This window comes from Setaria viridis, chromosome 3 (genome assembly GCF_005286985.2).
Source record: "Setaria viridis chromosome 3, Setaria_viridis_v4.0, whole genome shotgun sequence".
Lineage (NCBI taxonomy): Eukaryota > Viridiplantae > Streptophyta > Magnoliopsida > Poales > Poaceae > Setaria > Setaria viridis.
The window spans coordinates 37,227,246-37,371,424 of record NC_048265.2 but is presented as its reverse complement, the minus strand read 5'-3'; the positions used below and the strand labels follow the sequence as shown (position 1 = coordinate 37,371,424).

At 43.3% G+C, this 144,179-nt stretch overlaps 8 protein-coding genes and 2 pseudogenes across 24 annotated transcripts in view; 3 read left to right on the top strand and 7 right to left on the bottom strand.

The window, feature by feature from the left end:
* Positions 1–6,600: 6,600 nt before the first annotated feature.
* Positions 6,601–7,341, bottom strand: LOC140222259 (secreted RxLR effector protein 161-like). The gene has a single exon (XM_072292427.1). The coding sequence runs from the start codon at positions 7,339–7,341 to the stop codon at positions 6,601–6,603; it is 741 nt and encodes a 246-aa protein (XP_072148528.1).
* Positions 7,342–31,526: 24,185 nt separating this feature from the next.
* On the top strand, positions 31,527–41,080 carry LOC117850117 (cysteine-rich receptor-like protein kinase 25). Of its 9 annotated transcripts, none has more exons than XM_034731914.2 (11): positions 31,527–32,219; positions 32,322–32,861; positions 34,163–34,215; positions 36,366–36,460; positions 37,418–37,540; positions 37,791–37,888; positions 39,281–39,329; positions 39,414–39,503; positions 39,579–39,801; positions 40,048–40,201; positions 40,516–41,080. In XM_034731914.2, the coding sequence occupies exons 2-11, from the start codon at positions 32,409–32,411 to the stop codon at positions 40,762–40,764; spliced, it is 1,587 nt and encodes a 528-aa protein (XP_034587805.1). In that variant the 5' UTR covers positions 31,527–32,219; positions 32,322–32,408; the 3' UTR covers positions 40,765–41,080. The 9 variants fall into 9 exon arrangements, with proteins under 9 accessions (XP_034587805.1, XP_034587804.1, XP_034587803.1 ...); XM_034731913.2 differs by having other exon boundaries at positions 39,573–39,801; XM_034731912.2 differs by having other exon boundaries at positions 39,281–39,350; positions 39,426–39,503.
* A 12,300-nt stretch (positions 41,081–53,380) lies between these two features.
* On the bottom strand, positions 53,381–55,270 carry LOC140222258 (uncharacterized). The gene is made up of 2 exons (XM_072292426.1): positions 53,910–55,270; positions 53,381–53,395 (listed from the first exon to the last, which is right to left on the bottom strand). Exons 1-2 carry the CDS (start codon positions 55,197–55,199, stop codon positions 53,381–53,383), a joined length of 1,305 nt encoding a protein of 434 aa, XP_072148527.1. The 5' UTR covers positions 55,200–55,270.
* A 7,301-nt stretch (positions 55,271–62,571) lies between these two features.
* LOC117849878 (protein PARALOG OF AIPP2) lies at positions 62,572–75,778 on the bottom strand. Of its 8 annotated transcripts, none has more exons than XM_034731601.2 (15): positions 75,301–75,774; positions 74,664–74,726; positions 73,843–73,908; positions 73,613–73,698; positions 73,199–73,440; positions 72,788–73,110; positions 72,596–72,681; positions 71,800–72,239; positions 71,254–71,691; positions 70,820–71,141; positions 69,967–70,197; positions 69,758–69,882; positions 69,593–69,672; positions 63,103–63,223; positions 62,572–62,954 (listed from the first exon to the last, which is right to left on the bottom strand). In XM_034731601.2, the coding sequence occupies exons 3-15, from the start codon at positions 73,882–73,884 to the stop codon at positions 62,782–62,784; spliced, it is 2,709 nt and encodes a 902-aa protein (XP_034587492.1). In that variant the 5' UTR covers positions 73,885–73,908; positions 74,664–74,726; positions 75,301–75,774; the 3' UTR covers positions 62,572–62,781. The 8 variants fall into 8 exon arrangements, with proteins under 8 accessions (XP_034587492.1, XP_034587493.1, XP_034587494.1 ...); XM_034731602.2 differs by having other exon boundaries at positions 71,254–71,679; positions 75,301–75,772; XM_034731603.2 differs by having other exon boundaries at positions 72,827–73,110; positions 75,301–75,772.
* Positions 75,779–86,696: 10,918 nt separating this feature from the next.
* Positions 86,697–90,000, top strand: LOC140222257 (uncharacterized; annotated as a pseudogene).
* A 7,792-nt stretch (positions 90,001–97,792) lies between these two features.
* LOC117849222 (UPF0481 protein At3g47200) lies at positions 97,793–100,693 on the bottom strand. The gene has a single exon (XM_072292425.1). The coding sequence runs from the start codon at positions 99,213–99,215 to the stop codon at positions 97,875–97,877; it is 1,341 nt and encodes a 446-aa protein (XP_072148526.1). The 5' UTR covers positions 99,216–100,693; the 3' UTR covers positions 97,793–97,874.
* A 183-nt stretch (positions 100,694–100,876) lies between these two features.
* On the bottom strand, positions 100,877–102,177 carry LOC117850218 (uncharacterized). Its single transcript, XM_034732026.2, has one exon. The coding sequence runs from the start codon at positions 101,832–101,834 to the stop codon at positions 101,253–101,255; it is 582 nt and encodes a 193-aa protein (XP_034587917.1). The 5' UTR covers positions 101,835–102,177; the 3' UTR covers positions 100,877–101,252.
* An 18,353-nt stretch (positions 102,178–120,530) lies between these two features.
* LOC140222256 (uncharacterized) lies at positions 120,531–122,944 on the bottom strand (annotated as a pseudogene).
* Positions 122,945–125,673: 2,729 nt separating this feature from the next.
* Positions 125,674–140,163, top strand: LOC117847467 (protein transport protein SEC24 C). Its single transcript, XM_034728683.2, has 24 exons — positions 125,674–126,654; positions 127,605–127,844; positions 127,973–128,047; positions 128,132–128,230; positions 129,375–129,486; positions 129,894–130,021; positions 130,213–130,332; positions 132,063–132,143; positions 132,988–133,065; positions 133,211–133,303; positions 133,830–133,884; positions 134,170–134,246; positions 134,404–134,475; positions 134,573–134,656; positions 135,825–135,944; positions 136,029–136,097; positions 136,698–136,775; positions 137,578–137,716; positions 138,029–138,193; positions 138,292–138,437; positions 138,523–138,702; positions 139,373–139,461; positions 139,542–139,573; positions 139,649–140,163. Exons 1-24 carry the CDS (start codon positions 125,716–125,718, stop codon positions 139,753–139,755), a joined length of 3,378 nt encoding a protein of 1,125 aa, XP_034584574.1. The 5' UTR covers positions 125,674–125,715; the 3' UTR covers positions 139,756–140,163.
* A 1,916-nt stretch (positions 140,164–142,079) lies between these two features.
* LOC117847468 (uncharacterized) overlaps positions 142,080–144,179 on the bottom strand; it is a 3,303-nt gene continuing 1,203 nt past the window's right edge. For both annotated transcript variants that reach the window (XM_034728684.2, XM_034728685.2), the window contains exons 3-5: positions 143,056–143,189; positions 142,546–142,646; positions 142,080–142,463 (exon numbers count right to left, since the gene is read on the bottom strand). In XM_034728684.2, the coding sequence (XP_034584575.1) occupies positions 142,372–142,463; positions 142,546–142,646; positions 143,056–143,189 (327 nt within the window). In that variant the 3' untranslated portion in view covers positions 142,080–142,371. The remainder of the gene's footprint in view (positions 142,464–142,545; positions 142,647–143,055; positions 143,190–144,179) is intronic.

The following is a 144,179-nucleotide window of genomic DNA, read 5'->3' as shown; positions in this document are numbered from 1 at the left end:
GCACGCCGCGCCCCTATTTTCCTCTACGCCACCGCTAAGGCTCCTGTGGAGCTCCCACCTCCGTGCTGCCCCATGCTCCGACGACCTCTCCGCCCGCTTCACTACCCCTTCGCGCACGTCCTCGAGCCGCTCGTTGCCCTCCCGACGCTGCCGGTGTGCCGGAACGCCGCCCGCACTGCCACCCGCCAAGCCTAGTCCCCGCCACTGCGTTCCGACCCTTACCGGCCATCTCCGTTGCCCCAACTCCGCCAAGTCGAGCTCAGGTGAGCCCCTACGCATCCCCGGCCATTTGTTGCCCGATCCCCGCCGGCGAATCGCTGGGGATTTCACTGCCGCCGCCGTGCGCACCCTCGGGGATGACATTGCATCTTCCCCAATCTTTCCAGGGGCCTAGGCGCAAAAATCAGGGACCTGTACATGAATAAACCATAGACGCAAGGGGTAGAGTGCAAGTTTGCCTTGGTTTTTGTTTAAAATCAGCAGAAAAAGGTTTAAATTTGGAAATGCCCAGTAAATCGTAGAAAAATAAGAAAAATGTCAAACCACTTTTGTTGGAATCCTTGTTCTGTCTAGTGTCTTACAAAAATAAGTTTGCTCATGTTACTATTGTAAATAATATCCTATAGTTGTATTTCTTGCTTAGGCCTTTTAAATCATAGTAAATAGAAGAAAAATGCTAAAAAGGTAAATCCAACTCTGTGGTGTATGTTTCACTAAATAGAAGCTCAGAAAAATATTTAGGGCCCTGGAGTAGAACTTAAAGTTACTGTTTTAACCTTATATTTGATATCTAGGGTTAAATCTTCCTTTTTGCATAACTTTTAATACAAAGCTGAGAAAAATATGAAACCACTTGGAGTAGCTCAGTTTTGAGAGGTAGTTTATAGGAAAAATATGGGTTGTGGTTAGAATCAGGAAGAAACCTACCTTCCTTGTAAAGCATGTTTAAATAGGAGATAAATAGGGGCAATAGTTTTCCTTCTCCAAAAATCATGAAAAATTCACCAAATCCTCTGTAACACACCCTCAACCTACTGGTAAAATTTAACCCTCAGAAGCACTGTATGTTTTGAGATAAAAATAGTTAAGTTCATGCTACCTTTGGTGATAATATGCGTTTAATTCTTTTTTGGTAATCCAATGGCTCCCAAAATTTTACAGTAATTTATTAATGACTTAAGTAAGGTGATGTAGTTTTCTGAGTGCCTTTTGTTGCTGTTTGCTTGAGGAACCACTTTTTAGCTAAGAAGTCGGTTAAAAGGAATAAAAAGAAATATAAATCCTAATAAGCTAAATCAGTAATTTTGGAAGAGATAAAAAAACATTTAAAAGGGAATAACTCTCCAAACGCACCTTAACAGCCCCACCTTCCTTATGCAACTCTAAGTTGCGAGAACATATATATGTACACAATCGCCATCAATGTCACCCTCAAGTTTGAACCAACCACCTTACTTTATGAAGTTAAAGGAAGTTAAAATCTTGTTTAGGTGAATGTGGCCTACATGCAACTTTATTTCTACCAATAAGTCATGCCTTGCATCGTTTGTGTACACGCATGAATAAAACTAAACTCTTGCATGTGCATGTCGTGTAGAAGCTAATCTCACTGACGGAACCTACAAGCTCCACCCTACACTGGAGGAAGAACCTGCTGCGGAGCTTCATCACTTAAAAGTCGAGCCCAAGCTAGATCAAGACCCCGAGGAACAGCTAACTTTTCCTGAAGGCAAGCCCCGGTGCATGCTTCCTTATTTTTAATTTATGCAATATGTTGATGCTTATGATTGTGCATTTACGTTTATAGGAGTTGAATGACACCTTAGATGCATGAACTTAGTACCCTTCTGATCTAAACACTAGCATGATAAGTCGCGTAGATGCAATGCTAAATAGGACTCGGTAAAAGTCGAGTGATTGCCTGTCACTCGCGAGTTATAGGAGTTGTTTGTTTACTTATGCTACAACCATAAGGATGACGGAAGGGACTAGGAATGGTTCCGATATGGTGGTTTGCCCCGTCTGTCTAGTAATGAATTTGCTAAGGTCGAAACATGTCGGCGTTCGTGATCAAGTGTTTGAAAGTACTAATCTCATACCTAGTTTAGGATGGGGAAGCCTAGTACCTGATTGAACTAGGGCGTGGCTTATACTCCTGCTGTCCCTAGAACGAGGTTCCCATGGTGCATCATGTGGGTGCAAGTGTGGTCACAGTACGGCAAGAGGCCGGGACTGTGGAGCATTGCATGCCAAGGGAAGTTTAGCCTTGACACGTGCCAAGGGATTGATGGGGACGGCTGACAAATGAAGCGACCCTTCGTGGTGCGCGGATGTCGTGAGATTAGGACTGCCATGCATGGTTAAGAAATTTGAATCGATTCGTTTGCCTCTCATAGTTTGGGACTGCTTGATCACTATTCTACACTGAGTAAAGATGGAACATGAAGATATTAATCTTGATGCTTGTTCTTTAATTGTTTAGAAAACTATGCTTGCTTAGTATGAGCAGCTAATCTAGACTGGTTAATAAACATAGAACTTGAGCTAAAATATTGAAAGTAAGGATCAACCATAGATGCTTTGGCAAAACAAACCCAAAGCCAAAAAGCCTTGCATGTCTAGGAGTTGGTAACAGTAGTTATCACCTTTCGGGTCAGTCTTGCTGAGTATTAGTTGCTCAGCCGTGTTGTGGCTTAACTTTTCAGGTAGTGTCGATAGTATGGTTGCTGGCACCACTTGGCCTACCCAGCTCCCTCCGGGCTGGACGGTCGAGTGGGATCCCTCCTCGAATGGTGAGGGTAGGGATCATTGATGTCATGATCGGCTTCGTCATGTATCGTGTATCGATGTTTAGCGACGTTTAGCTTCCTCTTATTTTACTTCGTCTTTGTTGAACCTTGCAAACTTGTTTGAATTTTGAAAACTCTAATGTAATAAATTGTTGAACTATATTAATATGATGGGAATGTTGTAATCTCTTGTACCACTCACGTTCGTGTGAGCAGTACTTCTTGATCCTGTGTAGGTGGTTTATCGGATGAAATCCGACGGATGACGGAGTTAACTTGCTTAAAGTGCATGATCGCGCGTCAGGCGATTTAAGTGCATTTTAGCCAGGTTAATTTGGGTGGTTCCGCCATAGTCATAGGCCTCGCAATTTGCATTATACGAGCCAGCTGAGCAATAATCAAATGTCAAGACAAAATAAAAAAACAATAAAGTGAAACACAAACAAAAGTAAAATACACATAAGATCGTTACCTTCGAGACTTTGGAGAACAAGGTAGAAAGCATGCAACACGCGAATCTCAAAGCAACAGGCAGCGCACAAAAGCAACTGGTGAGCGAAGATTCAAGGCGTGAGGGTAAACTCGAAAGCGACCCGCGCCCCCCCCTTTTATAGGCGCGGTAACAGATGCGAAATGACGCCTTAAACCTCGAGCTGAATACGAAGCGTCATCCAATAGGAAGTTGACATGTACGACATGAAAAGTAACCATGGGCTCATTTCTCACCGACGCTCGAGGGTGACGTTTTTTGGGAGAAGATCCTTAGCCATGGGTTTGGCCATCGGTGTCAACCCTCACCCACGAGGGGCTACTGTTGCGGATCGGACAAAAAGATTGTGACCCTCGAGGTCGGTTCTCTCAGCACAGGCCTACCAGCGTTGCGAAGTTGTTGACCTCGTGATACCAGCGTGGCGTGACAATCATGCTAGCCTTGCGTTGTCTCTGGGAATTTGGTCTCGAAGCCAAGAGATGAACACTGATGACCAGGCAATGATGAGGCTCACCCTCGAGCACTCGAAGCTAACCTTGAGCGTCGAGTTGTTTACTGTGTCTCACGCAGAATCGTTGGAGCGAGCAAGCCAGGAAAAGAGGCACGAGGCTGGCGTCTTTCCGGCGCGAGGCTAGGATGACTTCGAGGATGAGGTTAAAGACGTAAAGGCGTTGGAAGCGTGAAGGCGTGATTCGCGGGATTGTCTAAGAGCGTGATTCACGGGATTGTCTGAAGGCGTGAGAAGCGTGATCCGGTGGAGGAGACCAAGTCGCACAAGTTACCTCCAAAAGACCTTTATGTAAAGCATATTATGGGAATGTAGTAGTTGAGTAATGGTAATCTTGGAATGTAAAGTATCCTGAGACACTATAAAAGTGGAGCGCTACCCCAATGTAAATGGATGCTCATTTTTTTAGAATTGAACCACCAGTACTTTACTAGCATTGTTGTTGTGTTCCCCTTGAGATTTGTTTCCCAACACAATCATTCGTGATCTGCCTCCCTTACCCTCCTCTACCACGCTGTGGACCCTGATGAGCATGTGGCATACCCTTTGCAGCTTGGCTTCTGTGCTGTGTTGGTGACCAAAATGCTCAAATACAAGAGAAATCACTCTGCTGACGATATCACTAACAAAAGCAGAAAAGATGACATCCACCATGGTGAATTCCCCTTGCAGAGTAATTCCTCGAAAAGAGAAACCTTTAAGCAGGAAACGAGATTACTAGTCTTTCTGAAGAACATAGATCAGCTGTATGGATGTCTTGGCAATGGTCACCATCTTCCAGTAAGTGCTTGTTTAACTCTGAAATCAAAATAACGACCGAGTCTGAGAATGTGTCAAAAGAAGTTATTGCTAGGAAAATGACTTGCAGGACTTTCCCTGGAGTGAATGGTGATTGTCCATCATGGCACGTCGAGGTGACGCCTGACAACTAAGCACACGTCCCAGACTTTTGTAGCTATTCCGTCACACTGATTTTTTTTCTTTTTTTTTGTAAGAAGCCACACTGATTTTCTAACTGACTACTTCTGTGATGTAACTCGAATATGATATAACATAAAAGAATAAAAATGGCACAAAAACACTGGCTCTTCTGTTCAATTCCGACAGAGTCAGCCCTTTACTTGCTTCTAAACAACCAATCAATAATATTTTTATTTGTTTTTTGCTAAATTATTTCTTCATTTGTAATAACATATCCTAAACGTATGCCATTCAGTATTTCTGCTGCAACTCCTTCCTGCTTTTCGTGTTTGCTTCACTAGTTTGGCTACGCCACTCTGCATATAGACAAAGCACCAAAGCATTATTTGTGGAAAATTAGCAAACCATTTAAAAGGATGAATTCGACTATGAACTACTTTAAAAAACCATTTATATGAACTCTCTGACTCTCTGGTGCTTGTCCTGTCTAGCCTTCTTGGAAAATTCGGTTTCTATGGTGTCATTATTTTGTTTTCTAGTCCAGTTGCCGTGGGCTGTGTGCTCTACTCACTGCAGGTCAACTATTTCAATTTTCAGTAGTGTAGCTGGCAGATGATCCTTAAGGTGTTGCAGATTGTCACCAACAATAGGAAGGAATGAAGGCATCCGGGGTATGACTGAATGATGATTGGCTACCTCCTGGAGAAGAGGACGGGATTCCATCATTTTTTATGTCTGGCTCACAAAAATTGAGTTGTCGCTGGTGGACCTGAGGTCTCTGGTTCAATGGTCTAGTTGTCTTCTTGGAAATTTCGGCTCTGGATCACTGTCTTCTAAAAATTTATTGCTGAAAGATCCATCCTCTCATGGAAGTGAGCTGTTCTATCACGCAGAATGAGGAAGCACAGTCCATGCAGAATGAGGAACCACAGTCCTCGGGTTGTCACTTTCCTTCTCGCTGACTTGTATTTCGACTTGGTCTCTGAATTCATTGAACAACTCACATTAAAAAAAGTGTTAACACGAAGGAACAATGAAGCTACAATCAAAGCGTTCAAGTACAAATTGCCCTCTAGAGAAGATATACATGTAACGCTTAAAATCTACTCAGGTTCCCCATACTATAGAAAAATCTTTCATCTGAAAAGTTTGACCATGGCTGAGGCTGTCATATCCGCAGTCATTGGTGACATGGTTACCAGAGCAATCTCTTTTGTTATTGGTCATTCTACTGGACAAGACAGCACCAGTGCGAAGTTACAAAGGATACGTCATATGCTGATCAAGATTGGAAGTGTGGTTGAGGAGGCCAAGGGGAGGCAGATCACTAATCATGGAACTCTTGAGTGGCTCTCAGAGCTTGTCAATGGTATGTACCGAGGTCGCTACTTCCTTGATATATCAAATGAGGTATCGCAAAACCTTGTAGATGTCAATGACAACAAGGATGTACCCTATCGTTTCTTATTGTCGTCTTTCAATCCTGCAAAGCACTCACATATTTCTTGTTAGCCGGAATTCTCTCCGGTGAGCTCTGTTGGACAGAGATGAACACAGGGAAGTGTTTTTTGTGCTGCGCTAAACCGTTGCAGCTTTTCTGTATGTATTGCGAACGTATTTGTACAATGCTTATTCAGGAAGGAGTGGCCGAGCTCTACTCGTGCCCTCCGTTATGCCCGGCATGATCCAGGCGCATGTGCCATCCCACATGCAGATCATGCCGCACAACATGCACACGATGCACATGACGCGCTCGGGAGGATGAAGTCCAAGCCGAGCCCAAAACTCTAGCTAACAGAAAACTAACTGATGCAACGAATAGCTAGGATAGAAACTAACAACTAACAGATGAGCGAGAACTCAGGATTACTAGCTTGACCACATTTCACCCCCTAATCCTGAAACTCCTTGCTGATCTTGCCGACGCCCAGCTTCACACGTAGTTCACAGAAACGATCACGCGCCAGCAGCTTCGTCAGAATGTCAGCAAGCTGCTCCTCAGTGCGGACGTGCTCAATGTCCAGCTTCCCGTCTCCAACACATTCCCGGATAAAGTGAAATCTCACATCAATATGTTTACTACGATCATGGAATACGGGATTCTTACTGAGTGCAATAGCCGATTGGTTGTCCATCTTGAGAATGAAAGCAGCGCGCCGCTTGCTCTTTAGCTCTGCAAGCAGCTGCGCCAGCCAAACTCCTTGACAGGCCACCGTTGTCCCTGCAATATACTCAGCTTCGCAGGAAGATAACGCGACGACCTTTTGCTTCTGAGACTGCCAACTCACTGGACAGGAACCATAGAAGAACAACACACCAGTTGTACTCTTTCTTGTATCAACATCGCCGCCCATGTCGGCGTCGCTGTACCCCAGCAATTTTGGCTCCTGGCCACCGTGCTTGTAATGGCATCCATAGTCAATTGTGCCAGCGATGTACCTTAGGATTCGCTTCACTGCGTTGAGGTGCTCGGAGGTGGGCCGCTCCATGAAGCGGCTCACGTAGCCCACGGCGAAGGCGATGTCCGGTCTTGTATGCACCAGATACCGAAGACAACCAACTAGTCCCCGGTACTCAGTGGCGTCCACCAGCGTGGCCGTGCTTGCCGTCGATAGCTTCAGGCGGGGCTCCATTGGAGTGTGGCACGGGTTGCAGGACCCATGCCCGCGCGTTCCAGAATCTTACGCGCATAAGCCGCCTGAGAGAGCCTGATGCCGTCGCCTGCCTACTGCACTTCAATACCCAAGTAAAAACAAAGCAAGCCAAGGTCGCTCATTTTGAACCTGGAGCACATCTGCTGCTTGAACTTGACGATCTCAGTGGCATCGTTCCCGGTGATGATGAGGTCATCCACGTAGACCCCCACCAGTAGCCGAGAAGTACCCACACCGCGAGCGTAGACGGCGTGCTCCGACGCGCTGTGGCTGAAGCTGAGCGCCACCAGCGTCTCGTCAAGTTTCGCGTTCCACGCACGCGGTGCTTGACGGAGTCCGTAAAGCGCCTTGTCCAGGCACAGTACCTTGTCTTCATGGCCGGCGACGGTGAAACCGGGAGGTTGGCGAACGTACACCTCCTCAACCAGCTCCCCGTTTAAAAACGCGGACTTCACATCCATGTGGTGCACCGGCCACCCCTCCTGGGCAGCAAGCGTGAGCAGGAGTCGCACTGATTCGATGCGGGCCACAGGCGCGAACACCTCATCGAAGTCCACATCCGGCTGCTGGACGTAGCCCTTTGCCACGAGCCGCGCCTTGTGTTTGACGGCCTCACCGGCAGCGTTCTTCTTCGCCTTGTAAACCCACTTCAGCCCGATCGGTCGGTGTCCGGGTGGAAGGGGTGTCAGCCGCCACGTCTTGTTGCTCTCAATGGAGTCCATCTCCTCTAGCATGGCGCGCCGCCAGGATGGGTGCTTCTCGGCCTCGGCAAAAGAGGCCGGCTCCTCCTCAACCTGCAGATGGAGCTCAGCAGCTACTTGCCGTGCCGCGTAGCCCGGTGTTGCCGCGGCGCCGATGATGTTGTCGATGGTGCGGTATCGTGGCTCGACGTCGTCGTCATTGTCGGCGTCCAGGTACTCCTCCACGTCAGGTGGTGGAGAAACGAACTCGGCCAGGGGTAGTGGCGGCGCTGTCGGAGCTGGTGTGCGTGTACTTGCTGCTAGTGGCGATGTCGTTGGTGGCATTGCAGGTTCAGGCGAGGCAGCTGCAATATCGACGTCGCGGTACTCAATGACAAAGTCCAAGCCGGTGCTCAGGTCCTCGTCCTTCCAAGTCCAGGATGCTGGCTCGTTGAAGACCGCGTCTCTGGACACGGCGGCACGCCGCGACGTCGGGTCGTAGAAGCGCCATGCCTTGGCGCCCGGCTCATAACCGATGAAAATCACCGGCGTGCCGCGGTCATCCAGCTTCTTTAGGTTCGGCTTCGTCACCTTGATGTAAGCGACGCAGCCAAACGTGCGCAGGTAGTGGACGTCGGGGCGGTGGCCGTGCCAGGCCTCGTGCGGCGTCATGCCGTCGACAGCCTTGGTGGGTGCCCTATTTAGCAAGTAGACGCCGGTGGCGACAGCTTCTCCCCAAAATATCGCCGGCATGTTCCTGCTCTTCAGGAGGCTGCGCGCAGTGGCGACGACCGTCTGATTCCTTCGCTCCACGACGCCGTTTTGTTGCGGTGTATACGGCGCGGTGTGCTGCCGTTCAATGCCGCGCTCGGAGCAGTAGGTCTTGAACGCGACGGAGGTGAACTCACCCCCATTGTCCGTTCGCAGAACACGCAGACGCCGACCTGTCTCCACCTCCACTTGCGCCTGGAACTTCTTCACGGCAGCGAGAGTGTCGCTCTTGGCAGCGAGTAGTGCCACCCACATGTACCTGCTCTTGTCATCAACCAGCAGAAGGAAATACTGCTTACCACCGGGAGTCACTGGTGTGATGGGACCGCACAAGTCGTCGTGGACCAGATCCAGCAGTCCGTCCGCCCGCCGCTTCGCCTGCGACAGGAACGGGCTCCTCTTGAGCTTGGTGGTGACGCAGATCGTCCCCGAGCATCTCTCCCAGGTGGCCATCTCCATCGAAACTCTCCTCGACCTCAACACCATCTCCGTCGAGGAGGTGACCGGGCGTCTGCGCGCCGTCGAGCGCATGTGCCATCCCACATGCAGATCATGCCGCACAACATGCACACGATGCACATGACGCGCTCGGGAGGATGAAGTCCAAGCCGAGCCCAAAACTCTAGCTAACAGAAAACTAACTGATGCAACGAATAGCTAGGATAGAAACTAACAACTAACAGATGAGCGAGAACTCAGGATTACTAGCTTGACCACATTTCTGCGAGTAGTATCAAGACCTTATTTTCCATGATGATAGCATTCTTGAGTTCAACAACGTATTGGCAAATTTGCAGAGCTTATCTGTTGGTATAAAAGAGTTTGTCATGCTGTTGGAGAGGTGCCCACCAATCTTTAAGCCTCTTAGGACTAACCTTTATGTGGATTGTGAGATGTTTGGCCGGCATATTGAAAGAGAGCAGGTCATCAATCTTTTTTTACACAAAGGCAACCCCTCAGAAAGGAAGTTAGACATTCTTCCTATTATTGGCAATATCAGTGTTGGAAAGAAAACGCTCGTGCAGAATGTTTGTGACGATAAAAGGGTGCACTGCCATTTCTCATCAATCTTCTTGTATGATTTCTTCTTTTTGACAGTTATGGACAATAGTGAGCCAAGGATTGTCCTTGGTTCTAGGCATAGCATTGGTGACTTTGGCAATTTAAATGAGCCGCTGCAAACATTCAAACACAAGTTGAAGAATAAAAGGTTCCTGCATGTATTTGAGAATGTTGATTCGGAGAAGAAGCAGATGTTACAAGTGCTATTATCGGAACTAGGATCTTGTAAACAAGGGAGCAAGATCATTGTCACCAGTACTCACAACCACACTGCCAGCATCGGAACTGTGCAACGGATCAAACTTAGGATCCTACCCCGTGAACTGTTCTGGTCCTACTTCAAGGCGCTTGCTTTACCAGATGCAGATTTTCAGGAGAGTTGCCCAAGGATGGCAGCAATAGGTATGGCGATCGCAAAGAAGCTGGATGGGTCATTCTTTGGAGCTAAGATCACTGGAGCTCTACTAAAGGTCCATCCTAACATCCAATTCTGGAGTGAGGCTTTGAGAAGTAGTATTTGGGATATTCCAGTTCTTGGCAGTAGCCTCCCCTATGTTTCGGATGTGGCCAATTACTTCCCCTCCAAACAGGTATCAATGTGCCATGTTAACATGCACATATCAGGTATCAATCTTCAGGCTGAAATTTTCCATCCCGGGATAGAGTGGACCCCCCTTGCCATCACTTCATATCAGGGTTTTAATCCCTATCTCAAAAACATACTGTTAAAACCTGTGCACCAACTCCCACCAAGCACTGAGAGACTCCCGTGTCGCTTGCTAGGGTGGCCCGGGAGGCGACACCGGCACTTCCAAAAACAACCCCACTAGATCCACCTTGTGGCCCCCGTGCTCCCTTCCTTTGTCTTTCTTTCTTCTATATGTGCTTGATTGCTCGATGAAGGGCTCCATTATTATGAGTTGTTGTAGAACACTTGAATGTGCTTTCTCCAAATTGCTTGTTGTCCTTGTCGATAAATCTTTTCATTCCAATGGAACCTCTCTCGAACAACCTCCCCTCATATCGAGATTCTGGTAAACCAATAGCTTTATTATCGTTATGTAGTCTATGCAACAATCAACATTCTCTTCTGTACGATAGCTCTCGATCATACAACCCTTTTGAAAGATGATGTTCCTCATGTATCCATTTAGAGTCGACATGAATCGATCATATATCCACGTTTGATGGAAGTACATAGGCCCCAGACCCCAGATTTGTTATTTGCTGGATCATGTGGATCATGAGATGTTCCATGATATTGAAAAAGGATGGAGGGGAGCACATCTCAAGCTGGCTTGAGTTTCCGACACAAACAACTAAAGTCTAGCCAATTTGACATAATCGATTACTTTCTGCGAAATAACGTTGAAGAAGTAACACAAGAAGTAACACATCCATGTGATAACCATCTTAACGATACTGGTTTGATAGCTCGAATTGCAATAGCGAGAAAGACTGTGATCATCACATGGCAATCATGAGAGTTATAGCTGGTAAGGGTCATCTCCTTCAACGAGATTAGTGACCGGATGTTGGATGAGAATCCAATCAGCACTTTCAACCCACGCAAGCACTTGCACATAGCCAAACTCTTATCTAGTGTTAGATTGTAGCTAGCTTGGGGAAGGTATTGCTTACCATTAGGAAGTTCTTGCACGTTGAGCTCTGGTCTGATTTGAAGTGCAACCAAATCCTTGCGTGATTTTAGTCTGTCCTTTGCCTTGCCTGATAAGCCCAAGAAATAGATGGTGCTACTGAACACATTCTTTTGAATATGCCATCGATGGCATGGTGTACTTCCAACTCTTGTCAGTACGGCAAATACTTAAAAAAGATAGACATCTTCTTAAATGTCACGTCAGTGACGTCTGTAGTTTTAGCCTGCTTACATCCCTTTTTCTTTTCAACACTAGCTAGTGACTTCTTCCTGACTTTAAACATGACCTTCCAGCACATCCCAAATACCATTTAAGTGTAGCCAGTTTTGAAGCAAAATCATTCTCATTGGTGCCATAAAAAAAAGTCCTTCATCCTATGATGTTTGTGCGGCTTCAATAAGAAGCATCGGTGCCGCATGAACATTGTCTTCATAAATCTCTTAAGGTACACATATGATGTTCCATCCAAGCAAACTGCGCATGCCATCATCCCTTTTACCTGACCGGTTAGGGCAAATAGGGTAGGATAATCATTGATGGTAACAAAGATAATGGCCCTTAGTGTGAATTGTTCCTGTCTGTGCTCATCCCACATTCGAACCTTGTCTTCCAAAAGTGTATGTATATCTTCCATCAATGGCTCAAGGAAAATATCTATATCGATGCCAGGTTGCTTTAGGCCTTGTATGAGAATGGTTAGTAAAAGGAACTTTTTCTTGTGACATAGCCATGGGGAAAGGTTGTATATGGTCATCAGTATTGGCCATGTGCTGTGTGTGCTACTTCTTTTACCAAATGGATTCATGTCATCTATACTCAATGCGAACTGTTCATTCCTTTTTTTCATTTGAAAACTCTCGATGATCGGCATCGAAGGTCCTCCACTAGCAAGCATTGGAGGGGTGTTGAAGCTTTCTGTCATCCTTTATGGGGCGATCAACATGCCTTGTCATCAGTTCAGTGGTCTTTGGGTTTGAGAACCAATGCTTTAAGTGGCAAGTGAAAGCATCTAGACCCCTAATTTGGGTTTTAGTAATTAATGACAAAGTTTTTGGAGTAACAATTTCATTGGAGATATGAGTATAGGTTAGTTTCATTGGATGCTATGGTGATAGCTTGGATGAATTCACATTGGAAAGCTCAAGGCAAAGGTATATGGTAGGGCTTTTATATTTTACTGGTTAATAGGTGCTTAGTGGATGATAATTGACCGGGTTAATAGGCTAGATGGCCGTACTATCAAGAGGGGTCAATTTCATTTGCTTGACGGTTTTATATTGCCACTTTGCTCAAACAATTGCATTGCATGCATACAGGTTTATATCATTTGGAAAGTGCATAGAACGACTGTAAAATGGGTTTTGGAAAATGGCTAATGCGCAGCGTATGGCGGACGGTTTCCGTTGTTGAGGCAGACTGTTCTTTGAGTTAGCCATTTTCAAGCTTGTTCTGTTGTGCTAAAAAAGGTGAACGGCAGACGGTCCAGCCTTGTTAGGTGGGCGGTCCGCCGGCTAACTCAAATTTTAGACATAATATTTTTAATGTTCTGATGGAGCACAAAGTTACAGAGGTAGGCGGTCCGACCCTAGGAGGCATACGGTCTGCCTCTTGAACTTAAATATGGACATAACCATTCTTGGTTCTGAGTGGTGCTTGGACGTGAACGGCGGACAGTCCGGCCCCTTTGGGTGGATGGTCCGCCGGTTAATTGAAAAGATTTACAAAACCATTTTGGTTCAGAGTGTTGGGCAAAAATGTGAGGTAGATGGTCCACCAGTTTTGGGCGGGCAGTCCGCTAGTCCGCTGTACTAATCTTTGCGGTAGACGTGTTCTGGACATGTCTACAAGTGCTCTGCGTGTTTGGAATTTTGAACCGCGTACGGTCGATGCCTGTAAGGGTGGATAGGCCGCTTGTGCTACAACGGTCAATTCTAACATGCATTTATTGCAGTTATAACTGTTGGGATGAACCGCGGATGGTCCGCTCTCGTAAAGGCAGACGGTTCGCCAGTCCCCTTTTTTCACACGTTTTGAACATAACGGCTAGCTTTGGGGGATGGCTCTCTAAATAGCTCATGCCTGACCGTGGGAGTGCTCTCTTGGAACTTAGGAAATCTTCCTTGACATACTTGAGCCATTCTCCTCTTCTCTCTCTCACTCACTTTGCTTAGAGGTTGCATTCCTGTGAGATTGAGAGCATTCTAGTGCATTGCATCAAGAGTTTGAGCTTTGTGGCACTAGGGAGTCTTCAAGCAAGCGTCATTGGTTGTTACTCTTGGAGGTTGCCGCCTCCTAGATGGCTGGAGGATGCGGAGTCGTTGAGCCCTTCAAGAAGATTGTGAAGGAGCCCCGGCTATTCTTGTGAGAGGTTCTTGTGCTCACCTCGCCGGAGCGGTGAAGAGCAACTCTAGTGGAATCGTGTTTTGGAGAGGTTCTCTGATTAAGGCTTCCTCAAGATCAAGCGGAGTCTTGATACAGGAGCAGTTGGAACATTGAATCAACCTCAACATGGATTAGGGGTGACCAAGTCATCGACACCACGGGATAAATTCATCTCTTGTCTTCAGCTATTTCTTTGCTCAATTTCATTATTGCAATTTACTTTGAGCAATTACATTCCTAGAGATTGAATTGTATGTTGTCACCCTAGGTTGCAAACCCTCACCTAGTTGTAGAAAGAGTAGAAATTGAATTTCTCTTGTGTTACATATTAAATTTATTTAGTGTTGTGTTTTTAGTTGAAACAGCCTATCACTCCCCTTTAGTCGGTATTCTAGATCCTACAATTGGTATCAGACTTGTGGTCTTCGTGTATCAAGGGTTTAACCATCCCGGAGTAAGATAAATGGCTAGTGATAACAATGTTCATGTGAGGAAGCCACCATTCCTTGATGGGAATAATTATGACTATTGGAAAACTAGAATGATGGTTCATCTTAAGGCTATGGGCAAAAGGATTTGAAGAATTGTGAATGATGGATATGTTATTCTAGATGAGGAAAATAAAATTGGAAATGATGATGAAAATGAGTTACTCAATGATCAAGCTACGAATGTGCTTTATGGTGCTCTTGAGATTAGTGAGTTCAACTAGGTGAAGAATCTCACAACCACTCATGAACTTTGGAAAGAGCTTATGGAAATTCATGAAGGAACATCCACTGCGAACGAAGCAAAATTATATGTATACAAGGGAAAGTTTAGTGAGTTTGCTATGAAGAAGGATGAAGATGTGTCCGTTATGTTCAATCGGTTGAATGATACTGTGAATGAGCTCAAGGATCTTGGTTTCAATGTTTCGGATGAAGATTTTTCTCATAAGTTTCTGTGATAGCCCATAGGCCAAATTGGGCCGAACAATTTAAGTGCCATGTATAAGGCATGGTAGCTCTAGAATAGTCCCAAATGGGAAGTGGAGAGTGGGATGAGCTAACTTAAATAACTAGCTCTAGAAAGCATTGCAACCTTAGGTTAACCCTTTTACGCAAAGCGAGGATGAAAGCGTAAGCAAGTGTGATCCACTCAGTTTGTAGAATGGGCATGAGCCGTTTTCCTAGGCTGGGTCGTTACAGTTTCTTAGGTGCCTCCCGGAGAAATATGAAACAATAGCTACATTGCTTGTGAGGTCAAACTTGAAGACAATGACACCTAATCAAGTGCTAGGTGAATTGCTCACTCATGATATTTTCAAACAATCACAAAGGGAAGCTCATGGCCAAGCAAATAATAAAGGAAAGAAAAGTATTGCTTTTAAGGCTCAATCATCAAAAGAGAAGAATAATGATGAGAGTGGCAATGCTGATGACTCTGATGAAGAAATGACTCTTTTTGTTAGAGGGCTCAAAAGAATCATGAAGAATAAGAACTATGATAAGAAGGGCTAATCATCAAGGAAGAATCCATTTGAAGATTAGAAGTGTTTTGAGTGTGATGAAACGGGTCACATTGCTGTGAATTTCCCAAACAAGAAGAAGAAGAAGAACAAGAAGGGTGATGACAAGAAAAAGAGAAAAATTTATAAGAAGAAGAGGAATGGTCAAGCTTACTATGTTGAATGGGATTCCGATGCAAGCTCCGACTCGGATGATGATGATGATGAGAAGCCCTCAAAAGGAATTGTCGGCATTGCCATCAAGGAAGCTCCATCACTCTTCTCTACACCCATTTGTCTTATGGCAAAAGGTGACACAAAGGTATCACGAGATGATGAACTTGAACTTACTTATGATGATCTTGTGAGAATGCTCAATGATACCGATGACTACATGCACAAAGAAAAAAAAGTTGAGGGACTTGAAGATGAAATATCAATCTCTTCAAGGTTCCTATGAGGAGCTAAAGACCTCCCATGAGAATCTAAAAGAAACTCATGAAAAGCTTGAGGAAACTCACAACTCTTCTCTTGCACATGAGGTCAAAGGTAAAGTGAGCATGGGTGCTGGATGTGATATCTAAATGATAAATCTTGTGCACCTAGTTCATCTAACCTATGTTGTAGATCAAGTGATATATTTTGCATGAGTGATGGTTTTTCTTGTTATTCTTCGCTCATTATGGAAAATGAAATGTTGAAAAATGACGTTAATTGTTTGGTTAAGGATTTGAAAAATTGCTATGATAGTAGAGCTCAATTCAAGCATATTTGGAGAAACCAAAAGTTCATTTTGAATAATGAAGGTCTTGGCTATGTTCCTAAGCAAGGGAAGAAAGCTTTTGTTCCTAAGAAGACCATCTTTGTAAAGAGTGAGGGAAAATATTGTGAAAGATGCAAGAGTGTTGCTCACGTTGAGAAAGATTGTAAGAAGAAGGTCATATCCTTTGATTCTAACTATGTTCTTAAGAAAAATGCTAATGGTAGTATTTGTGCAAAATATGTTGGGTTGCCTACATTTGGTGCTAAAAAGAATGCCATTTGGGTGCAAAGGCCTTAGCCACTAACATCCAAGGACCCAAACAAGTTTGGGTACCTAAAAGAGCTTAATTTTCTATTGTAGGTGGATTACAAGGCTGGAGGAAGACATTGGGTAGTTGATAGTGGATGCTCTCAACATATGACCAGTGAAGCAAAAATTTTCTCTTCTCTTGATGATGAAGCATCCGGTTATGACAATATTACTTTAGGTGATAATGGCAAGGGTGAAGTAAAAGAATTGGGTAAAATTACTATCTCTCAAATGTGCTATTGGTTGATTCCCTCAAGTTCAATTTATTGTCGGTTGCTCAACTTTGTGATCTTGGTTACAAGTGCACCTTTACTAGTGATAAATTTGAAGTTACTAGTATAGATGGAGATAATTGCATATTCAAGGGTTTTAGGCATGAGAGCTTATATCATTTATCCATGCCAAGTTGACAACTTGCTTATTCTCTAAATCATCTATGGGTTGGTTATGGCATAGAAGGCTCACTCATGTTGGAACGAAAACAACTCAATCGGTTATTGAAACATGATCTTGTTGTAGGTTTGAAAGATGTGAAATTTGAGAATGATAAATTGTGTAGTGCTTGTTAAGCTGAAAAACAAGCTGCAAATTCTCATTCATCAAAAAAGTGTTATGTCAACCATAAGACCTTTGGAATTGTTGCACATGGATTTATTTGGTCCAAGTACATATAGAAGTATTGGTGCAAATTGCTATTGTCTTGTGATTGTGGATGATTATTCACACATGGGCATTCTTTCCTCATGACAAGGATGATACTTGTGATATATTTAAGAAATTTGTGGCAAGGGCTGAAAATGAGTTTGATCTTAAATTGAAGAAAGTTAGAAGTGACAAAGGTAGTGAGTTCAATAACACAAGAATTGAGGAATTTTGTGATGAGAAGGGCATCAAGCATGAATTCTCAACTAAGTATACACCGGAATAAAATGGTTTAGTTGAGAGGAATAATTGAACCTTGATTTACATGGCAAGGTCAATGCTTTCGGAGTATAATGTTTCAAATTTTTTTTGGGCCGAAACAATCAACACCGCTTGTCATGCATCAAATAGGCTATATTGTCATAGATTCTTCAACAAGACACCTTATGAGCTTCTCATTGGAAGAAGGCAAAATATCTCATAGTTTTAGATTTTTGGTTGCAAATGCTATATTCTAAGAAAGGATACCCAACTATCCAAGTTTCAAAGAAAAGGTGATGAAGGATTTCTTCTTGGATATTCATCATGTAGAAAGGCCTATAGAGTATATAACAAGTCAAAATGGTTTGTTGAGGAAGCCTATGATGTTGAATTTGATGAAACTAATGGTTCTCAAGAAGAGAAAGAAAACTTGGATGATGTGAGAAATGAAGGTTTGGGCAAGGCTATCAAGACTTTGTCTATTGGGTATATCAATCCAAGAGAAGAAGATGAGGATGTTGGTCCATCTATCTCTATTAGAGTAAACCCATCTACTTTTACAACCAATGATCAAATTCAACAAGTTGGTGAAGCAAGCAATGATGATATTTCTCAAGAAAATGATCAATTGGCTTCTACTACTCCACCATCTACAAAGAATTCATCATGCTATTGCCAAACATCACCCTATTTATCAAATTGTGGGTGACATTAGCAAGGGTGTTCAAACTCGACCTCGTGTTGCTTTTTTTTAACACTATTCTTTTGTATCCTCTCTTGAACCAAACCGTGTAGATGAAGCACTTCAAGATCCAGATTAGGTGAATGCTATGCATGAAGAATTGAATAATTTCACCCAAAATCAAGTTTCGTAATTAGTTGAAAGGCCCAAGAATTACAATGTTATTGGTGCAAAACTTTCAAAATAAACAAAATAAAGATGGTATTGTTGTGAGAAACAAAGCAAGATTGGTTATACAAGGCTACACTCAAGTTGAAGGTTTGGATTTCGGTTAAACTTTTGCTCCCGTTGCTAGATTAGAAGCTATAAGAATCTTGTTAGCTTATGCATGCTCACATAATATAAAGTTTTATCAAATGGATGTTAAAAGTGCTTTCTTGAATGGTAGAATTAGTGAACTAGTGTATGTTGAACAACCTCCCAGTTTTGAGGATTCTAAGAAGCCAAATCATGTGTATAAGCTCTCTAAATCTCTTCGTGCTTGGTATTAGAGGCTTGCAGACTTTCTCATTTCTAAGAGCTTCAAAATTGGGAAAGTTGATACTGCATTGTTCATTAAGAAAATAGGCAAAGATATCTTTGTTTGTCAAATTTATGTTGATGATATCATTTTTTGGTCTACTAATGAAATCTTTTGTGAGGAATTTGATGAGATGATGTTTAGGGAATTTTAAATGTCTTTGATTGGTGAATTGAGTTTCTTTCTTGGTCTTCAAATCAAGCAATTGGGGGATGGAACATTTGTTTGCCAATCTAAATATGTGAAGGTATTGAAGAAATTTGGTAAGGAAGATGCAAAACCAATCAAGACACCAATGGCTACAAATGGACATCTTGATCTTGATGAGGGAGGTAAACCGGTAGACTTAAAGCTTTATAGATCTATGATTGGTAGTTTGCTTTATCTTACCGCATTTAGGTCCGATATCATGTTTAGTGTGTGTGCATGTGTGCGAGGTTTCAAGCTGCATCTAAAGAATGCGATTTGACCGCCGTTAAGCATATCTTGAAGTTTTCTCCAAATATTGGTCTTTGGTATCCAAAGGGTGCTCACTTTGAATTAATTGGTTATTCGGACTCCGATTATGTTGGTTGCAAGGTTGATGGAAAGAGCACTTCCAGTGGTTGTCAACTTCTTGGAAGGTCACTTGTTTCATGGTCTTCAAAGAAACAAAATTATGTGGCTCTTTCCACCGCCGAAGCGGAATATATCTCGGCGGGTAGTAGTTGTGCTCAATTATATTATTATGGATGAAACAAACTCTTCTTGATTTTGGTGTGGATTTCAAGGAAATTCTTCTCTTATATGACAATGAAAGTGCCTTGAAGATTGCTAACAATCCAGTTTAACATTCTAAAACTAAGCATATTGATATTCGGCATCATTTTCTAAGAAATCATGTGAGCAAGGGAGATATCAAGATTGATAGAATTAATACAAATAATCAATTGGTAGATACATTCACCAAGCCTTTAGATGAGCAATGGTTTTGCAAGTTGAGAAATGAGCTTACCATCATTAATTTCTCAAATGTGACTCAAAACTAATTATTACAAATGCTTGCTTGTGCATATTGCATTCATAAGCATATATTCACTAGTATTATAGGAGCATTTTTGAGTTATTTTTATCTCTATCCATGGTCATGCAAAATTTCAATGAATTTTGATTCAAGACACTCCGACTATTGTTTGTATTGATTTATTGATGCTAGTGGAAGTGTTGAGAACAATCATGAGCAATGATCCCAAGTTGAATCCCAAAATCATCTCAAAGTGACAGGTCGACGCTTGTTCTAGATAGTTAGTGGCGGACTGTCCACGAGCAAAAGGTGGACCGTTCACAGTACAATTGTTGAAACCATGGTCAATCTGGACAAAATTTGAGCAGAACTGCAGCTAGAAAATTTTTTATAGGCGGACTAACCAACCACGCGTATTGATTGAAAACTTGACAGAAATGTTCACGGATCTAGGGGTTGCCAAAATTTCAACGGTGGACCATCCATGCCTACTAGGTGGACCGTCCGCGCCCATTGTGCAAGTGTGGGCCCAAGCAGGCCGAGCCTTATCTGTTGCCTCTGCTGACTAATATGGAAGAACAGAAACTTGAGTGGATGACTGGTAAAAATAGATATGTGGCTACATTTGCTAATTTTGCTGTCAATCAACTAAACTATGCCTTCATTTCTGATGAGTCCAGTCACAATATTGTATTGGAGGATCCCCTAGAGGTTGATGACATTATTCAATTTTATGAGCATCCTAGAACTGGAATTGCATGTGTTTTTGGGAAAACAAGTGGACTTAGGGATCATCCTGCTATTATGAATAAAATTGCTAGAGCGAGTGTTCTCCCAAAAAGTGGAAACAAGGTTGATTTTATTGGACATCATATAAACTTTGTTAATCATGTGATGTTTTGGAGGAATGTGAATGTGGTTTCATTGTTAATGGATCAAATTGCAGACAAGAAGGTCAATTTTGAGATCAATATTTATTTTGCTCCATATATCATGTCACTCATCAAGTCAAAGACAGGGTTTAGAGGCCCATGTGAAGTTGCTCACTTACCCTTTAAGCCTTATAAGGCTGATAAAGTATTTCTTAACAGAGAATTGACTTCGTTTTCCGACAAAGGAGGAAATGTTGATGAGGAAGGTGAGGGAGGTGATAATGCAAGTGATGGTGATGCTCGGGCTATGCCTCCGCCTGCTCCACCGATGCAGCCATAGTGGGACCCTCCAGCTGGTTTCTTTGATCCCTACTTTGCCACTATGTAGCTAAATATGAATGCAAACCTTTAGAATTTTGGGCAGCAGATGCAACAGGGTTTTAACTCGTAGTTTGACGTTTGGACAACAAATGGTCACTGGTTTTCAGACCATGTATTAGAGCTTTCAGGGACATTTGGATGCTGGTTTTTAAGCTTTTGGGCAGCACATTCACTCCACTATGTATGAGCCTATGATGGAAAGGTTGCAAAATGTGCAGGAAGGTCTTCACACTGACATAGAGGCTTTGGATGCTAGATTCAGTGACTTGACCACTTATGAGCAGCACCAGCAGCTTGTGGACAAGTAGCAGAGGCTTTAAAATGATTTCAGCACTTTCTCTTTCGCTTTCTCGAGCTTCACTGATCACTTCTACTCATTTTATCCAGCTCATGTGCCACCTCCTCAGTTTTATCCACATCGGCCATTTTATCCTCCTCCTCCACTGCCGCCTCAAGATGACTAGTTTTGCTTCTTTTGGTACTTGATGCCAAAGGAGGGAGAAGTATATGGAGAGGTGATGGGATGATTCACCTTTGTAGGGGAGAGCTCATGATACTTGTGTGTTGCATTGCGATGGACTTTGCATTTGTGTTGAACCTTTGCATTTTGTGGTTTACATTTGCATGAACTTGGTTTGTAATAATTATGCACTCTTTTGTGTGGCTTGCATGGCACTATAACTTAGTACTGTAATATGTGATGAACGATGTTTATGTGCTTATCTCTCTTATATTAGTTACTTGTTATATTAAGTGACATCAAGATTCACTCTCAAGTCTACCTTATGCCTTATGTGTAAAGTTGGCTTGAATCTTTTTTATATCACTTCTTTGGATGGTTGTCATCAATTACCAAAAAGGGGGAGATTGAAAGCATCCAGACCCCTAATTTGGGTTTTGGTAATTAATGACAATATTTGTGGACTAACAATTTCATTGGAGATATGAGTATAGGTTAGTTCCGGATATGAATTGAGCTTCAAAGGATGCTATGGTGATAGGTTGGATGAATTTGCATTGGAAAGCTCAAGGCAAAGGTATATGGTAGGGATTTTCTATTTTATCGGTCAAGAGGTGCTTAGTGGATGATAATTGACTGGGTTAATAGGCTAGATCGTCATACTATCAAGAGGGGTCAATTTCCTTTGCTTGACGGTTTTATAGTGCCACTTTGCTCAAACAATTGCATTGCATGCATAGAGGTTTATCTTGTTTGGAAAGTGGATAGAACGACTGCAAAATGGGTTTTGGAAAATGGCTAACGCGCAGTGTATGGCGGACAGTCTCCCTTGTTGAGGCAGACCATTCTTTGACTTAGCCATTTTCGATCTTGTTTTGTTGTGCTGAAAAAGGTGAACGGTGGACGGTCCGGCCTTGTCAAGTGGATGGTCTGTCAACTAACTCAAATCTTAGATAGAACATGTTAATGTGGGGCGCGAAGTGGGAGGCAAACGGTCCGCCACTAGAACTGAAATTTGGACATAACCATTCTTGGTTCTGAGTGGTCCTTGGACGGGAACGGCGGACGGTCCACCGGCTAATTGAAAAAGATGGACAAACCCATTTTGGTTGGGAGTGTTGGGAGAAAATGTGAGGTGGACGGTCCGTCGTACTAATCTTCTCGACAAACCTGTTCTAGACATGCCTACAACTGCTCTGCGTGGTTGGAATTTTGAACCGCAGTGGTCGACACCTGTAACGGTGGACTTGCCGCCTGTGCTGCAAGGGTCACTTCTAACATGCATTTATTGCAGTTATAGCTCTTGGGATGAACTGCAGACGGTCTGCGCTTGTAAAGGCGGATGGTCCGCCAATCCCCTGTTTTCACACATTTTGAACATAACGGGTAGCTTTGGGGATGGCTCTATAAATAGCTCATGCCCGGCCATGAGAGTGCTCTCTCAACACTTTGGAAAGTTTCCTTGACATACTTGAGCCATTCTCCTCCTCTCTCTCTCACTCACTTCGCTTAGAGGTTGCATTCTTGTGAGATTGAGAGGATTCTAGTGCATTGCATCAAGAGTTTGAGATTTGTGGCACTAGGGAGTCTTCAAGAAAACATCATTGGCTTGTTACTCTTGGAGAATGCCGCCTCCTATATGACTTGGAGGTTGTGGAGTCATTGAGCCCTTCAAGAAGATTGTGAAGGAGCCCCAGCTATTCTTGTGAGAGGTTCTTGTGCTCACCTCACCGGAGTGGTGAAGAGCAACTTTAGTGGAATCGAGGTTTGGAGAGGTTCTCAGATTCAAGCGGCTCAAGATCAAGCGGAGTCTTGATAGAGGAGCGGTTGGAACATTGAATCAAGCTCAACGTGGATAGGGGTGACCGGCAAGTCATTGACACCATGGAATAAATTTGTCTCTTGTCTTCGGTTATTTCTTTGCTCAATTTTATTATTGCAATTTACTTTGAGCAATTACATTCCTAGAGATTGAATTGTATCTTGTGACCCTAGGTTGCAAACCCTCACCTAGTTCTAGAAAGAGTAGAATAGAATTTCTCTTGTGTTACTAATTAAATTTATTTAGTGTTGTTTTTCTAGTTGAAACCGCCTATTCACCCCTTGTAGTCGGTATCTTAGATCCTACAGCAAGTACCATGTCACTAAGGTAGGAAGTCTGCGCTGAATTGTGTTAGTACCTATACAGGTCTCGTCCTCCACTTGAGCACCAGCACTTTTGTTTGCACCCTTCTTCATCTTATTCCCAATAGCGGAATCTGCACCATCCTGAAAGAAATTGGCAGTACTTTTATAACGGCTAGCATCACAATTTGGACACTTCTCCAATGTTGCGTACTCACCATGGTACAGTATGCTGAAACGAAGGATGCACACCACAGGTAAAAACAAATTTAGATATTTTTTTCTATTTTAAGCTATGTAGCATGCACTCTAACATGATAAATTATTTTGTATGAAAAAAGCGTTAGTTCAATTGATAATATTATCAAAGAGAGATTCATATTAAGGACCATCTAAAAGGGACATTAGAAGACCAAATGCAGTACAACAAAAGAACTTTAGAAGAATTTAATTCGATATTGTTTGACACATCAAATCAGGTATGCATTAGTTTGTTTATTATAGACTATCCTGTTTAAAGACTTACATACATACTGATGGTATTGTTTCTACTTACAGGATAAGATATTTGCCGTTGAAGCAACAATAAATGAAACTAATGCAACATTTTGATTTGTACTACATCTCATGTAGTAGAGGCGATTGTAAGAAGCAACTTGAACAGAAGTTTGATCACTACTATTGCAATAAATGTGACAAGAGAGCTGAACCTATAGCACGGTAAATTATTTAGTACTTTACAATCTTATTATAGTACTCCTATTTCTAATAGGAGAACAATGTGTGTAGATATAAAATTAAGCTTCAAATAAGTGATCCAACAGCAGTTGCAACTTGTGTACTTTTTGACAAGGAAGCACAAATGGTAATTAATGAATTAGCAGATATGTGAACAAATATTGATTTTTCAGTTCAGAATGACCGACTACAACTTGACAAGTTTTTGACCTGCTTATACTTATACTGTTCCAAAGATATTTTTCCAACAGAAAAGAGCAGTCCAAAAATTGACATGCAAAGTGTCAAAAAGGTAACACATTTTCATTATTACTAATTATTTTTTATTGCACCTTTTGTTTTGAATCCTTACTATTTGATAAGTTTACTGTATTGATGAAACAAATTCTGACCTAAATTTATTTTCTTTTTGATTATTTGAACGAAGTATAAGACAACTTATATATAGGCTACACAATAACTACTGAAAACGAAGAGGTAGACACTGACGAACCTTTTACCAAGAAAAAAACATTCCTAGAAGAAGACACAAGAGATGGACATGTTGGAAAGAGGATAATATTATCGTCTCCTTTACAAGGGCATACTATTTACAGGGAACAAAACTACCAAGATGCTATGATGACATGTCATTCTGTTCAACACCCTAAACTATTTGTGTCATTTATGTGTAACGTCATTGAGGAAGGAGAAGGTCAAAGACCATTACCTGACATCAACAGTACAATGTTTCAAGATAACAAGAAGAAATTGACGAGAGACATAAAACATGGACTACAATGTAGGGAACCTATTGCAAGTAAATATGAACATCTCATATTCAAGTATGTTGCTAATTATTTATTTATAGGTGAGCTAACAATATCCATTTTCAATGTAGATATCTACATGGTTGAGTTCCAAAAGACGGGCCTCCCACATGCTCATATACTCAAATTTGATTAATATGTGCTACATTGGGAAGTACCAAGGAGACGACACAAAACATAGTGATTTTCCTTTTTTTATTGTCATTGTACTTATTACCAATTTTAAAGCATAGTATGCACTATAAAAAATGTATTGGTCTCACTACCCAATCATATCAACCAATGCTCATTAATGTATTATGTACTATTTAAATTGTATGTCATAAGCATTAAGAAAATAACACATAAAAGGAAGCAAAAAATAGAAAATATTATTGATTGTTCTCCTTAATCTAAATAAGAACTTATAATATTTATTATATGTCATCTAAAAGTACTAGCCCGTGCGGATGCACAGGTTGATGGACTAGTTTATCCTAAGTCTATATTTCAATAAATTTTTACCCAAAAAACAAGATAAAAAATGTGTTGACAAAGGCAAGTTATTAGGCATGCTTGCTTGCATATATGCAAGATTCACACCACACATTTTCTACCATACCAATCACACGGTCATACATTTATTAAAACTCCAATTGCTCGACCATCAAGCAAGAGACAGGTCAATGAACAAGCTGTTGGACAGGGATGGAGGTGGAAGATGTTGGGTGGCAGCAGCAGTGGGGGTCCTGCCCAACCATCTCACATGATCCAGCACCAGTCCTACCCGAGGCACCGCACATTGCGGTGCACACTGCTTCTGTACAGGTTCTAACTTTGGAGCAAATCGGCTGCCCCTCTTGCAGCTGGAAGCTGTCCCTGCTTGCTGACACAGCGCCAGTGAGGAGGGCCATCAACAGCGGAACGACAACAAAGACAGTAGTCCTCTTGGAGTACGCCGTGAACTGTGCCATGGGGCTTGCTAGACTTTCGTATGTAGGGAGACTGGGAGAGTAATGGTTTCTTGATGATGCTCCTCCATGCTGCAGGTACCTGCTTATATAGAGTGGAGCCACAAGCAAAGTAACCGTAGACAATCGATTCCTGCCATTTTACCTTGAAAGTTCAACTGCTGGCAATTTATTTTGTTCCTAAATTATTGGTACTCCTTTCATCAATATTGGTACTGAAACCGTATCTGAATGGCACATCTTTCTGATATGTATGCATTAATTGCCTCCTCGCTAATACAAAATCTCTTTAGGTGGCTTTTATAGGCTGCTAATATATTCATATCAATTTATTTGATCCTCATCAATACTATTCCTAATGACTCAGTTTAGGGTTCCTCGCGAATATTGATCCTGATCGAGTATAAATTTCATCTCCCTCTTCTCACTGGAAACACAACCAGAAATATATTATTGCTACTACCATTTCACGCTTATCTGTAAAACTATGGTTATTCCACAAATTATTAAATATATGCATACTCCCTCCATCCCTGGTGAAATAACAATTCATTTGTCATTTTCTTCTTTCTCACTATGTCCAACGGAAGCCATGGTGACCGCTAGGGATGAAAATGGAGCAGATACTGATAGTTATTTTTCCGATTCAGATTCAGACACGAATACGTGTCAGATGTAGATATGAACGGTCAGTTATGGTCGACGGATATTGTAAATACGCAGTAAGCTATATTTGATGGAGGTGGAGCGAGGAAAGTCACAGGAGCAGAAAAAGGCAAGGGTGGAGGGATCAGCGGAGGAGACGAACATAAATAGCGCGGGGCTGTCGAAACAGCCCTGCGAGTCAAAATGAAGATCATAGCTTGGAATTGTCGTGGGTTGGGGAACGGCGCGGCAATTCGAGGCCTTCTGAATGTTCAGAAGGAGGAGGACCCCGATATTTTGTTCTTGTCCGAAACAAAATTGGATGAGCACAGAATAAAAGGTTTGAGGTGGAAATTGGGACTTACTAACGTGGTGGTGAAGGACTGTGTGGGTAGAAGTGGAGGTTTGGCCCTGTTTTGGAGGACAGGGGTGGATGTGCACGTGAGGTGGATATCACGTCTGTACATTGACGCAGACGTGCAGGAGGCAGATAGTTTCTCTTGGAGACTTACGGGGTTTTATGGAGAACCGAGCACGGAGAATAAACACTTGTCGTGGAAGGCGTTGAGGACGTTGAACGCTGCCAGGCGCAAACCATGGTTGTGCCTGGGGGATTTTAACAAGATTCTCATGGGTGCGGAGAAGGAAGGTGGACTGCCACGAGGGCAAGCTTGCATGGATTGTTTCCGGTCGGCGTTGGAGGACTGCGAGCTCTCTGATTTGGGGTTTGCCGGGGATCTCTTCACATGGTGGAACAACAGCCATAATAGCAACGAGTATGTTCGGGAACGGCTTGATCGGGCGGTGGCCAATGAGGAATGGCGTGCTCACTTTCCGCTGTACAAAGTAATAAATGGTGAGCCGTGCCACTCAGACCATAGGCCGGTGGTGGTGTTGACGGAGGAGGATGTCCATAGTGGTGCTCAGAGGGGTGGACAAAGCTTTCGTTTTGAAGCCCACTGGGTGGAGGAGGAGCAGTGTGCTCCGATTGTGGAGAACGCCTGGAAGACTGTGATGGAAGGAAGGAGGGGGACGGTGATGGAGGCAGTACAGAGTGTTGCTACTGATCTGGGGGACTGGAACAGAAATGTACTAGGGGATTTGGAGAAGCGTATGAAGCAGTTGAGAAAGGCAATGGAGGCATGTAGAACAGGGCCGATTAATGAGCAGTCTTTAAGGAGAATGGAGTTGCTAAAATTCCGTTGGGAGAGACTGGAAGAGCAGAAGGATTTGTATTGGCGCCAACGAGCTAAGGTGCATTGGGTTTTGAAGGGGGATAGGAATACACATTTCTTTCATCAATACGCCTCGGAGAGAAGAAAGAGGAGCCGAATCAAGAGATTGGTCCAGGATGACGGGAGGGTGGTGGAGGAAGATGGGGAGCTGGAAACACTAATTACTAATTATTACAGAAATTTATTTACCACAAATGCAGGGGACCGTATGGATGAACTCCTCCAGCATGTTAAGCAGGTGGTTTCAAATGAGATGAACGATCAGCTGCTACGTGATTTCACAGAGGAGGAGGTGCGCCAAGGACTTGATGCCATCGGGGACCTTAAAGCTCCGGGGGCAGATGGCATGTCGTCTCTGTTCTACAAGAAGCATTGGAATATTGTGGGGGCGGATGTGGTGAGGGAAGTTCTCACTTTCCTCAATGATGGCAGCATGCCGGCAAAGTGGAATGAGACGGTGGTGGTGCTGATTCCTAAGGTGCAAAATCCTGAGCGGCTAAAAGATCTACGACCAATAAGTTTGTGTAATGTCATATACGAGATCACCTCTAAAGTTTTGTCCAATCGGCTCAAGTTAATTCTTCCTGAGATCATCTCTCAAAACCAGAGTGCTTTTGTCCCGGGCAGGCTCATTTCTGATAATATCCTGATTGCTTATGAGATGACTCATTACTTGAAGAATAAGAGATCGGGAGGTGAGGGCTTTGCTGCACTGAAGCTAGACATGAGCAAAGCGTATGATAGGGTGGAATGGAACTATTTGGAGAAAATTATGTTGAAGATGGGTTTCAGCCGGCGTTGGGTCAGTTTGATCTTGTGCTGCATTTCTACGGTGACTTATAGAGTTAAGGTGAATGGTGTACTCACAGAAGAAATCAAGCCAACGAGAGGGTTGCGGCAGGGTGACCCGTTGTCCCCATATTTGTTCCTGTTATGTGCTGAGGGTTTCTCATCAATGTTGAATGTAGCGGAGGAAGCCGGAAGGCTGCAGGGGATCAGTATCTGTGCTAATGCACCCAGCATTACTCACTTGCTCTTTGCAGATGATGCTTTGCTTCTCTTAAAAGCAAACCAGGAGAATGCAAATTATCTGCAATATGTACTCCAAGTGTATGAGGCATGCTCGGGTCAGATGATAAACAAAGATAAGTCTTCTGTATTGTTCAGTAAGAACACAAGTCAAATATCAGGTGATCAATTCCTAGCCACACTCGGTCTTGCACAGGGGGTGAGAACAGACAGGTACCTTGGCTTGCCTGTCTATATGGGTTGTTCAAGGACACAAACATTTGCATATCTAAAAGACAGAGTCTGGAAGCGCATACATGGCTGGAAGGAGAAGCTTTTGTCGAAGGCCAGAAAAGAAACTCTTATAAAAGTGGTGGCCCAGGCAATTCCAAGCTATGCGATGGCCTGTTTTGATATCACAAAGTCAGTGTTGGATGAGATTAGTACTATGATTTGCCGTTTTTGGTGGGCTCAAATGGAGAAGGAAAATCTTGGGAGACTCTGTCAAGTCGGAAAGATGAGGGCGGCTTGGGCTACAGAGATCTGCATCTTTTCAATCTTGCTATGCTAGCAAAACAAGCTTGGCGCATTTTGCAAAACCCGGAGTCTTTATCTGCGAGATTACTCACAACTCGGTATTGCCCAAGTGGTGACCTTTTGCAGGTGTCTGAGGGGTCAGGAATTTCTTATACTTGGCGCAGCATTGTTCGGGGATTTAAAGCTTTGAAGAATGGTTTGATCTGGCGGATTGGTGATGGGTCCCAAGTAAGAATTTGGGATGACCCCTGGATCCCAACAGGTATATCCCGCCGACCAAGAACACCATGGGGTTCGGTGCTACTCTCAAAAGTTGAAGAACTTATCGATCCGATTACTGGAACATGGGACTCCTAGCTTGTGCGTGAAATCTTTTGGGAAGAAGACGTTCCAAATATTCTATCAATTCCAATACGCCTCGGCAGGGATGATGTTATTGCCTGGCACCATGACAGGAAGGGGATGTTTTCGGTCAGGTCGGCATACCACGTGTTAGTAGATGAAGAGAGGCGCCAGCGGCAGTACCAGCAAGGAGAAAGTAGCGTGTGCTGTCAGGAGGGAGACCATGAAGCACAGAAGTGGAAGAAATTGTGGAAGCTGCCATGTCCTCCAAAGGTACGTCATTTTATTTGGCGCCTGGCTCATAACAGCCTACCACTGAAGCAAAACATCAAACGGAGAGGGGTTATTCTTGACACGAGATGTCCGGTGTGCATGCGTTTTGATGAGGATGGGGGTCACTGTTTTCTAAAATGCAAGCTAATAAAGAGATGTTGGCGTCTATTGGAAATGGAACAAACACGCCTTGCTTTGCTGTCGGCCAAATCATCGAAGGATTTTGTTTGGAATGTGCTGCAACTTGAACAAAGCTTGGCATGTAAGGTTAGCCTCTTGCTGTGGAAGTGGTGGGATGTAAGAAACAAGGTAAATGCTGGAGATCCAATTCAAAATATACAAAATGTTTGTCACTCAGTCTTAGAGATGGCGGGGCTACTAGAATTGCCAACGATAAAAATCAGACCGACTGCTAGGCTACAACAGAGATGGCTCAGACCTCCCCAAGGTGTCCTGAAAATCAATACTGATGGAGCTTTTGTGAAGGCAACTAAGCATGGAGCCTGGGGCTTCATTATTAGAGATTACACAGGTGCACACGTGCTGGCAGGTGCAGGCAACGCTAGTCTGCTTCATGATGCATTAATGGCGGAAGCGGTTGGCTATCTCAAAGCTTTGGAAACAGCAGAATTGTATGGCATCTCCCATGTGCAGCTGGAGGTTGACTCAAGTGTTCTAAAGGAAGCTATTACATGTGATACTCATGATCGTGGCCACTGTGGAGTGATTTTCAGGGATATCCGAAACCTGTTAGCTAATGAGTTTGTGTGTTTAGCTGTTTCTCTTATTCCACGTTGTACTAACTCGTCTGAGCACGAGCTTGCAAGACTGGGTTTATTTTGGGGTTCGGAACAGTCATGCATATGGACTGGCCCTCTTCCCGAATCTGTAAATGTGCAGGTGATCCGCAATTTAGCGGAATCCGGTGATGGTAATGAAAGGCCATAAAGCCACCCAAGCTTTCAAAAAAAAAATATATGTAGATACTTTTTGATGTTGAGTAGAAGAAACAAGTACATAGGATTTATCTATTGCTTGACACTTTGCATTTTATATCGTGTCAATCAAAAAGAAACTAAAACTCAAATTTATGAAATATTCCAAAATTTAAAAAGTAACGTTTGACTTTTACGGATGCACTTGGATGGAGATAAACTTTATATAAAATTGTAGATTTTGATGAGATCTACAACTCTGTAGCTAAAATTTTTGTAAATTAAAGTTGTTTAGATAATAAAAATATAATTCTAGCATATATTTTCCATCCTTGTAGTTTGAATTTCATGTTTTATTTGGATGTTTGTAACTTTTTTATATGGACTTGCATGAAAACAAATTTTATGTGGAAATTGTTGGTTTGGACCTGATCTACAATGTTGTAGTTGGAAGTTTTTAATTTAAAGTCATTTAGATGTGAAGGTCATAATGGAAGGTCATAAGTTCGAAGGCTGCCGTACGTGCGTTTATTTTGCGTGAAAAAATATTACTGTTTACATTGGGGTTGATTTGCAGCTTAAAAAATATAAATTCCGGTTTTTACTGAAAATGCTGGCACGTAAAATACTTCCTGAACCTGATTGGAACCAGCTTCCAACCGGACCGCACCAAGCGACATTGGCGACGGGCCAGTAATCCTGCACTCCCCATGACCCCATCTTTGTCATAGTCAATCATGCTGCTCACAAGTCACACAACTCACAACCACGGTCAAGGGCGACCCCTGTGCCTTGCTTGGAAATGGGATCGCTGTGGCCGCGCTCCGCTCGCTCGGAAGAGCAGAGGGCGTCGGCACGGCCACCTCATTCACCCTGGCAGGCGGCGGGTGGGAGGCTAAGCTACATTCCTGACTTGTTGCCCGTCGGATGCGTGAGCCGTGCGCAACGTGTTTGTGGAAATGCCTCACCGGCGAACGCGGATTCTCCGTCGACGTCTTCGCCCACAAGCGTTGACTTGGTGGTGGTGGTCCCGTCTTGTTCGGTCCCAGAGTCTCCGGTTCGGCGGCATTCTTGCAATCCCTGCCGCCTTCTTGGAAATTTCGCCTTGGGAGCTCTCTGCGTTCAAATCCAGTTGGTGCTGTGTGCGGCAGCTGCTGCAAGCCAACTATTTCCTAAGGCTTGTGGTCTTGTGGACCTAGCTTGGCAAGTGGCTAACTGAGGCGACCTCCCATGGAAAAGAGCTGCTCCTAGTACCTTTCAATGGTAACTAGAGCTGTAATGCCACTTTCTTTTCAGTTCTTGTTTGTTGGTGTTTGCCATTTGTTGCTATTTGCGTAAGAAAACCAACATGCCTTTTCTCTGCAGCGCAACTGCAGTTGATGTTGCAGGTTCTGTCAGCAAGTCAAAAGCTTACCTTTCAAAGGCCACGGAGGGGAAGGTGCAAGAGGAACCATGGCCCTCTGGAATGGCCTTGGGCAGGTGGCTACTGTTGCGCAGCTTACTGGAGTGGATGCCAGTGGGCTGATTGCAATGATTCTCGAGGCGGTGCGGACGGTCAGCCGCAACAAAGAGGACTGCAGGCATCTTGCTCGCCGGGCTATGATGATTGGTGACCTCTTGCAAAAGCTGCAGGGATGGGATATGATGCAGGAACCAGAGATCAGGAGGCCGCTTGATGGGCTGGATGATGCGCTCCGGGAGGCATATGTGCTCATCGCTTCCTGCCAGAATTGTAGCACCACATACCGCTTCTTAATGGGCTGGAAGCAGGCTGAACAGTTTCAAGGGGTGCAGAAGAAGATTGATAGCTATCTCCAACTCTACCCCTTTATCAGTCATATTGATATTACTCGTCGACTAGATCAACTTTGCAAAAATGAACATCTGTCATGCTCCCAGGCTCAGGTCAGTTTAGGAGCCTTAAAGTCTGAGTGCTCTTGTAGTACAACGATTAATTAATTTTAGTTTTCATCTTTGTTAAAATGAAACAGTCTTGTTTGATTGTGAAACAGTCAATGAGTAAAAAGAACCAGATGAATCTAACTGTAGACTGTAGAGTACTAACTTTCTGGTTTCATTGTGATTATTAGAAGGTAATAGTCATCAAACAGTCTTTAACATCCTAATCTCTAGTTGAATTAATCATATCTCCTTGTACGTGATAGAGGGCTGGTCCACAGCAGTGCTGGCCGTGGCCAACCTTGATCCATGCTCATGACAGTAGCTCCAATTCTACCAAACTACATAATGCCATCATTGGGAAGGTAAATTGTGAACAATAACTAAATATGGAATGTAAAGGTAGAGAGAATAAAAACTTGGCATGACAACTTTTACACTAGTCCTTGCTTGAGCCCCTTGGAATGGTCTCCACACACCAGAAAATCTCTTAATGGGCCTTTCCCTGGTTGCTACTTGCCGTCTTCACTATGGTAATGCTCGCCACTTAGGCATGTGCCACTATCCCAATCATAAGATTTGCCACTACTTCACAAACTCAGTTAGAAGTTTTCCCAAGGTTACAACATTGTAAAGTCATCTAGATGCTTGCAAGCACCAAAAGAAACAAATGTGGCTTCCTCTTGTAATGGAACTGTAAGCTAATTACCTAGCTAGATGTGCACCAGGCCTAAACTAGCAACAATCAATCATTAATATTACGCTAAAAACTGCTTTTACTCTTATATTATCACCAAAGTGTTCCACGCCCTTTCCAATTTTTGCATAACCTTTCCAAGGGTTATAGCATCCTCAAATGGTCAGCCAAATGGGTATTTAAAGAGCCAGCAGAAAAAAATTAACCATTGGGCAGCAAAAGCTAGCAGTTTGGCTGAAATGATAGAGATATCACATCATCAAGATCCAGTGACTCCATTGAATTGTATGTTGAAACATTGTCCTGAGTTGCAGAAAACCTTTGTTGACTTTACTGAAGAAGTGATGAACTGCACTTCTGTGGTCAGCTGCTCTTTGAGTTAGAAAAAAACTTATGATCTTTACCTTACAAAACAAACCCTTGACTATGGGGACAAGAAACTCCCCTGGCTTGCCTTAAGAGAGGGGAATATCGACCTTTAAGAAGGTACTCACATGACTTGCGAGCACCTGGGTTTGAGCCATTGCTCACCAACATAGCTATTACTTGGTTCTCATTTTTGGCATGCACTACAAGTACAGCATAATTGAAGATCTATTTATTATTTCAGGGTGTTGGAGATAGATTGGGGTCATCAATGAGTTGTTCAAACAATGATGCAAGGTTGGATATTCGCAATGATTTATCTGTTTGATACATTAATTATCAAAATTTCGAAATGCCCACACATGTTTATATGGTTCCAAATGACCAGAGTTAAAAGTTACTTAAACTCGATTCCCACTAGTTGTTCATTGGCATCATTGAACGTATATGGTGCCAAGACAAGTATCTTACAACAGAAGCAATGAAACTCTTTTACTTTTCATGTACAGATTCTAACTAATTATCTTAGTACCTAATTTACATTTGTTTGAAAAAATCATACTGCATGATTTGCATTACAAAAGATTGATGAAAGCTGATTTGTTATTGCTTATACATTTGGAGTATGTATATGTATACACGGCCCAATAATTTATGTGTGCCTACTGCCTACTAGCAAAGCAACATTATATTTTACTCTCACATCTTTGGGGAAGCTTCGGGCCTGCAGACCAACCTGTCCAAGAGCTGTGTGATCCCTATTCAGTGTGAAGGGGAGATAATTGAGGCTGTGAACAACACCTTACAGTGTACAACCACATCTTTCCCCTGCACATACCTGGGACTGCCTATCTCTGACAAGAAGCTAAGGAAATGTGACCTGATACCTTGGATTGAGAAAATAGCAAATAAGCTCCCAGGATGGAAAGCCTCTCTCATGAATATGTCTGGTCGGGCTGTGCTGGTACGCTTTGTCCTTACTGCCATTCCCCTTATACTTGCTAGTCGTCATCAAGGTCCCAAAATGGTTCATTAAAGCAATCGATAAAATCAGAAAGGGGTTTCTGTGGAAAGGAAGAAAGGAGGTGAATGGTGGCTGCTGCCTGGTAGCTTGGGAAAAGGTCAGTAGACTCATTGATCTCGGGGGCCTGGGAATTCATAACCTGGAAATCATGGGTTGGGCATATCAAATGCGATGGCTTTGGTTAGAAAAGACTCGATCTGACTGTCCATGGGCTGGTCTAGAAATAGCAGTGCACTCCAATAATTTGGCCGTGTTTGCCATCTCGGTGGTGACATCTACTGGAAATGGGGCAAGCACATTATTTTGGTCTGTAGATGGCTGCATGGTTGTTCTCTGGAAGAATTAGCACCTGAAAGTCACAAGTGTGTCCCTCCGACATTGAGAAAGACGAGAACAGTGGCCCAAGCCCTTATGGATCATGCTTGGGTAGCAGACATTAGAGGGGCGCTCAGTCTGGTTGGTCTAACCGAGTATCTGCATCTGTGGGATGCTTTAGCAGACAGTGTTGAACCAATCTGATGATCAGCACTGGTGGAAGTTTGAAGCTTCAGGCCAATTTTCTACCAAATCGGGTTATAGAGCTTTCTTTGTCGGCTCTATCTCCTTTGAACCTTGGAAGCGGATATGGAAATCTTGGGCCCCGGGTAAATGCAAATTGTTTATTTGGTTGGCCATCCGAAATTGTTGCTGGACAGCTGATCGCATGGAGAAAAGAGGGCTCCCTCACCCAGAGCAATGCAGTCTCTGTGACCAGGAGAATGAGACGGTTCAACACATTATTACGTCTTGCGTGTTTGCAAGGCAATTCTGGTATAGCATCCTAGGGCATTTGAACTTGTCCAGTGTGGTACCTAATCACAGGGACAGTTCTTTTTCTGTCTGGTGGTGCAAATCCTTGAAGAAAGTTCAGAAGCAGCAAAAAAAGGGTTCTAATTCTGTGGTCATTCTTGGAGCATGGACCATTTGGCGCAATGCTTGTGTTTTTGATGGATCTGCTCCTAGCATCCAGGGAGCTCTACAGGTCTTCAAGGATGAATCTCAATGGTGGCTATCAGCTGGAGCCAAGGGGCTGGCAGCCTTGGATCTTGGTAGGATTGTAGTCTAGTGGTTGGATCAGTTTTTTTTCTTGGTCAGGCCCTTTTAGTTCGTTTTTCTGTAAGATTTATCTTTCTGTTTAAAACCCACATCTCTCACTCTAGTCCAAGGTGAGGTGGTGTTATTGTAATTGGACTATTCTTTCTCTTAATGCAAAGATACACAGTTCTCCTGCGTGTTCGATAAAAAAATTTTACTCTCGGATAGCAATAGTAAAATTAACTATTCACAACGTGATTTATGAAATATATATTGTTGGATTAAAGCATTTCGTGAAACATCTAAACCATTTGGAATAGTAGTTTATTGAATTAATTTGTACATTCAGGACAGGACGGGATGGAAGTGGCTTACAACATACTGAATCACAAACGGTCCAATCAGCAGCTGAACATTATCAAAGTGATGAGCACCAACAGGGAGGTACTCTTTTCTGTATTTTAAGGATTGAAATTGAATCATGAAGTTAAATGATATATAAGGTTGAATATCAAATTATGTTCACTATGTAAACTATTTGAGCAGGCAAATTATTTTATTTTTCTAGCCAACTTCTTCATATACAAAATTGTACACTTGTACAATGATTTTTGAATCCATGAAAGTCATTTTTTGTCCACCTGGTACCAATTGGTCCTGGTTACAATAACTGGCAAAAAGCCTACGTGTTTACAACAAACTAGTTGGATTGCCTCCGAAATTGTGTGGGTGAAATAAATGCAAGTGTAGCAGTTTCTGTACATTTCTACAACCTATGTGTTATGTGGGGCCATGTCTACGAACGATGGCGCAAAAAGCATGCAGCACCAGCTGCGTAGATGCTGACGATAGTATCTCCGTTATTCGATCCGTTTTGTTTTGTAAGCTTTGGCCTGTACTTTGGCATTCGGTTGGTTAGGATCTGCACACAGTTGTTAGCATTCAGTTTTCTAGCTGTTTGGTTGTTGCATGAGTGATCTGTAAAAGGTTTGGCCTTGTATATATGGGACTGATCATCTGGGAAAGCAAGAAAATAGTTTGTGCCTGTTCATGTTTCATCTACCACAGCTCCAGGGAGACAGGGAAAGAGCCTTGTCATCCTGTCGAGCAAGCCCTCCAATCCGAGACTAGACACAATAGTATTATGCAAACTCAATAGTATTGTCTATATAACTGTGATAGCTATAATAAGTATATGTAAGTAATTAGAGTAAACAGTTAGACTTTGGTTCAACCAGATTTTTCTCGTTTGTTGACTATTAATGAGAAAATTTGTTGTAACTTGTTTTGTTTTAGGATTATAATTATACTGCTGTGGGAAGTTATATTTATACAGATGCATAACAAAGCTAATTCTTTGTACGTTAAATATGACACTTTTTGTTACGCTTATGTTTGTAGGTCACCAGGAACTTAATGAAATTGGATCAACAAGAAAGAGTAGATTTACATGGTCCTTTTGGTGGCTTCAAGACAAGATAAGACTACCGTATATTCCTAGGTCCTTAGATCGTCGTGAACTAGGTATTAGCAATCAGCATCAACTAAACAGTTAATTATGTGGCTGTTCATCCCTTTCATTTTCTGTGTCTAGTTTTTAAGGGAATAATGCTTTTGTAGTTTCCAGCCATAGTTCGTAGCACACTACAGTTACTTTTTGATGATACGATAAAATAAGCAGACCAGATAAACAACAACAACCATGAACATGGACAAAGGTGGAGTGTTTAATCTGAAAATTTCATTCTTATTTGAAGTGTTTTCTTTATAACAGGGTTTTCAGTCTTCCGCTTCTGTCATATGAAGGCTGCTACGGATAACTTCTCATTTGAAAATGAAATAGGACATGGTGGTTCCGCTACCGTTTATAAGGTAGTTATTTGTTATTTGAAAAGAACCTAACAGGTTTCGTTTTCCTCGTGTTTATCTTACCCTATATTTCTATTATAGATGTTAGAAGATGCAAACTTATCCTTATTCTACAGATTCAAATATTCTAACTTTCTAAGTTGATCATCAGGATTGTTAATTGTTTGGAAATGTTTCGTTGCTCATGTAATTGGTTCTGTACAAGATTACTTGAGTAGGAAGTACTCCAAGTAGAACTCATTGCTCTAAAATTAGGTAGAAAGCATACCTTTTAATCTGTATCTTTTAAAAATGAAAAATCACAATCTCCTGTAACTTTAGCAATTTACCTCCCATGCAAGTCGTGTTACTGTATGTGCCATGCCAATGTTGTGTTGTAATCTATATAAATTCTTTCTTTTGGTTTCCATTTTGTTATGCTCCAAAATTTTTGGACCTTCAAATTTTGTGCACCATGAGTGTCATACATTTAGAAGTATGTACTGGAGTTTTCACACAACCAAACAAGTGATCCCTGGCGTGCTTGCTGTGCAAACCTATAGTTGCCCCTGGTTGTTCATTAAACATCTACATTCTTTCCTTCACCATGCATGTTATGAGATTAATCTTGTTAAATTATAGATTTGATGAGGCCAGTATTACTATGTTCTTTATCTTTGTTCTTTGCTGTTATTCTTACAAATAAATTTCTGAGGAAAATATTACTTCAAGGCTAAATTACCATTCAGCTGCATATCATAGAAAAATTTGACTATGAAATTATGCATTGTATCTTCTTTTTAATATAAATGATACGCAGCTTTTCTGCGTGTTCGAGAAAAAAATGTATTGTATGCCCTGATACTGACCAGGAGCCCACACACAGGGTGAGCTTGTGTACGAATATGACCTTGCTTGTACTTTTGTCCTTACTTCGAATAACAGAGTTTGTGTGCCCTATCCAACGCCACCATCGGCTACATGGCCTCTTTGTTTCCCTGTAAAATTGAAGCTCTACCAAGAAATTGCAAATGTCATAGGAGAACAAGAATAGTTGCATTTGAAATTTGTAATGATTAACGAACATAGTTGGTGTGTAAATCAGTAGTCAAGCACATGGAAGTATGGAAGTGAGATTGGTAGCATAAAGAAGAGATAGAGTATGATAAATGAATAAGATGATGAAAATTTTGAAGTATTAAATGTTCCTTATATATACTTATTAAGAGAACAGGAACATAGGCTGAATTTTGTTATCTTTTAAGCTGAAAGGCACGTGTGGTGGATGTACTTTTGTCAAAGTTCTCCTACCAGGGTTCTTAATATGCTTCTTTTATATTACTATGTTCTTCTGAAAATGGAATAATGTAGAGACTTTCCTTTTGGGTTAACAATTGTTTGGACTTGGCTTTTCAGGGTAAAATACATGGACGACTTGTCGCAATCAAAAGATATTCTACTTCAGGTTCAATTTCATACCGAAAAGGTCAAGCACGATGTTTTGAAGCTGAAATTTACTGCCTTCTGAAGTTTCAACATATAAATATAGTTAAGCTTCTAGGATATTGCACTGAAAGAAGGGAGATGATTTTGGTTTACGAGTACATCCCAAATGGTGGTCTGGACAAATATATAAGCGGTACATTTCCAGTATAATTTAGTTTGCCTTTCATCGATTAATACAGAACTTTATCTTTAATACTTTTAGGTGCAGGAACAGGGATGCTGCTTGACTGGACTCAGCGCTTCAGTATTATTTTAGGGATTGCACAGGGTGTTGCTTATCTACATAAGTACTGTGGCGTTACCATTCTACATAGGGATCTAAAGCCTAGCAATGTTCTCTTGGATTCTGACATGAATCCTAAGATTACAGATTTTGGCATAGCCAGATTACTGGGCAGTGCTTTGAATGAAGAGGTGATTGAGGGCACACTGTAAGACCTATTAAGCACACACTCATCCTATTTTGATTTTCCTTTTTAATTACATGGAACAAGTACGCGTGCAGCTATGAACACACCAGTACACAAGCATGTATGCAATGCAAACAGGTTGGCAACGATGGGAAGATTGGCACTCCCACGAGGCCATGGCTCCATCATCTACCACGAAATTCTTGCTAATGTTCTTATCCATCCCAGTTTTTCTTGCTAATAACTTCGTCTTATTTCCTTGTGTAGTGGTTATGTGGCTCCTGAGTACTTGTTGGTGGGTAGGGCCTCAACTAAGTCTGACATATATAGTTTCGGTGTCATTCTTATTGAGATGATCATGGGAAAGAGGAGCTTCAAACCTTCTTGTCAACGTCCTTTACATGGCGCTACGGAGCATTATGTGAGTAAATTTTTTATAGCATGCGTATGTACTCTGCAATAATAAAAAGCAATCGAACTCATAATACAATAGTGATATGACAAATTATTGCACGTAATATCTGTTATTGATTCTGCAGTGCCATTTTCAGTTGTAGGTAATTCACTGTATCCCTTTCTCTGCTTCATTCTAAACATGCATTTTCATGTTCTCTTTCCAATTTATGTAAAATTAATGGGTAAAATGTGTGCCTTGGAATCCCTTTAAATCACATGCTGCCCCTGGCTATTATATTATTACCTTTTGGAACTGTAATTTGATGGGAATCCTTGCAGGCCTGGGAATTGTGGACGGCAGGGAGATCACTGGAGCTCGTAGATCCATCTCTGCGTGACGAAGATCGAGTGGCTGAGATTCTGAGATGCATTCAGATAGGACTACTCTGTGTTGAACCGAGGCCGGAAGACCGACCCACCATGCCAGATGTTATTGTAATGCTTAGCAGTGAGAGTACGATCTTGCCTTCCCCTAAAAGAATAGGATATGAAGTTGCAGAGGGAGGACGACGCTCATATTTAATATAGTAATTAAACAAATGCTGGAGCCCTGGATTTGGAACCTCATCCAACTTCAGTGTCACCTGGATGATCATGATGATGATATATGAACCTCGTCACCTATAAAATATTGAAAACTTGTGTGCTACTTTTACCAATTATCATTTGTGTAAGATTGTGTATAATGCATGGGCTACAGCTTGAGCCTCATGGGTCAACTATATAGGAGTATATGGTTAGGAGGGCAAAGTAGCCTTTCCGATAAGGAAGGTTATCCTGGGATTACAATCCTAAACTAATCATATTCGGTGTTGCTTAATATACTCTTAACAATTTGTGATTTTGTGGCAGTGACTATCATTCGTCTGTTCATTTTGCAAGATCCATGCCATGATCATACTGTTATTTGGATACCATGATCATGACTTTGATCTTGATATCCGATTGGATACAGATGAACAAGTCACCAGAACAAGTTATGCATACCGGATGATCCGATGACCAATGGGGTCTATTTTGAGAGCATCGGAGTTTCGGCAGTGATGAGGCACTAGAATCTATATGGCAGTGATGAGGCACTAGAATCGGAGTTAGCCTGTCGATGCCTGGTGACAGTGCACCAGTTTAGTATTTAAAATATATATGGTTTTGTTGTTGTGTGTGTGTGCGCCTGTGCCACTGTACTAGTGTGGATCTGTGGGGATGTATTATGTATGTGTACTGAAAAATGCGATCTAATAAGAACGGTCATGGTTTGTTCATTATTTCAGAATAGAGGAACTTATATTGTGTATCTTCTTATATAAGTTGATAGTCCTTTATACTTTGCTTGCTATTTAAGGCGCAAAAGAAATGTCATGTTGTTCGCTGCCTCTGTTCTCTTCTCTCCATATTTCCAATCTAAACCGCCGCCCGACGAGCTGCTCGTCCTCGATGCCCAAATCCACCAGCATGGCTCAAAGGTAGACAAGCTTCTCAGAGCGCACCAACACGCTCTTCTCCATAGCAAAAGACCTCTCCCAGGAGTTTGGCGCCCACGTTGCCGTCATCGCGTTCTCCCCCACTGGCGAGCGCAAAGCCTATGGAGCACCCACCACGAACTCCATCCTATGCAACTACCTCCCGGAGATCCATAGCTCGTCGTCTCAAGCTTGTTCTGAAATAGCGGGGGAGGCCACCGCCAGGGTTGATGGAATGAAGCGGGAGGTAGAGGAGACCGTTTTCCAGGCTAAGATGGAAAGGGCGCTTCAAGCTACCGCATGGTCGAAGATCTTGGCGGCTCAAACAAGCGCGGGGAAACAGAACTGTTGGGAGGTGGATGTGGAAGCGCTCTGGGCGGACAAGTTCCTGGTGTTCGTCAGGGCGTTGGACGCGCTAAGGACCGACATCCAACGCCACCTCGACGTAATGGAATCATCCTAGAAAGAGAAGATGCAGCCTTAATCCTTTTTTGTTAGTGCTCTCACTGCAAGATAAATTATGAAGATGTTATGTGAACTTTTGTACTACCTTAATCCTTTTGTAATCCATGCAAGAAAGATTTGTATGTTCTTATTATATTAGGATCAATCAGACATATGATCCGTTCTCAGAAAATTAAATAGGTCAGACTAACATTTGCAATCCTTTATTGCAAAAAAGATGCTTGTCTGAATTTTGGCATGGTGAGCAAAGATTTCCTTGCTTTTGAGAGAGAGCCACATATGATCACAATATTTGGTAATAATCGTCTCATATTAATTTTCACCTCTCAAAAAAGGATGCACTATTCCTACTACATTCCCATTAAATGAAATATAAAATTCGATCCATCTTGGTTTCTAGAGGCATGCGAGTAGGAGAACAACCCATTGGGAATTAAATGAGGGAATAGCACAAATTGGTTTCAAGTAACCATGCCTACACGAGAACCAAGGATGACCGGTTGCGTGGATGTGGAGGATGTGATATTACACGACACTGGAATGTGGACGGTTGCCATGTTAAATCCTTGGGTACAAATTAGAATTCGTTATAATTTTTGGGAAAAATATGTACAGATCTCGTATGATCCATTATAGAAAAAGTGAAGTAGACAGACCAAAACATTTGATCCTTTGTTGAAAAAATGGTTTGAGTTATGGAAAGGTGAGCAAGGATTTCCTTAGTTTTGAGAGATAGCCAAATATGATTACTCATATTGATTTTCAACCTCTAAAAAAAACTGATGCACTATTCCAACTACAATAACATTAAATGAAACATAAAACAGAGTAGGAAAATAGCGGATTGATGTTCCATCCAAAGGAAACAGTCCATTGATCTTACAAATAAAAGATAACAACAAAGCAAAGATGGCTAGGGTTCCAACAAAATCTAAAGTTACTAATTAACATCATATCAAAGATAAACGATCTAATTAATCTCCTTAGGGTCCCCCAGGCCCTCCTAGAAGCGGGTCATGAATAGGTAGAAGCGGCTCACGTGGCAGAAGATGACGATCTCATTCCACCACTACCAGGTGTGAATGCGAAGGCGATCAACATCCTGGGACAATGGAAGCATGATGACGACAAGGGGGAAGGTGTCATCGTTCGCCATCCAGAAGTTGTGGTGGCCAAGTGCAGCGCCGCTGCAGACCGACGTGGTGTACCAAGGATCCTACTGGTGCTGCTCTCTGACACAAGCCGCAACCACCTAGTCTGACCTCACCCTCCCTGAGACCAGGATGTTGCAGCACAGGCAACAAGACAGTGGTGACCAGCAGCGAAGGTGTAGCAGCCATGTCCACGATACTTAAACGCAGATAGAAATTAGTTTGATCAAAGAGGGGGCAAGGTCGAATGCACATACAAATCGATACAGAGACTAGGGAGAGAGCACTGTACTTGAGCCGAGAGGAGATGCGGTTGGGTTTTCTTGCGCTAAGAGGAGATGCCCAAGAGTTTTCTTATGTTTGAGGCCAGCTGAAGAAGAAGAAGTGGAGGCGTGTCGCATTTATAACAAAACCACCACTCCTTCGCCGGCAAGCCTCCCAAAATAACCGACTGCGTGGACGATGTGACATTACACGTTGCTGGAATGTGGACAGTTACCACATTAATAATCGGGTAAAAGAAAGAATTCGATTCTTGGCAATGTGTAGAACGTATGATCCGTTGTCGGAAAATTGAATAGGCCAGGCTAACAATTGCGATCCTTTATTGGAAAAGAGATGCTTGGTGAGTAAGGATTTCCTTGCTTTTGAGATAGAGCTAAATATGATCACAATATTTGTTAATAATCATCCCATATTGATTTTTAACCTCTCAAAAATGGATGCACTATTCCAACTACAATCTCATTAAATGAAATATAAAATTCAATCCATCTTGGTTTCTCGGGTCATGCGAGTAGGAGAACAACCCATTGGGAATTAAATGAGGGAATAGCATAAGTTGGTTTGAAGTAACCATGCCTACACGAGAACTAAGGAAGACTGGCTGCGTGGACGTGGAGGATGTCACATTACACAGCGTTGGAACGTAGACGGTTGCCACATTAATCTTTGGGTACAAATTAGAATTCATTACAATTTTTGCGAAAAATATGAACAGACGTATGATCCGTTATAGGAAAAGTGAATAGGACGGACAAAAATGTTCCATCCTTTGCTGGAAAAATTATTTGAATTTTGGCAAGGTGAGCAAGGATTTTCTTAGTTTTGAGAGAGAGCCAAATAGGATTACATTATTTATTAATGTTCGTCTCATATTGATTTTCAACCTCTAAAAAAATCAATGCACTATTCCAACTACAATAAAAAAAATGAAACATAAAATTCGATCTATCTTGGCCTCTCGAGCTATGTGAGTAGGAGAACCATCCCTTGGCAAATAAATGAGGGAACACCGGAAATTGGTTTCAAGTGCGAGTAACCATTTCTACATAGGAACCAAGGAAGAGAGAAAGGGTGAGGGAGAGGAAATAGAGAGCACGAAAACAGAGAAAACAGAGCAGGAAAATAGAAAATAATCCATTGATCTTACAAACAAAAGATAACGGCATAGCAAAGATGGATAGGGTTCCAACGAAATCTAAAGTTACTAATTAACAACATAGCAAAAATAACCGCATTGATCTTCCACTAGCGTGGCTCACTCACACCATCCACCCCTCGTTCCGGACCATGACGCGGTGGCGGCTCCAGTTCTTCTTGTTCTTGCCCCTTAGGGGCACAGACGTTACCATCCCCACGACGTGGTCCTTGACATCATTCAAGATTTTCCACCGTTGCCTCCTGCCAGGGCAAAGGAGGCACGCAAAGGTGTTGTCTGCATGACAGAAGACACGCAGAGCATCCCTCCGGGGAAAGGGCATGGGGTAGCCGTGGCAACGGTCGTCAAACGAGTATGTCTTAGTTTGGGACTCGGATTCGGAGTCAAACGTATCAGCTGGAAGGGTCACCTTCAAGGTCAACTTATGGAGCGGCGACGAGGCCGCGAGGGTGAAGGAAGCCGCCCCCACTGCTAGAGGAGGCTGGGAACGCGCTGGGGAGCCCCTAGCGGCTCCGCAACGACCATCCACGAGCGATGGCGGGTTGAGGTCGGTGGTGTCGGAGCGCGATCCTGACGACGAGCATGATGGTGGGTTGAGGTCCATGTTGATGTAGCACTGTAGTGCTGCCGAGAAGTTGTTGCGGTTGGCGGCGTGGTGGGAAACGCGATGAGAAACCATCATGGGAGCGCGACGATGAGGAGGCGCTGGAGGATCGCTCGATGCGTGCGAGGGAGCCAGTGGGGGAGAGGTAGCATAATAGAGAGCCAGAGGAGGCGGGGACCAAGGTGGAGACAGATCGCTTCGTGGCGTCGGCCAGGCTGCAGGGTGAGGCGCACACGTAGAGGATGAGATGGTAGTGGAACTGGCGACGACACCGATGGTGGGGGTTATGACGATTAAGTAAGGAGTTCCTTGCCTTCCATGGGAAGTTTCATCAGCTTCCCTGGGAAGCTAGGCAACCGACACCTCGCGAGGATGGCAACCGACTCCTCGAAGAACGTGAGGGAACAGGAATTGGTACGGCAACCACCGGAGGCCGTGGCAACGAATAGCTGATATGAATCGTTGATATGCCGATGAACGGCTACAAGGAGTAGGCAATGCCCACCTTGGTGGCATGTTTTCATTCCATGAATAACTATAAAATCCATTTCCTACACAAGCGTGCAGTTGATCTGGTGGCATGGATTGCCCACCGCAAACATGTGGTCTCGGTTTCGATTGCTAAGGAATCACTTTTTTGTTGTCATATTTTTTATAAATTTTTCATCAGGTACTCCTGGAGTAAAAACACGAACAACTTCACAAACAACTTTTTTTTGGCATGTGCCTCGGGACACAAATTGACAAATTCAGATAGAATCCAAATGGTTGACCATGGATGGGAACATCCCAAATATAGATAAAGGAAACTATGTTAAGATTGTTCACCATAGCTACAAACTTCACCATCTACTTAATTAGACTTGCCACCAAGCATCAATCCTGCGACAACAACAAATAAAGCAAGTAGCACATGCGCGAGTTTGACATTGTGCCTATAATTCCCAATGAACTTCAGCTCGGCAGTAGTCTTCTGAAGTTGTTGTTGCACCATCTTGAGCTCATTCCTAATCTCTGTAAGCTCACTGTTAGCTTTTGCTAATTCTTTCTCCACTTCTTTGCATTCTTCTCAGCTTGCACCTTATTCTTCATGAGCTTCACTAGAACACCAAAGGTCCTATCATCCCATTCTGGATCAACCTAGGTCATGTAACTGCATTGCTTCTTTTCATCCTATAAATTAAATGCCCCTTTACAATGCAAATTGCCATTGACAACTGTAACATGAAACCACAGAACCAAAATCTCTATGAAGCAGGTAGCCATTACTACCTTTGGGTAGGAAGCAAATCGACGGACTGGGTTGAGAAAGGTCCAAGAATACTTCACCAAAACTCTCAACCCGTGATCGCACTTGCTTTCAGGATGCCAACGGGTAGTGTCGCAAGAAGATGTCATCGAGCAGTAGCTACCAACGGAAGAAGATGATGGAATCCTCAAAATATTCAAAAAAGTCATTGTAACTTGAAATCAAAGTTTAGTTTTGCACTTCATAAACTATAGCCTACCAACTTCTAACATCAATTGGATGCAAACCTAAGTGTATGATGAAATCAGAATGTACTGCCCTCAACCCATATTCCCAATTCTAGAAAATCCCCTTCCCTCCGAGGAAAGGGGAAAGTAGCGGCACAAAACAGGGGACTGACCTGACTGTAGCTCCTACTTCTCCCTTTGCTACTAGGATGTGCCATTCCCACGGCCCATTGTAGATCTACCGATTCCTCTAGGCTAGTCTTTGCCACAACCAACAGTAGTGTGCCGGCGAATCCCTCGCAGTGTACGTTGTTGCAAATATACCCATTGCTCTAGCCTGCAACTAGGAAGTGGAAAGTATTAGAACTGTAATATAAAGAAGCTACCTTGTTCAAAAACCATAAACTGCATTATGTCTCAGTGGTAGTGCTGACTCTTCAGAATCAAGAGGTCACAGGTTCGAATCCGGCTCTGGACACTCTTACCTTTTTATTTTCCTCCCTACTAACTTGTGGGACCCTGCTAGATTTTATGATGAATTGGAACACTTTATTTCTCAACTCAAGCTTGCATGGGGGATCCCCTCGGTTTATGACATTTTTGCACGCCTTATTTTTCAACAAATGCTTACATGTGGGATCCTGGTTGGTTTATGACATTTTCGCGGACCTTATATCGTCACAAAACCACCATGTAACAGCGAGTGGTAATTTCACTTCTTTCTTTAGAAGGTTGGAATCCGCCTGAATAAATCGCACATATGCTCCCAGGACTTCACGGAATTAGGAGGCACAGAGGTAGGTATACCAAGAGAAAGCTATGTGGGTAAGCGACGAGGGTTAAACCCTTGGAAGCCCATTTTTCGGTAATATCCCTGCTGGAAAAAGAAACAGTACTGGTTTAACAAAAACTAGAGGAGCTGGAAATAGGATTTCTGATTTGGGAATTGATGGTTTCTGAGGCAAAGGAAACTTTCTTTTTTGCTATAGTGGCAACTTTTATGATATTCTATAACTTTATCACTAAATTTGTTCGGATGTGAAACTTTATAAGTTTTTTAAATTTTTAGCTTGTTTCTTTGGCTAGTTTTTAAAATTTGACATGAATTTGATAGATACCTGTCACCGCCGCCCTTTATCCAACGAACCCCATAAGCGGCTGTGACGGGTCCAGGGCCGGCTCCGTAGTAGTGTTTCTTCTGCTATTTTTTTTCATTTGTAACATATCCAATCAGTAGGGCCAACCACCCGGTTGTGCACAAATAAACTGAATTGTGGTGGGGTACTACTTTGTTTCCTTAGCACTCTTCTTTGTGCTTTGAAGTTTTCCCAGCAATAAATTAAAGCCTACTTTCTTAATTGGACATTATTGTGGCATATATGGCTACTTCCTTAATTGGATGACAGCAGCTCATCTTAAGAAGTTTCGGAGTTTGTTTTCTTCGTTAATGTTTTCTTATTAGAATTTCGCTCTAGCAGATATATATGATGCTATGGTGCTTTGTGAACAGATATTTATCTGCTAGTGGAGACACAATGGTTGTTTGCCTGGTCAAGAAAATACTAAAAATTATACTAGGTCCACGTCTCTCTGCCCTTTTATAGTCTGATGTGTTTAAACAGAGAAAGGGGAATGGATTTTCACAAAAAAAAATGGTGACCCTATATTTTCAAAATGCAAATAATCAAAATGTATGTAATAATGTGGCGTTAGTAGGGCTGGACCGGCACAAACCGGACCATGTACGGAATTGGGTTTATTAGACTAGCAAAATTGAAAGATAACATAACAGACATGGTATAATGTATTATATACCAATGGAATACATCAAGAATCATACCTATATGATTTCAATTGCTTTATTCTTATGGTGTTCCTTAAAATGAAATGTTCAATAATACTCATAAATCAATATTCAATTTATAAACATGCGTGCAGAAGCTAAAGGTAACGTAACTAACAATTAAACTATTAAAAGGTACAATTTGTAAACATGCATGCAAAAGTTAAACATGCATAATTAAGGAATAATTAGCAAATTACCTTTACCTTTGCAGTGAGGCAACGAGCGAGAATACACGCTAGTCTTCACGCTGCAGCCCTGACGTCCTGTAATCCTGTCACCTGGAGTCCTGCCGTCCTGACCTGGAGACTGGAGTACGTCTTGGTCATGCGGCCGTGCCCCGGCGCCCATTATCCTACTACCCTATCGAGAGTGCTAACGATGATAGCTTTGGTCGGCCACCAGAAAATTGGCGGCCCGGCGACGTCGCGCCGTTTGTTCCGCCTGATATACGGGCCAGGCCATGGCCAAACGACTCGAGGCCGGGGGCGCCGGGCAGACAGCGAGACAGGGGAGAGCCGCCACGCGTTGGAGACCGATGCGGCACCGGTGTGTTCGGGAAGCTCCTGCACAGACCCTTGAATCTAGCTGTTGCTATCTCCGTCCGATTAAACGTGAGCAGCGATCTAACGATCGAGAACACTACCGGAAACAGTAACTTTGCCGAGTGCCCCAGGCACTCGGCGAAGGGCCAAATACACTCGGCAAAGAGTTTGCCGAGTGTAACACTCGGCGAACCTTACTCGGCAAAGTTTTTCTCGGCAAACAGTGTGTTTGCCGAGTGTCGACCATCGGGCACTCGGCAAAGGCTTTAACGGGCTGTCACGGCGACGGAAGCTTTGCCGAGTGTCTGACGGCCAACACTCGGCGAAGTCTACATCTTTGCCGAGTGTTTCCCTAAATACACTCGGCGAAGTTGACAGGTTTGCCGAGTGTTTCCCTAAATACACTCGGCGAAGTTTCCATCTTTGCTGAGTGTATTTAATAAAACACTCGGCAAAGATGCCCGGCCCGCCATTTTTTTATGCCCCCTTTGCCATTTTTTTTGAAAACACTCGGCAAAATGGCCTTTGTTTGCCGAGTGCCACTCGGCAAACAAGCAATTCCGCCAAATTGTTTGGCCCCTTTGCCGAGTGTTTGAAGAATACACTCGGCAAACCCGTCTACTACTACCAGAAATGGCCTCTTTGCCGAGTGTTAACACTCGGCAAAGTGTCCTAATTCCTGCTACAAAATAGAAATGTTAGGTATAAAGGACCCCTCTCAAAAAACAACCACAGATACACAGGCATATTAATGGCAGCACAAGCATATAAATTGCACCACAGGATTCACAAGCACACAAATAGCATTCATAAGTTCTCGTCTAAATAAGTAATTCACAAGTTTTGCATCACAAACACAGAAATGACAAGTCACTGAGGAGGATGAGGAGGACGTGCAGGTGGCCACTGCCCCCAGGAAGATTCTGCATTGGACACCGCCGATTGATTCTGCACAAATGTAGGTAAAGAGATTTCATAGTCTAAACAAGTAATTCTAGTGGAAGTAAGTCTAGATTGATTGTAAGGTTGAGATTGACTCACAGGAGTAGCTGCAGGAGGTGGTGGAGGTGGCGGGAAGAGGTTCGGTGGCATAGGTGGTGGAGTTTGACCTAAACTGTGGAACACACTCTGCATGTATTGGAACATCTGCTCCGTCCTCTGCCTTTCAAGCTGCCGATCCGCCTCGATCCTCGCCTCTAGTTCCTCTCGGCGCTTCCGTTCTACCTCCACCTGGGCCTACAATATTTCATCCCAACCACTTATTGTCAAGCAAAAGGTAAGTACAAAATGAATGAAAAATTAAAGAAACACAACTAACCTGCAGAGCCTGCATCTGTAGCTGTGCAGCGGTAGGCCGTGGCCGTATCGCGAGGCTCGAGTCCGTGCTCCTTGCTCGGATCTGGGAGAGAGTGGGAGTACTGGCAGTGTCGATCACGCTATCTCCAATCCAATACCTGCCATGCTTCTTCCCTCCTCCTACCCTCATCACTATTTCAGCATCGATATCCTGAGAGCTCGGATCGAACTCTGGCCCGTGAACCTCCCTCGCCATGGCTGTGTAATCGGTGACGCGGCTGTGGATGCTGGGATGGCTGTACGCCTCGGGCGGGTCCTCCGGATTGAAGTCGATGTCTGCCGTGGCCTTGCCCTTTTTGGACATAACCCATGCCTTGAACCGGGAGCACTCCTGACCATCATGTGATGAAGTCTGCGGAAAAAATGTAAAATGATTACAAAATATGCAGTATTATGTCTGAGAAAACAGAAATGAATTCACGTACCCATTTTTCCTTGTACTCATCAAGGCTCAGGCTGCCTTGATGGTGTGATGCATATGGCAGCTGCAGACGCCGCTCCCGGCAGGCATTGTGGTTCTCCAACCACCCAGGCTGCAACCACACGTCCACCATTTTTTCCCAACACCGGGTAAAGGATCGGCACCACCACGGAGGCACCTATATGAAGTGTGTGACATATAAATAACGGAATTAAGCGTAATTAATCTCTCAAATAGTAAATATAGTCTTTATGTACGTACCGCCATGAATTCTTCCTTGGTCAGGTTCATTGTCCTGGCCTCTTCTTTTTTGATCCTCATCCTTTTGTATTCAGCATAAAAGTCGATGATGGCCTGAACGCGCGCCTCGTAGTGCATGTCCTTAACAAGCTTCTTAGCGGCTTGTTCAATCACGGAGGCCGCCCTAGCCTCGAAGCCCTCCTGACATCTATAAAAGTCCTGCGTATAGACGGCAAGCATACAATTATTATATCAAGAATGTATTAAGCAATGTAGTGCTGCGAAGACTTACCCACAGCTCGGCCTTCACCCGCTCCGCCTTGTTCGCAAACTGCCTGTGGTCACGATCACCGACGTCGGCGGCAGCGACGTAGTGGTCCCACGTGTAGGCCGGCTCCTCCTGTCCGGCGAAGACCACTAGACCGGGGAAGTGTAGCCTACACAAAAGACCGACGATGCCGTTGACCTTGCGGTTGTGGGCACCCCCACTGAGCTTAGTCCAACTCCTGCACAAGTGATTAATATGTGAGTTTGAACATATCAAAAGTACAGAGAAAATGTGAAGAAACTTACTTTGCCCCAGCGGGTTGAATCAGGGGGCGTAAATGAAGAGGGATGGGTCGCCTCGGGAGGGATGAGGGACCTCGCAACCAGATCTTGGACTGCTCCTCCCCTCCCTCCTCCCCTGCCTCCTCCCCCTCCTGCTCCTGCTCCTCCTGTACCTCCGCCTCGTCACTAGAGACGTGCGCGGAGGGTACCTCCTCCTCCTCCTCCTCCGACGACGACGACGAAGGCACAGGCGACGGGGCCCTTACCCCTTTACCCTTTCCTCGACCCCTGCCCCGACCCCTGCCTCTAGCCAAGACCTGTGCCCCCACCACTTCCTCCACGGGTACGTCACCCCTGCCTCCACCCCTCCCTCGACGCCTTCCTCGACCTCTCGATGCGTCTGACCGTGTACCTGACCCGGAAGCTGCAGCTTTTAATTTTTCGTAAAGCGCTGCGATCTTCCTCGTACCGCCCACCATTGTTCAATCACCTGCATTTGCCAAGAGTAAACCAATCAGCACATATATAAATAAAACATAATTCAAAAATAACATGGTATGACAAATAATAAATAAATTATTACGATCCATACATGTCTTAGAAATAGTCGTCATGATCGGGATTAGCTGGATCATAAGTCTCATCGTCACTGTCACGCGTGTCAAACAAATCATTCCCGTGCTCCAAAGTTTCAGCGTCATCATCAATGTCCTGTCCTAACTGTAACCGCTGAAGTAATTCTAACTCCTTCATATTATGAACCTCCTCTCCAGCGTCATCGTCAACAACCCTTTCATTGTCTACTTCCATTGCGAAAGCGTCGGTTAAATCAATCTCAAAAATCCCTTCGAGCCCATCTTCTTGGAAAAAATCTCTGTCATATGTGTTGGGGTTAATGTTGTAATCTTCATTATTTGGTACAGGTAGTTTACCGTGTGGCGATACCTTGTACACAACATCCCAACCCTTCAGACGATCGTCAGTTTGGCACGGGTATGACAAATAATAAACTTGCGTGGCCTGTTGAGCCACAATATAGACATCGTCTCCTTGGAAGACGGATGATTGCCGAATTTCGACTAACCCAAGATTAGGTGCCCGTCTCACGACTGATGGATCAAACCAATGGCATTTGAATATGACTGGATTAAGAACTTTGCAACCATGAAAAGTGAGTTCGTATATTTCTTCAATTCTTCCGTAGTACTCGACACCATCAGAGCCTAGCGTGAATACTCCGGTATTTGTCGTTCTTCGATTGGGCCGACTCTGCTCATGGCTTGTTGTGTGAAAACGATAACCATTTACGTCATAACCGGTAAAAGATCTGACCCTGTAGGCACAGCCATCGGCAACCTGTCTAACCTCAACATTTATAGACGAATCGGTTTGAGCCTGCAAGTTGAAGTAGGGTGGTTCGTTATATTATTCGCATGTACGGCAAACTTGGAACGTGGTAATCATGAACGAGCGAAATTGGATTGTACCTTATGTTTGAACCAAGAAATAAAATCGGGCATTCCATTACCCGCACCCTTTTGAAGAAGGGTCTTGGCTTCGTGCGGGGTAGGTTCCCTTGAATTACGCCAGAATTTACGATGAAATTCCCTGTACCAACGAGAAACATGAGAGTTGATCCCAGAATAGTGATTAATTGAGAACAAACTAGTTTGTTGACAACTTACAGTATGTACGGCTCCACCTCGGCAAGGTTGGTCAATACATACAGCATGATAGTGCGCCACTCTTTATGTTTCAATTTCTTCTGTGTCGCACCACTTGCACTTCCAAGTTGTCCTCGAAAAAGGCTAAGGCTCGATTCAACTTCTGAGTCATTATAACGAGCGGGTGGATTGTGCACGCTAGGAAGGTTGTCAGCATAGTATTTGGTTGTGAAGTTTGACACCTCCTCCAGAATGTATGCCTCTGCAATGGATGCTTCAATTTTGCATTTATTTTTACATTTAGTTCGAAGGACCTTTTGACATCTCTCAATTGAATAGCACCAACGACCCTGCATAGGCCCCCCCATTCGTGCTTCATACGGGAGGTGCAAAATCATATGCTGCATCGGATTGAAGAAGCCAGGCGGAAATATCTTCTCCAACTTACAGAGCAACACAGGCGCCATTCTTTCCATTTCTGCAACCACGGTCCGAGATAATTCCTTAGCACAAAGCTGACGGAAGAAATTGCTCAACTCCGCTAGCACTTGCCAGACATTATCAGGTACATAGCCTCGAACCATCACCGGGAGTAGGCGCTCAAGCCATACGTGGTAATCATGACTTTTGAGCCCGTTGATTCGCATAGTAGCTAGGTTCACTCCCCTCTTCAAATTCGCTGCATACCCATCAGGGAACATTAACGTTTGGAACCATTCTAATACCTCCCTCTTTTGGGCCCTCGTCAGGACAAAATCGGCCTTAGGCTTTCTCCACGACTTGCCGGCTCTAGGAGGCATCATGTCTAGCTTTGGTCTGTTGCATAACCTTGCTTGATCCACTCTAGCCTTAACGTTATCCTTTGTCTTGTCAGGAATGTCCATGATTGTACCAAAAATTGCCTCAGCGATGTTCTTTTCAGTGTGCATAACATCAATATTATGTGGGAGAAGAAGATCGTAAAAATAGGGGAGATTCCACAAGCAAGACTTCTGAGTCCAAGCATGTTGCTCGCCATATCCCACAAACCCACCTTCATGATTATTGACCTCAAGAGCGTCTATCTGAGCACGAACCAAGGCTAAGGTCAACATCTGCAGTGGGGGCTCATTAACTACGACATCTTTCGTAAAATTTCTAATATCTGTTCTGAAAGGATGGTCAGGAGGAAGGAATTGTCGATGTTTATCGAATGAAGAATACTTGCCACCCTTGGTCAACCAAGTGAACTTCACTGAAGCCTTGCATACTGGGCAGGGGAACTTCCCGTGAACACACCAGCCACAGAAAATACCATATGCCGGCAAGTCATGCAGGGAGTAGTGGTACCAAATATGCATCTTGAAGTTTGTCCGTGTAGCCCGGTCGTATGTCCATACCCCTTCCTCCCATGCACGGACCAAATCATCTATCAGAGGCTCCATGTACACACTCATATTATTCCCTGGGTGTTCTGGAATTATCAACGATAAAAATATGTTTTGTCGCTGAAAGATGACACCAGGGGGGAGATTCAGGGGGATAACAAACATAGGCCAACATGTGTACGGGGCAGCCGCCATTCCATACGGATTGAACCCATTTGTTGCGAGCGCAACACGTACATTACGAGCCTCTCGAGCTTTCTCATCATAAATGGCATCAAACTTTGTCCAGGCTTCACCATCGGATGGATGTACCAGCTTGTCAGCATTGTATCGACGTCCGTTTTTATGCCATGTCATTTGTTTTGCGGATTCTTCACACATGTACAGCCGTTGGATCCTTGGTATGAAGGGAAGGTACCGTAGAATCTTCACAGGGATTGCAAGCTGCTTCTTCTGACCGTCACCAGAGTCTACCTCCAGGAATCTAGATGATTCGCACTTCACACAGTGCTTGGCTTCCGCATATTCTTTCCTAAATAAGATGCATCCCTTCGGGCAAGCATGTATCTGCTCGTATGGCATCTTAAGTGCACGAAGAAGTTTTTGTGCCTCATACATAGACTTTGGCAAGATGTGACCCTCCGGGAGCAGGCTCCCAAAAACTGTCAACATAATATCGAAGGCGTCTCGACTCAAGCTAAACTGGGACTTCACGGCCATTAGACGTGCAATGGCATCCAGTTGAGAGACCTTGGTATGCCCGTGAAGGGGTTGTTGTGCCGCAGACAACATGTCGTAATACGCCTTTGCGGTAGCCTCGGGCTCCTCCTCCCTATGAGCTTCATGATAGTCATCTAACATGTCTCCCACCCCGGCGTCATCATCATATTGCTCGATACGTTGTCTGATGACCTCGTCCCTCCCACGATCGACCTCACCATGGTAGATCCATATGGTATAGTCTGACGTAAATCCGTGCCTAACAAGATGTTTACCCATTCCTAACTTGGTTTGCCGACGCATGTTTCCACATTTGCTACACGGACACCAAGTTTCTCTTCCTCCTTTGATCCTTGCAAATGCCCGTTCCAAGAAAGCATCGGTCTTGTTTATCCATTCATCGGTCAACGAATTCTGACTAGATCGGCCCGTGTACATCCACTGACGATCCTCCATCCTCTAGCATACCAGCGAGTAATATAAACACTCAAGTTGCATCTACACGTTCCTATATTGTCTATTAGGTAAAGATAGGTCCTAATCCCACACGAGGATGTGTAGGTGGGATTAGTTTCCATGGTCTACTCCAACCCGAGATAGAATTTCGGCAGCACCTCCCCGCTGTTCTCCAAATACACGTCATGTGATGGAGATTGTGTATCCGGAGAACAATTGGGAGGTGCTGCCGAAACTCTAACTCGGATCGGAGTAGACTATGGAAACTAAACCCACCTACACATCCTCGTGCTGTCCAAAGTAACGTGGACAATTCGAAACAGATACGGTTATAAATATGCAAACATCTGCATATTTCCAAACGTATCTCTTTCGAACGGGAGACGCCTAACTAGGTTACGTGATATACGACCATCATACGGAAATAGATGTTTAGGATGACTCACCTTGCTATCGTACAAAGTGACGACTCGAGGACGGTATCGTAGCCTCTCCTGCAAAAAAAACATACAACTGTCAACTAAAAATTTCGGCAGCACCTCCCCTACACGTGGAGGTTTCCATAACCTGCATCAAATGAAACGGCACGATGGCCGACAACCACATGTACGGAGCAAGGAATGGCACGATGGCTCACTTCCACAAACATTCTTATAGCTTAAATTCCAAAGCCAACCATCATTTTCTAATTTCAACAACTAAAGTCCCACAATTTCCTAATTTCAACAACGAAAGCCCTACAATTCCCTAATTTCAACAACTAAAGCTCTCTACAATTTCCTAATTTCAACAACTAAAGCCCTACAATTTCTAATTTCTAATATCTTATTTCTAATTTTAACCTTAATCTAAGTCAGATTTCCTAAATTCAAAAAAAAAATTACCTACCGGGTGAAGGACGCCGTGACGCAGGGACAGGGGGCGCCGGGGCCGGAACGGGGGCGGCCGGTGGGCCGGGGCCGCCGGGCAGGGGGCGGCTGGGGCGGCCGGTGGGCCGGGGCCGCCGGCCAAGGGGCGCCGGGCCCGGGCAAGGGGCGCGGGGGGCGGCCGCCGGGCACGGGGAGCCGGGGGCCCGGCGTGGGCGGCCGGCGGGGCAAGATGGCGGGGAGCCGGCGCCGGGCGCGCCGGTGGTGGGGAGCCGGGGTCGGGGTGTCGGCGGACCGTTGGGCGGCGCCGGTGGCGGGGAGGCGGGGCCGGGGCGTCGGCGGTCGGGTGGCACGGAGCGCAGGCGCCGGGGGAGACGGGCGGCCGGTCGGGTTCGCCCCGGGTAGGGGCGCCGGCGGGGCGGTGGCGGTGGCGACCGGCGGGGCGGTGGCGGTGGCGACCGGCGGGGCGGTGGCGGTGGGCGCCGGCGAGGCGGTGGCGGCCGGCGAGGCGGGAGTCGCGTCGGGCGCGGGGGCCGGCAGACGGGGCAACAGAGTCGCGGAAATGAATCGACGAGACGCTAAGTCCGGAGATAACTTCGAATCTTTGCCGAGTGCCCGCGATCTGGCACTCGGCAAAGGCTTTGCCGAGTGCCAGATCGGGGGCACTCGGCAAAGCACTAGTGTTTGCCGAGTGCTCAGATCCAGGGCACTCGGCAAAGTTAATTCGGGTTTTTTTTTTTGCAAGCGAGGCCGAAGAAAGTGGGCCCGTGCAACTAGTTTGCCGAGTGCACATAGAAAACACTCGGCAAAATACCATTTTTGCCGAGTGTTTTATGGGTACACTCGGCAAACGTTACATGAAATAACGTATTTTAGTGGCCTTTTTCAAATATACTTGTTCAAAATCGTGTCAAAATCACTAAAAAATTGTTAAATTAGTTTTCTACCGAAATTATTCCATTATTTCATGCAGTTATAGCTCAAATTCCATTTATATCTAATAAAAATCTATAATTGCATTTAATCAATAAAAAATATCAAATGCATCCGAAAAATTTCCAAAATTTGACATGAACCAACATGTGTTGTATGTTGCCTGTACAAAAAGATTTGAAGGCACTCCTTAATTCAAGTGTCACTTGAACACCAAATCTTATTGGCTCCTTTCTAACTTCTATGAATCCTTCCAGGAGATTAGTCGGTTTCTAAGCATCATAGGTCAGAAATTAGGCGAAACGTTCTCAATTTTTTACCACAGCCTACACACATAATATAATGACATCTTGACAAATCTTGTGATTTTCAGATTTCGTTTGGTTTTTTTTACAATTTAACAACCATTGAACCACAGGTTCGTGGTCGTGTTTTTTAAAAACAATGTTCAAAATTTCTTTTCATTTTCTGGTTGAGACCTCAATTTGGTCTCCATAATATGAATATGATTTTTTCACTGATTTCAATCCATTATTTCAAGTACTTGTAGTTAAAATTTGACTTCAATCAAAAAATTCCTATTAATGCAAACAAAGCATTAAAAATCCCAAACAGACCCGAAAATAGACCAAATTTTAATATGTATAACCAAATATCCTACGTGGGGAGTAGAAAAAGTGTGGAAGCTGTTGGAAGGATTTTTTTTTTTGTTTGCCGAGTGCCTCTAGGATGGCACTCGGCAAAGTGTTGCGTTTGCCGAGTGTCCGGCTGAGGCACTCGGCGAACTTTTGAGTGTGCCGAGTGTATGCGTCTGGCACTCGGCGAACCAGACTTTGCCGAGTGACACTCGGCAAACACTCGGCAAAGGTGTAATGGCCGTCCCACCCTGTTAGTGCACGACGCACGTGCGTCGCACGCGATACTGATTTACCGAGTGTGTCTTCTTTGCCGAGTGTCGAGGAGTTGTTTGCCGAGTGCCTGATTTTTGGCACTCGGCAAACCTCCTTTTTGCCGAGTGTTTTATGTTCGCCGAGTGCCTCATTGTGTACACTCGGCAAAGATGGTGTTTGCCGAGTGCCCGAAAAAATGCACTCGGCACACGTTTTGCACTCGGCGAATTTACTGTTTCCGGTAGTGGAAGAAGAGACGACGTGGCCCAATGAGAGGCCATAGCTTGTCGGCAGGATTCGTCGTTTAAAGATATGAGAGGGTGGAGCAGTGTACCTGGGCCTGTGGGAGAGGTAGCTGTATGGAATTCAATGGCGAACGCGTTTATTTGAACGGTGATGGCTTGTGACAGATCAAGCTCATTCAGCACACCAGACCGAGCATGATGAGTTCAATGGTGCATGTACATATTTGGTTTGATTAAAAAAAAATCGTCCCATGTTGATATGGCTTACACCTTGGAGAAGTGGAGCCACAGAGATGGAATCTTACTAGCAGAGTAGCAGGTAACCTATGTAGCTAGTTGATATTAGAGTGAAGACATAGTACCAATGCAACAACTAACCCTGCTACATGATAATTAAAATCAAACTATGAACAAACTGTACAAAAACTAAACATTGACCACATAGACTAAAAATAGGGCAAAACGCTGGCATCATCATTAACTGTAGGTCATATGGGTAGGAGTGGTAAAGAGCCCTCTAATTTAGCCTAGCAAATTTTAATGGTTAGGTTCAATAAAGACCGGGCCACAATATTATAAAATTTTAAACTAAAAACATATAGGGCTGAATTGGATTGTGAAGGAGGCACAAGGCTACGGTCCACTACCACCCCTACGTATGAGCAACCAAGAAACATGTATGCGTAGAGCTCGTCGAGAAGAATCTATTTAACTATATACATATGTCCCATTAGGATATTGAATATGAGTACAAGATAATAATCTTATATCATCGAATTTCATATTACCTTTACTTTGTTTTTATATTAGTAATTTTTTTTAAAAAAAAGACGAAAAGGGCCATGACATGGGGATATGCTGCCCCTGCCGTGCCAAACTCCTGCCGCAGTCCTTCCATGATCCGTCTTCCTCCATTGTTGTTGGCTGAAGAGTGTGTACGACCAAACAACTTCCCTGTGCCATTTCAACTTTTAGCTAGGATTTTGTGGTTATTTAGGTTGCATCTAGAATGCTAAAATTCTTGTATAAATTCTAAGTTCGATATGGACTTCTGCAGTCCAAAGCATAGCCCGATAGCAAAGAAGGGAAACTGAGTGATGAACACGGGCCCTGAGCCATATTTAGTGTATACAAACCATCTGTTTTGCAAACTATTGTCAGACATACTGGTTCCTATCATTGTGTTTTTTCCTTCTTGACCACGTACTTCCATGGCTCTACTGAATCTGCCGACAAGTTTCACTTGTACATCAGTACATGTGCATGCAGCTCTCGTTCCACATCTCACAACTGGTTATGGACATCACAAAGAAGCATATGATTCTCTCAGTCTCAAGACTCCATGGGCGTAGTGCAGCCTGTACATATATAGAATTCTGTCTTGATTCGCCAACCAAGCCACATGAAAACCCAGCCTACCATGTCCATATGCTAGCTGCTCAGTGCTTTCAGGATAAATTCTAAGGCTCATAGTTTTACCGTCTTAGGTGGTAGTGTGGTACCAGCAGGATGTAGCAAAAATTGGTATCTATGTACTAAAATTTGGTAGCTCCTTAGTCATACCTAGCCCTGTTAATTGGGTTGTAACCCATGTTGTAACCACACCAATCTATTCTCATAAGAAAATAAATATAACCCACCCTAAACCAAACCTCCACTATCACACACCACACCACCCCAAACTTATCATTGCATAAGTTATACAAATTACTTGCCAAATATGATTACAACCCAATAAGAACCCATTAGGTACCCAATAAAAACCCATTAGTTAACTTTTTTTTTGAGTTTGTATGTGACTCTCAACGTGGGGCCCACATGTAAGTCTAGCCATACTACTTTGCACAAAGTAGCGGACTGTCAAGCTAATTCATCTGCAACAAGTTTCGGTCAATTCATCCAAAATTTTAAGGTGTGAACACGAGGTTTTAGTTTTAGGGTCCGACTCTTGACGCGGGCCCCACATGTAAGTCCAGCCGTACTACTTTGCATACAGTAGCGGACTGTTAAACTAATTCATCTGTAACAAGTTTCGATCAATTTATCCAAAATTTTAAGGTGTGAACGCGAAGTTTTATTTTTAGGGTCCGACTCTTGATAGATGAGGCTCCAGGCTTTTGGGTTCTTAATGGATCTCAACCTACGGGTTGAGAGTCTTTTAGATCCAAAAATAATACCACACACCCCAAACACCTTCCAAACTATTTATTTGTAAAACCCAAACCAAACCAAACCATCTAGCAGGCCAACTCATTATAAACCAATTCAAATGAACTTATTATATAAACCAAACCATTAAAACCAATAAACCCAACCCAATTAACAGGGCTAGTCATACCACCGTGTTTACCTCCTTAGTTATAACTTTGTGTTACCCTTTCGTACCTACAAGCACAAAGAAGTCACTGTTCGAAAGGTTAAACTCGGTCAGAGCTGTGCTGATATTGCCATCTTGTGGCATGTGCAGAAGAATTACTTCAATCATGCATTGGCATTGTTTGCAAAGTACTATAATAAGTTATGACTGTTATACAAATGTTAAAGTATAGGAGAAAGGCAGATTGCTCCGTATCAATTATGCTTTCAAAAGTTGTTCAAAAACAAGTTATCTATAAGTTACTAATTGGACATCACATAATTTTTAATAACTTAGCTGACAGATTCGGTGTGAAGCCAGGTAACTATCATATTCATTGCCTACAAGTTCATTTGACTCAGAAATAGAAATTATTGGATTATGTGTAAAGAGACAAGTTTGTAGGAGTTGAATCGCTAAGCTCCCTTTCTCGCTCACAAATAAGGTAACGTACTTCAAGAATATGACATAGAGAAACGAAGAACATGCCAACTCAACGCCCAAGGCTTAGCAAAGTTGGACTGTTGTGCCTTTGTTGGGAAAAGGACTACAGCTGGTTTCCCCGCGGGGTCCTCAGGGAACGAACATAAGACCTGTAACAGAGAGGCAACTAACCACCGGACGGCAAGGGCGGAAGTCTCCCGGAAGGAGATGGGCATCGGAACACGACTCAAACGTCCAGATGTACAGACGAAAGGTGAAGGTACAGAAGAAACCACATGTACAAGACAAGTATCCACCGATCCTTCACTCAGAGGCCCAAAACACTAGGATGGAAAATGCAAATGCAGCAAGAACATGCCCCACGGTACCTTCCATACTAGCGAGGAGTAAAGTTATAAACAAGAGGATCCTTCGTCCTTCACTAGACCTTTAAATACCAGAACCCAAGAGCGTTGTAAACATTTTTGAGGTCTAAATTGAATACATTGAACATTCTGAAGCCACATTCCGTTTTCAACTCTTTGAGTTGCCTTCCTACTCTAGAATCCATACTTAATTGTTTATTAGGCTATTGTAGCCACCAACAGCCTTCATTCTCTGTTATCACATCTCAAAAACCATGCGAAAGATATTTCACATGCCCGTCACTCGATTACGTAAGCAGCTGATGTGATGAAATCCTCAACGATCTTATGATCGTCAAGAACTCAAGATGGCACTCGAGGAACCTGTATAGCAGCAGACCTTTGTCCGAACAGCTTTTCTTGCGAGTAAGGTGCCGGGTTTTTTTTTCAAACAATCAGCAGGAAATGTAAGGATCATTATATGAAAAACAATATGATAGAAAAGAGAGCAAAACTCTAGAGAAACCAACTGGCGCCGACACCCAAATTACATAGCAAACTACATTAGTAGCTAAACTATCTAGTAACTCGATCAGCTCAGATTCACTACATCCAATACTAGCAGAAACTAATAATTACAGGAGTTCACAGATCATGCATCATTCACTAAATTCAATTCTTAACATGGTAGTCTCTATCACTAGTTTTGTTACTTAACCTGGATTGAACTCTTTCCAGATGTTCTGCCGTCTAATTTGGTCTTCTTGCGCTGCAGTACTTCATTGGTTACATCATCCCAGTTTGCCATCTCAACATTTCTTTTGTGCGCACAATTTGAGGTTCGTGAAAATTGTTCTAACGTGCTTGAGATCATGTGGTGCTCTGCACGTTAAGATTTAACTAGCTGTTCAAATAAAGGAAGTAAATACTAGCTGTTTAAATAAAGGAAATAAATAGTGCAAGTTTTTCTTCAAATGAAGATTGAAAAATAGATCCACTACCAAGACAGGAAATACTGTGTTCAATTCACCTTCATGGATTGTGGAGTCGGAGCAATGAACTGGTGTGGCAAGCACATCAAGAGTAACTTCAACACCATTAAAATCAGAAGATCCCAACAGCTTATCTTGGTGTGCTGAAATAGAAAGTTTCTGCATAAACAAAACTGAAGGGTAAGCACTTTTATGTCAGTATAGGAGCATCACATGAATGAGTCTTCAAATAAAATATTAACGCAAGGACAGATGATGCCATCTGATCTGTAGACACAAATGCTCCTGTCCGCACCTAAAAGCTCAACAGTACTGATTTAAGTTCCATGGGGTTCTGGTGATTAATATCCACATGGCCAGTGGGACTAATATGGTTTGCCTGTACGCAATGCTTACTTTCATTAAAGATGTGGACTTAAGTAGCCAAACACCCCAAAGAATACATTCAAGGTCAAGCAAATTGTATTCTGCTTTTGAAATTAGAAAAGGGGAAATCATATCTTCATTCGAGCAGTTCCATCTGTCAACCACCAGAAGCAAGCATCATAGCCACTTCAAACCCCATAAGTATGAGGAACATTTTGGAATAGAGTTTATGCTAGCTACCTTAGTTCTTGCTCTGCCCTTTGTTCTTAATTCTACCCTTTACTCAGGACAAGCAAAGTTCTAAGTGTGGGGTACGTTGGTGGTCATTTTATATTGATTTTGACCTCCAATATTTCCATAAAAGAAAGGTTTCGTGACAACACTCGTCCGACTTTTTATTTAAACTAACAAGTTCCACGAGTTTTGGTTGAGTTGTGAATGCAGGAGTATATGGAGCAAATTTTGAGCTAAAATGGCCGCAATGATAGGCTAACCGGCCTGACACCTCCGCGTAAACAATATACCTCCTAATACAAGTGAAGGATACTCCCTCCGTTTTTATTTGTAAGGCGTATGTGCATATTAAGATTCAAACTTTACAATCTTTGGCCAACAATTTAGCCACCATTTTGTAGTTGGATGTACTATCCTCTGATGATAAGTTTATAGCCATAAACAATATAATATAAGATAAAATAAATGGTCAAAAGTGTAATTTGGGAGCCCATGTCAAGTCATATTACGCCTTATAAAGATAAACAGAGGGAGCAAGAGCCCAAGAACACCCACAGGAAGGATGGACTTAAAATGTTGAAAAACATAGGCCGACCGGCCCAAGTCACCAAGCCTACCAACTAAGCCATCATGTATCCTACTTTCTCCTACATGCGAAGAAACACATTGTCAATGAGTCCAAGGCATGCATTAGAAACGTGGTACATCTCTCTGCACAGGGATTGAATGGTTCACTTCCAGGATTAGTTGACTCGAACAACGACCAACCGACTTGAAGAATTTATCCTCACCGTCTAGGAGCCGATTGCGGTGATCCAAAGGCTGGGGAGAAAATCCCTAGGCTGGCCGGTCTAATTAACTTTAGAGGGCATTTGCATCAACCACCATGAAAGTTACTTAAGCACTGATGCAAAAAAGAACGTTGGACGTCCAATTGAAAGTCGGTGGATCGGAAAGCCGGCTAGCCCGCATCGGCACCGAACCACCTCGTCCTTTGCATACAAGTATTGCCTCACTACATTGGGCTATAAACAGGAGGATCCTATTCATTTGGAAGCACATAGGTTTAAAGGAAGGCCAAGGCAAAGCAAAGCACTACCCACATACACTTAGAAAACAGGGAGAGAAGCCAGGTGAGAGTTATGGAGAGGAGCAGGATATGTAGGCCCCTCTCCAACTTTATACCTCGGAGGAATGAAGCTTGAATTTGAGTAAGTTCCTCATATTTTGTCGGTAACTTCACGTACTTTTCTTTTACTTTAATAGTACTTGAATACTTGCTCACTTTAGTTGTGGGTTCCCTGCTGCAGTAGCTAACTTTGTTCGAGTTTTATCATAGTGCATTTATCGTTCGAGGTGGTGGAAGTACAAATGGCAACAGCTACGCTGGGTTGCCACCCGATGCCCGTACCCACACCAGGGTACATAAACATATCCATATCCGCACCCGCACGGGCATTTCTATCCGGCACATAACCCATACCCGATAGCATATCCTTTGTAGACTAAAGGAATCATGGATATAACACATGATAAAAAGCACATAGTAATAAATATGAGTAAATAAAAGCACGATCATTAGTTCATTACCAGTACCAAGTCTTATAAATCACCAAGGCAGTAGTATAAATCCCCAGCAACTAATAGTCTTATAAATCAGTAGATCATTAGTTTGTTACCAATACCAAGTCACCAAGTCACTACTCACCAACAAAATATAAGTTTGTGAGTTCACCAAATATTATAGCCAAGTATATTTTATCCACGGGTATACGTGTATGGGTAGTATGCACACTACTGGCACACGCTTCACCCGATGGGTAGAGGTTTTTGCTCATTAGCACACCCACCGGTGAAGATATTTATCCATACCTGCCTACTTATAAGGTAAACCTGTCTGGTACTCAGATTTTGTGTACCCATTGCCATCTCGATAGAAGTAGTAGTTGATAGTGTAAGCGGGGTGCTTACACTTTAGACCGCCTCAGACCCCTGTGGTACCGTGGTCCTTTGTAGCCAACAGGTTTGGGTAGTTTCATAGGGAGTAGTGCTGGAATCCGGTAGTCCCATTTTCATCCATGTTTGGGGCCACCCTCCCTGAAGTAGCTAGAGTTAGCAAAAGTCAAGTTCTCTTGGTAATTGGTTAGCTAGATGGCATTAGAAATATCTCTATTCAACTTAGTCCTCTTCACTCTCGTCATATCCACTGGACAAATTAGCTTCGCTACTAGTGCACTTCTAGTTCCTTGTGGATGTGATACCTCGAAATACTCATAGGTTAAAGCTGCATCGGCATCCGTAACATGCGGATTAATTCTGTTAGGCTAAGGATTACCAACACTCGGCCATCATATAGACATTAAGAAGACTCTCCCTAATGCAGAGTTGAATGAGGAAATCTAAATGGAACTAGATGGATTTATAGTAGAAAGTCAAGAAAGAAAATTGTGTCAGTTATAAAAATCCTTGTATGGTCTTAAGTAGCACCTAAGCAGTTGCATGAAAAGTTTGAAGAGAACTTCAACATCTACAAGTATATTATGAATGAAGTCGTTGTGGTGGTTGCGAGGACTTATTTTGTGATTGTATGTCGATGACATATTGACCTTTTGGACTATCTTAATGTGATATAGGAAGTCATGGACCTCTTGTCCCAAAATTTTGGGATCAAAGATCAAGGGGTAGTTGATGTTATATTGAACATTAAACTATTGAGAGGAGGTTATGATGGGGTTATACTTTTGCAAGCCATTATGTGGAAAAAGCTTTGAGTTGTTTAGGATATAGTGACTGCAAGCGGTCTCCAATACGATATGATGTTAGTGTGGTACTATAGAAAACGAATGATAAAAAGGGATCAATCAAGATATTTCCATTTCATTGGCCTGCATACGCATAAGCTTGTGGGACTAGGCATGATATTTTGTTTCCTATGAGTAAACTAAGCCTCTTTGTCTCAAATCTAGGAGATGACCATTGGCATTCTCTTAAGAGTAATGTGCTATTTAAAGGCACTAGAACACTACAAGTTATCGGTTATAGTGATTCAAACTGGATATCTAATGCTCATGTGATTTTAAGGCCACAAATGGATATGTATTCACTCTTGGAGATGGTATTGTTTCATGGAAATCTTGCAAGGAGGTTGTCTTAACAAAGACAATAATGAAAGCAAGACTCAGATCATTAGAAAGCCACTATTGAAGGTGAATGGTTACTTGCTTGTAAATGAGAAATCAATGTGGGCTATTGTAAAGAAAATGGCCCTCAAGGGCATTGGTTGTGATTTTGGTGATTGGGTGACAGCGTATACGTAATCAATAGGACTAACATGTCTATCAAGTACATATCTTTACAGGCTTTCAATGGTCCCATGGTCATGTCATCCAAATCATAGTGAAAGTCCAAATAATTGCGAAAAACTAACCAGTGAACAATGTTTTTTGTGAACATCGTATGATCCACCAATGGACAAAGTGAACGGCATTGTATTTGACAAGGGACAGTGAAAAAGAGAACACCAATATGAAACAGCGATGGAACCAGTGAACAACATTGTATTCGACATATCATTTTAGTCAAAGACAATGTAAGTTGGGTATGGTCAAGAAGTACACACCATATTGAAATGGTGGTACCGTTTTGAGTACATGGTGTTGTATTGAGGAAGGAGATTAAGTCAAGACCGAGGATGAACGGTGAATTTATACATGGCATTTGATCAGCCGATGGTGAAAAAGAATGGGCGTTGTATTTGTAGTATAAACTCACCAGAGAGTATGGAAGTCTTGGACAAGGTGAAGTCATATACATCATTATATTGTTAGAAACAACGACAATCATGACGGAAGATATGGCGCATAGAAGGCTAAGTGGGAGTCCATCTGCTACGTGGAGGAATTGCACACATTGTATGAAGCCAAAGATGATCCAATGCCCAAAGAGGCCGAAGGAGGAGGAGAGCTCGGCCCCTTTGGTGTACCGTGTACATGGAAGGAAGATCGGGAGGGTGTCGTCGATGATTGGTTTAAAGTGAGCTCCACGAGGAGATCACTGCACACCTCACCAAACATGGGAAACAGATGCAAGCACTTCATGAGAGCCTTCATGTGGTCGTACTTCTCGTTGAGGCCACAAAGAACGTCAAGGATGAGGGCACGATCTTGGATGATCTCGCCGAAGGCGTCACCCATGCCATTCATCTTGCAGCAGTAGTAAGCGATGGAGAGCTCTCTCTGGACAAAGACGCAGAACTTGATGTTGGAAGCGCACAAGTCTCACGGTTTCTGAGGAACTGCTCCTTGATTCCAAGTCAGGCACGACGTGCCATGCCACCACGGACGCGCATGATCTCCATGAGCTCAGTGGTGACCTTGCCAAACAACCAGGACAGTACGACTGTATCCACACGGCACCATGCTAGGACGTCGCGATAGGTTGCATCGGTGAGAATGTGGCTAGCGAGGGAGTTGCACTTGAGGGTGAGGACAAGGTCACCCCATCCGATGTAGTGGGAGGAGACAGGGTCCAGGACAATGGGCTCAATAGCTGGATGTCCGCTACTTGAGCATGGATATTGGCGATGATGGTGGCCTTGTGGTGACTATGATCATCACCAACGTCATCCTTGACAGGAGGATTGGCAAGGGGGCCGCAACCGCCTTGTCGTTTGAGATCCGCAGCAGCTTTGTGTTCACATTCAAAGATGTCAAGGGCGGCACGTACTCAATCCTATGCAGCGAAAACACATGTTACATAAATAGGCCAACAACCAAAGCAATCCAGCTCATTCAAGAGAGGATTAAGATTGTTGAGCTGGTTTGATATGTGCAAGCAGCCTAGGCGTGCAGGACAAGCACAGGCCAGGAGTGTCCAACTAGGAATAGGAGGGTTGCTAACAGCTACTAATACTAGCTTGAAGACACGACAACAATCATGTTATTCCATTATTTGTTCATGTTTCTCTTGGTTGGACACTTTGTTTGTGTACTGATGGCATGGCCATCACTTATAGTTACCATCTCTAATCATAGATTTAAGTCGCTCTAAGTTAAACTTTTTTAGCTTCGACCATTAATATCTAAAATTTCACATAGATTGACAACGTGTCAGGGGAATAGTCCGGCAGTCCACCACAGGGTAGACCAAGGTGGTAGATTGTGTGGAGGGGATCGCCGTACCTAGAGCTATCACCACCTTGTTTGAATCCTTCTATCTTGAAATCACTTGCCCTAACTTCCCTCATTATGTTTGAAATTCTAAGTATACAGTTTCTACTCCCACTCAGCTCCAGTACACATCTTCCAAGTGTTTTGTGCAACCTTCATTGATCCATCAAGAGTACTATGATGACCTAGGCTACTGATCACTAATCGTTGCTTTCTGTCCCATATCCTTATTATGTTCTTGGCTCATGTTGATAGTAGACAGGACCAACAAGCAGACAGTATATTTACAATATATTACTGTTTGGGTGTTGAGGTTAACTTGCAAATTATGGCAACATTTACAACTAATGTCACCTGGCAACAGTGTTCCCTAAGAAGAATATTGGTTCATGAAGCCACTGATTTCACCTAGCAACTAAGGTCAGTGATTCGAAACAAGCCTTGAATGCTTGGGATCCAGTGAAGCATGAGCTCATTAATTATGCTGCTTCGAACTTGACTCTAGGGTGTTAATTAATCAATGTCTTTGCAAAGGCTCAGACTAGAGCTCAACATAGTTATTTTCTCCCTGAACTCAATGTTACTCATTGACCTCAAGTTTTAGGAGAAGCACATATATGTGGAGTTGTGAGTTTATCTTCTACAGCCAGGTGTTTTATGATTTTTTGCCGTACCCTTGCAATATATATACTTTGGCACATCGGCCTAATGCAACACAGGGTCCAATCCATCAAAAATTCAAGTTAGAACATTCACTTACGGTTGTGTCAAGTGGAAGACTCAAAGGATTATTGGTCCCAACTCTCAGCACACCCCACAGAAAAATGAGCATGTTCCATCCTGAAGCACGATAAGGAAGAATAAAATTATCGCAGCAATAATTATATGAATGTAGCATCACTTGAATTGGTGAATGAATTCTTACTTTGGCAGTTCTTTGATAGGGTACTGGAAGCAAATATGAGCAATTCAGCAGTATCAATATTTCCTCTGAGTGCTAAATCACACTTTATTATATTTTCCACTAGCTTGCTGTAATGATTTTCATAGCTGCATACAAATAAGTTATGCAATGTTAGAAATGTGAAAAACTTAGACAACTGAAGATATAAGGAGAAGTTGCAACAGACATACCTCTGAATATCTCTAGCAAAGAAGAAAAGACCAATACTGTCAAATGTGGGACAATTTTCCTGAAATTGTAGGGGCCATACATTATCACGAGGAAGTTCCTCAAGCTGGATTTTAGAAGGGAATTTCTTTGCTAGCTCAAGCAGTTTTGGTGATGCAGAACATGATAGGTGGGCTTGAAAACCATCACAAAGCTCAGGTGATCCTCCAGTCCTCCACAGCTCAAAACCACCTCTGTTCAAAAAATAATGATTTAAAATGCATATGGTAAAGAAGAAAACCCTATTCAAAATGAAGTTGTTACAATTAAGAACAAGGCTTGAAAATAGTCAGGGTTCAATCATCAAGATAGTATGACCTATGAAACAAACATGAGATGATAAAAACACATTATATGAACTACTAATATGTGTGACCAAACAAAGCCTTGAGGTTCCTATGTAGGTGGCAATTGCAGATCTCTTTAGTTTCTCAAACATGCATGAGAGCTGTGCTTCATTATATTAAATAAGAAGAAGGGGGTAACGAGCCCCTAGTACACATCCACACGCACAGAGAGAGAAGGTTCTTAAGTTTCATTCTCGCCTTTTTCTCTAAAAGAACTACCTGTAAACAACCGAGACACTACGGGATGGGGCTGTGAAGAGGCATGGGCCATGGCCCAAAGCTGGGACTCCTCTTCGGCAAGCAGTAAGACGCGTGTCATGTTTGCAATGGTGCTGTAAAAAAACAACAGTTTCTATGCTTCCAAAGAGTCCAAGCCCCAAGATTGATGAGAGAATTGACACCTGTATTGGTAGTACTACAAGAATAAAATAATTGGGTATATAAGATTAAAAGAGAAGAATATACATACTGCCAAATGTAATTCAGCTCTGGAGCAGTCAAAGCTAATTGTTCATAGCCAGGTGGAAAGTGTTGGCTGGAAAAGGTAAGTGCCTTGTTCGCCAGATCACTTGGCATGGTAGGACTGTCCACAGATCTTCCTATAATAGCACATACAGTATCATAATGTTTGGCATTTAGCCCCAGACATGGGTTATTTAATTTATAATCCAGATGTGAAGGATATGGGATCTGTACTGCATCAGAACCCAGAATACCAACTGATGTCTCACTACTTAATGTTATGCTTCCAGGTGCTTTTGCTGAAAGTGGTTTCTTTACCTCTTTGTGCCCTGAAAAACAAACACCCAGTAGAGTTCCAACTTCCAACCATGAGATACATGCCCTTAGTCTATCATTACCAACACCATATAAAACTCAAGAACTAAAAAGAAATAGAATTACCAAGAGTTTTGCTGCTCTGTCCATAAGGAATGCTTACATAACTCGACTCCACCATATTATTTCCTTTAGTCAGATGTTGAAATGCAGATTCTGCTGGTGAAGGAACAAGAGCAGCCATTGACGCACTAACAGAGGGGCACCCAATAGAAGTGCCTCTGTTAGTGTTCATGGTCTGTCTTGTCGGTGGATTCAGCACTCTTGTCTCAGAGTTTGGCTTGATGAGAGTCTTTGCCTTATGTGCTATGTCACAAAAGTTTGACCTTTTGAACGATGATGACGTGGTAAGTGTGCTCATTGGGCCCACTTGTTTTGTGATAGAGGATGAAGGTTCCTTCGAATGTTTGGGCTTCAGAGGAACTTCACTCAAAAGCTGCTTCACCTTGGGAATCTTGCAGCTGTTGAATGAAACAGACATGGATAGAGAACCTGCAGCAAATCCTTCAAAGTGTAATTTCTTCAATTGCAGGCTTGCAAAGTCATCGCAATGATAACAGAAAATATGTATGTAAAGCCATCAGTTAACATGGATGTTAGTACTAAGTTTACCATGATGAGGTTGACTCCTGTTCTTAGGAGCATTAGGTGCCAATGACAGTGGCACTTGGCTAGTGGAATGATTTCCTTTCTCCGTACCAAACTTGAATGAACATCCACGTGATAGTAGAACTCTTTTTCTGGAATCAGCTTCTATAGTTAAACCACCAGGTTCAGGAGAATTTTGTCCAACCAATGAAGCATGATTTCGTCTTTTTGACTCTCCACTGCCAACATATTTAGCGTCCACTTCATCTTTGGAAGAACTTTGTGTGTTTGCACCATTGGCGGGTTTGTTCACTTTCACTTCAATCGGCTCTCCTTCAGAGGCATCAATCTTGACTTGAGAGTTTTCTAGTTTATTATTTTTCTTCTCAGCCTGTACCTCGCTTTGGCATGTTTCGCACAGCCACCATTGTGGAACCTCTTTAACCATCACCTGCATACAGTAACTGGAACAAAGAAAAGATAAAAGGAATTTTGAGCAGGATAAAATCACCAAGAAGCTATTAAGAAAAAGAAAGCTGAATCAAGCAGTTATTTTCCTGTAATAGGGTGCATATCATAATGTTTTGTAAGGTTTGTTTCTTATGAGTTGCCATTTGTCATTGTGCGAAACAGAGGTTGCAGTCCACAATTCTACATGCCAAGATCAGCATGTTAGATGTATATGTACTCTTATACAATGGGGAAAATACAAAGAGTACATATACAACTAACACAGAAAATGTTAAACTTTAACCATGATGATACTACATCAACAAACAAGAAAGATCAGTACAGGAAAAGTTAGAACAATAAACCATACATATGCTCAGCACCATCAGTGCATCTACTGCAAACAGCAAGATGCTTCTTTTTGCCAACATCTCCACATACGTCACATAGTATCACCTGTTGTAATTCAAAAAATTTCAGTCAAGAGATTTAATTCTCAGGAGTTGCTCACTTAGAAAAGAAAAAAAAAACCTATAAGTTTCTGCGTGAAGCCTATCCCTACCAGGTTTGAACTCACATGCCCAACATAATCACAATTTACCTCACTCTGTATCTTTATCTGTCCATTCATTGCAGCCACATTAGATGTGTCTTTGACCTCAAAATTACATGAAACATCATAGTTGCATTTTTCGTAACTGTGCCTCTCTCCGTCCGGTGACCTCAAATTAAAGGAGGTGCTTCTCTCACCGGATGTTTGTTCACAATCGCGATATGATTTATCTCTATTAACAGCCTCACTGCCACCAAAGCACGAGACACCATCTTGTACTTTTGGTGTAGATGTAGATGTAGATGTATTATCAATAGTAGCACGACCAGTTTCTGATTCAAAGGAAAATGAAACACAGTCACAATGTACAAGATGAATAGGGAGTTGAACATACATTGTAAATCCCTGATTCAGGCTTACCGAGAATTCTTGCATCTAGTTCTTTGCTTTTGCTAGATGTACCATTGCACTTGAATGCTTTATTTGGCTTTTTATTGCCAACATGTTCAGCCTCCACATCATTCTCTGAAGAAATTGTTCCAGCCTTTGCTTGAGATATTTCTAGTTTCTTCTTTTCAATTTCAATTTGTACCTCAGCTTGGCACTCTTCACACAACCATTCACCCACTGGAACTTCTTCTATCTTTACTTTCATACAATAACTGCAACAAGGAATGAGGTATTCAAGGAGATAAAACAGCAGCATATTCTGAGAAGACGATATAGAAAATAAATGAAGGATTGAGCAACTTCCTTTCTGTTATAGGTGATATAGCAAGGCAAATGATGCTTAACAATTGTACATCTAAAGACAAGAAGAGTGAGAAATCTCACGTATGTTCAGCACCATCATTGCATCTACTGCAAATAGCGAGCTTGTCCTCCACACCAACATCACCGCATATGTCGCATACATTCACCTGTATTTATTTTGGTTTCAATGATCAAGTGAGTCATACAGTTAACAAATCAATTAACAGAAAGACATCGCTATATATTTCTATACATGTTGGCTTGGAGCTAGAAACAAAAAATAGGGCAGAAATATGAAGTTTTGAACTCACATCTTCTTCTAATTCGGGACTCCTATCGCCAGAAGAGGTCATTTTGTCTTGCACATCACATACAAGCTGGATATTAAACCATTTTCCAACAAGAAATCAGTCATAATTATGTATATGCAGTGAGTTTGAATTCACATGCGATTAATCAAATTTTAAACAAATTAGCAGCAATGAATGAAATGTAAAACTAAGAAACATAATCAGTGGAGAGTTGCATGACTCCTATTGAGGTTATCAATAGGTTCTGACAGACTAATGACCTTTCTTTATCTTGAGGAAAAATACCCTAAAAGATATATTACATATATAGTGTTTAGTCACAAGGAAAATTTTCAGGTTCCTGTTCATACACAATCCAAGTTCCCAACTGCACAAAATGGGTGAACGAAAAATGGTGCTCCACAAATAAAAGGTTGAAACAATGACAGTGATCCTTCATAATGGTGAATTTAAAAAATCAACAATATTTTTTAATGGCAGAGATTACATATGGAAATTGGTTGGGTCCTAAAACAGAATGAATTATTTCTGGCTGCAGAAATTTTAACCGGGTTTTAGACATCATGTAAAATTTTTTGGCATTCCACATGATGTTACTGTTGATGTCAGAGTTTTTTATTCTATGTAATAAAAAGGAAGTGAAATTCCCACATTTCGAGTCAACGTGTAACAAAGCAATCCAGTATCTTCTATTTTCAAAAGAATTATATCATTTTGTAACAAACTGAACACTGAGCACATTCAAGTGCCAGTTCAAGATAATAGACAAAACATATGGAGGTACAATAAATGAAAATGTAGGAATAACCATATGTGCATACCTAACGATGTTTAAGTGGTTGATGAGAAGTAAGATTCAGCCTCCAGTAAAGCAGTCAAAGGACCTACATCGTCATTCATGAGCAAACAGGCAGCAGCATATTTTTTTAGTAAGTTAATCCAACACACTAACATTTAAAGTTCCTACTAGTTCTCAAAAGTTACAAAGCATACAGGTTAAGGCCATATTTTTTCCAGACCTCTGGTGGAAACTGTATATCTAAATTATCAATTATAAAATGAGTGAAGATCCAACTATGACACTTAGAACATGAAAAATTGGGGGCTTTGAGGGGGGAAAATATAATTTAAATAGGCCCAAACAAAGTAGTTAAATAATAAGATTGAGCTAAGCAAATTTCCCCCGGCTGGTTGGCAGCATTCTGCTACACCAGATGGAACCATCAGTTTGATTGATATGAGGTCCAAACGTGACCAGAATCAATTCACAAAACTAAATCAGCGTTCAAGCTTTGCTGAATTTCAATCTGCAATTTCAACCAAAAATTTTCTTCTCTGATTTAGTTCGTTTACGGGATTGCAACATACACTAGCAATCATATTCACGGAGAAAAACAGAAACAACCCAATGTGACTGAAACTGCAACTTGGGAATTCTCCGGAAAGAATGGCAGTTACCAAGCGGACGTATGTGGTGGGGTGGGCTGACAGCCGCGGTGGCAGGTCAGGCCGTCAGCAGCCGTGCGCGACAGCGTACTGAAGCATGCGGCAGGTGGAGGAACCGCCCGAGGCGGAAGCAAAGCTGCGGGGCGGCACGGAAGAGGAAGGCTGCAGCGGCCGGGGTTGACAGACGCGTGTGGCGCGCAGCAGAAAGCTAGCAGCATCGACGCTCCTAGCGGCGAGGCGCGGGTTGGCGCCGGCGGAAATCCCGGCACAGTGGGGCCCTCCCTGGTAGCGCTTCTCCCTCCCTCACGCTGATTCCTCGAAGGTCGAGGATGGCGGCGCGCCGGCGCCGGCGGCGGTTTCGTTCCTTTGGATGAACAACGCCGGAGGGGAGAACAGAGGTGAATAGGATTGGGGGAATTTGGACAGCTTTTGAAATTTCTCAGGTTGTGGTTGGATAGAATTCTAGAGCGATTCAGTCATTTTAATCCAGCGAACCATCCTAAACAGTCTGATTCTAATATGCTTTTATTGAAATCGATTCCCTAACCATCAAGCGAAACAACGTGAGCGCAGAATCGTCCACCTCGTCACTAGGGGAAAATCCTGGAAATTCTGAGGGGTCAATTACCAATTTACTCTTGAACTTCACACAAATTTACACGAAAACTGCTATCGTATATAAACCCGGATAAGGTTCGGCTCGCACCTCTTCGACCCTTCCATCCATTCCGCCGCCCCGAAGGCAGGAACGAAAATTTATTGGAAATCAAACTCAAACCATTTCAAAATTTGTGTGCTAGTTTGATTTGGCTCTTTTTGAATTTGATTGGAAATCAAATGTGAGTGTGTTTGAACTAAAAATAAAAACAAACCTAAACTAACCTATCTAACCCAACTAACTAAACTAGGCCAGCCCGCAACCCCACCGACCTAGCCCGCCTAACCTCTCCCACTCAACCTAGCAGGCTGGCCTAGCAATCTGGCACAGTTAGCCGCTAGACCGCCACCGCTCCCACTTACCTCACCCTCTCGCTGATACGCGAGGCCCACATGTCAGCTTTATCCCCCACCTCTCGCCGACACCCCCCCTCTCCCCTGCTCTGCCCGCACCGTCGCTACCTTGCTGGCACCCGTGCCTCCACGCCCTTCCCCGCTTCGCGACAACACGAGGAGCGTCCCGCGCGCGCCTCTCTACAGCCCTAGCCGCCCGTGCCCGCCCATGACCCCCCTCTAGAAGCTCTCGCGCCTGGGGGAAATCCTTGCTATGCCCTCGCGGCGCCGATGTGCGCTATGCGTCCGCGCGCGTGGACGCCGAGGCACGCCGGCCATCCACAGTGCAACGCGGTGCCACCGCACCACGGCCGACGGGACGCTGTGACGCTCCTAGCTGTGCGTGGCCTTGTGGCGTCACAGGACTGAGCCGCCGAGCTTGAGTTCGCACCCCGTGCCTAGCCTCATCGCAGCCAAAGGTTTCGTGTCGTGCCGCCCGTGCTTGCCCAGCCACCGCACGCCACAATCCGCGCCTCGCCGCACTACCACTGTCCCGCGTCGTGTCGTGCCGCGCTGTGATGACGTGGGCGCGGTCACTACCTGCACCGCGTCGCGACGCCGCGCCCGCCGCTACAGCCAATCTGACGCACGGCCACACGCGCGGCTACCCACGCCGCTACATGCGCTAGCCGCATGGGTTCCGACAGGCACATCGGATCCCAGCCTGACCTGGACGGTCACATGGGCACCACATGGCAGTGCCACGTAGGATAGGATGGCCATGTGGCTGCCACGTGGAGCCACGTGGCCTTGACATGTCAAGGGTTGGGCCCACTCGTGGGGCCCACTAACTGACAGACAGGCCCACAAACCAGTGGGGCCCACCGACTGACTAGTGGGGCATAGTTGACCGTTGACTAGTCAATGTTGACCAAGTCAACGCAGATCGTTGACCGGGTCAACAATGCCTGTTGACCGATTAACGCTGATGTCAGCAAGCACGTGGCACCCTCCCGTGCTGCCACGTGGCGCAATCCGGTGCTGATACGTGTCACCCCTTTTTCTAAATTTCTTTATATAATATAACTAATAAATAATCCTTTTTTCTTTAAAAATTCATAACTAATTCATTTGAACTCAGAAAGATATGAAACCTGTTGGATTAAATTCGTAAAATCGAGCCCGTGTTGTTTGTAGCTAGTTTGGTGTTATTTGGATCTTCTAAATTTGGCTTTCTTGGAGTTTTTGCCTAGATGTATTGCTTATTAATTTATATTCGAGTCGTATCTTGTTCTATCCAGACCCAAGCTACGATCTCGAGGACTCTCACAACCCCGACTACATCGAGGAGGATTTCAACGACAACAAACAAGGTGTCATGTCACTCCCAATCATATAGATCCTATGCATTCATAGTTGCTAGTGCTTTATTTATGATGCTTGGATGATGATTGATTGCATAACCTATGTTTCTAGCCATGCCTTGATAATTGTTTATCCTGATTTCCTTGTTACCTACGTGTGGACAAGCGATAGAACCCTAGCTAGTCCACCTTACTTATATCCATATACATGCTTTTTGAGTTATGGATGGGCATAAGCCATGGTTTTGTGATGGGATTCCTTCTACACTCTCATGTGTGTTTTGGGTGAGTATGATCCCTTGACATGTTTTGGCGGAAGTGAGCCACGGTTGGTACTGAGGAGTGCCTTGCTAGGGGAGAGCATTCTGGACTCTCTCCACGCCCTGTGCCTGTGGCGAGTACCTTGTTTGAGACTGAGGACAGGTGGCGTACTTTTACGTTGCAAGTTCTTCGGCACATACTTTGTGGAGTTGATGCTCGCTCTTGGCCCCTACAGACCAAGTTAGTTTACCACCAGTCATAGTATATATTTATGTACATACCGCTCGCTTATCTTATGGGCGGGGTTCGGTCCGAGACTAATGGTGGATAGTGCTCAGCTCATAGGCCGATTGGAGGATCAGTGTAAGGACTTCGAGGCATTGATTTTCTTTGACCAGACTGCACCCTGGCGTGGGTAGGTTTCATAGCTTTGAGGTCTTCGACTGGTGACGGCGTGCCCTGCAGTCGAAGACACTACTAGACTCAAGGAAATAGGAGAGTTCTAGCCACCTACTAGGGCTCCGACCGTTAGGTGGGGTTTGGACGGCTGATCCCCGTTAAGGCTCCATCCGTGCGGCTACAGATGTACAACCTCTCTGGAATGTATAACCTATATCTATAGTCCGTGTCCACTAGCATGAACAATCCTCTGATTTGTTACTCCAACTAGACTTTTATTACTCTTCTACCTTCCCCTTTTTGAGACAGGCCGACTTTGCTGTTGAGGTGTGAGGGGAGGGAGCTCTCACATCACCTAGTGTATTTGGGTGCTGGATTCTTGGGTGAAGGGTCTGGTGGTTTGTGACGACTTCCTTGATGTGAGGTGTTGACCTCGGAAATGGTATTGGTTTGATGCATCCTTGATTGCTGCTGCTGCATAAACCTCTACTGCCATATATAAGTTTATCCATGCATATAGTATCATTCCCCCGTTTCCTTGGTGTTCGCCATAGCTTATGTTTCCGCTGTGTAGATATTTTATCTTTCATGATTCAGTCCTGATGGACTTATCCTGGCATGTGCCGAAGTGATGTACTCGATATTTATGATATTAGTATCCTGTTGCTACTCTATATTTCTATGTTGGTATGAATTTGTACTATTTGAGATAACGATTTGCATGTGATAGCCTTCCTGGGACTATCACGACGGCGTGTAGGCTTGAATTCTCAAAAATGGGAATTCGGGTTGTTTCAACAGGAAGTCAGGGAGGAGCCCCTGGTGGCCATGGCCACAGTGGCTGAAACGAACCGGATTTTCGTGAGAAGAATCCGACTCCCTAGATCCTCGTGACAGTCCCTGGATCAATAGCTATCACAAACATAACTCATTTAGCATAATATCACATCCATACAACGATAATAGTACAATTTTATTTGTTACAACCTAGAATATCAGAGTATGATCTAGTACATGCCCCGTGGGCTAAACGACATGAATAAAACCAACGCTGCAGTAACTAGCTTCTGGAAGCATCTCCCTTCTCACGATCATCTCCACAGGCATTCTTGAGCGTAGCACACAACCCTCAGTCGTACAACTGTCGTGATTGTTGCTGAAGTCGAACTCGTAGCCTGCAATTTCACGAGCTGTCCCCAAGGATTGGGACAGGTTCACGTCTCTATCCGTATGCAACCTTTAAGTGGCCTAATGCTAGTAGTCAAAAATATAGTCAAGGAATAGGCTCGGGTTTCCTATGCAGCCGCAACCATAAAGAATAAAACTCCATATCCATCATCCCAATCTCTCAGCACATAGGGTACTCCTGCCTCGATAGGGTCCCTATCACCAGCATCCTAACTCCATACTAGGGTCGACGCGAAGACTCCCTCTCTTTGCCTCTCAACAACTACAGTCGGATCCTAAAGGGAAAAGGAGCAACTTCCCCTCTTCCCGACTGCAAATACGGCTCACGTCACACAAGTAGATATAAGGGGGAGGTAGAGAAATCCCAAAAACAATGGAGAGTCATCGCAACACAGGGTTGCCCATGACCGAGGACGCTGCTATACGTATAGTTTTTACTTTGCAGAGTGTGTACACCTAGACCCATCTTGGAGTGAGACAACCAGCGATCAGCTGACTGAATATCACCCTACTGAGCGAAGAACCTGAGAGTTACGATACTATCCTGCATCTGGGCTTGGATGCGATCCCCCATAGTGGACCACCTCGGAACTGTGAAGCACTCCCACTAGGGCCAATCGAGGGCAAAAGCAAATCAGGGGCCAAAAGGTCAAGACAACTCCCCCCTACACTGACACTCTATCCTACGGTAGGTATGGCACCACACTTGCTAGTCTCGACCCGGGCCTAGACCCATAATTCAGCGAGTGGCGTGCATGTTTAACATATTCCCGTGAAGCATGGTGACCCACTCGGCTTTAGACCGGGGCGAGCTCCTAACTCCCAAAAGCGTCTCCACAACGTGGTTCGCAATGGCACCCATAATAGGTATCACCACCAACTCCTATGCTCCTCAACTGTGTACTGACAACAAGTACCAAATAGGGAATGCCAGAGAATGGACCCCAAGTCCCTAATCCGAAGATTGGGTTGTGTAAAGCTCACCCCCATCAAGTATCCCACAAACACCTTCTCCTACCGGTTTTAACCCCACACACGCCAAGAATCCTAACCACAATATCCCATACACATGCAAGCATCACACATCGCGTATCTAAGTAGCATAGTAGTAGGTCAAACAAGGATATGCAAGGTTCATCATCGTCATGCGAGGAATTAAGCGATAGCACACTAATTTAGCAATGCCTAATGGGTATTCAAATCGAATGGGCATGAACCTGAGTAGTTTTCCTCCTCGTGGTGGTCCTCGAATGGCTTTGGCTTCGGGTTCAGCTTCGAGACTCCGGCAGCTCCTAATTACGCAATTACCTTAATTACCGAGGCTCTATTTGCAAATAAAATACAAAATAGATCCATAGAAGACCCAAACAAGAACAAGGACTAGTCATCATGTGATTCATGATTTTAGAAAAATTATGAAACTGGTTTCATAATTTTTGGAGTTAAGATGAATTCATTATGATTTTTTGAAGTTTAAATCAATTTCTGGATTCTTAAATAATTAGCGAAAATAAGAAAAATCATAGGGGTGACATGTCGCAGCACCAGAGCGCGCCATGTGTCTTGTTGACATCATCAGTGGGCTGGATGACGTCAGCATTGATCGGTCAACGGTCAACGATCACTGGGTCCACGGGTTGGTGGGTTCCATGTGCTGACGTGGCACTCTGGTAGCTATAGGGTTGCTATAGGTTGGCTTTAGGCTGGTTGTAGGCTCGCTATTGGATCTTGGTGGCGTACACATGTTAGGCACGCGGCTGCTGAATTAGCGGCCACGTGTGATCTTTAGGCCTCTACAGGGGGGCTACAATCGGGCGGTTAGGCTGAGGTCGCAGCCCACGTAGCGCTGGCATGGCCACCACTTGGGCTTGACCCACAGCGCGGTTAGGGCACCCGGTCCACTAGGAACCACAGACCATGGTTCATGTGGACAACGTCCACAGGCTGGGCACCCAGCGGCGGGCCTTCTCCCCCCTCCTCTCCCGATGATCCTACGGTGAGCTAAGGGTTAAGCTTCGCTGTCTGGCCCTATTTCTCATCGACAAAGCGGCTCAGGTTGTCATGGAGCAGCAGTAGGTGACAGAGCACCGGGTTCCAGGTGGCGGCGCTTGGGTTGCGCCAGTGAGGTGGTGAGGCGCTTGCTAGGCTGCCTCTAAGAGGCCAAAGGTGCACGCTTTGGCACACGGGTGCCACATCGCAGTCACGCAAGTGCCCAGGCAAACCTCGCGGGGTCTACCGGTAGTGGGCCAACACGACGACGTCGGTGAGCGGCGGTGGCGCGTCGAGGGGTGGCTGGAAGTGGCGGGCAAGGGTGACAGTGCGCTAAGAGGCAAAGGTCAGCGAGACAAAGCTCACCGGGAGAAAAGGTCGCGCTTTGGGGTTTTCTCAGGGCCTTGGCTGTGGCGGCTGCCATGGCAGCACGCCCGAGTGGCGGGTTCATGGCGAGAGCGCGCGTGGCGATGTTGCGAGCACGGCACCTGCAAGAGACACGGCTTAAAGGCCGGACAGAGGCAATATGCGGTGGCGTAGCTAGGCAGGGTGCACGAGTCCGCGGTGTTCCGCGACCGCAGCCTTGGCTATGACGACGGGCGACACTATGGAGCAGGGTCGAGTGGCTCACCCGGCGGCTTGGTGGCTTGGGCTTGGCGCAGTGGCGAGGCGAGGCCGGGGCGTGTCGCTGCCGTGCAGGACGCGTGGCAACGCTGGTGTCGTCGTATGGGGCGCCAGCTTGATGAAGGTGGCGGCTCCGGGGCGGTGGCGCCTTCCTCCAGCTTCAATCCTCTCCTTCCCCTTCTTCTTTCTCTTAGTTGTGGCGGAGGATGAGAGAGCCCCTAGGGCGAGCGGGTGGTCAATCCTTGTCAAGGCCCGAGGTTTTATAGGCGCTTGACTAGGGTTTGGGGTGCTAAGGCACTGTTGGACAGCCGGTGATCATCGGGGTACGTGCGGGGGTTGCGTGGCACGCATCGAGCGGGCCCTGGGGCTAGGTTTTGCGCGCGCAGGGGTGTGGGCATGGGATAAGGCTTCTGGAAGCCTCCCACGGTTTCCCTTGTTGCAGCGTAGGAGCGGGCGGTGTGGTACGGGGCGGTGCGGCGAGTGGGTGAGAGAGGCCGGAGGTGGAACGAAAAGCTGAGAGGTGGGTCCTGCCTGTCGGTGAGAGGTAGGTGAGGGCGGCGCGGTGCAGTGTAGGCTGAAGTGGGCGGGCCCGTTGGGCTGGCTGGACAAAGCAAGCCGTGGCCTGGGTAGGTGGGTTGGTAGGCCGGAGAGGTTAGCGGGCTAGGGTGGTTTTAGGCCTAGGTTAGGTTATCCAAATAGCACACTAGCAAATATCTGATCCTAGGTTTTCAATTTAATTCAATTTAATCTAGGAATTTTTGGGGAAAGATTCAATGAAGATATTCTTATAGTTTGAATTTTCACTCCACCAACAACAAAAATTTTGAAATCCATATTTTTGCAAACACAAACATCTCATAAAAATACGGGATGTTACATTGGCGCTCCACCCGAATCAAACTATGGTGCTCCTTACGACCATGGCACCCACTCGTACAAAATTTCCCAGCGACAAGATCAATGCGACCCGTGATGCTCGCTTGGTCATCGACAATTGACGACGTGAGAAGGAGGACATCAAGTTGATCGCCTAGTGGACAACTCCGATGGCTTCCCCACCTTCTCATGATGTGTGAGGAGGATGGGCTACCCCGAGAAGTTCAAACCATCGGGGATTGACAAGTATGATGGCAAGAAAGACCCGCAACAATGGCTTCAGTGTTATTCCATTGCCATAGAACTACCAGCGGAAACAACGACACCAAAGTTATCTCCTTCCCCATCTGCTTCGAGACAGCGCCACTCACTTGGCTGGAATCATTACCCAAATCCTCCATTGACACATGGGAAGAACTCAAGTATAGAAAATCGGCCCGAACCTAAACTCCACCTAGGATACACCCTAGCTACATTTGAAGACATCCATATCTCTAGAGAGACTAAGAGAAAGGACGAGGGCCATAGTTGGGATGGGCTTGTCTCAATGATTGGTAGCTTGAGTTGGGGGCCGGAGGAGGAGATGACCCTTGTGGATCACCTTGCAAATAAGAAACTGCTGATGGCACTTAAGCACACCAATTGTTGTATCGTAAGCGTATGGATCATCGTAGCATTCCTTACATGGTTTAGCAATACATAGATCAACCTCAAATCAACTGAGTTTTTATATCTAACTAAATGGAACTACTCTTATTATGAAGAATAATTGCATATAAAGATAAACAGTATGAGTGAGAGTAAGCAGATCACATCCACATCTAAAGAGGTAACACAACCAAAGATAACATTAGCATGTTATGTTCTAGTTGCAGTTCTAGTCAAAAGGATATACAACCCAAACATCTACCACATCCATACTATGATAAAGAGTCGTCACAAAGAAGGCTCTCATGATCGCTGTTGTGAGGTGCATGTTAATGCCTAAGATTACACAAATCTTTACCCCAAACAATCACCATGTTCTCTTACTCAAAGCTCCTTCTCCTAGTAACTATTGCAGCGACTTCCACAATACCCGCCAAAGATCCTACTCGTTGATGTCTTATACCTCAGCATTTTCTCTCCCACATAATGTCACCACATAAGGATAATCAATCACCGACTTCCTACTCACTACTATGATGTATCCGTGAAGATAGACTAATCACTATGATTACATTTACTGCTACTAAGAATACACGTTGAGCCATGTAAAGTGATGAAGCATGCATCATAGAAGATCAAAGCAAAGACAATGATAATATCATCAACAATCATTGATATCACCATTGTATATATATAGACCCTAATGACTACAAGGATTGGCTCCTAACTCCACCACAACCTCTCCATGTAGAGATGATAATAGTGTTTGTGTGTAGCCTAAGCCGTCTCCTAGACAACTCAGAATACTTGAAGCAGCCCTCAACTACCTATAGTGTGTGTTCCTTGGTTTCCTCAACTTCCAATGGATATAGGATCATTTGAGAATGCCTAGGGGTTCATATCTATACCCTTGAGGAGCCTTGGGGGCGTGCTTCACCTTCTTTTGCACAGGCTCTTTGCTTAAGGATTAAGTGGAACTTTGCTTCCATGAGATCAGATTCATCTTGACTTTCCTTTTTTTAGTCCTTCTCCAGATGTCATATCTCCCACATTTGTGTAGCATGAAAAGACTTCAACTTTGGTATTCCTGACTTGTCATGAAAATGAAGTTAAGATCCCCAAACTCATGCCACAAAATATTTTGTCTGAATTTAGACTTCTCTGAAAAACATGCGTTCTGGGGATAGTATCTCATAGCTCAGAAATTCAGATTTTGCTTTCCATATGTCCCAATCAAAGCTCTTGATGATAGCTACAATTTTGGTAGTTAAGACTTCTTAATTAGATGTCACTTATATCTTCAAAACTATATCGGAAGATCATGCTATCTTAGGATCCCTAGAGTTGGATTTATCTCATTTCTTCATGTTCAAGTCTCCCAAACCCAAGATTCATTGAATGTGGACACATTAGGCAACACAAGATGGTTCATTTGTTTTGGAGTCCACTATAAATAGATTACTCCACTAACTTTCTGCAACACATTCCATAGGTTTGGTGCACTTTGGTCTCAAAACTGTTGAATTTGGTTTCTTCTACTTCCCTGACTGTAATTGAAGATTCATTGCACTGGTAGAGAACTCACCTTCCATGCGCCCCCTTTTGTCCCGGTTTAAAGTTGGCCCATGACTAAAGGTAGTGTGCCACGGTAGGCTGAATTGGGGGGGGACCTTTAGTCCTAGTTCTAAATACGAACTGGGACTAAAGCCGGGCCTTTTAGTCCCGGTTGTAAGGGCTAGTTTTTTATACCACCGACAGCCCCGCCCCCCCACTTTTGTCCCAGTTGGAACCTCCAATCGGGACAAAAGGGACCAACCGGGACAAAAGGTTTACTCTCAGTTGGTAATTCAAATCGGGACAAAGGGAGCGCCTTTTGTTCCGGTTGGTGTTTCCAACCGGGAGTAAACTCCCAACTGGGACAAAGGGGTTTGTTTTTGTCCCGGTTGGAATTTCCAACCGAGACAAAAACACCTCCCCTATAAAATCGCAAGACAGAGGTCTCTTCTTCCTCCTTCAGCCTAAGCCACTCCACTCCACAAGACAGAGAGCTTCATCCTTCTATCCATAGCGCCGAAGCAAGCCTAGGGGAGGTGCTGCCCAAATTTTTTTCCTCATTTTCGTGGGCATTTCACTAATCCAAATTGTTGTGAAGGTTATCTACTTCATCCTCCTTTCATTTATTGTTGCTATGCTTTATTTTATGCTTTAAAGAGGGAGAAAAATGAGTTGGTTAGAATGAGGAAGAATGGAGAGGATGTGTGTAGGCAAGCAGTGCTAAGGTATTAATTTTTGTACATAGAGATGGCTTCTGCTGCTGGAGGTAGTGGTGATGGTGGGGGCGATCGTCGTTCCTCTCGCGGCAAGGGGAAAACCATAGTTGACCCTCATGATAAGTCGAAGAAAATGAGCACGTGGGAGAAACCAATGCTTTGTTATTTGCAAAAATATCATGAAGATGCTATTGTGGCAGGTCAGGAACCTCATTTTGGTGGTCGTTATGCTCCACCGCCAGTCCCGGGTATTTCATGTCCACTTAGTACTATCATTGGAGGAGGCACAAATAAACCACAGGATGAGGCTAGGTCAGCGAAACCTTCGTCTTCGCCGCCCAAGGATGCTTAAAGTTCTCCTAAATAGTACTCAGTGGATGGTTTGTCATAGTGTATCATGTTGTTTGGACCTGAAATTTAAATATGTGTATTTCTATCTATATTAAACTTTCAGCATCATTTACACTACAAAGTTTGACATGCTTTCAATCATGAATAGCATGTAGATAAGTCATAAAGCGTATCAAATAACCATCAATAGGCACATAAACATGAATATTGATGCGAAATGGAAATGACACACTTATTCGCAACAAGAGAACCTAATATTTGTAATCATTGAAGGATGAAGAAACAATATATTTGAATTGGTACCAAAAAAATAACTACCATATAACCTAATATTTATAACGTTGGCAAGATATTAGAGACCTACATGCTAAAAATCATATTAAAATTAACTGTGTACAATAGAAATAAAAAAGGAAAAAAATGCGTAATCCATTTCATGCGTAATACGATGCAGATAGATTGGCAATGGATGTATAACGCGGACAGACGGAGCAAGGAGTTTGTTGATGGCTTGCATTATTTTATCGAAGTGGCCAAAGCGAACAAGCCAAAGAACAGGTTCATATGTTGTCCATGCTTCCAACGCAGTAACAAGAAGGACAATTCACAGGCTTTGAGGGGGACTATTCACAGCTACTTGTTTAGATACGGTTTCATGCCTAACTATTCGGTTTGGACCAAGCATGGCGAAATAGGGGTTGTATTGGAAGACGGCGAAGAAGAGGAGGATGATAACAACATTTCGGATTGGGCTGCAGGCCAAACTTTTGCAGGTACTACAATGGGCAAGGCTGATGAAGATAAGTTTGCAAAAGGTAGCCCTACTAATGACCTTGGTCAAGTGCTACGGAATGCACACAGAGATTGCGAAACTGTGAAGGAATCAGAAAAGTTGCAGCGCATGATTAATGATCACAAAAAATTGTTGTACCCAGACTACAAGCAGGGCCATGAAAAAATGGGTACCACACTAGAATTTATGCAATGGAAGGCTAAAAACGATTTGTGTGATAAGGCATTTAAGGGAATGTTGAAAATTGTCAAAAAGATTCTTCCCGAGAATAATGAATTGCCGTCCAAAACATATGAAGCTAAATAGATTGTTTGCCCTCTGGGATTGGAGGTTCAAAAGATACACGCATGCTCTAATGACTGTATCCTCTATCATGGTGATGAATACGAGAAATTGGATGCTTGTCCTATGTGTAGAGCGCTGCAATATAAGATCAGGCGTGATGATCTTGGTTATGTCGAGGGGTAGCCTCCCAAGAAGAGAGTTCCCACGAAGGTGATGTGGTATTTCCCTATAATACCACGCATGAAGCGTTTGTTCAGAAACAAGGCGAATGCTAAGTTGATGCGATGGTACAAAGAAGAACGTAAGCAAGATGAGATGCTGAGACACGCCACAGATGGGGCCTAGTGGAGATCAATTGATAGAGCATTCCTGGACTTTGAAAGTGATGCAAGGAACATAAAGTTTGGTTTAAGTACTGATGGATTCAATCCATTCGGTGAGTTGAGTAGTGGTCATAGTACTTGGCTGTGACCCTATATTTGTTCAACCTTCCTCCTTGGCTGTGCATAAAGTGGAAGTTCATTATGATGCCGATGCTTATCCAAGACCCAAAACAACTTGGGAATGACATTGACGTGTATTTAAGGCCGTTGGTTGATGACCTTTTACTGCTCCAAAAGGAAGAAGGTGTAGGTGTGTGGGATGAGGATAAATAAGAGAGCTTTAACCTACGAGCATTGTTGTTCGTAACCATCAATGACTGGTCTACACTGAGTAACCTTTTGGGACAGACAAACAAGGGATATCGGGCCTGCACCCACTGTTTAGACGACACAGACAACATGTATTTGAAGCATTGCAATAAGGTCGTATGTATGGGCCATCATCTATTTCTCCTTGCTAACCACCTGCTGAGAAAGAGGGGTTGCATTTCAAAGGGGCACCAAACCATCATATAAAACCTGCACACTGTAATGGAGAGCGTGTCTTTGAGATGAAGGATGTAATGGTAGTCTTTGGAAAGGAACTTGGTAGCGAACCTGTTCCGAACGACGACAACGGACATGCACCCATGTGGAAGAAGAAGTCAATATTTTGGGAGCTACCTTATTGGGAAATTCTAGAAGTCCACAACGCAATAGACGTGATGCACCTGATGAAGAATCTTTGCATGAACGTGCTAGGCTTCATGGGTGTTTATGGGAGCTCAAAAGATACATTGGAAGCATGACAGGACCTGAAACATATGGGGCAATGAGATGACCTACATCCAGAAAAGAGAGATAATGGACAACACTACTTACGTCCTGGCAGTTACACTCTCAATAAGGAAGAGAAGGATAGCATGTTTGAATGCTCGAATAGTATCAAGGTCCCATCTAGGTACTCCTCAAATATAAAGGGAATAATAAATATGAAACAAAAAAAGTTCACAAATCTCAAGGCCCATGACTACCACATGTTGATGACCCAGTTGCTTCTAGTTGCACTGAAGGGTATTATACTAGAGAATGTCCGATTGGTGCTTGTAAAGCTATGCAAGTTTGTCAATACAATTTCACAGAAGGTAATCGATCCAACCAAGCTAGTAAAGCTACAAAACGATGTGGTGCAATATCTTGTCAGTTTTGAGTTGGTATTTCCATCATCCATCTTTAGTATTATGATGCACCTCTTGGTTCACCTAGTAAAAGAGATTTCTATTCTCGGTCCAGTATTCCTCCACAATATGTGGCCTTTCGAGAGGTTCGTGTCAGTCCTAAAAAACTATGTTCTTAATCGTGCCCATCCAGAAGGAATCATCGGCAAGGGATATGGAACAGAGGAGGTCATTGAGTTTTGTGTTGATTTTATTGACTTAATTAATTCAATTGGGGTTCCAACTTCACGCCACGAGGGCAAGCAGCGGGGAATGGGCACCCTTGGAAGGAAAACAAGTTTCAGCAATGATACTGATTTGTTCGACAAGGCACACTTCACTGTTCTGCAACAATCATTCTTTGTGGCTCCATATATCGAGCAACACAAGCAGATGCTAGTTTTCAAACAGCCGACAAAATCCGATGCCTAGATTATATGTCATCACATGGACACTGTCCCTCTTGGTTGCGTCAACACCTTATGGGTAACTCTGAGATTAACCCACAGCTCGCTTGGTTAGCCAGGGGACCTTCTAACACAATCGTGAAATTCCGAGGCTACGAGATAAATGGTTATACATTTTACACGAGAGCTCAAGACCAGAAAAGCACGAACCAGAATAGTGGTGTCCGCATAGATGCCATAGACAACAACAGGAGCAAGGACTCATATTATGGTTTCATAGAGAATATATGGGAACTCGAATACGGACCGCTGAACAACCCTCTGTTTCGTTGCCAATGGGTGAAGCTAACTGGCGTAACCAAAGATCAATATGGAATGACAATAGTGGACCTGATGAAGACTGGATATAACGATGAACCATTCATACTTGCCAATGATGTGCATCATGTTTTCAATATGAAGGATATGTCTAGCAAACCAAATAAAAATTTAGAAGAGCCATGGGAGCCAAAGCACCACATAGTGCTTCCAGGTAAAAGATGATTATGATCAGTTTGATGGCATGCCTCCGTTCGCTATTGAAGTTGACCTAAGCATCATTCTAACCAAAGAAGAGTCCCCATACTTATGTCGCGATCATTTCCAAGGAACTTTCGTGAAGAAGAAGTTTTTTAACGTTACATTGTAATGCACTAAATATGCTTCACCTTTATGTAAAGTTACATTATAAAGTTCTATAATTTCATGTACTACTTGATACAATTTTGAATTTAATGTATCTTGATTTCCTGTGTATTTAAATTAGATGAGGTGAAGAATTATTCGAAATATGTTTTTTAATATATTTTTGCATGTTCGAAATATGTAAATTTTTTATTTTTTTAACAAAACCAGTTAAAACATATATAAATTTGTGTGTTTAAATTAGTTGAGGTGAAGATTTACTCGATCAATATGAACAATGTTAACACCATACATCAATTAAATTATTCGCGCATTGAAATTATTTAATTGAATAATTTCTTGATGATAGTGATGCAGTTAAATAATTATTTTAGAAACTAAAAGAACTAGTATAGAATTAATGACTCATTCAAACTTATTGTAAATATACTTGCTAATTTAATATATTTTTGCATGTTCTAAATATGTAAAGTTCTTATTTTTTCCTTCCTAACATTAAGTGAAAACATATATAAAATCTATTTGCAAAAAACAGGCGGGAGATGGAAAATGGAAAAAGAGCCTTTTGTCCCAAGTGCCAATTGCAACCGGGATAAAAGGGTAATTTTTGCCTCCCGCGCGAAACATACCATTTTATCCCGGTTGGAAATTGCCACTCGGTCTAGGGGACGTTTGTCCCGGTTGCAATTGGCACCCAGGACAAAAGGACCCTTTAGTCTCAGTTGCAATTTGCAACCAGGATAGGGAGGGGGGGTATAAAAGTAACAGTCGTCTTTTCCCCCTTCCACCCTTCAACACTTAGCAAAATTTTTACCACTCTCCAAGATCCGCCACGCTCGTTCGCCTCCATCGCCGCTGGTCTCCCGTCACCACTCGTCCGCCTCCGTTGCCATCCGCTGTGCTCCTCGTCGCCCACCACCCCGGTCGCCGTCACCCGCCACCTCGGCCGCTGTCGCTCGCGCCCGGACCGCCGCCTCCTCCGTTGCCCCAGCCCACCGCCACCTCCTTCATCGCCCCAGCCCGCCGCTGCCTCCTCCATCATGCCCCCTTATTGCCGCTACCTCCGTCGTGCCCCCTCGTCACCACCTCCCTCCGTGCCACCTCCTCATCGCCGCCTCTCCGTTGCCACCTCCATCTGTGCCGTCCCATCGTCACGGCCTTCGTAATCCGCACCGCCTCCATCCCCGCCTCCACTGCCCCGGCCTCCTCCTCGTCCGCATTACCACTCCGTCGCCCCGGCCTGAGTCGCCCACCGCCCCGGCCCCTACCGTTCGCCGCCCCGCCGCGACCCCCGGCACTCACATGTACGACGGGGCCCTTGCTGACACAAGCCCCCAGGTTGCTAATGCAGGGGCCCTTTTTTAATTTTTTTAGTTAGAAAATCAGTATGATTAGTAGAAAATTAGTAGGAACTTACTATTATTAGTAGAAAATCAGTAGGAAATAACTATTATTAGTTGAAAATCAGTAGAAAATTACTATGATTAGTAGAAAATCAGTATAATTTAGTTCAGATGCTTAATATAATTTTGTATACATTTTGTATAACTTTTAGAAATTACTATGTTTTATTATAAATGATTCGAAAATTAGTAAAAAATTTGTAGAAATGCTTAAGACTTATTTAGTATAAGTGCTTAGTATAATTTTGTATACATTTAGTATAATTTTAAGTACATTACTATGATTTAGTACAAATGCTTCGAAAATTAGTAGAAATTAGTAGAAATTTTGTAGAAATGCTTAGAATTTAGAAGAAATTTGGTAGAAATTCTTAGAAAATAGTAGAAATTTGTAGAAACACTTCAAATTTGGAATAATTTAGTAGAAATTAGTAGAAACTTGTACAAACACTTCAAATTTGGTATTAATTCTTAGAATTTAGTAGAAATTTGTAGAAACACTTCATGTAGGATTCATTCAAGGAATTTCGTGTAAGTTTCATGTAACTTTCTTGGAAGTTTTCATGTAAGTTTCATTAAAGACATTTCATGTAAGTTTCATTCAAGACATTCATGTAAATATCTTGTGTACATTTTATGCGTAAGTTTCATGTAACTTTCTTGGAAGTTTTCATGTAAGTTTCATTAAAGACATTTCATGTAAGTTTCATTCAAGACATTCATGTAAATTTCTTGTGTACATTTCATGTGTATGTTTCTTGTGTACGTTTCTTGTAAATTTCTTGTGTACGTTTCAATCAGTTTGTGTTTTTTCATGGTCATTCTATGATTTCATGTATATACCTTAACGTATATGTAACTATGATTTCATGTGTGTTTAAAGTAGTTGAGATGGCAGACGATGAGACCGCAATCTATCTAATGGAGCAGAATATTGCTGTGGTAATGGCTACAACCTTCCCGTAACGTACACCGATGAAGAGGGTTCCCAAGCAGACATATTCCTCAACATGTCCAGCGATGGCCATGAAGAGCCCGAGCCCCAGCAAAACCTTCCGTGACGGAAGGTTCCGGCGAGGTATATATCATTTCCATTGTTTTACCCCATCTATAATGTCTTATTCATTATTACTATGTACTAATTAACGAATCTTGAATTGTTAGTCCTCTAGATCGACAAACCGTCAGAAGGCCCTAGATCATACAAAGGTGATGGATGGAAGGCTTATCATCACGGAAGTCACAGAAGAGGGCAAGCCGGTTGCTCTTGAAAACGTGGCAAAAAAGTACGTGAATCAGATCGAGGTAATCGTAAGGGACAACGTGCCCATCAACATCAGGGAATGGAGGGGTAAAAGTACTAATCCATACGTGCTCCTAGATACAGAAAAGGAAAAATTGTGGTTAGATGTTAAGAAACATTTGACATTTCCCGAAGGATGTAATGAAGATGATGTGAAATCATGGATGCTGAAGAAGATGGCCACACAATTCTAGACATTCAAGAAGATGCTGGATGCCACCTTCATCAAGAAGGGCCAAACTCCGGATTTCAACGAGTGGCCAAAGTTGAGGGACCATTGGGAGGCATTTGTCGCATACAAGACGAGTGAAGACAATGCGAATAAGGTTCGCACCAACGTTGCAAATGCTGGCAAGAAGGAGTACCATCATCGTCTAGGGCGAGGTGGTTATAACACTGCAATTCCCAAATGCCGCAAGATGGAACAAGACCTGATCGATTAGGGTATCGTACCAGCAACTCTTGAATGGCCTGATCGATCAAAAAATTGGTATTACGCTCATGGAGGCAACCTGAGCCAAGAGGATGGGACATTGATCTTCAATGAGATAATACGTTAGAAGATCGAAAGCCTTATCAAGAACATTGAAGATGCTAAGGCTGGGAGGTTGAAGGTGGACCGAGAGAATGATGAGCTAACATGGGCCCTCGAGAATCCTGAGCACCCATGATGTTGCCGAGGGTACGAGGCCGTTCCGTGAAAGTTCGCTTTCCGAGGTGACATGGAGTCGTACAGAAGCCGCAAGCAAAGAAAGCAACAACAAGAGGAGAGCTGGCGGCACATGTTAGAATCCAAAGTGCATTCACAAGAAGTAAGAATTCAGGAGGAAATCAATCGTCGAGTGGCCCTAGCAGTTGCAGAGTTGGCCCAATTTGGAGCATTGCCGGATCCAAACGTCGCTAGCCCTTCTCAATGCCTCGGGAGCAGCTGTGCTTCCACAGGGGTCCCCGACCCGTAGATGCCAAGATTACCCCTGGACTAGCAATGGTTCCCTATGGATGTCATCACACAACGCACCTCATGTGAGCTGCATAAACCGGTCGGCAACATCACATTAAGGTATACTTATACATAATATTTATGCAATCTTCTCAATCCATCCACGCCTCGAGAGTTTAATAACTTCTTTATTTCTACTATATGTACAGGTGGCGTACTGGAGTTCCTTACCAATCCTGCCAGGACAGACAAGCCATGGCATGGAGATTCCACCTGGCTATGCCAGCGTTGGCCTAGAGCAGCTCGTTAATAGACAATATGAAGGCCTAGAGCTCGACCTCCCAGGAGGCGATGGGGAAAGGACACTAGGAGATGCGCTTCACGGGATCATTCTATGGTGCAAACGCTACATCATCATCCCCGACACGGAGGCATCACCGCTTCCCGTAGATCCCCAGCAGCGACCATCGCCTCAAAGCTCAAGACCGTCATCTCCAACACAACCTGCTCCAGGACCATCGTCACCACCGGGACCGTCACTTCCTGCTCGATCATGGTCTCCATCTCAAGCACATCCTGGTGGTGCGAGCGATGACGACAACAACACCCCTCCCCGATCACCGTCGCTGGGACTACGAGCCGCACTGAGCAAGGAACTTGTAGCACCACTTAAGAAGTCACGACCACTGCCTCCCAAGCCAAGACAGAGAAAGAAGAAAACAAAGGAGCCTGAATTGACTCCTAAGGAACGCAGTGAGGCAATGACTCATGAGGAACGCTGGGCCCAAACCAAAGCAGAATGTAGTGAGTGGTTCAAGAAAATGGCTGAAGAAAGAAAAGCAAAGGTGATGGAACCACCACCAGTAGATCGAAGACAATTAAATTTTTTTATAAAAATATCAGAAGAAGCTAAGAAGATGCTGCCACCACTATCGTACTACGACCGGGCGTTAGTCAAGGCTGATGAGAGGCGAAGAAGGAAAGGAAAGTCATCTTCAACGGGTACTGTGCCCCACCTCAGCCATCTACCAAAAAAAGACGCTAAAAAATAGCAACAATGCCCTTGGATCAACAAGAATAAGTAGTGAAATTCATCCAAGAAACAGGAATGTCCCTTTCTAAATGTCTAGGGCAAAGTGAGCTGCTAGCTGCACAACAAGTTGAATCGAAATGGACCTTTAAGCTAGGCAAGTCTCTGGTAAGGCCTAAGTTTGTACGGAAGCTATCAACAAAGATGTACGAATTCCATGAATGGTACATGAAGCAGTCCGCCATTGACAGGGAAATGTTCGGCCTTAAGGTAAAATCGATAGATTTTTTTGGCAAAGGCGAGAAAGTCATGTGGCTGGAATTCAAGGATATATACAAAGTGTACCATCATAATGCCCCTTATGTCTCTCTCGCCTGGGCTCTGTAAGTGTCCATTTATCTATATGTAAATTTTGGCTCATATCATTATTTTTTGTGCGTGCGTTGCCCTACTAACTTCGTCATCCATTCTATGTAGGATGCTAATTCAGACATGCTGATGAGAAGCATACTTCTATGTTGGCCTCATGGATCCATCCCTAGTTAACCAACACCAGATACGGGATTTTCCAGAGCAAACGTTGATGGAAGTATACAATTTCCTGGATAAACGAAATTACAAGGAATACATACTACTTCCATACAACTTCAAGTAAGTGTGTGTATACCGTCTATTTTTGTTTTCTTTTTCCTTACCTGATTAATGTTAGTTAGCTCTAATATGAACATTTACGTACGTAGTTTCCATTGGATCCTCCTAATAATTGATCCTAATAGAAGCCACATCACTGTCTTCGATTCGTTGAGGAAATCACCGAAGGAGTACCAAGACATTCAAGACATGCTAGACTTAGTAATAATTCTGGACCTTTACCTCTATGCAAAAGTTCCTAACACTATATCATTTATTATTTTAATCCGCAGTGCATGGGGACAATTCATCAGGAAACGCAAAGATCCATTCTAAGAAAAACTTACATGGAACACAGACTTCCCGGTATGTATGAAGTTTGCATATTTTGTACATCTATAGCACGAATATTTCATAACTTGTTTTTCCCCATTGAAGTGCTTAAGATAGGAACCTAGGAATAATCTATGTGGCTACTACATCTGTGAGCACATGCACAGTTTTGTGGGACCCACGGGACTAAAGATGACGCCACACAACTTTAAAGTACGTAAAATAAAACTATTAATAGTTAATTATTTTCTAGCTCCTTATATTTAATTGTTCGTGTAACATTCACATATTTCCAAATTACAGATGCATAATATTCAACAAAGACTCTTGGAAAAGGAAAGAATAGGGGCAAATGTGAAGATCTCATGGGATTCCTGGTGGATGAGGTAGTAAATCCACAAAGAGAATTTTATTACGATGGATGAAAATTAGACGCACCGAGCAACACCACGACGAGAAGATCCACGGAATGATCGGGGCAAATTTTTGTGTGTGTGTGTATATATATATATATACTAATTGTATAAATACTATGCTAAGATTTATATAGTATGCTAAGAATTGTATATGTAGTAATTGTATAAATACTAGTTTGATTTTTTTATAAAAAAAGTCTTAACTACTGAAGGATACGTGATGCATGAAATTACAGGCGCCATGCAGGTAGGCGCTTTTATGCATGCCCTTTAGCCCTGGTTGGTAAAACCAACCGGGACTAAATAGGGCAACCGGTTGGTTTTACCAACCGGGACTAAAGGGTGTCTTTAGTCCCGGTTGAGCGACCCGGGACTAAAGACCCCCTCTTTCATCTTAATTGTTTAATCCCGGATGGATTTTTGGGAGACTTGGCCCCTACCAACCGGGACTAAAGGCGAGTTTTCTGCCAGGTCGTATCCTGGTTAAGAATCAAAGCACTTGTTTTTTTTTCAAGCTTGACTTGATAGGTCAAAGACGACAATTGGTAGGGTTTTAAACTTTCTTGTTTCGGAACCAAAGTTGCTAACCTTGTAACAGTGCCATTTCTGTATGTTTTAATCGAGAATAAATTGTACGCATGCATTTCTGTAGTACTGTGCTTTGTATTTAGCATAGTTCTAAATAGCTCACTATAGCTTTGCTATAGCTTTTTTAGAGAGTCGGCCCTACGCTATTGCCAATTGTTCCACTATAGCTACTAAGGACGCTTTAGCATTGCTAAACAACGCTATTTGGCTTAGCTGTGAAATCTATTAGCACGGCTAATCCTATTTTCTGCTATGTGGATTGATGATGATTCATTTTTTCACACCAGAGGCCCAAAAACCAATTAGTTGCTAAAAAAACTACGTGAGCCACACAAAACCCTGACTGTAATTTTTAAGTTTCAAGTAATACATAAAAAGACATGTTTTTCAATAATCCTGGACATGCATTGTATTCATAAAATTTCGTAGGTCCATGTTTTTGTGCATGATTAACCGGACCTTTATTTATTTTTAAGAAACACTAAACGAGAAAGAGCTTTCTCTATATCCCGCTATAGTTTTCTATAGATTTTGGAGAAGGCCGCTGCTAAACCACTTACTCCCTCCGTCCCGCAAAGAGTGTATTTTTAGAAAATTTCAGACATAATAGTAGCCGTAACAAATGACCGTATTGCCCCAAATTACTCATATTAGTTGTTATTGAAAGTCTTATTGTCTGTTGGTTTTCTAGATGCTGAATAAATATGCATGCATTGGGAATAGGTCAAAATTAACATCAATTAGCTATTTTTTTGGTTCTACACAATTCTTCAATTTATTTATGGCCTGGTTTGGTTACTCTTGCTTATTTTTAGCACCCGTCACATTGAATATTTATATACTAATTAGGAGTATTAAATGTAGACTATTTACAAAACCCATTACATAAGTGGAGGCTAAATGGCGAGACGAATCTATTAAGCCTAATTAGTCCATGATTTGATAATGTGTTGCTACAGTAAACATTTGCTAATGATGGATTAATTAGGCTTAATAGATTCATCTCGCCGTTTAGCCTCCACTTATGTAATGGGTTTTGTAAATAATCTACGTTTAATACTCCTAATTAGTATCTAAAGATTCGATGTGACACGTGCTAAAAATAAGCAAAGGAACCAAACGTGCCCTATATCATTCGTGGTTTTGTGCAAGGTGGGTATAACACGCGCAGACCGACACCGAAGTCGATCATATATTCATATTTCGGGAGAGACATGCACGTCATATATTACAGCCTAGGAGTACTTGCGTTTGAGGGAATTGGTGAGCGCAATGCCGATGATGGCGACGAGGAGACTGAGCAGGGGAGCGGCGGCCAAGATGATCCTCCTGTTCCTGTAGTAGACAGCGTGGAGGCCGCTCCTCGTCCTCCTCGTGCCCCGGAGCTGGACGATGCCCTCCAGCGTCCGGAGGTAGAGCTCCTGCCGCGGCAGCGGGTCCATCAGGGACTCGAAGAACTCGGCGGTGCGCTGGTCGCTCATGGTACTGAACAGTATCCCCCTGGCCCGCAGCTCCCGCACGTCCCGCTCCGTGCGGATGAGCGAGCCGAGGATGGCGAGGTACGAGCTCACCCCGCTCTGATCCGACCGGTCCGTCACGCACTCCAGCGCCACCATGTTGATGAGCCAGCAACGCGGCAGCCAGCTCAGCGCCAACTGCGGGAGCGCGAGCCGGCCGACCCGGAGCGCCGCCGGCTCCACCCTCACGTCCGTCACCCGGCACGTGCCGCTGCCGTGGATCCGGATGCCGGCCTCCGCGAGCTCCACCGCCGACGTGAAGTGCGCGAACGGGCGCGCGTAGTCGCAGTACCGGACGTCGCCGTCGGGTGGCGGCGCCGGCCCGCCGAGGTGCCGCTGGTGGACGAGGTCCAGGAGGTGGACGGGGCTGAGGGCGTCCCACGGCGTGTCGTCGAACCGGGGCTCCCGGCTGCGGACGTCGAGGTAGGCGAGGAGCTTGGCGACGAACTCGTCGACGCGGACGGGGCGCAGCGCCATGAGCGCGCGCACCACGGCCCAGGGGATCTGGTTCTCGAACAGCAGGATGTCCTTCATGATCCGCAGCATGCGGCCGTGCGTCCACGACCAGTGCTCCAGCTCGGCTGGGTAGTCCTTGGTCAGGATCGCCGCCACGGCGAGCAGGAAGCACCCGTCCACGACCATCATGTTGGCGAAGTCGTTGCCGGCGATCGTGTCGAACGCGTCGGCGTAGCAGAGCCGCGCCTCCGGGAGGACCGGCCGGACTGCGTCGAGGAACAGATCGACGGCCGGCTTCCTGCTAGTATTATTCCCCTTCAGCGCGCTCCGGCAGAACTCGTGCGCCACGGCCTCCTTCACCTGCTCCATCTCGACGAGGTGCGGCGAGGCGCGGTGGTGGTAGGGCCCGATGGAGACCACCTCCGGCGCGAAGTAGCGCTCCTCGAGGCCGCCGCGCACGCTCTGCGGCACCATCTGGATGATGAGCGGCCGGCTGTGCCGGTGCTGCGCCGCGCGGAACGCCGCGTTGCTGGTGGACAGGCGGAAGGACAGGTCCCTCTGGTGAGGAGGGACCAGGCCGGCTTCCGGGTCATGGAGCTCCATGGCTGCCGCCGGGCGGACCTCGACCACAACAACCCCTGATCACTTCATCTCTATATATATATCCATCAAATCTGGTACGGCAACTGAATGGAAATCACATAGTGAGAGAAGAAAAAGGTTGAGTAAATTGCGTAGTGATCTCCATGTGATGCAAGCAAACATGGATGCATCAGAGCATGAGTGACTGAGTCTATATGAGGTATGTTCTTGTTATTGTCCGCACGATTGCATAGGACTTTCTTGTGTAATTTTCGTTTGGTGGCTGGATCAGTGCTCAAGCTACCATGCATTTTAGGAAAAAAATCTCGGAGGTGAGCGGTATGTCTGGTAGGCTAAAAAAAGGCCCGAAAGTTTGGTCAAATTTTCCAAAATTTGAAGAAATTTAGGCTAGACTTTGAAAATATGTTCAAATTTCATCCGAAGAAATACCGGAATTACCAGTATATCAATTTACTGGTGGATACAATTAGGACCCTGGTCTGAATATAATTTTATGGTAGGTATCTTATTTTAAAATGTAGGTCATTTTAATTTTGTCCTAAGTTCAACTTTTTCTAATTTTGATCAGCTAGATTATTGAAAATTAAAATACAACAACATCTATAATAAATGTTATAGTAGCTTTATTAAGTAGTTCACCACAAAACATGTCATGATTGTGTATTTATTTGATATTATAAATATTAATCTATTTTCTGTAATTTTGGTGAACTAAAGTTAGAGAAGTTCAACTAAGAATAAAACAAAACAACCTATAACTTAAAATGGAGGGAGTGCAAGTAAACACTAATATTGTACTTCCACTAAATTGATAGTTGTTGCATGTGATAGCTTATCTTTATTATCTAGGGACAAGGTGTCGAAGGTGATAGCTTATAGATGCCTATGTATATAGTGGAATGGAAATATCTTCGTGTGGTTTTCTTGAGAAACAATGTCTTCATAAAATTATTAAGTTGCATATATAGACCATAGTATAGTTGTACTCCTTTAGCTTTTGTTTAGCGGTTCTAATTGGAGAGAGCGAGAAGAGATGCTAACAGTGGTGCGCTAGGCCAGTTTTTTTCCCCAGAGGCCAGAACATGCAATGCACGTATTTAAGTAAGAAGTGAAGGAAAAGTCAAGTAGACAGCTACTCAACTGAGAGTTACAGCACCGTCGTTCCACGACTTTTTACGCAAGGCCTCAAATCAAACTGAAGCATAGTCAATGTTTAAATGGGAATCAAAGGATTCAAGAAGAAACGACCTTAGTTACTTGGAACAAGCTGAGCAAAATCTTAAGGAAGTTTCTTAATTAGATAGGAAAAAAATACTTTTCTCGTTAGGACTCGAATGGAAAACTATTGCGGGACGAAGTCTCTGTAGGTGCGCGCTTCGTTCTCGACAAAACTGGCATGTATGTGGAAGGTAGACTGTTTCGCTGAGGCAAAGTAATAAACTGCAAATAAATTTGCCAATCACGAATATGCCTTGTACTTTGTGTCTTTGCAGCTGAAGTATTTTCAACGAGAAAGTTACCACAACCTAAGGTCAAACTGATAAAACACTCAACAGACGTGTCTCCTACTCTCCTGCTTGGAAAAGAGGATTGCTCCCAGAAGTGAAGGTATCTGATCGAAAGTTACACAAAATTCTTAAATTTGAATCTCTGAAACCCAATTATCCAAAAGTCCACTAAATTGACAAATCGTAGGTACAAAATTACAAATGCACAATTTGACAAGTGTTGTCCCTGTCCCGGTACTACAACTACACCGCCACCTCCATTCACTACTAGAAATATGAGCATTCGTCCTTGACATTAGTACCGAATAGTTTTTCGTCCGATACTAACGCGCGAAATTAGTACAAATTTTCGATCCTTGGAGGCTTTATAGTACCGGACAATAACACTAGTACCCGTGGAGTACTATTTAGTACCAGTCGGTAACACCGACCGGTACTAAATGGTGTATTTACTATCGGGCATTTTGGACGGTACTAAATGGCGTACTGAACAAGCGGTACCGGTGAGATGCTCGGTAACTGACCGGTATTAAAGATCACTTCCCCAGGTTGGTGGCTCGCTTGCAGCAACCTTGACGTCGGCACGGCACATCGGGCACGTGGCGTGCGCGCGCAGCCACCCGTCGACACATGGCGCGTGGAACGCGTGCCCGCACGCCGGCAGCCTCCTCACCGTCTCCCCGTCCCGCACGACGTTGATGCACACCGCGCACTGCTCCGCCGGCACCCCCTTCTTGCGTTGGTACTCGAACGCCGGGATGGCCTCGACGTCCTCCTGGCTGAGCCCGCCGACGCCGTTGACCTGCCCAGGCCGCGGCTGCCCCACCGGCACGTCGACGCGGAGCGCGCCGAGGTGCTCAGGTAGGAGCGGTGGCTCCGGCGGCGCGGCCCTGTAGTAACAGCACGTGAACCAGATCAAGGCGACCACGACCACGGCCGTGGCGACGGAGCCCCAGACGTAGCCGGCGAGCACGAACACCAAGACGGGCACTGCGACGGCCGCCGACCACAGCAGGAGCAGCTTCGCGCAGCGGTCGGAGCGCGCCGTGCTCGGCCCGGGACGGAACAGGTCGATCTCCCACGCGCCATTACTCCGGCGAGCTCTGTCCATGGAGACCGTGCGCGCGGCTTGCCAGTTGGTCAGTTGGTGGCTTACGGTGGTTGGATGTACAGCTGGTTGAGAATGTCTGTGCCTATATATACTATCTTTGGCAAGGGTGCAACATGCTCGTAGTCTATGATAAATTTGAGCAATGATTGCTGGGTGCGATGCTTAAAATTTTGTGGTCAATTTGTGGAACAAGATGGAGAGGGACGATGCAAAATGACTTGGAAATTGCGAGCAGGAGGGAGAAGCAAAACAAGAGTTCAAAGACTACTTGATCAGGAAGTAACACACCTCGCTGACCTTGTTTCTTTAACGCAAGCTGCATTTTGTTTAGGGTTAAAACGGCAAATCACCCGCGTCAGGTAGCAATTCAAGCCGGGGGAGTGCAAACCGTTACGCGGTGTCTTTGTGGGAGCCATCATCTGGGATTAATTTGACTCGTATGTGGATTATTATACTATGGAATTCACCTAGTTGACCAAGAACTGAATTTCTAGCTAAAATAATAGAGAAAATTGCATTGCACCCGGGCTACCAATTTTTTTCGTCATGTGCTTCATCTTCATATAGCATGCAAGGACGACGACGATATCCAGCACAAGGACGTGAAGTTATTATGGGCGCTCCAAGTTGACATGAGGAGGAAGACACTGATGTGTATCTGTCGCCCCCTGCTCGGCCCATCGACGGAGATGTGCGAATTATTACAACGATTTATCAGCAGAACTTCAGAGTCGTTACATTTACATGTCACATAGTTATTATCTAGTTAGCATACTGTATACATAGATGCTAAGACTGTCGAAACATATCGCGGTTGCGGGCAATAAATTGATGAGGCCAAAAAACTGCAATCAATTTATTGTCTTAGCAATAAAGCAATATTGAAGTTAAAATCGTGAAGATGAAAAATGTGCCTAATCATTAGCTTCTTGAAAACATTGTAACCGTGTTCTTGGGTAATTAATCAATACAACAATCTCCTGCTGACAAAAGAAAAATAACCATTACATGAAACAATCTCCTTCTGACAAAAGAAAAAATAACCATGATAGAACAAGCTGAAAATCTTATAAAAGAAAAAAATGCAAGTAACTGAGCTTTATGTTTCTTTTCAATGGAGCCATTCCATCCTACCTCACTCTCCAGCCAAACGTACTTATCTTTTGGATGTTATCTAGTTAGGGTACTCCTAGTACATACTGCAGATGCTAAGGCTGTCAAATCATGTATCGACAATAAATTGATGAGTCAAAACAACTCCAATCTATCATCTTTGTAAAGCAAAGTTGAAGTTAAAACTGTACTGATCAAAACTGTTTGCAATTAAGGTTCTTGAAAACGGTTGCAACCATGTTCTTGGTAATCAATAATACAATTTCTTTTAAGAAAAGAAAAATAACCATGAACAAATCAAAGTCTTACAAAAGAAAGAACGCAAAAGTTTGCAATTACATATCCTTATTTGAAGTTTCATTTCGATGCCATTTAACACTGAAGTTTCGCCGGTAAATAATAGTTTATTTTGCATGGATCGTGCGTGCACTGGACGGCTGCCAGTAGCGCCTTCCTCCTCATGTCAACCATGGCCTCGTTCGGCTGGCTGCTTTGCAGCTGTCTGCTGCTGCTCGGCTCTCTGCCGCAGCAGCTGCAGCACGCAACAGCTCTCTGCCGCAGCAGCCAGCCAGCCGAACGCAGCAGCCAAGCGAACGAGCCGCATGCCTTCCGGTCCGCATGGCCGATGACCTTGAAGCAGATGACGTCAGGGTTGTCCAAGCTCATGACGGGGTACAGCGGATGCACGCACGGGATGCCCTCGTAGCCCGGGAGCGCCCAGAGCTCCTCGCAGTCGAGCACGCTCTCCTTCACCCACTTCACTGGCTCCTCCATCGTCAGGGTCAGAGTCCACGTGGTCACCGTGAAGGCGAAGTGGGAGCGTGCGCACGAGCTCCTGCCGAAGGAGCCGCAGTAGCAGCGGGGCTCGCCATCGACGAACCTCACTGCAGCAGCACCGGCGGCGCCGTGGCGGCGCCCATGGTCCGGGAATTCGTCAGGGGAAGAAGGTCGTTGGTGTAGTAGCTCGGATCTATATGTACCGGAGCCTAGGGCTCGTCGGATCCGCCATGTCGCACATGATGAAATCGGTATGGTACCCTACGCCAGAATCGATTTGTGCTGGCACAGGGAAATTAGCATGCTGGTGGGCGCGATTGGCACATGCCAGATAGAGAATTGTCGGGCCGGCGGGGAAGAACCCGCCAGCACAGTGGCCACTGTGCTGGTGGGCGACACAAGCACCTGCCAACACAGGTCATCCCATCTGTGCTGGTGGGTGGTTATGTCACCCGTCAGCATAAAGAGCCTCTGTGCTAGTGGGCAACATAAACCCACCACTAGCAATACATATTCTCTCATGTTGGCCAGCTAACCAGTAGGTATAGGTACAAGTACCGATTGATGAGGCAGATTAGGATGTGCAAGGATCTGAAGCACTTGATATATTACCATTTCAACACTAGCCCTGTTGGAAAAGGACCTGACTGTGGGTTTTGGGTTCCAAAGTGGAGAGTGTGGCTCTTCTTCCTTCGCGGTATTGTCCCATTATTGGAGTGCTGGTTGGGTAATCTGTTGGCAAGGCAGTTTTAGGGTCGTCATTCGAAGGGAGTAGCCAAAAGCGTAACAAAGCAACGTGTTGAGTCTCATTGTGATTTGGAGCTTGGTGCTCCAACAAAGGCCACTGTGCTGGCGGGTGACGCAAGCACCCGCTAGCACAGGTCATCCCATCTGTGCTGGCGGGTGGTTATGTCACCCGCCACCACAGAGAGCCACTGTGCTGGGGGGCGACATAAACCCACTGCCAGCATAGATGGGTTGACCTGTGCTAGCGGGTGCTTGCGTCACCCGCCAGCACAGAGAGCCACTATGCTGGTGGTTGGCTTATGTCGTCCGCCAGCACATAGCATAGTATAAAAGCTCCTATTCATCTTCCTCCCCAGGCAACCTTTCATTTTGGCGCTTACCCGAGAAGAGCTTGGGAAAAGCCCAAAAACACCAAATCTAAGGGGAGAGGTTTTGCTTTTGATTTTCCTTGGAGGAGTCCTTGGAGGAGATGGCTATATAAGGTGAGTTTCTGCCATTCCAACCTTCATTAACTTGTCATCTAGATTTAGATCAAGATCTAGAACTAGGAGAGAAAGAGGAGGCAAGAGAGAAAAAAATAGAACTAAGTGTCCTTCATCTCCTTGTGACACTTAGTTCTAGAAAGGTCCTTAGCCTTTAAATTAAAGCACAAGTCAATAATAAAATTCATGACAAGTAAGATAAGGAGAAAGTAAACAAGCATACAAGCAATAACATAAAGGTACAACCACACACATGAGTACACATGTCAACAATATAATCCAACACGCACAAAAGCCAAACGACATGTCTATTACATGAAGATCCACAAAATAACCAACAAACACCCCCCAAGCTCCCCCTATCTCTACTACCCCTTAGGCGGCAAGGTAGAAGCGGTGGATCCGGAGGGCTGAACAACGTATGCCGAGGCATCGACATCAGAGCTCGAGCCGGAAATGCTGGGAGAACTCTTGGGAAGAGCTGGATCAACATGAGGTGAAGCAGGCATGCCACCCTTGGGCAAATGAGAGGAAATTGTCCCCTCAACCTCATAACCCATCTCTGCCTGAATCTGCTGAGTGACAGTGCAAAGAGCGGCATCCGACCCGTCAAGCCCCTCGGACCGAGGTGTCACAAAGGACGGAAGAGAAGAACTGGACCTCAGCGCTGGGAGAGAAGGCTGCGGTGGTGTCTCCTCTGATAGAAGTGGAGCTGTAGAGAATGGAACAGACACCTGAGTCGACATCGGACTCGTGAACTCACCCTACCATGGCTGCTTGGGAGAAGAAGCCTGTGACTATGTAAGCTGAGGCTCGGTCATCTGTGGTAGTGACAACATCCCTGTCTGCAGAAGAGGTGATATTGGGTCAGTGGCCAAGGGAGTCTGCACGAAACCAAAAATCGGAGGAGTAGGAGCTGTGGGATCGTGTTGGAGCTGCTGAGTGGTAGGAAGTGGGGGTGGCTCCAACCCGGTGTGATAATACAGTTGTCCTAGGCATCCAGAGAGAAAAGAGAACATTTGACCGATAACCATCTGCTGCTGTAAGATCTGTTGCCTCTGAGCCTCCTGCTGCTATCTCAAACCCTCAAGAATGACCTGCTAGGTCTCAAACTAACAGGCAATCTGAGACTGCATCTGTATCACAAAAGCATGGCTTACCCAAATAGTGGTGTTCGTAAAGAGGCGATTGATACATCCGGAAAGAATATAACTTACTACGATTTCACAGAGGACATATGGGAACTTGACTATGGAGAGAATATCTGGATCCCTGTCTTTCAATGCTAATGGGTCAAACACCCAAATGGAGTTACAAATGACAATTATGGGTTGACACTTGTAGACCTAGCCAATGTTGGTTACAAAGATGACCCATGGGTACTTGTTGACAGTGTCGCACAAGTATTCTACATAACAGATCCTATTAATGCAAAGAAACACATTGTAGTCTCTAGTAAATAAAGGATCCTTGGAGTTGAAGGTATCGTGGATGTTGAGGAGTACAATTAGTACGAGGAATTGGACCTTTTCAAAGACCATGAATGAAAAATCAAGCGTGTTGAAGCAGGCATTGATAAATCCATGAAGCCATGGTTATGTACCGACTGTGAAGGAAAAACTACTAAAGGATAAATAACATTTATTTTCTCTTATGTTGTTTGACTAATTAATATTATTTTAAGACTTATTAATTATCTTGTAAGACTTTATTAATGTGTACTAGACTTTATTAAAAAAATATCTTGACGTGGTTAATTCAGCATGCGGTCATCATAGCAGCGTGTTTAGGACTGACAAAGTGTTTAGAACATGCCTTGAAGGTATTCTAGATCCTAAGAAAGCAAACAAAACCAAAGAGAATCAAAGAACTAAAGAAATCCAGGAAAACAAACCATCAGACGTACCGATGGCCCCCAGAACAACGTCGTAGCAAGTATCGGAGAAATTGGTACACTACAAAGCAATTGAGTTAAGAAAGGCCTGTCAGATGTTCTGATGGACTTATTTCTAGTTGTGTCGGACGAATTGTGAGGGGTAGGCTTCAAAGGCGAAGAAATCTCTATAGCACGGGATGTTCCGATGGTTGGCCCATAAGAGCATCGGACCAAGCCTATTTACTTTGACCCTTGACAGAAGGTGTTGGCTAGAAATACTTCAGCACCGGTTGATCCGATGGGGGCATCGGATCAAGCGTTGGATGATCCGATGCTCAGTGCCTCCAAAAAAACTACGAGCGCTGATGGTAGTAGGGCCCACTAAAGTCATCAGGGGAAAAAATTGGCCTCGCACGCGAACTTGTGCAACGCGTCTGATCCGGGGCCTACATGCGAGCGCGCGCAGCACTCCAAGCAGCGTGGCCCACAGACCAGTCACATTTGCACGAGATGATGCAGCCCAGGCCACAAGGGGAGACGGAGGTTAACGTAAGTTTGAGAGAGGCACCGGCGACCAAGTATTTAAGCAAGCATTTCTCCCCGTGCGAAAGCGAGGTGGGACTAAAATGCTGCTATGCGACCACGCTGCGTGTCTACCTCCAAATAGGCCGAAACTCTGAAACAGCCCACGCAATGCGCACTGTGCTGGCGGGCTGCACGAGCGCCCGCCAGCACAGTGATTTCAAAACAGTTCCAAAATGATTTAAATACATAGAAAATGATTTCAAATATTGTTTCAAACTTTTACACATGGACGTAAATGTTATTTAGTCAATTTAAAAAATATTTTTTCATGGATAACACAAATCATAATGAATAATTAGTTCACTTGTCACTATAGGTTGAAACACCCTATAACTCATGAGGTGTTTCAACCTAGTGTGACAAGTGAACTAACTACTCATTATGATTTGTGTTATCTAGGAAATACTATTATTTAAATCAACTAAATAACACTTATGTGCATGTGTGAAAGTTTGAAACAATTTTGAAATCATTTGCAAGTATTTAAATCATTTTTGAATTCTTTTGAAATCACTGCGCTGAACTGGGCTGGCGGGTAGCTTTAGAGCCCACCAGCACAGTGATCTCAAAAGAATTCAAAAATGATTTAAATACTTTGCAAATAATTTCAAAATTATTTCAAACTTTTACGCATGCACATAAATGTTATTTAGTCAATTTAAAAAATATTTTTTCGTAGATAACACAAATTATAATGAGTAGTTAGTTCACTTACCACAATAGGTTGAAACACCTAATGAGTTATAGGGTGTTTCAACCTATAGTGACAAGTGAACTAACTATTCATTATGATTTGTGTTATCTAGGAAAAATAATTTTTAAAATTGACTAAATAACATTTATGTCCATGTGTAAAAGTTTGAAACAATTTTGAAATCATTTGCCACATATTTAAAGCATTTTTTGGAAGATCCAATGCTTGATCCGACACTCTTATTGGCCAACCATCGGAACATCCCGTGCTATAGACATTTCTTCGCCAGCACAGACTGCCCCACAGAATTCGTCCGACGCAACTAGAAATAATGCCATCGGAACATCTGATGTGACTTTCTTAACTCAATTGCTTTGCAGCGTACCAATTCCTCCGATACTCGCTACGATGCAGTTTTGGAGACCTTTCTTAACTCAAATAATTTTGAAATTATTTCAAACTTCTTCACATGAAAAAAAAATGTTATTTAGACTTTATTATCTTGTAACTTAATTATCTAGCATAACAAAAGGGAAGGGGTACATGATCCAAGCCACAATATAATATAAGTAGTTCTAATAATATTGCAAGTTATTACATCAATAAATTAGAGGTTCTAGAGGGAACAAGTTCAAATGTTACAACCATGCATGTTACATATTTCATCAGATGTCGGCTCGCATCCTTAGATATGGAAAATATCTAATGTCTCCAATCGTCTAGCCTAGAACTTCATCAAAATAAGTGAGAGCACGGATGAGTGCACTCTCCTTCGCTTCACATGGACGGCCACATACATTACTATGAACGGAGAACATTGGAGACTGATATGGCCTATAGAAAGTGAGACTCGCCTGGAACCTCAACTGTGGGGTGTAGTTTGGGTGTCCACCCATGTAAGTTAAATGTGGCCTATCCAGAACTTTATCCAGAATCGCGCGAAGGCTCACTTCGGCAATGGTACTACCATGAATTATGTCCTATAAAAGATGATAACAACATGATGACAGTTAAAAGATGTAACACCACTAAAGTTAAAAGAATGATAAAGAATGTTCCATACCATGTCATGAAGTGGAGAAAGCCTCTATGCAGTGATAATCACATTGTTGTCTTCCTCCTCGAGGCATCTCATTCGAAACCATGAAAAGTCTGGCACAAAGTACCCATGAAGGTGAAGCTATTGTAGGCAGGCCTCCATGACAGTCCTATTAACAGTCGCCATATATGCCGATGGGCTACCCCATGCGGCAATTGAGACCATCGGGATGGCCTGTCCTGAAAAAGAGCTGCATGTCGATCAGGTACTTGAAAAAAGATATGGTTTCTTTGCATAAATGGTCCTATGTTGATGACCTCTGTTTGGACCATAGGAGCAATACCACCTAAATCTTGGGCAACATCTCTAAGCCATCTAATATTATTGATAAGCTGCATTGAATTAAATTTAGAATTTATTCATGTGTAGTAACAAAATCAATCAAAAGAAGGACAGAATATTACTATGTTGGGAATTGCTCCTCTAGTTTTATTGCCGAATGGAATGTCAATGGACCCATGGACTTACAGTCCTGGAACAGTAGGTAGAGTGTCATCATGCCCGAAATGTCCATGGCCGCAACCACCGTGGCGGCCACCTCCACGGCCGCAACCACCATCCATACTTAGCCCAAACTATCTACATAAAAATCAATTAAAATCATATAAATGTGCATAATTTCATATAGGATACAAATAATCTAATAAACAAATTTGTGATCATTTGAACAAAATGGAAACAAAATTGAAACAAAAGGAAACATTTGTGATCTATTGACAAATTGGAAACAAAATGAAACACTTTTTATGTGGGGGCGACATTACAATATGGGCGACAGTACATTGTTTATGGAAACAAAATGGAACAAAATGGAGGAGTAAATAACCATTTATTGAACAAAATGGAAGCAATAAAATTAAACAGGGGGGAATGACAGTCGTACAATGCAATGTGGGGGAGGCTGATGGGGACATCGCCATGCTGGACACGCATGAGTCATGGTTTTCCCCAAGTTACAATTTTGTCACCAACTCGGACATCGCGTTCGTTTCGGATTCAGCCAACACCCCTGCACGGTTTCGGCCATATCTCCCTCATACGACATCGAAACGAGGCGTTCTTTGATACGTTGGAACGGGGACAACGGCCCCATTCTTTTGGTTCTGGTCCTAGCCCACAAGGTTTGTGGATCATTCTATGTGACCACGACAATTTGCTGCATCACCAGTTTTGGGTCAACTTGGCCTTGTATCGTGTCGGGCCTTAAGCCCAAGTTGTGGGCGCCCCCTTCCTGGTCGCTCCCAACCCTAGTTCACCCCTTTTGATATAAACTCAGTAGCTGCCACCTTAGAAACTCAGGTTTTGTTTAGTTCTAGACGACAAGTCCTTTTACAGTGATCCAGGGTCCCTGTTCTTGTTCTCCTCGACTGTGTTGATTAGTCCTTTTGAATTGAGAGCTTGAACCCTTCTTACTTCATTCATATTTGCAATATCAGATTGCGTGTTTACACTTTCTTGCTTGTGTCCTTCAATTCGCTTGCAGGGAAAGCCTTCTCGGTGAGATCAATCAAGTTGTGCTTGGTTGATAACCAACGGAGCAACGGTGTAGCGATTGCAAGGATTCCAATCATGTCTTATTAGAAGTCCGGATCATAAATGTTGAGTCTCCACCAATCAAATTTATCACTACCTTTCAGCAGATCGGGCCAGTGCTACATCAAGTGGTATCTGGATTCCAGGTTACCCGTGAGGTATACTATCATGTTTCCCCTTTAGATTCAGTTTGTGTCCAACACCTATAGTTCACAAAAAGCCCAAAAATATTTACACTTTTCGCTGTCCTATTGCCTTTTTAGCCTTTGCAATTTCCGTTTCAGATTCACTTTGTTGAGTTTGTGTCCGTAGTCAAGTCTTGTTGCTGGTTTAGTGTGTTCGTGGTCGTAGTTTCAACCGACCGTCGTTGTTTGTTTGTTTCCACCGCTATCCCATCCACCTTTACCCAAACAACAAGTCGAGCCCCCACATTACTTGACTTGCCATGCTAGCCACCTTGTGTGAACTCTCGTCGTGCAATCCCTAGATAGGTTGCAAGCCGCATTGTGTCGCCTTTGCATCGCAGCCCTTCTTGATTCATCTGGCGAATACCTAATTGCTGCATACCAAGAATGTTGGTGCCCCTATATTGCTTGCTGAGAAGTTGTGCTCAGCCATGATCAGTGTTGGACAGATAGGAACACTTTGCCCTAGCTATCGCCGCCTTACCAGCCGCGTTGTGCCTTTTCGAAACCCTGATTTGGGCGACCTTCCTTAAAACAGGCATAACTTTTCGCTCGGAACTCCGATTGAGGTGAATTTTTTTCAAATTTTCAGAACAAAAAGTTACACATACGATTCAATGCCTTTGGCATTTTTGCGATTCCCAGCTCTCCCAAAAAAATCAGGAAGTGGGAGTTTTCAAGCCTCTAAGTTGTTGCACGGTTTTCAGCAAACGTGCATGTATTTCTGTAGACCATCACACCTCTGTTTAAGGTGCAATTTTTTGTGATTCCATCTTGTGTGATTCCTATTTAGAGAAAAATATAAAAAAATAGTTGAGAAAAATAAAAAAGTGGCTTCCTACTAGTTCTGGAGGGAAAATTAGGGAAAAGAATTAAAACAATTGCATAAGTTGTTGGTTGCTTGTTCTTTGAGTTCTATCCACCGTCGCTCATTTCATCTTGTTGTGCTACGTCTAGGGACACGTCTTAGCCAGCAACTGTGACTTGTACTTTGGATACTTATTGAATTTTGCTAATCTGCTTCGGCTATTGTTTTTCCTTGCTACCATATTGTGCCTGCCCAAAGCTCCACATATACTTCTATTAGTACAGGTTCACCTTGCAACTGTTACACCCAAGCTTGACAATAGATTGTACCACCCTGTTGGCTTTGGTAAGCACACTTGCAAGACAGTAGTAAGCCATTTGAGATATTGCTTTCCACCCATTAATTGCTAGTTGATAGGGATAATACTTTTGTGTTGTCTTTTGTTGTCTTCTAACCATGTTAAGGAAAGGGAAAGGAGTGGAGTCCCCTTTGAACTTCAATGAGTGTGTGTCCAAGGACGAGCTTATGAAGCTTCTTGCCGACCAGCGCACCTACATCGATGGGAAGTTTGATGACTTGATGCGCAACATTAACATTCTGGTTACCCGGATTGTTGAGCAACGACCTACCCCAGTGCTGCCACGCCGACCCACCCCTCATGATGATGGTTTGGAGGATGATGATGACGCTGATCTTGATAATGATGCATGTGACATGGACCGTCTTCGGCGTGATCGTCGTGGTATGGGAGGTAATAATCATCACCATGGTAATAATGATCCTTTTGCTAAAACTAAATTTACCACGATTCCTTTTGCTGGTAATGTTGAACAAAAATTTAATTCTCATTTAGTTCCTGCTGAGCATAGAGTTAGGCTTGCTACTAGTGAGTTTACTGGTTTTGCTCTCTTTTGCTAGAATGATCTTTGCAATAATAATAATGCCAATGCTGTACCTCAGACTTGGACTATCTTAAAACAACATATGAAATCTCGTTTAGTTCCTCCTTATTACCAACGTGATTTGCGTATGAAACTGCAAACTTTAAAACAAGGTGAAAAAGGCGTAGAAGAATATTATCAGGAATTGCTCATTGGTCTAGCACGTTGTGATATACATGGGGATGATGAAGATTCTGTCTAGATTCTTTGGTGGTTTGAATCGTGATATATAGGATATTCTTGATTACAAAGATTGGAACAGGTTCAACCAATTGTATCATCTTGCTCTTAAAGCTGAAAGAGAAGTACAGGGACGTCGTCAACAACACACTTTCAGGTCCAACCCTGGAAGATCTTTTCCGCAGTAGCGTTCCAATGTCGACAAGCCCAAGGCTTTTGTTGCCCAGCCGCCAGCGACACCGTTTGCTACTACACATGCTTCCGAGGTGAGCAATTTGTCTCCTGTGCAGTCCCAACCGCAGAAGAAAGCTATGGCCCCTGGTGCGTCATCAAACAGCTCCAAGAAAATTGTGTGCCATCGCTGCAAGGGCATTGGACATGTCATGAAGGATTTCCCAAATCGTAGTGCTTACATAGCCACCGCTAATGGAATAGGATATGTAAGTGCTAGTGATGTTGAAGATGAATTGGTTCTTGCTACTAACATTATTGCAGATGAAGCGAATAACGAGGAGGAGGTTGCCATTGATTCTCTGGTTGCCTCGGCGGGTTATAAGAGCCTTCTTCTGCAGCGGGTGTTGACTTCCCAACTGGGATATGAGGAAGAGAAACTCCAATGCTGCAATTTGTTCCACATATTTCTCCTCGTCAAGGATTGTCGTGTTCTCACCATTATTGATAGTGGGAGTTGAAACAACTTAGTGAGTTCAGATCTGGTCGAGAATCTTGGTTTGACCACACGTGCGCACCCGCATCCGTACCACCTACAATGGTTCAACAATAGTGGTAAGACAAAGGTAACTAGATCAGCACGCGTGCATTTTCTATTGGCTCATATAATGACTATGCTGATTGTGATGTTGTACCTATGCAAGCATGATCTCTTTTGTTAGGTCGTCCATCGGAATTTGATGTTATTGCTTTACACCATGGCCGAACTAATAAATATACTTTTATGCATCAAAATAGGAATATTACTTTCCTTCCTTTATCTCCTGCGGATATTAGGAAACATCATAACGAGCTTGCTGAAATTGTTAAGACTGATCATGCGTTAGTTCCATCTCATGCTAAACATAATGGGATTAAGTTAAAAGAGGGTGTTTATCTTGCCACCACTGCTGCTACTGCTGCCTTATGTGATAATCATGATGCACCTTGTTATACTATGCTTTGTCGAGATGTTTGTGTTACCGATAATCCTATGTCTTGTACTTTGCATCCTGATGTGCCTAACCTTTTGCAGGAGATTGATGATGGGATAGAGTCAAGGACGACTCCAATTCAAGAAGGGGAGGATGAGGAGGATATCGCCATGCTGGACACGCACGAGTCATGGTCTTCCCCAAGTTACAATTCGTCACCAACTCGGTCGTCGCGTTCGTTTTGGATTCAGCCGACACCCCTGCATGGTTTCGGCCATATCTCCCACATACGACATCGAAATGAGGCATTATTTGATGTGTTGGAACGAGGACGCCGCCGCCATTCTTTTGGTTCTGGTCCTAGCCCCAGAAGGTCCGTGGATCATTTTGTGTGACCATGACAAGGTGTTGCGTCACCAGTTTTGGGTCAACTTGGCCTTGTATCATGTCGGGCCTTAAGCCCAAGTTGTGGGCGCCCCTTCCTGGTCGCCCCCAACCCTAGTTTGCCGCTTTTTATATAAACATTGTAGCTGCCGCCTTAGAAACTCGGGTATTATTTAGTTCTAGTTTTCCTTTGAGAAACTGAGATTGATTCATTGTAACTATGATGACAAATCTTTTTACAGTGATCCAGGACCCCTGTTCTTATTCTCCTCGACTATGTCGATTAGTCCTTTCAAATTGAGAGCTTGAACCCTTCTTACTTCATTCATATGTGCAATATCAGATTGTGTGTTTACACTTTCTTGCTTGTGTCTTTCGATTCGCTTGCAGGGAAAGCCTTCTCGGCAAGGTCAATCAAGTTGTGCTTGGTTGATAACCAATGGAGCAGCAGTGTAGCGGTTGTAGGGATTCGAATCGTATCTAATTAGAAGCCCAGATCGTCAACGTCGAGTCTCCACCAATCGAATTTATCACTACCTTTCGGAAGATTGGGCTAGTGCTACATCAGAGGCGCGAACGGGGAGCGGCGACGCTCAGTGTTGTTGACGGTGGCGCGAGGGTTCGGTGGCACGGCGGATCGAGCAGGCCTGCTAGCGTCAGTTGTTGAAAGAAGAACGTTTGTACAGCGGGAGTTAGAAAAATAGCATCCCGAGGGAGTGGCATTTATACGTGGGGACTTAGTGCTGGCAGGCGATAGCGTGGCCCGCCAGCATAGTGAATCAGCACTAGCGGGCATTAATACCGTGCGCCAGCATAGAGCTCCATGGGGAATATTAACACGCCCGCTCTTGGCACGCCCGCGGTCGTTCCTCTCCCACGCCTGTGCCCATTGGTTGCCCGCCGGAGCGCCGAAGATGACCGGACAGAAGGCACACATCTCCAGGAGGCAGGCACGTGACCTGGCCTCGCGGCGTTTCGCCCTCTCTTCGGCGACGACGACCTCAGGACTGTCGTCCTCCCGCCAGCCCTCGTCAAGCGGTGGCGCCACCCCTGCAGCACCCCGCCACCGGTCCTCCTCCACCACGCGCCCGCACCCTGCGGCAACCCACTTTTCAGAGCGGCTTCTTCAGCTTCGATCCCCACCGAGGCCGTCAACCTTGAGTGGCGTCAAAATCAAAACTAAAGCCATGGAGGACGACGAGTATGTCACACCCAACATCCCACGAGGCTTCAAACCCCTTGATAAAGGGAAGGCACGGGCGGTGACTGGTAGCAAGGTGAGTCCTTTCTATTTTGGGGTTTTTTGGGTGCTGATGATGTTAGAAGTAATGTTAGGTAATGTGATTGTGAAATAAGTAATTTGAGATAATGTGAGATGTTAGATGTTTGTTAATTTTGATTTGTGCATTTTGATTTTGATTTTGATTTTGATCATGCTCCACAAAATTGTGATTCTAAATTGTTAGGTAATGCGATTTTGATAATGTGAGATGTTAGATGTCTGTTAATTGTGACCTGTTAATATTTTTTTGGGATTTTGAAGTAATGTTAGGTAATGTGATTGTGATTCTAACTGACCCCTTTGCTCATGCTCTGTTTTGCTCATGCTCATGTTTTGCTTTTCTTTCTACATTGTGATTCTATATATTGTGATCATTTTTTGCTTGTGATGATGGATCAGCCGGGCTTCGAACCCCTTGATAAAGGTAAGGCATTGGCGGCAACTCCACAGGTTGCTAGCAGTGAGGTGAGTGCCTTCTGTACACAAATTTGGGGTTTTTTTGGGTGCTGATCATTTTTTGTTTGTGATGATGGATCAGGTACAGGATCAGGTACAAGATGTACATAAATATCTTTTGTACTGATGATAGCGATGAAGAACCAGATGCATCAATGCTAAGGGCTCGTGAGGTGAGGATCCTTCCCTTTGAGTTAACCCGATTGCTTTTTATTTCCACATGCTAAGTGACGCCTTTAATTGTGAAATGTCAGATTAAATAGAGGGCCAAGGAGCTTTGCATTGTGATCAAGCGCCAGATCAAGGTCGGCAAGTTCCACAATGTCGATATCGATAAGTTTTAGTATTATGAAATAGTAGTTGGACATGGTAACATGAGTGTGGATCTTGTTTCACACACATCTAATGTAAGAACAATCTTTTGTGTACTCATGTTGATCGAGCAATTTAGTATAATGAAATACTAGTTGTACTCATGTTAAATTTCTGCAATGTGGAATGTGGTATGTGGTATGTATCTGGAATGTGGTATGTGGTATGTGTATGTGAAATGTATGTAGAATGTGGTATGTGGAATGTGTATGTGAACTAAAGGGAAGAGAGAAGATGTATTGTAGCGAACATGGCCTTGATAAGCCATTTTGGTTATGATTTTCGTGATTCTATGACAACATGATCATTAGGACTGAAAACATGTTTAGAACATGCATTGAAGGTATTCTAAGGCCTAAGGAAGCAACCACAAGCAAAGAACTGAAGAAATCCAGGAGAACATACCATCGGACATTCCCATGGACCCCAGAATAGCGTCAGATCAAGTATAGGAGAAATTGGTACACTTGCAAAGCAATTCAATTTAAACGGCCCGTCTGATGTTCCAATGGCCTTCCTTCTAGTTGCGTCGGACGAATTCTTAGGTGCAGGCTTCAGAGGTTAAGAAATCTCTACAGCACCGGATGTTCCGATGCTTGGCCAAATAAAGCATCGGACCAAGCATATTTACTTTGATCCTTGACAGAAGTTTTGGCTAGAAATACTTCAGGACCAGTTGATCCGATGGTAGCATCGGATAAAGCTGCGGATGATCTGTTGCTTGCAAAAAAAATTTGAAGTTGTTTAAATACTTGGCAAATGATTTCGAAATTGTTTCAAACTTTTACACATGAACATAAATATTACTTAGTGAATTCAAAAAATATTATTTCAAAGATAACACAAATCATGATGAGTAGTTAGTTCACTGGCCACTGTAGGTTGAAACACCCTATATATAACTCATGAGGTGTTTCAACATATACAGTGATGAGTGAACTAACTACTCATGATATTTTGTGCCATCTATGAAATACTACTTTTTAAATTGACTAAATAAGTTTTATGTCCATGTGTAAAAGTTTGAAATAATTTGGAAATCATTTGCCAAGTATTTAAATTATTTTGGAAATCTTTTGAAAGCACTACGCTGGCGGGGGCTAAAGCCGCCTGCCAGCACTAAGTCACCGTGCTGGCAGGCGGAGCTGTCGCCCACCAGCGTAGTGATTTCAAAAAAATTCCAAAATGATTTAAATAGGTGGCAAATGATTTCAGAATTTTTTTAAACTTTTACACATGCACGTAAATATTAGTTAGTCAATTTAAAAAATATTTTTTCATAGATAACACAAATCATAATGACTAGTTAGTTCACTTGTCACTATAGGTTGAAACAGCAAATAACTCAAGAGGTGTTTCAACCTATATATAGTAACAAGTCAACTAACTACTCATTATAATTTGTGTTATCTATGAAATACTATTATTTAAATTGACTAAGTTATATTCATATCCATGTGTAAAAGTTTGAAACAATTTCGAATTCCTTTGCCAAGTATTTAATTCATTTATGCTGGAAGCACTGTGGTGGCGGGCGGTAGCCGCCCGCCAGCAATGATGCTCTGTGCTGGCACGCCTTATTAGCACCCGCTAGCGTTGTGCGCTTCTATAAATACACCCGCCGACCTGAAAATTTTCGAGTCTTGGCGCGAATTCTGAAAACACGCCATCAGGCTGCCAAAATTTCGCGCTGAACAGCCGTCTCCGCCCCCTAGAACGCCGCCGCCTCGCCTCGTCGCCTCCTCCGCTCCTCCTCCTCGCCTCCTCCATCGCCCGCACCCACCTCTACTCCCCCGGCTGCCACTCCTCCGCCGCGCCTCCCTCCTCCCCGCCGCGATGTCATGCTGCGGCGCCGAGCCTCCTCCTCAACTGTCGGCGTGCCACACATCCCCGACGCCTCCGCACCCCAGCCGACCCTACCCGCGGCCTCTGCGCCACCGGAGACCCTGCCCGCGGCCTCCGCAGCGCCGCCAAAGACCCTGCCCACGGCCTCCATGGTGTCACCGGAGACCCTCCCCGCGGCCTCCGCGCAACCGGAGACCCTCCCGCAACCTCTGCGCTGCCACTGACCATCCCTAAGCCCGCCGCGCCGCCGGCCGGCACTGCCTCGGTAATTTTAAACTTTACAATTTGAAATGATTTGAAACTTTAAAAGTAATCCTTTTTTTCAAGATAAGAGTTGAGCAAGGCTTCCTATAATCTTGTTTGAGCAACTTCAGGAGCAGTTCTCTAAAAATGTGTTTAGTAGGCTTCGAACAAGGAACTTGTGTCCTATGTATTTTCTGAAATTTCAACGTAATTGCTAGTTATGAAATTTCTAGCAAGTGGGTGACCAAATAAATACCAGATGTTTAGAATTTGAGTACTGCAAGATTAATTATTGAAGTATGTCTACACAGTGCATTTGTGATCATTTACTCAATTTATTCTTGCTATAGTTGTGTCATCTTTTATTTAAAGGATTATAATTTGTGTTGATATGCATAAATTCTTGCTATAGTTGTGTCATCTTTTTAATTGCAAGTATTATAATTTTGCATATTAAGAGCGACTGAATCCTCCGAGGAGGATTCTGATTCCGACAGCTCATTTGTATCGTACGAGAGTCCACCTGAGTACGAACCAAGCCCACCTAGGACTCGTAGGCATCTAGATAACTTAGACCCTGAATACGATCCAATTGCGGATCATCAGATATTTGCATGCACATTCATATACTAGCTAGTGATGCGTTTGTTGTTCACATGAAGATGATAAACTCTAACTATTGTTTTCTGTATAGAACGATGACCAATCTCCGGAGGATTTGCCTCCATGACGTCGTAGAACATCAACTCTGCAGGAAGCTGAGGTAGCTACCTCTGCACTACAGCCTTCGACTGCGACTCCTTCTAGTAGTGCTCCGAAAAAGAGACGTGGGAAAAGAACCCGAAACTAGATCTCTGAGAAAGGTAGTCTCGTCATAGAGGGGCTTAGCCCATATTAACTGAGGGGATAGCTGCTAGGTTCCGGAATATATGTGGAGTTATTGTCAGGGACATATTGCAAACTTGGATTACGACCAGTAATGGAAGAATGTTCCTACCACTACAAAGAATGTTTTGTGGGCCACATTGAAAGAAAAACTCACTTTTCCTGAAGGTCAAGAGGAATTCGCTAGAAAATTTGCTGAGGGCCTCCGTGGAAGATGTTTTAGGAATTGGAGGTCTGTGCTTAATGTAGAATATGTAAAGAAAGACAAGAATGCTAGGGACGATTATAGTAGAATTCCTCCAGAAATGTGAGAGGAGTTCGTACAACCAAAGAACATGCCGCAAGCAAGAGCCCTGACCGAAGAAAACACCAAGAAGGCTATGAAAGCCGCCGAGAACCCACGTCACTTGGGTATGGGAGGGTACATGGCCAAGATTGAAAAATGGAGGAGAGATGAAGAAGAACGGAGGATAGCTTGTTTACCGGATTTGCAAGCAGGCTTGGATGGAGGTGTGGGACTCGGCCACGCTTTTGACGTCGGCGACGAAGGAGTTATTCAAGCAGCAGTCCAGCAGGACCCAGCGTGGGCGGTCTTCGGCGGCAGCAGCCGGAGGATCGGTGGGTTCCCTCGGACAGTCGCAGCCTGGGAGAAGATGGATCTATCGTTGCAGGCCGATGGAACGTCGACATCTGAAGATGTTTAACCCGTAGAAGCCAGTCAGAGCAGCAAGCCGTGTCGCAAGTTTCATACTGTTGGTTAGGGATGGTTATGTTTGGGTGTGCGCCAGCGATGAAGTAGTTGAATACTAGGTGATCGTGTGGCAGTGGCGGGCGCAGGATTTGGACTATGGGTATTCAAAATTGAAGATGGCAGGAAAAAAATGACAGACTAAATTATAGTTTTATAACACATAATAATTAAGTGGTAGCAACATCATTGATTAATAAAATTTATCAGAAATTGAAATTGTCCAGCTACTAATGATCAACATATCAAAGTGGCAGCATGTGAAATAAATAGAGGCTAAAATAGTAAAATGGTAACAAAGATTACAACTTACAAGCTATAGGATAACTTTCCGTTCTGCAATACTTTGAAAATGAGCGATGATTTCCTTATCCTTAGCTTGCATGAAGAATTCCCTTTCAATCAATGTGACCAAGCAACCATTCAAATATTTCTGCCCATCTTACTTCTTCTCTTGTTCTTTATCAAATTCATTATAGAAAAGACCCTCTCAACACCAGCAGTTGCAACAGGGAGAACAAGCACCAATTTGAGAAGTTTATAAACAATGTCATACCGAGAAACCTTTCCTTCTTTAACTAGCATCATAGACAACTCTGCTAGACTTCTCAAATTTTTGAAGTTTTCATCATTTCTGACATCATTGATATAGTGGTGCAACTGAAAATGAAGCTGGTTTATTTCTTGAAATTCAAAGTCATGTGGATAGAATCCAGCAAGCTTAACCAAGTTCTCAACATTAAAAGCAGAAAAGGAATTAGCTGGACTGAATGATGCCATGCATCTAAGTAGCTCTGTGTTTACCTCATCAAACCTATTATTGAGCTCTTGAACTTGTCTATCAATGACACCCAAAAACATATCAGCATGAAACCGGTGATAATTAATGGCACCTCTATAGAACTGCCTTGATCTTTGCATAGGAATATACTTCCCATTCATGTCAACAACTTTAACATTGTGCTTCTCACAAAAAGAAGTGACCTTGGTAAGAAATTCTTGCCATCCAGAATCTTGTCTCAAAACATCCAGTTCTACCTTTGTGAACTCCAGAAGATCCATTGCATTTACGATATCTTGCTCCCTCTTTTGCAAAGCATTGCACAAGTCATTGGTGTATCCAAATATTTCATTCATCAAGTGTAGCAGGAAAACAAACTCAAAGGACTTAAATACTGTGAGCATAGTTTGAGCCCCATTAGCCTCAGCCCCTTTACTTTCATTCCCAATCCTAAAGAGAACTTTCTTGATTGAAGGATACAAGAACATAACATGCATTACAGTTCTGTAGTGAGATCCCCATCGTGTATCACCTGGCCTTGCTAAGCCCATCTCTTGATTCAATCCTTGCCCGGTTTCAATTTCACCCAATTTCAATGCTTCAATCATGTATTCAGCTTGAGCAATGCAAAGCATACGGATCTTTTTACAAGACATCCCTAGAACATTCAACAAATAAGCAAGTTGCCCAAAGAACCAATCACAATTAGTATTCTCCTTAGCAACCGCTACAAGTGTTAGTTGAAGTTGATGGGCGAAGCAATGGACATAATAAGCAGAAGGGGACTCATCCATAATTAGTTTCTTCAAACCATTAACATGACCCTTCATATTACTAGCTCCATCATACCCTTGACCACGTACCTTGGATAGGGGCAATTGATATTTCATAAGCAAGGATTGAATTGCTTCTTTAAGAGTCAATGATGTAGTATCTTCAACTTGGACAAGACCTAGAAACCGCTCAACTGGTTCTCCTTTTTTATTGACAAAACGCAAACAAAGAGCCAATTGTTCCAGTAGGTATGCATCACTTGACTCAACAGCAAGAATTGCAAAACACTCATCACCAAGTTCGTCTATGATAAATTTGGTTGTTTCATGAGCACAAGCATCAATGAGTTGTTTCTGGATCTTGTGATCTATCATCTGACAGTTTTGTGGTGCATTCTCTAGTACCACCAGATTAACCTCTTCAAAGTTTCCTACTAGCCATGCTAAAAGTTCCCGAAAATTCCCCTTGTTGAGTGAATCCTTTGTTTCATCATGACCCCTAAAAGCCAACCCTTGACGCAACAGAAATCTTATGCACTTAAGTGACCATGTCAAGCGAGCTAGATACTTAGCCTTGAATTGTGCAGTGTTTGATGCAACAGATTCACGGATTGATGTCTTAGGTCTCGTGAACAATCTATATTTCTCTTCAGCTTCACTATGAGCAGTATCGATACCACCAACATGCCTATGAATTCTCCTTTTCATATTCCAATTTCTAAACCCTTCAACAACAAAAGCATCTCCACCAGGAAATTTGCAGCTATCTTTGAACAAATAGCAAACAAAGCAAAATGCAGCATCTTTATCCACACTGTACTCAATCCACTTAAATTCAGCAAACCACTTATGTTGGAAGCGGCGCATACCTCCACAATCATGTTGCGGAAAAGCATCCCTCTTCATCTTTGGTTGACATGGCCCCAATGCAATGTATGCCCTTCTAACTGAATCTTGGTCATTGACATCATAGCTTGAGATCGGAGCCCTCAATCCAGGATCATGCTCAATGCCATAATCATTCTTGTCTTCATCACTAGAATCATTTTCTTCCACGGATATGGATTCACCAATTTCTGTTGTACCGTGCTTTGGTGGCTGATTAGATCTCACAGGTTCAGGTGGTACCGTGCTTGTTTCACTACCACTTTGTCCTTGGAATAACACTACTTGCATTTGACTTTCATTGCAAGATTGATTAACATTCTCCGGTTCAGGTTATCTCTTCTTTGCAGCAGCCCTTGCCATGAAAATCCTCAAATGAGTAGCGGCACTACCCTTCCTCTTCATGGTTCAAACCTAAAAATTACACAATTTCAAGTTATCAGATATTTACAATTTCACATTGAACTAAATTCATGCGCATCCACATTTTGCAAGTTGATGTGCTATTCCAATTTGACAAACAACTGAAAATGCTTACCTCAATTTCACCAACAATCAGCAGTTTGGGGGCAGACCGATAGTACTGTCGGTCTGTCGCCGCGTGCTCGTCGGGTCGCCTAGTAGGTCGCTGCGTGCTCGCCGGTCGCCGCGTGCTCGCCGGGTCGGACGGCGGCCCGTAGGCCGTAGCGCGCCCGCCGCCGCCAGCTCGCCGGCCGCCGGCCCGCCGCGGAGCCGCCGACCCGCCGCGGAGCCGCGACCCGCCGCTCCGGGGTCCCTGGCTCCCTGCGTGTGCGACTGCGCGTGCAGCCGCCAGGCGTCGAGGCGCGCCGCGCGCACGGCGCACCGCGCTGGCCGCCCGCGGCCCGCCGCTCCGGCTCCGTGCGCGTGCAGGCGCTAGGTGCGCCGCGCGCACCGCGCCGGCCGCCGCGCCTCCGCCCCTCCGGCCGCCGCGCCGCCGCCTGGCCGCCACCGCCGGTTTGCCGCCGCCGCAGGCTAGGGTTCGCGTGCCGTGAATCCCTAGCGGCGCCGGCGGCTGCCTGGTGTGTGCGTGCTCAAGCGTGGGGGGGGGGCACTCGAGTGGGGCGGATGGGCCGGATGAGTCAGTTGGCCAGTTGGGCCAGAGAGCGAAGTTGGCCTCCGATGGGCCTTTTTGAGTGAAATATGTGTGCTACTTCTATATTTTTGTTTTTTTCATACATATACCTAAAATACACTATATATATTAAATTTTTTTAAAAAAATAATAGGTATTCAATTGAATACCATTGAATCTAAGTGGGCCCACCCCTGTCATGTGGTCGATCACTAATGGCGGCTGCGTTCCTGCGCTGCGAGCACTAGCCCTATGTTGATGATGAATTAGGGAGTGATTAGTTGGGCTGGAACAACATTGTGTTGCCTAGGCCAGTTGGCCCAGCCCAGCAAACATGATGGAAACCGTCAAGGCCCAGCCCCGTCCGAACAGCTTAGGCCAACGTTTTTCTTTGCTTATTACTCTACAAGAAGAAAAGAGAGACCGCTTTTATTGAGATTTAAGAAGATTTTATTACATGTTTCTAAAAAAAGGCTTTACATTCCTGAGCAATGGCTGGCTCAATACACACCGAGCAGTGAGTAAAATTATACTCCTTCCGTTCCAAATTATAGATCTTTTTGACCTTTTTAGATTCATAGATTTTGTTATACACTTGAATATACCATATGTCTAGATACATAATAATATATACGCATCTATAAAAGTCAAATCGATCTATAATTTGGAACTAGGGAGTAACAAATATGAATACATTGAAAACAATCATTGAAGCAAGCATATAATAAAATAGATTTGACCATGGAAAAAATAAAATATACTTATTTGTAGTGTATCAAAGATAGCTCCAATGAGAGGCAGAGGACCAAAAATGAAGCTGCCAGGCAGGATTGCACCGGACGTTGAGAATCAGTTGAGCATGAGTGGATGCTAGGGAGGCTGGTAGCTAATATATATTTACGATGTTCGCATGTAACACGTACGAGCATGTTTGCTAGTACGTTAAAATAGAGGAAAAATCAACTAAAAATTGACAAAACAAGTGTGGGCTTAAAAAACTTAGCTTGAAATCACAAACAATAGCTAAGTTTAACCAAATATTTGAATTTTAGCAAAAAAATTTGAAAATTACTTTTAGCAAAAAGTTAGCACAAGCCCGAACCCGACTTTTTTGTTTTTAGCCCTTTTTGCGAAAGATTCTCACAAATACGTCCCTGGCGAAACCAATTCCAAAAATGGACCCTTAGCTTGACGCCATCCACGCTGGCGCCAAGCTTACACGTCTCGGCGCCAGGATAGCTGGTGCCAAGGTCCATGCGCATCTGCTGGCGTGGATGGCGACGTGGCGGGGGCTTGGCGCCAAGCTTGGTGCCGTAGTCCTCGGCGCCGAACGATTTATTCCATCCTTACAACACAAGGATTTGAACTCAGGTCTTCGAGATAAGAAGTCCACATCCTAACCAATTAAACTAAAGCGTAGTTTGTTGCACATTCCTCGGAATAATTATACTTATTTCGTTCAAAACGCTAGGATGGGATAAATTGCTCGGCGCCGAGGACTACGACGCCAAGCTTGGCGCCATGGATCTTGGCGCCAAGGCCAAGCCCCCGCCACGTCGCCATCCACGCCAGCAGCTGCGCATGGATCTTGGCGCCAGCCATCCTGGCATCGAGACATGTAAGCTTGGCGCCAGCGTGGATGGCGCCAAGCTAAAGGTCTATTTTTGAAATTGGTTTCGCTAGGGGTGTATTGGTAAGAATCTTTCGAAAAAAGAGCTAAAAAAACAAAAAAAGAGTGAGCCCGAACAGACTCCCGTTCCGGCTCCAGCGACAGCGAGAGTCCGTCCCTCCGGTCGAGCCGAGCCCGAGCAGCAACAGCATGCACCATCCGACGGTCCCGGCCGGGTGTCCGCAACGCTCCCTCGTCCGCCTCGACATAAAAGCCGGCCTATCTTTTTCTCTCTCCTCTCCTCCCCCCTCCTCATCAGATCCCGATCTCCACCCCGCCCCGGCCCCCGCCCGCCGATCCATGGCGTCCTCGTCGCCGTCGAGGCCGCCGCCGCCATTCGCGACGCAAAACCCTACCCCGGCGCCCGGGTCACTCGCGGCGCCCTTCTCCAACATGCAGATCTCCCGCGCAGCGGCCCCGCCCTTCGCCGGCGGCGCTCCTCCCGGGAACGGCCCCGCGCCGGCCTCGGCGATCCGCGCGCCCCAGGGGCCGCCACCCCCCGGCGCCCGGCCGTTCCCCGGCAGCCCGCCACCCCCCTCGCAGCCGCCTCCGCCGTTCGCTCGGCCTGGAGCGCCGCTGCAGCAGTCCACGCCTCCCTTCGGCGGCCCGCCCACCGCTATGGCTTCGCAGCCGCAGTTGCAGCGACCGGCGTTCGGTGGCCCGCCGTCCGGCCCGCCGCCGCAGGTGCAGAGGGCGCCATTCGGTGGACCGCCCCCGGGAGCATCGCAGCAGCCTCCGCCGTTCGGTGGGCCGCCGGCGGCTGCTGCGTCTCGACCTGCCCCGTTCGGTGGGCCACCTGCGGCGGCGTCCAAGCCGCAGCCGCCTGCAGCGGTGCCACAGCATTCCCCATTCGGGGGGCCTCCTCCGGCAGCATCAGCAGCTCAACAGCCTCCGATCGGTGGGGGCTCGTTTACTGCTGCTCAGGCACCACCGTTCAGTGGCCCACCGGCGTCAATGCCTCAGACAGCACCCGCTGCTGGGTTGAGACCGCCCTTCGGGGGGCCACCAGCACCGTCGCAGCAAGTGCAGTTTGGTGCTCCGCCGCCCTTCGGCGGACCAAGTGCAGTTCGGCCAGGTGCGCAGCCTCCGCCATTTGGTGCATCGCAGTCGCAGGCACCACCATTCGGTTCATCGCAGGCACCACCATTCGGTTCATCACAGGCACCACCATTCATGGGTCCTACTGGGGGTAATGCGCCAACGTTTGCCCCTCCGATGTGGCAGGGCCAGGCACGACCAGTGAGTGTTTTTCTTCATATCAGGTTTCCCAACTTGTTCATAAAGTGCAGAGGTTTAGTGAACATGCTAATATAGCTAGGCTAGGGGCAACTGTAGTACTGCAATTTCTAGTTATACCATGTGCGCTAAATGAATTAATGAGAAGATTAGGAATTGGGCCTCCGTTCAGTAACAAAGACCCTTCGTTTTCTCTAAGATCAATTTAGTGCACATTTCGTGTAATTTGGAACGAATAACTGAATCGTTGTTCTTTTCAATATCTGAATAACTGTGGATTCCTTTAGGCTTAGGAAGAGTGCCATACCTAAACTGCCATTATGGTTCAATCAAAGCTGGCACATTTTGATTTTCAAGGAAATAATTAGATTGTTTTATCAGAATTGTATCGTAGCTACTAGTTTTTGAACCCTGTTTGAAATTTTTATTGCCCTATTCGAGATTCTTCCTACTGAAGGATTAAAAAAGATGGTTGTTTTAAGAAAAAAAGAAAGCACTGTGGCTTTTTGATACTTTGTTATGCACCTAATGATTTATTCGTCTAGGAAGTTAATCATTATCACTTCATGAGAAGAAATACTTCCTCCAGTAAAACACGTGAGTCATTTTTTAGGATTCTCGACTTCTCTTTGATTATCTTTTTGGTTCTGACCATCGATGTATAATGCATTACATAGTTGACAGCATTACTTGATTAATCATGAAAATTGCTTTCATAATGCACCATATTTTCATAGAAATGGCTTGTCAAAATGCCACCTTGTAGAACATGACATAGCTCAATTCTTTATGGTGTTTAAGGCTTTGCTCCATAGGTAACTTTTATCCAGACTAATCACTAATAGTTGATGAAAAGTTCGTCTGTGGATCCTTTTGGTGTACAAGACACTTGAGAATTTCCTTAGAACATTGTGATTGACACTCTTAAGATGATCTGTTCAACTTATTTGTAGGGATCTGTTCCTGGTGGTATGCAACCATCTATGAGAATGCCTAGCATGCCTGGTGCCATGCCACCCAATGCACTTGGCCAAGGGATGTCACCTGCATCAGCACCCACCATGCCATACTCCCCCCATGCCCAGGTCTCAACCCCATCCAAAATTGATCCTAATCAAATTCCACGGCCAATTCCGGAGACATCGGTCATCATCTTTGAGACCCGGCAAGGTGGCCAAGCTGCTATCCCACCGGTATATATTCAGATCTGTACTAATTTTTATAGTTATATCTCTGGTTTGAAAATGCTTGTTCCAAGGTGGTTCAAATTGGAACTGAATTACTTGTTCAATGCCTCTAAGAACAGTATTTTTCATTGTAGGCTGCCTCCAGTGAATTCATTGTGAAGGATACTGGCAATTGCAACCCCCGTTTGATGAGATGCACGATGAATCAGGTTGGTTTTAAAATTTAATTTTCTCCTTTCATTAGCATGTTTTTTGCTTTCCTTTTTAACTGTATATGTTACATATGTTATCAGATACCATGTACAGGCGATCTCTTGACAACGTCAGGAATGCCATTGGCCTTGTTGGTGCAGCCTTTTGCTCTTCCTCATCCATCTGAGGAACCTATCCAGGTACTTAATCTCACTGGTTGCACATAAAGAAAATACATGTTGCATCAACCATATGACATGACAACCAAATGAAGGAACAAGGAAACAATCTGCATATTATTTTCTGTATATATTGATCAATGCCATCCTACAGTATTAAGGATTCTTCTAAGGAGAATTTGCTTGTTTGTTTAAAACCTTTGATTGTTTCATCGTATGTGGCCATTGTTTCCAGCTTCTAGTTTTGGTTAATGTAGTACTCCCTCAATCTTCTTATATTAGTTGAACTGATGTTGTTGTTGTGGCACAAAATGGTAATGTTGGATTTGTATTTGAACGTACTTTCCAATGACCATAATTTTGTCGTCATGAACAATATAATGTTGCAGAATACCGAATCGTGAAATTCTGGTTTTGGAAACTGCATTGAGTCAAACCATCCCTTATATTTTGATGAAGCAGTTGTTGATTTGCATCACAAATGCTTAGTTCAAAAAAAGGTCACTCAGTTCATCAGTTGGGCACTTGCACTACATCTTTTTTTGAACGATGCAGGTTGGTGTGTGTCATTTCATTTAAGAGAGAAAATGAGAGTACAAAAGGTTAGGAAAAACTCCCAACCAAAGTGCACACCACACACCCTTACACAGCAAACAAATGAACTAAGTGCGTGCCACAAACAAGAGGCAAAACAAGACTTGCACTACATTTTCGTACATTTAGCAGTGGATTTGATGTGCTCTCCTTGTGTGCTTTCCCTGAGTGGTTCACTAGATGATTCTACTATTGCAATTGCAATATTAAAACCTAGCACTTTGATCATACACAACAATACATTGACAGTTCTGTTGACATACTAATTGGAAAATACATGCAGATCTGCAGTTTCATATAAATACAAATTATTAGTATACATGGTTGCTACTTGTGCTGAAGTTTATTCTGAGTTTCTGGACGTTGGTGTTTGGATTTGATACAATGGATTGGCAAAACTAACAATGAATTTGTTCATATATCGAAAAAAGTGTGTTCCTAGAGGTGTTATCATCCACTGGTTCGGATAACGTCCAGATTATGATATAAACTTTATTATTTGGCAATGTTCTTAAAGTTCTCTCTACAGCAGTCTTTATATCTTTGGTATTGACACTTCTTTCTATTACAGCTTGTGGATTTTGGAGAGATGGGCCCCATTAGGTGTTCACGCTGCAAAGCATACATAAATCCATTCATGAGATTCATTGACCAAGGGAAACACTTTATATGTAACTTATGTGGTAAGGGATGTAGTTGTAATTCGAATTTTCTGATTTCCATTTTTGATATGTACTTCGTATCATTGTTTTAAGGGCGTCACCTAGGCGTCCAGGCGAACCCAGTTTGCCTTAGGAAACAGGTCCACCTTGTCACCTAGGCGCCGCTTAGGTGATAAGGTGTACACAGCTCGCCTTAGGTTGCCTTGTCACCTTTAAAACACTGCTTCGTATGTAAATTTGTGACATTTTAAAGCCTGATGCTGTACTTCCCTTTCCCTTGGAAAGATGGTATCATCTGTAGTCAAGCATCTTTGAAATGCTTGGTTTTCTATCTATTTTGATTCTTGATTTTGTACTATATACGCCATTTGTTTAGCATATTCTGTTAGAAAACACTACCCATTTAACAAAATACACTGGTTCTACAGGATTTAGCAATGATACTCCAAGGGAGTACTTCTGCAACTTGGGCCCTGATGGTAGGCGACGTGATGCTGATGAAAGGCCTGAGTTATGTAGAGGATCAGTTGAATTTGTTGCCACCAAGGAGTTTCTGGTGTGATTTCACCTCCTTTTGAGTACCCCTTATTTTTTCTGAGCAAGTTCATAGAGTGCACCTCGTAAAACTTTAATGTTTTTATAAACAATCATATTTTCAATGCCCTTTTTATTGCCATATTCACCTCATGAAGTGGAGTTGTCATATTAGTGATATAATAATAATCATGATATCATTATCATTTTCAGGTTCGTGACCCAATGCCAGCTGTATATTTCTTTCTTATTGATGTCTCCATGAATGCTGTGCATACTGGTGCAACAGCTGCAGCTTGCAGTGCAATTTCCCAGGCTCTTTCAGACCTCCCTGTAAGTTTTCATGGTTCCTTTTTGTGCATTGACTACTACAAAACAACATGCTATGCTATCAGCTGTTAGATGAATTCTACTTAGATGCACCATAATATGCAGTTGATTTTTATACTTGACTAGCTTGTTTGGATTATCTTTGCCTTGAAATTTCGCTTTCTTGTAATTGTAACCCTTAACAAACTTCCTTCCCGGCCAAGCAGGTATGGTGGCTTGTCTTTTGAATAGCTTACCTATTGATGATTATGATAGATCATAGTTAGCAGAATTGGGGTTTGTTGGATTCGTGGTATGATTTCACGGTTCACGGTTCATCATTTTTTTAAAAGTAACACCCGATAGGGGTATAGTATATACCTCTTTGGTTGGTGAATTGGGAATTGGGTTTGTGAATCATTTGTTGGGTTCATTAGGAATACTACAAAGAGAAAAAATGTGGGCATGCAAAGAAAAGAAGACCACACTAGACTCAGCTCAATCAGTAACCATCCAGCCTTAGCATCACAACCTCCCACACCACAAGCTACCATTTGCCAGCCCACTTAGCCCATTTCCTCCTTAGGTTGCCCTAGTGCCCTCAAGTCCAGTTCTACAACCAAACCTGCAGCTGCCACCACTGCTCTCTTTCCTTGCTCTCCTTTTCTTCCACGCATCTCAGCTGATGCCATGAATCCCTTTTGGCTGAAAGGCCTAAAGCCTCACAGGTAGCCCAGGAACTCACACACAGAACACACACGTACACAGTAGTCTTTTGGTGCTGCAATTGCTTGCTGCCTTTTCTGTTTTCTTCTCTATTTATACACAGCCGAGAGCTGCAATAGGGCCTGTAATTGAAAGCTAATAACTACAGCCATCACTACCTTGATTGGCTTATTATTCTCACTAACTAGCAGCTGGAAATCTGCTAAGTAAATAGGCTTTGCACCTAGACACTCTGAACCTGGACAGGCTCTGCACCTAGACACTCAGCAGGATTACTCCTAACATTGGCTGGCCATCATCTCTTACCAATGACTAGTAAAATGGATAACTGCGTCAGCCATCAGCCTTATCTATTTGGTACAGATAGTTTCGCTTGGACAGCGAACTGTGCTGCCATGGTGTGCCCCTCTCTTGACACTGGTTCCTTCCCTCCATCTTACCGTCTTCGTCTCGTGTCCATGGCGGCACCCCCGACAGTGACTCTCGTGCTGTGGCCTGGTGCTGCTGCCATCAGTTAAAGCCCCAATCTCAGATCTCAAGTCCTCACTTTTTCCAGTGGATTTGGCTAGGCCTTGTGTACCGCCTGCTGTGTCAGAGCAATTCAGTTTGCATGTGACGAAGTGCAGTTCACAGCAGCCCTGCGTGATTTTTGTAACTACGATAGATTCTTATCAATGATGATACATAGATATGCAATAATGTATATTTTTGGCAATGAGTAAATGAGCTACATCTAATTTGTTGGCAAATCTTTTCATTTTACTTTGTTATCGTTATTTTAAGAGATGGGATTGAAACTATTTGGTATGCTTCATAAGCTTGTAGTACCATAGGGAAACCATATTTCATCATATTTGTTGGTTAATTTTGGAAAAAGTAAACATGATTATTGAGTTGATATAGTTATGTTGACTTACTTTCTTTTCCCTGTGACTTGTTTTTTCTTTATTTCTTTAACTATTCACACAAGTTGAAAAGTAATGTAGCACTATGGAGTTGCCCTGACATTAGTCTTCTGTCTTTTGTAGGAAGGCCCTCGAACTATGGTTGGAATTGCTACATTCGATTCTGCTATTCACTTCTACAGCCTTAAACGTGCTCAACAACAGGTATTTTCTGAACAAGTTTGTTGGTATTGCAAACACTCTTACGCATCACAAACAGTTGTTTGGGTGTAAATCAAAATACTGTTGGATTCTCTTACCTGCTGAATTTTTTTCCAGACACTTAAGAAAATTCTGCTACAATTTTTTTGCCTTTTTTTTTTGATCTTTTGGGCATTAGAGTTCAATTCTGGTTATTAAAGGAATACATTTAGACATTTGGTGACACAAGCTAGGATCAATCCTGCAAACCACTTTGGTCAAAACAAAATGAAAATTTCCAATTTAATATACTTCTCTGACCTAAGTTAAGATCAGTAGTTCCAAAATGTAGGTGGAAGCAAAAAATTGGTACCAAAAAGTGATCTTTGACAACCTCAAACGTCTTCTAGTGGTTATGAGTAGCAGTTCTTTGGGATTTCTTGAGAAGGACACTCAAACAGCTTGAGATAGGTTGAGTACTCTATTGGCAGTCTTCTTATTTGTTGAGTGTTCTTGGTATTGATATGTCGGCTGAAAAGAAGAATGTGAATTGAACTGCAATGTTATGTTTATTTGTGAACTAGATCTGAATGTAATGCTTGATATTGTAACCTTGATTTCAAAGTTTTTGCTTATATTTGGCAGATTCCATTTTTTACCTAAGCATATAATGTTTGTTGAAACAAACAAATATTTTATTTATTTTTTAGCTGTCTTGTTCTGTTAGTGGCAAGTGAAAACTACTGATTTCGCTTTTTGGTTGCTGCTTTTATTTCCAAAAATATTCTAAAATCTAACTATTCCTGATTGCTTGCTGTTTTATGGATCTCAAATGTTCAAACTTCACATTGCTTTTTGTACTTTCCAGCCTTTGATGCTCATTGTTCCGGATGTCCAAGATGTGTACACTCCACTTCAAACAGACCTGATTCTCCCAATCTCGGAGGTTTGTACTCACATTTTACATGAATTGCAAATTTGTCCTTGTTGGTAGTTTATCATATCTTCAAATTTCTGTTAGAAGCTCCGGTAGAAATAGGAACTCTCCATTCTTGACAAAGCTCTGAATACCTTATTTTTTGAGGCTTTAGTGCCGTGAGAATTTGGAGCAACTTCTGGAGAGCATCCCAATCATGTTTGAGAACAACAGGGTTGCTGATTCGGCATTTGGTGCTGCTATGAAGGTACTGTGATCTTCACAATGTGACCTTTGTACTGTGATCTTCACAATGTGACCTTTTGAGTTGCTCCTTTTCGTACAATGATTCGTTTTTTGACCGTACATTGTACTACCTCTGTCCCAAAATATAGCAGCGTTTAAGTTTGTCTTGAGTCAAACATTCTTAATTTTGACCAACAATATCTCTAAAAATAATTTATTTCAAGGTTTTGTGTTGAATCTGCCAACATCATTTTTGTGTTGTCAATCTTTATGGTTTTTTACTATTTATTGTCAAAGTATAAAACATTTGACTTAGGACAAACTTAAACGTAGCTATATTCTGGGATGGAGGGAGTATTATTTACTTGCTTCACTAACAACTGCACTAGCATTTCCATCAACTTCACCAGTTTAGTACAATTTACTTACAAAATAAGCTGTTTGACTGTTATTGAACTTTAACTTGCTTGCGAAATTTCATCATAATCATTATTTTGTACCTTTATCTGTTCCATTGGACCAGTTTATTCTGATTATCTTGTGTGCAGGCAAGTTTTCTAGCTATGAAGTCCACTGGTGGAAAGTTGCTCGTGTTTCAGTCAGGTATTTTGATAAATGAACTTGTCTGTTTGGTGGCTGGAAAGGAATCATGTTTATTCCAGCTTTCTTTGCAATTTTTGCCAGATTAATTGTCATTCCCTATTGTCTACCTTCTGGTCATGGCTTTCCTTAACCAAAAACTACCTGATAGCTGATTATAGGCATAAAACTGGTTTTAAGAATGACAAAATAAAATAGTAAAGCTGTCTGGTGCAACATATATATATTATTTCTAATTGGTTTATTGAAGATGGAAACTGTTAATGGTGTATTATTGGTGCTTTGCAGTGCTACCATCCATAGGAATAGGTTCATTGTCTGCTAGGGAAGCTGAAGGCAGATCAAATATTTCCACTGGAGACAAGGTATGATTCATTTCTGACTTGTGAGGGGTTATTATGCATATTGTACATGGAAAACATATTCATAGTTGCCAGGCCTTCCATTTTTTTCTTCTTTAATGTTGCACCTTATTATAATCTATTCTATTAATTCATCGCAACATTTTTGTGTGCTCTCCAGGAGGCACACAAGCTTCTTCAGCCTGTTGATAAGACTCTCAAGACAATGGCACTAGAATTTGCTGAATACCAAGTGAGGAAACATTAGTTTTAATGTTGTTTGAGAGTTTCAATATCTTTGTAATATTTAAATAATTAAATAAAATTGACTTATGTTTTTCATTTATCAGGTTTGTGTAGATGTGTTCCTTAGCACGCAGTCATATGTGGATATTGCTTCAATATCAGTTGTCCCCAATACAACTGGTGGCCGGGTATGCCTCTATTCAACAGTTGCCCAAGTGTGCTTTTAAACATGTTATTTGTTGCTCTTGTAACTCTACAAATCTGCAACATGCTAGAGCTAAATATAGTTCAGATTAGATGTTATGATGCTTTGATCTCTTGAGGTAAACACCGCCAGGAAGAAGGCCAAGCATTGTCGGTCTTTCGGGAATTGGGACTAGAGGAGTCTATTCATGAGCATGGCCTTTATTTTTCTTGCTCAGTTCCAATGTCAGCTTCTATTTAGTGAGGATAACAGTCCTAATATATAATATCATATCCTTACATAGCACGTCTTAGAAATCATATGTCCCTAGTAGGGATGAAAATGGTACGGATATTATCCGTCTGACCGAAGAGGTTCAGACACTAAATGGATGTACCATATCTTAATCCGGATACTCATGTCTGTTATCTGTTATGTGAATAGGATGAATGTCAATATTCGACACATTTGACACTATTCATATCCGAGAAAAAAAAATAATTATCTGTAGATATCTGTTCGTATCCAATCTGTTTTTATCCCTAGTTCCTAGGTTAGCTGATTTCTGCAGTCACCACTACTTTACTGCTCATGTGAACAGTACCTACTAGGCATAAAAAGAGTAAATATGTGAAAAAAAACCTCACAAGCATAGCTACTTATTGACTAAAATATCTGATCAGTTTTGGCTATGTTACGCTGAAGGAATTAAGCAAGATTTATCTGAAGGAATTAATCAAGATTTATCTGCATATATGTTATGCTGAAGGAATTAATTGAGACTGACATGCATATACCGTGTGCCTTTGTGCCATGCATTTATGCATGCAACCATGGTGGAAAAGATAAAGATTTGTCAACATTTTACAGGTTGCAATTAGGACCATACATGCATATTGATATTTGTTTTTTTACAGAATGCCATATGTATGTCATGATAGAATGGGAACACATATAATTGGATTTTGACAGTCTCAGTTACAGTTCGACACTTAACATGTCTTAAGTACCTTTTTTTATATCTTGTTGCATGCATCTGATTTTCTCATATCATAGCTGCTCGTCTCTATAGCATGTTCTTGGAAACCACCTTTCTACTTATTTATGTGTTATTTAATGCTAATATCTATCCTTTATTTCCTCTAAAAAAACATCTGTCCTTTATTTTGCAGGTTTACTACTATTACCCATTTTCTGCTCTCTCTGATCCAGCCAAACTGTACAATGATCTTAGATGGAATATTAGTAGACCACAGGGTTTTGAGGCTGTCATGCGTGTCAGGTGTAGTCAGGTGAGTATATGTTAAACTTTTTTTTACCCTTTTTGTATTGTCATAGCAACTTCATTTTCCTATCTCTTTTCAACGTGTGATTAGGGGCTTCAAGTACAAGACTACTTTGGCAATTTCTGCAAGCGTGTTCCTACTGATATTGATCTTCCTGCGGTGAGTAATTAGGATTGAGTGTGTGGTCTAATGCAGTTACATGCATCATTCTCTGCTTGCATGATCAACTTGTCAGTACAAAGTGTGATGCATGGGGACATGAATAATAGAACTTTGTTATGTTGCATTCAGCATTCATCTGTCTTTGTTGTAGTATCGTAGGGAATGCTCTTTGGTCTCAGGGGTAGTTTTCCGGTGATGTTGTAGGATAATGTTTGAACACATGCCCGTCAAGGGTTGGCACATCTAAAATATCTAGTTGTTTACAAATGATAAATTTGTGTCTTGAAATTCTGGAGCCAGATTGTGTAATATTTTGTTATAATTGTTGTCTATTCAGCAATAGATCATTTTGATGGTTGAGGAGAAACCAAGACTTGAAAAAGCATGATAAGCAGAGCATACAAACTGTAGGGTCCGCTAGGACATTGATCTGTCTGGCTAATGCAATGCCTTGAGTTTTAACTAGAAAATATGAAAATATAACACTACTGGGCATGCCATGGTTCTTAGAAACAGTCTAATGTTTCTTTCTTTTTGCTGCTGCGTTCTTTAGCTACTGTCTCTTTGTCAGTTTATTGAGACACTCCTTTGGTGCAGATTGACTCAGACAAAGCTATAATGGTTACATTTAAGCATGATGACAAATTACAGGAAAATTCAGAATGTGCTTTCCAGGTAATATTATAGATTACGGAAAAAATAAGTTCTGATACTTGACTGAATTTTATTCTGGTTTCATCAGTTTCATCCTGTGGCTACAGAATTAAATATTTTGGATCGCCTATTATTTTCAGTTTGAGAAAAAAAAGCTATGGATGCCAGACTACTTTCTGATTTTATATTAGTAATTACAACAAGAAGTTTATGTGAAATAAGCTCATACCTGTATCATCCAGAACAATGCTCCAATAAATGTGTGGTTCAGCAAGCTGGGCTCATATACCTGATACCACTTTCTGGGTGGTTTCAGTTATGGCTACTCACTGACTTATGTGGTATACTAACAAAAAAAAGGATATTTGTACTGCATCGGGCATGCTTAGAAATGGACAACAGTATCAGTGTTTAGCTAGTAATTGGCTTGTGCCTAAACAGTTAGACTTGCCAAGTTTGAAGTTCGATGTCATTTTATTTAGTAAAAATATGGTTCATTATTATGTGGGATTGCAGTTGCTCCTAGATGATATTGTGGTTCTTACTCTGGTACATTGAAAGGTTTCCCAGTACATATTGTTAGTTGGTTCCCTTCTGCTGCCAGAGATTTTTTTTCTTGGATACGCAGCAAAAAATTTTAAAAACCTTATCTCGCTCAGTATTTTGGGATTGTTCTCCTACAGCTTGTTTATGTCTAGTGTAAATGTGTTTCGAATTAATCATTTGCTATGAGCCTATGACTTCTTTTATATTGTCAGTTCATCAGCAGTAGTACAGGGGGCAAACAATCAAAACTGACATGTGAGTTGTGCTGCCTTTTCAGTGTGCACTTCTTTACACGACAGTTTTTGGGCAAAGAAGGATACGGGTCATAAACCTTTCGCTTTCATGCACAAATATGCTCAGTAACCTTTTCCGATATGCTGATCTGGAAACACAATTCACTTATGTTGTAAAGCAAGGTAAATTTACTGTTAATTTAAATTCATTAGTATCCACTTTTGTTACTTATGCAGTAATCAGCACAGTGTTGCGTATCTGATCTATTTAAGTAAAGCAGTTTTTACGCATTCTCATGTACTCCCTCTGTCCCAAATTGTAGGTCGTTTTGGCTTTTCTAGGTGCATAGTTTTTGTTATGCATCTGGATATAGTGTATGTCTAGATGCATAATAATATCTACGGACTTAGAAAAGCCAAAACGACCTACAATTTGAAACGGAAGTAGTATCACACAAAAATACCATGCTCGATTGACTTATTTTGCATATGTAGCTGCAAATGGCATTCCATCAGTACCTCTTTCTCAAGTTAGAGACCAAGTAACAAGTACATGTATCAATATTCTCCAATCATACCGAAAGTATTGTGCATCTGTAAGTTCTTCTGGGCAATTGATTCTTCCGGAGGCTCTGAAACTTCTGCCATTGTATACTCTAGGTACAATCTAGTTCTATCTCATATACAATTTTTAAACTCTTTGATGCACCTATGAGTATATCTGCAACTTGACTAACTATTCTTATTTGATTTCTCAGCATTAACAAAAAGTGTAGGATTGCGCAATGATGGGAGATTGGATGATCGGTCCTATTGGGCCTCTATTGTCTCTTCAATTTCTGTGTTACTAGCTATTCCATTGGTGTTTCCTAGGATGATTGCCCTCCATGATCTTACGTCAAGGGTACAGGAGTCAAGACTTTCTTTTCCTACCTTTTACATCAAGGTCATGGACTATTAATGAAATTTTAGCTGCAACTTATGTGTAGGATGATGATGATTCCCTTATACCGAGCCCCCTTACACTCAATAGCGAGAATATACATGATGATGGAGTCTATTTGTTAGAAAATGGTGAGGATGGCTTTATTTATGTCGGAAATTCAGTCAACCCTGTGACCCTTGAGCAAATATTTGGTGTCTCGTCTTTGGCTGGAGTACCAAATCAGGTCAGTCTTGCACCTCCTCATCTATCTACATTTACCTTAGGCCCCATTTGGATCCCTTCATTTTGAAGGAATTGGAATCTATTTAATGGAGTAGGCTAATTTATCTTGGAATGTGGCATTCCACAACCTTCCAAAGTTTAGATTCTTAAATTCATGGGGGTGGGTGATGGAAATTGATTCTATAGATCCTCATGCTATGTTTCTAATGTGCAACTTATAGCACACTCTTCGACTCGCTTCCCTATAGCAGAAGTGCAGCACATAAGTATCTCTCCTATATGGCCAACAATAATATACAAATATATTCTACATACAATTATATTAGCTTAATTAATTTGTGTCTAAATTATGATTATTAGAATGGAATTCAATTCCATGGATCCAAACGGGGCCTCATGGATTTTAAATTTACTACAGACGTGGATCATAGCTAGGATTGTTCATTACACTCTTTTTGAAAATAAAATGTGGTGTGCCCTAGACCAATTTCCAAAAAAAAACTGAGCAATTTATGTACATGACTTTAAAAAAACCTATCTTTGGGACTTTAAAAAAATTCTTGTCTGTACAAAGAGTGCAGACAATTGTTTGTAAAAGTCATGGAAATGTTGTGTGCCCGAGACAAATTTCCCAATTGCTAGAACGTTGATTAGTAACTTGATTGTTTCAGTTGGTACTGGAGCCATTTGATAACGAACTCTCCAGGAAAGTGAATGAGGTGGTGAATGAAATAAGGCGTCAGAGATGCTCTTACCTGAGGTACTGTACACCTGACTCAAATATGTTGACCATAGAAACAAATGATTCCAACACTTACATTCCGAAATTGCTTCTTCCAGATTGAGACTATGCAAAAAGGGTGACCCATCTGGTTAGTCTCATGATTTTCTTATTCTTGGTTACCTTTTCTGTGTTTCTATCCTAACAGGACAATGTTAAACTGCAGGAGATTTCTTCCGATCACTATTAGTGGAGGACAAGGCACCGGGCGGTGTTTCCTATGTCGAGTTTCTTGTACATGTTCACAGGCAAATCCAAAACAAGATGACCTGAGGTGAACCCCACCTCATTGTTGTAACATTTTGGTTGGTAGGAATCCAGAACAAAATTGATTTCTGCATGAGGATAAAACAGAAATGAATGAACCTGGGACTCTCCAATCAGTGCAACCTAATTCACACCTGGAGAGTCATCGCAGAATTGACAGGATTCTGCAACCACTTACAACATCGGTTTTGGTGTAGGCGATATATGTTTCTGTACAGAGATGAGTGAACTTTCGTGTGCTCAATTTTGAAAGTATTTATTCTTGTGAACAGCGGCTGTATTTTGTCAAGAGGAAGCTTATAGAGGTTGGGCAATAATGTAAGTTTAGCCATGGGAGTCATATGGTTGTAAATGCACTAAGTAATTATTTGCAAGTGACATGTGAATATCATGGTTAACATTCTTTTATGGTCACAGGTACACGTATGTTGTTTACAAGCAGGCTCTAAACTGAGATTCTGCTATTGTTAGAATTCTTACATGGAGTCGAAAATTATGACTTTCTTACAAGGCTCTAGACCTTAGCACTGGTACTAACTGAAAGTTCACCCGTTGACGTTGAGCTGACATTTGTCTGAATTCTTGTCGATACAAGTTACAGATATTTAACTTCGTGCATATTTTGCATACATTACATTCTTTATACAGCGTGTCGAAGTTCATTATGCTGTAAAAATGGCCATAAAAGAACATGCAAAAGGACAGCACGTTGAGATCAATGCCTCATTCTCAGTTAAATTGAACTCCATGAGTCTATCCTAACAATAACTCATGAAAAAAAACAACTAATTGTTTCCCATGAATTTTAAATTCAAACTTCAGATCACCTACAATGAGATCGCTAATTAGCATGGCACGCTATTAGCAAGGTTGAACCCAAAAGGAAAAAAAAAACAAGCATTGAATGTAACCCTCATTGCTGAAATTGAACCAAGAAACACTTTTCCGATGGATGACCCACGATGGATAGACACTAATGGCCCGTTTGTTTCAGCTTCTGCTTTTCGAAAGCTGGTTTGTGTGGGCTGATTTGATTTTGCTCACCGGATTGTGTTTGTGGAGATGGTACTCCATGAGGGTGCGTGAACATGTAAATGATGATTGACACTAATACACTATGGCCTTGTTCTCCAATGCATATGGGCTGGGGCATTGGCCTTCCTCTTCTTTGAAGGAATACAATGTTCAATACAGATAATACCCCTCGAAGCAGCATTCAAAAGCAAGCAAAAGCTCCTCCATACAATGATCTTCAATTATTTTCATCACATTTTAATTCTCGTCGAAACTTGCTGGAAAGTAGTTGCTTTGCTCCTTTCATGTAAAACATAGATCTTAGTAGAATACAACTATAACTAATGTTCCACAGTTGATCAGTATGCATTACATAGCTTCCTTGTTCCTGCCTGTACCATAATACCTATTGCTGTTTCAATCTTGTTATTTCTATGGAAATGACCTCTCTTAGTCTCTTATGTTCACATGATTAATTATCACATAAAAGTTTCTTCTCAAGTTTACTTACTTTCTGACAGGCTGGCTACTACTGTTCTGTTTGTGAATGTATTGGTCAAGATTCAGCCAAATTATCTGAATCATATAGAAGGAAACAAGCGCCTGTCCAGAAACAGGCTCCTTTGGTGGGCCCGAAAAGGTAATCTTGCTATCACAATGTTTCATGGATCATGGTTTGAGCATTTGACGAGCAACGCCCATGTCTATGAGGGCAACACTTGAACAGGTAAGACACCTGAGCCTGGTGTTGGATCTGCAACTAGCAGGTCACGTTCAAAACTTGGATATCCAAGCAACTATGCAGCTTCAGAAAAAGGTTAAGAGGCACTTAAGAACAGGAGGAACCCAAGCACCTTTACTGAACAGGTTGAGAAAGAAATAGATCATGGTGTGCTCTTCAAACGAAATCGTTCAGGTCCCGTTTGGGTCCCTTCATTTGAAGGAATTGGAAACTATTTAATGAAGTAGGCTAATTTATGTTGGAATGTGGCATTCCACAACTTTCCAAAGTTTAGATATAAGTCTATCTTAAATTCATGGAGTGGGAGATGGAAATTGATTCTATAGATTATGGTTATTAGAATGGAATTCAATTCTTATAGCACGCTCTTGGACTCGCTTCTCTATAGTAGAAATGCAGCATATAAGTATCTCTCCCATACCACCAACTATAATATACAACTATATTCCACATACAATTATATTAGTTTAATTAATTTGTGTCTAAATTATGATTATTAGGATGGAATTCAATTCCAATGATCCAAACGGGACCTCAGTGGAATAGCTCTGTAGGGAATAGGGAGCATAAAAGATACAAGCAGAATCATCTCCTTGCTTTTTTTCAATGTTTTCAGATTTAGATGAGAGAATACCTAAAGCTAACAAAGAATTATTTTGGACTGCATCTCGTATAGTCCAAAGTTTGGCCTACCTGCGAACCAAAATACAGATTTATTTTGGACTTAAAAGTCCAAGGAGGAAAACGTACGATTGGACTTTGGGCAATCCAAATCCATTCCCAAACTGCAGGTAAATACTTCAACAGAAGGCTCCAGAGAGAGAAAAAACATACATCCGCTACAATCAGGGATCTGGCCCGTTATGTCATTGTCGAAGCCGGCTAGATGATTTATGGGACTCCTTATCTTGCCCTACAGTGGGGATAGTCCGCAAGTTTGCTCGCTCTTCTACCATTGCTGTGCATACACATTATGATATCAATAAATGGAATAGATGAGACAAAGATAAGTATATGGTTTGTTCACGGTAAAAAAATACATTTTGCCTGCTGTCGAGCTATGTTCTGCATCTGTCCAATGCCAGCCTCCACTGCTTGAGCAACCTTGGCTGACTTGTTGACACCATCTGCTATCTCATGACTGCAAATGGATGTTCCATGATGATATATGCCTTTGTAAGAAAATGGCTAGCAGCTATCATATAATGCCCATAGTTTGTGATTTCATTTATAAGGCATCTAACATCATTTCTGCAGTTACACTTAGGCTCAATGATTCTACGGACTAAAAGCACATCAATGTCATATGTAGTCTATGCAGACACCACGGATTGCTGTTCAAAGATATGAACTGGAAATTCAGGTCCCTTCACATTTTTCAATGTCCGGAATATAAAATAGCAGCAATTTAGAATAACTGTGTTGCAGAGTCTGTTGGGTCCTTTAACAGCTCCCGTGAAAGGATCTGCCCATGTTCACAAGGAATACTATACTGAACCCAGACATTCAGCTAATTTATGCAATAACTAATTCCCATTTTATGCCCTTACCTCAAGTCACTAAGTTCAAGGGTGAGGTCACTGATTTCCATGCCAGAGAGCCTTACAGCGGCCATGGTACTTGGTAACTCCTCTAGAGCTGCGTCAGCCAGCATAGAAAATGAATTCGCGGCTCTCCTCATAGCCTGATGAATAAATTGAATCTCAAAGTTCCATCAGATGAATTTATACTATGTGACTGGGATATCAGTGTGAATCTTTTACAGCAACCAATTAAATATTACAACAGGGTGAAACCAATGGCATGACTGTTGCACTTCCCCGCCTTTTCTCAACCTTTCATACCACTACCTCTTATTTGAACTCCAGGAATGAACTCCTCAACTTTTTAGCTACTGTTTGAATAGGCAGCTAGCCATGAAATCAAATAGAAAACAACTTTCCAACAGCAACAGGCATCATGAGAAATAAACATAACTGCTTTCTCGAATCCTTTTTTTTGGTGGTGGGGGCGTTAGTGAATAATGACTACAAAATCCACGAATTGTGACTGCTACTTTTTACTGTTCCTTTTAGCGTCTTCTCTGCTTTATTTGTTCTTTAAAATTCAATCAAGTTTGAATGCTTGATCATGAAAAGCAATATCCCGTCCCTGAATTGGTATTGTCTCAGAGAAGTCTAACACTTAAATGAGGGATTATCTTCTTTAGGGGTAACATACCGGTTGCAGTTGTGATCCTTGCTGCAATGTAAAGAAATAGAGAGGAGTGGCAAGAGTAGTGCCATGACGAAGGGAGACAAATTATCATGGAGATCGCAAGCAATTACATTTAGCGACACGCTGTGCAATGTCTAGTTTTAGGCCTTGTAGCCCTTGGCTTGTTGATTTTTTCATATTTGGCTCATTATTCAGCCTAGTGTTTGAGATTTTGTGACAAACTGACATGAGCAGATACGTCATATCTTTATCCTTCAATGCAGAGGATTGGATGCCAATACCGATATCCTTGCCATGCCAACCCCCCCCCCCCCCCCAAATATATATATATATATATATATATATATATATATATATATATTGAGAATCTATGACCACTTATTAGACTGACTTCAACTGGTAGGCTCTCAGTTGGCACAATGTGTAGACATTTGTCTAGTATAAAAGAGATAGAAGT

Excerpts from the sequence above, each read along its gene's own strand:
- LOC117849878 (XM_034731601.2), bottom strand. The coding sequence starts at position 73,884 with ATGACCTCTTCTGGCGATAGGAGTCCCGAATTAGAAGAAGAT. Across the intron at positions 71,142-71,253 it reads ACAGAGCAGCAAAACTCTTG|GGCACAAAGAGGTAAAGAAA; the intron begins GTAATTCTATTT and ends TTTGTTTTTCAG. Across the intron at positions 70,198-70,819 it reads GAGCTGAATTACATTTGGCA|AGGTGGTTTTGAGCTGTGGA; the intron begins GTATGTATATTC and ends TTTTTTGAACAG.
- LOC117849222 (XM_072292425.1), bottom strand. The coding sequence starts at position 99,215 with ATGGAGCTCCATGACCCGGAAGCCGGCCTGGTCCCTCCTCACCAGAGG.
- LOC117850117 (XM_034731909.2), top strand. The coding sequence starts at position 32,409 with ATGGCCCTCTGGAATGGCCTTGGGCAGGTGGCTACTGTTGCGCAGCTT. Across the intron at positions 34,216-36,365 it reads TGTTCAAACAATGATGCAAG|GACAGGACGGGATGGAAGTG; the intron begins GTTGGATATTCG and ends TTGTACATTCAG. Across the intron at positions 39,504-39,572 it reads TCTGGACAAATATATAAGCG|GTGCAGGAACAGGGATGCTG; the intron begins GTACATTTCCAG and ends TAATACTTTTAG.
- LOC117850218 (XM_034732026.2), bottom strand. The coding sequence starts at position 101,834 with ATGGACAGAGCTCGCCGGAGTAATGGCGCGTGGGAGATCGACCTGTTC.
- LOC117847467 (XM_034728683.2), top strand. The coding sequence starts at position 125,716 with ATGGCGTCCTCGTCGCCGTCGAGGCCGCCGCCGCCATTCGCGACGCAA. Across the intron at positions 136,098-136,697 it reads CTGATATTGATCTTCCTGCG|ATTGACTCAGACAAAGCTAT; the intron begins GTGAGTAATTAG and ends CCTTTGGTGCAG. Across the intron at positions 139,574-139,648 it reads CAAAAAGGGTGACCCATCTG|GAGATTTCTTCCGATCACTA; the intron begins GTTAGTCTCATG and ends GTTAAACTGCAG.
- LOC140222258 (XM_072292426.1), bottom strand. The coding sequence starts at position 55,199 with ATGTGTGAAGAATCCGCAAAACAAATGACATGGCATAAAAACGGACGT.
- LOC140222259 (XM_072292427.1), bottom strand. The coding sequence starts at position 7,341 with ATGGAGCCCCGCCTGAAGCTATCGACGGCAAGCACGGCCACGCTGGTG.